We start from the raw sequence: 144,179 nt of genomic DNA, 5'->3' as shown, positions 1-144,179 counted from the left end.
GCACGCAGTCCACAGCAGTCGTTATAAAGGTGATCAAGTGAATACAAAAAATCAACACGCAGAAACAATCAATGAGTCACAAATAGTCTCCTAGGACACCAGTCCAAATTATTTGATATAAACATGAGGAAAATATTCCTCAGTTATATCTTCCCCTATAAAATACTCATATTCTGCTCTTCCAAAATTTTGTAACAAATTTCAAAAGTCCATCATTCTTGGCCCCAGTATCGTGGATACGTTTCGGTCGCCTCAGGACTTGGGCTGGTGTAACTTTGCCACTTAATCCGTAAAAGTGCATAGTTTTTGTTTTACTAAATATAACCAAAAGAGAAAGGTGGGAATGGCAATTATTATGTGTAGAAAGTCAGAGTGTTTTTAACTATCTTTATAATTCTTATATAAACATACCTCCATCTTAGCCAGCAGAGTATCTGCTAAGAAATATATGGGGCAAAATTTAATGTAACAATATAGTGGCAATACATGCCAGTGTGCATAGGCAGATCCTAAAGCTTGCTCACCTTTCAGAATATATTGGCAGGTGGATACTTGGAGGAAAAAATAACGAAACAACTCAATTATTGGCCAGATTGGAAAATAATACAGACGTTCAAAAAATATACCAAGTGGTCCTGCTTACCTCCAAAATGGTGCGCGTTATACTGAGCATCTGAACCTCTGATAGATGTGAGGAATTTGACGAACACCATCAGAAACAATGCATGGGCCCTTGACTGGGACAATTAAGCAGCAATATAGCAGTGTGAGTGCCCAGGTCACATACATGTGTATCTGGGTCTGAAACTCTAACAGCTGTTAGAAGTGCTGCTGTTGATGTCTCCATCCAGATATAATTGGTGTTTGGGGCCAGAGACAATGCTAGATGAGTAATGCTAGCATGCTTGCCTCATGAAGACTGCGAGCTAGATTTGAAAGGCCCTAGCGCCACCGGAGCGCCACGTTCAATGACGCTCCAGTGGCGCTTTTCACTGCACCATATTTACAAGGAGGCTTTAAGCCACAATGCCTCCTTGTAAATATGGGCCCCTCCGAAGCAGTTGTCTGTGGCAGAGGGGCGCGCAATAGATGTTGCTGAGGGCGTTCCACTGCGACACCCATTGCTTTTGACGCTGCCCCAGATTTACGAGAAGGCGTAAATCTGAGGCAGCGCTAAAAACTAACGCCACCCCAGGGGTGGCATTAGCATGGCACAACGGGGAGGAATACTTTTACTCCACCTCATTTTTTGCTCTTTCTATGTGTGCTGCACTCCAGAATCATCACAGTGGCCTCCCACAAATGTTATCCAGTACTATGCACCTGTAAATGACAGCAAAAAAGAGGAAAAAGAACAATTTTACAATAGACTCCAGTCCAAACTAGAGAAATGCCATGAGAGAGACATCACCATATTTACGGAGGACCTCAATGTCAAGATTGGAAGCTCAATGACCTGGGCTTTCCAGGTGACCTGGCCCTACTCTACCATATCTATCTGCAGATGCAAGAGAAGACCAACAAGGTGACAGCCACATCAGCACAACTTGGCCTCAATATTCACCTGGGAAAAACCAAGTTCTGAAGGCGAGCACTGCCAGAAGAAATTCAGTCACTCTTGTTTGCGATGCACTGGAAGAGGTTAAGGACTTCACCTACCTGGGCAGTGCCATAGAAAAGCAAGGCAGCAGAGACACTGACATCAAGACAAGAATTAGCAAAGCAAGGGCTGCCTTATTTCAGATAAAAAGATATAGAGCTCCAAATACCCAACGTCGCAAACCAAGATCAGGATTTTTAACACCAACGTGAAATCTGTCCTTCTGTATGAAGCAGAACCTTGGAGGACAACAGTGACCACCAACAAAAATTCCAGACCATCATCAACACCTGCCTGAGGGAAATTCCTCAAATCCGCTGGCCAAACATCATCAGCAACCACGACCCATGGCAACAGACTATCCATGCTCACGAAGAAATGAAAAGAACCTGCGGCCTGATAGGTCACACCCCCTGCAAGCCTGCATCAGACACCACCAGGCAAGCACTCACCCGGAGCCCTCAGAAGAAAAAGGAAAGGAGGAAGGCAAAGAAACACGGGGTATCAATGCCTCAAGGCTGACTATAAGGAGATAGGTTACACCTGGAGTCAGATTAAAAGAAAAGCCCAAGACAGAGGTGGATGGAGAGTCCTGGTTGATGGCCTATGTGCCAGGAGGGGTAGTTGGCATAAGTAAGTATGTAAAATCTGGCTACTTACATTTCAGCTTGCGATGTTGGCAATGTAAGTACTAATTCATTATTCATACTACTGTTAGGCAAAGAATATGATGCCGGATGTTTGGCTCCTGCCTAATACCAAGTACTTTGAAGAACACCAGCAATGTATAGAAATGACTTGTGGTTAGATACCACTTTCATGCTACACTATTTTAGGTGCTACAGTTACACCATTCAATGAAATCCAGTTGATCAACCTCAGAAGGATGGAAGAATACATGCTGAAGATCTGAGCTCCTAAACAGCAGTCACTCTAGACACCAGCAAGCAGATTCCTCAATGTGAATCTTATCAACCAGAAGTAAGTGGACCTTACGTTTCTAGTACACTGCTGCCAGAAGGAAACTACTGATGTAGCAGAGCTTCATTAGCCTGTATTAATTTGTGATTTCATTTACCTAGCTATGACCAACAGCACTATGGGTCACACCTGACCACCTGCCCACAGCTGAGGCTCCTTAACTTCAGCCAAGCAGGTTGTGGACTCTTTGGAGGTCAGAAAATCCAAAGTTTCTAAGAGCTTCGAAGTGAAATACTCCCAGAAATCACTTCTGTCTCTGTGGACTAAGATGCATTTTTGGACTGACTGCCAGCCATTTTTCCCTTGAACATGCTTTTGAATCCCCCTTGCTTCTTATGATTGGACAGTAAAAACGTAATTTCAATTACCGCAGTAACTTGCATCCAAGTTTAAATTTAGAGCGGATAAGTGCAAATTAAAACTGGGGTTTTTTCACAGAGGAAAGAGAGTGTAGCGCTGCCTGGTTTTAAACAATCCCTAAGCCTGAAACCTCACACATTATTCCCATTTTGATGAAAAAATTGGAAATCAGTGTGTAAAATCACCCATACCACTACTGTGCGGTAACAGTGTTCCACCAAGGCAGTTTTACTAGATTGACAGTATCATTAGAATTAGAACTAGATTAGGGACAGGTTTACTAACAATCAATTTGCAAAAAGCTGTAGCAAATTGTACAACAACTTTTTGTGAGTCAATTCTGATTTTGCGACCCAACTATGTACTAATCATCAACAGATATTACTTGTTGAGAATCAGGAACGAAACCTCAGGAGAAGCTGTAGTGCTGTGTGGTGGTCCAGCAGGGTGCTATTGTAGATGTTGCACTATTCTACTGTACAATGGAGCGCCTGAGTCTGCTCCTTAATGCTATAGGCATATTCAGACAGCCAGGCCAAGTTTGCCGGGTATTTTTTTTTAACTCTGGATTTGTAGAACAGGACTACAAGTCCCAGAATGCAAGGGAAAAAAACCTGGATGGAAGAAGCACATCACGCAAGGACCTGAGAAACTTGGCAACTATGCACATATATGTTAAATACCCCAATTAAATCTAAAAGCAATTGAGGACATCTTCACCCTGTGTACCTCCCAAGTCACACTGCAGAACTGAATGTCAGAAAGCGTCCTTCTGTTAAATCCCAAGAGAACTGAGTTAATCTTAAGTGGACTGCTACGATGGAGCTCTTTCGTTGATGACAGCATCATTTCAGCCTGAGTGCATTTATCTTGATACGAAGCCTTATCATAGGAATTACTTCTGAACAGATTGGTTACCGATCTACTGTGATTGCTAACTAAGAACCTATCCATGAAGGTATCATTTCCTTTCATTTTCCTTGTCCAGTGGAACAACTTCACAACAATTCTCTTGTAGGCATCTCTGCTTAAAACCATTTCCATGATGCTACGTGGGCATTTAAAATGCAAGCTTTCCCCATGAAACACGTGCCCGCTGTGCATCTGTTTTATTTTTGAGAGGATATCAATTTACACATTAAAGGAAGACGAGGTTGGTGTTGAAAATGACACAGAATCTTGTGTGAAGAACGTGTTATTAATTGGATATTGTATCTCCATATGGACTTTGTTTATGAGTTAAACTCTGCACTGGTTTTGAATAAAAAAATGTCATATATTGAAACAATGTACATGGATGTCACACTATATCACTGATGTGGTGATTTCATGTACACTAATGAGATGGGTACTCCTGAAATGTTGTCCTCAGTTTTGTTCTTATCCTCACTGATACTTCACATAAATGGAAGCAGCGAAATAAATATATTTCTATGTTCACAGCCCCCCAAAAATCAGGCATCTAATCCTCCGTGACCAGGTGAAAATTGCAGTACCTGCATTAGTTATTTCTGAACTGGGTTTGGGGAACACCACGCTAACTAGCGCCACTTATTCATCACCACACTCAAGGCACTTCTCCATCAGCTCCCAGTCTTGTCACCACCTCAGGTACATTTGATTATATCACCTAAATACTGTGCAATCATCAATAGCTTCCCATCATAGCTAGGATTAAATGCAAAGCCTGCTGACTGACCTACAAAGCTTTCAACCAGAAAATCCCTTCTCAACTAGGAGGACAGATGCCCATGTCTGGTAGTCTGAGAGGACTCAGAAGCAGCTATACCGTCTAGCTTCAGGGGATGTATGGTGCAAAGTCTTTCTATGTGTGACAGGCGTGTGTGCCTGGTATTTGCACACCTCGGACACTTTGGTATTACAGAAGAGGCCACCAGAGACACTTGTACAGCCCCTTTGTACTATGGATCAGGATGCTGCAATATATGCATCAGTGTTATCACACGGTGGAGGCCCCCGATTTTCATGGACATTTGGTCCCATGCAAGTGAAGGAACTCTTTGCCACTGTTCCCATGTCATGGTATAGAAGTGAGAACAGTGTCAAAGAAGCTTTCAGAAGGATCACTGATTTTCTGCAACAAAGAAGGTGGGACATAGTCCGCCTCCCTCCCCAAAAGGGCATCCTTCTCAGTCCCAGGGGCTCCACTCAGACATCCCCTTCAGGTGGGTGGTCCCTCAAGGCATCCATCTGCAGGGGGATCCCTCCCTCCTTCTAAAGGCAAGACCACATCTTCACCTGCACTGAAAGGGAGCTGGGCAGCTTCCAACAGCTGGTTTGCCTTTCACTAGTGCGCTTTTCAGAGTGCAGGTGCGAGTTGGCACCTGCACTGCGAACAAAGTACTCTTTGTAATATGGTACACAGTCCCCGTCTGTTCCCTGTGCACTCTCTTAAAGCTGTGCTGCAACACAGAGACAGTGCACCCTGTTTGTAATACAGCCACAGGCATCTGCATTCAGGGTTATATCTTCCATAGGGCGATCCTTCATCCGGTGCTTAATTTGTGGTTATGGTTGCTGCCACTATTCTTGGAAGCCACAACTACATTTTCATCAGACTTAAGCCAGAGCAAAGGAAATAGCAAAAGAAAGAGCAAAAGAAGGAGCAAAAGAAAGAAAGAAAGAAAGAACGAGAGAAAGAAAAAAAGAAGGAAAGAAAGAAACAAAGGAAGAAACAATCAAAAGAAATCTGAAAAAGCGAGATAAAGAGGCAGAGAGTGTAGTGTGGAGGGAGAGGTATGAGGCAGAATCAAGACTATGCAGCCTTAGTATTCAGCATTTGGCAACACCAGCATTGGACTTCTAGTTAAAATTTAGGGCATGCGCACCTGGAACAACCCACCTCTCTAAAGAAGAGAGCAACCCCACCTTCTGACCTTCCGAATACATCTTAAAACCCACTGCTTCCCTTTGTTGCTAAAATAGTTTCTTTCTAACCTACATCTAACCCTGATTATATTTTCCTTATATTTAGTACCGATTTATTTCACTGTTATTGATTTTAATTTCTTCATTTTTGCTGCCTATTGTACATTTGAGCTAATTGTTTTTCTCACTATATTCTATTACAGGATGAAATGAGTTCTCTATGAGGTACACTAATGCATTTCAGGGGCCATGTATACAGAGCGCCTCATGAGCACAGCAAGTGCATGCGCCTTCAGGTTGCACCCCGGCGGGTACTTTAGTATTGCAGAAGGGGTCACAAAGTCCTGCAAGTCCCCTCTGTAAAATGTATTGCGTCTGCTCTTATTCTGCCCCGGCATGATCCCAATGGAGCCTTGTCACATGAGGTCATGACTATATGCAAATGAGTGAATCCTTTGCTTTGCACCTATTCTATATTACAGACACGACCATCAGAAGGTGCATTGACCAGCAGTGGCCTGTCCTTATGGGCTCAAAGGTCACCCTGACATACACTGTATTCTCAGGTCAGGCTGCCGGGAGCTAGACAAGTGCTAACTGTGCAGGCTCCTGGCTGCCTGAGCTGAACTTTGCTGGGATGAGGCTGTCACAGCTCCTGTGGGTGTGACCTCCTCAGCTCTGCAAATGTCCTCGAGGATCTGTCTCTCATGATGGGGGAGAGCGTCACTGATAACTTTGTACATGAGCGCTTCAGTTTCAAGCACTGAAGATCCCAGGACCGAGTCTCTATCGCTGACACCTGGTCACAGAGAGGCTGGGGTCAGCAGTCTCTCTGACCCCATCCTACTCAGTGACATGGTAGGGACTGCTGCCGAGTGAGGGGAGGCAGCAGTTGCAACCCTTCTGGAATATCCGAGGCTTCCCTCTCCAAGAGCTGCAGCAGGTAAGTATTGTTTTTATTGACTGTTCGGAGTGTGCATGTAAGTATGAATGAATGTGTATTTGGGATTGAGTGTTGTGAAGGGGCGTGAATGCGCGTCTGCATATGAATGCATAGGTTTAAATGAGCGTGCATGTGTGGGTGGGCCCCCACCTAGGTGGGCCCATGCCCTCCTTTAAGTTGTGCTTACCAGCCACCACTGGCACTGACTGTGTGACACATGGAGGAGGCTCATAGTCTGTGAGTCCCCCAACGCCACTCCTTGTGTGGAGAAAATGGGGGTCCCAGGGACCCTTCAGGGACCCCCCAGTAGGCGGGTGCATCACTTACTGCAGATCCCTTTAAATGTAAAGTTGGGTCTGCTGCCTCAGTGAAAAGCGGACCAGCGGTTTCAAATAGTCTGACTTTCACCGATGCACAGGTCCCAGTGCAGGTGCGTGTTCACATATGTACTGGGAATAGCACACTGACTGTAATGGGGTGCACTGTCATGGTTTGTGGGCATTTAAAGGTGCACTGCAGTGTACAGTGAGACACTGTGCTTTGTTTTAATAAGCCCCCAGGTGTGCCTTATAACAATTGGAAGAAGGAAATAGAGAAAAATAAACAAGGGGATTGGTGGGTAAGAAAGAATTGGAAAGCAAAGAAGTATGAAAATAAAAAAATGGGTCAGAAAAGATACTAAGAAAAACATCTGAAAGATAAAGATTATTAAGCAATGAAAGAATAGGAGTGTATGCAGCAACAAAGAAAAGGAGATAAAACATATGAAAGAAGTAGAGGAAATGAGCAGCGGTGACTCTAAGGAGGCAAATTGATCAAAGTAGAATTAAAGAGAAAGAAATGTAGATGAGTGTGATAGAAACAATATAGGAAACGAGAAAAGGCAGTGGAAAGGAATTGGGACGAAAAGAAAGAGAAAAAGTGACAGAAATGAATGTGGGAGAAATTAGGGCATGGAAAATAGGGGGAACAGAAGGAAACAAGATGATGAAAGAGAAGAAACATAAGTAGAAATACAAAGAAAAATAAAAAGGAAGGTGTTAAGGTAGAAAGAACAGAGAAAAGAAAAACGAAAGAGAAAGGAGCGGAATTAAATACTGAAATGGGAACAGACACTGAAATGGAAGAAAGGGTGAAAAAAGGAAGAAATTACTCAAGAAACAACAAAAAAAAACAAAGAAAAGGTAACCACATAAAATGTAGATTTTAAGTAATAGGGGGTTTGAGTAGAAAGTGAATGAAATCCATTAAAGGAAAAAAAGCAAACAAAAAGAGTTTAATATAGAAAAGGAAGCAAAGGACAAAAACAGAAGGAAAATAAGAGAAAAGGAAATAAATAGAAAGGAAATAAGGAAATGGAAAGAAACGAGAGAGAAGGTGAAGGGAAATTAGCAAACTAACACAAAACAAAATGTGGCAGGAAATCTGATGGAAACAGTGTGAAGTAAAGGGATAGTGGAAGGATAACCTAATCCCGGATCATTGATAATCATGTCACGGGAGAGCCTACTCCTGATAGGCAGGTCCACTGGAATTACGTGATTGTGCGGCCACAGCAATTTTTGCATAATTATAGATTTGCCACACTCCCCATGTAATCCATCATCTGCCACATAATCTGCTGATTTTAACAAAAAAAATTGTTTTCAGCTCAAACGGTCCAAAAGTTATTAAAAATGCAGTGACACTTATTGCTGCACAGTGAAAGGCCCTTTGCAAAGCTGGATTTGTTACCTTTTTTTTTATTATTGCTTTATTTGGGTTCTAAAATGGTACTAATGAGGTACAGCCAATGTCCAGACAGTGTTACCAAGTTTAAAAATGATTAAATAATGAAGTAATTCAATTACAAAATGTGCCACATTTTGCTGTACACATTTTGCTTTTCTTGCCCCATAATTTACTCAGCCCTGATGCATAATTTGGCCCTCTCCTGCTGCATAATTCCAGTTGCCCTACCTCTGAGCAAGGGTTGCGACACGTGCAGTAAATAGATGCATGCTGCCTGGGGCATGTGATCTTTCCAACTTGAGGTGGTCCTGGTCTCAGGGCTGTCACTCATGCGGTGTTTAATTTGTAAATAAAAACATGCAGTGCCCAAAGCTCTCCTCTGAAACATGCAGCTGCTCCAATTAAATGTGCAAGCACAGAATACTGAGGCAGTGCAATCCTGACAGCACCTCGGGCCTCTTTAATCCATTTACAGACACTCCCTGCCCCTTCAGCTCACTCCTGCAGCTTTTTGTTTTCTCCCTTTTTGACGCTTTTTCATTTTTCTCTTCCTCTGTCTTTCCCATATGTGTATTTTGCTCGCAGTAACGGTCCTCAATAAGAAGTGCCGTTCCCCCTACCGGAAACCACCGGCTCAAATTAAGCACTGCTCCAATGCTTCTTCGCCGGAAATATCAACAAAGATGGCTTTGAGTGATGCAAGCTCGCACTGTTTCATGTGGAACCAAAACGGCTACGCCAGCCTCCCGGCAAAAGGCAGACATTTTGAAAAACTATCTAAGTGTGACGGCGTTCTCTTTACAGGTTACTGTGGAAAACATATTAATGAAGCCAGAGGGGTTTAAATGGGGCCTCTTCCCGAGAAGCCCATGTGTTAACGCAGGACACAGCGCAATAAGTACACTGAATCGAGTTTTTCTCACCACAAACAGTCATGTCCCTTCTTCCTTCAGCAGTCGTAGATTAAATGAAAAAAAAACCGTTATCGCTACGTTAAAAAATACATTGTGAATGAAACACCTATCCAAAATGTGGGGATAAAAAAACAGCCCGCTCCCCTCTTAACGCTGCCAGGCCTGTGGAAGAAATCAGTCCTCCGGCACACCGAAGGGGCCAAACGGGCCCGGCGGGTTAATGTGACGGTTCACTTCTGACAGCGTGTCAATACAAAGCAATTTAGGAGCACATGAAAAATCGACCCAAGGTAACAGGCAATTTCTACGCTCTGCTGGCTGGGTGGAAGCAGTCCAGTGAGCTGTAGAGCCCTGCTCGAGGTGCTAGCTGCTAGGCAGACTGTATTCTTGTATGTGTCCTATGATGAAAGGGATGGACGATCAAGATTGCGAGTCATGTCTCCAACCTCAGGATTGGCCCGGAGCAAGAGCATCAGCAAATCCAATTGGCTATTCGCAAGGAAAAGTCTGTGTTGGCCTAGCATTTGGTACACCTATGTCCAATTTACAAAGATTTTGCAGTGAATAGGTCAGACTTGCCCTAGGAGCACTCCAGGTTTGTTCCTGAATTTCACAGCAGTTCTCCTGTGTTACTGCTTAACTTAGCGAGCACCCAAGAGTTTATGAGTAAGTCAGCAAGAAACCTTTGTGAAATGGGCCCAGAATTTCTTAACTTCATTTCGCTCCGGAGGGGGAAGCAGCTGGAAATGAAATGAGGCCTTCAGTTACAATGTTAGTTTCCCAAAATGTTCTAGGACTTGTGTTAGGATAATGAATTAGCCTTCCATCACAATCCCAGCAACTCATACACAAAATTTTTAGATGGATAAAAGTTAATAATGGGAATGATTTTCATTGAGTGACATCAAATAGAGAAAGTGAGCAGCCTAATGATAGCAGAGGGAGCTGGTTTGTGGTTAATGCATTGTGAGGTTGTGTTCTTTAAACAGGTGTTTTCCTAAATTGGAGAAGGGTGGGGAAAGGGTTGTATGGATACTGAGATGTTTTCCAGATCCCGGGTGCATAGATGGAAAAGGCCTGCTGCCCTGATTTTTCTTTTTTACACTTCTTAGTGTGCTGTCTCATGGTGTCATGGCTGTGGGTGTGCCAAGAATCAGCAGAGATGCTGACCTTATCTGCAAGAAAAGTGGAGGTGCTAATTGTCGCAGCTTTGTAGGTTCTGAAGGTAGCACCTGCCGGCAAGGTGAGCCAATGAAATTCCATTAAGATGTGGGTAACGTGATCACATTTCTTCAGGCCGTGGATAAGACGTTCTGCAACATGTAGGATGTGGAGTCTAGGAGTCCATTGAGCAGTACGTTACCGACATCCAGATGCAGGAGCACAAGAGCTGTTTGGAAGAAATTGTTTCACTCTAGAAGAATGAGCTGGTACCAGGACACCTTTGTATTTTTTGGCACTGTGTCACTTTGTGTTGGTGTCCAGGTTGACTTGGCATTCAGCGAAAGTCGGGGTTCAAAGTAGCTAAGGTTCATTGAGCCAGGTTTGTACTATTTCTTGTTTCTAGTTTTTGGCAAATAAGAGGAATTCTGCCTTGGCTGAGTTATTCTTCAGGTAGGCGTTGAACTTCCAGGCCTGGATGATGTCTAGGCGGTGTTTGAGGCACAGGATGTCTGAAGCAGAGACTTTCAGGTAGAGTTCTACATCATCAGCACAGTGGTCAATCCTGAAGCTGCTATCTGAGAGTAGAACACCAAGTAGCTCCATGTAGAGGTTAAAGGCGTGAAAGCCGAATTAATTACTAATAAAGAAATATTTATTAACTGTTAAGAATTTGCATATAATTACGCCAGCATAGAAAATAATGTGCGACTTGGAAAATGTGCCCACATGAGTGGCCTTCATAAAATACGTAATGCTTTAAAAAATGCATATTATTAATTGGTTGATGTGCACGTGTAGGAAAATAATGTACTAGTATGTCATATTAATGGTTTTACATTAATATCTTTGTTTTATCAACATTAGGCTTTAAAATTCTGTAGTTTGGGCCTAATAGAAAAGCTTAAACTGCAAAGCTGAAATAATAAATTAATTGTACATGTTCTGTGAAAGCCGAGAATGAAAATTGTCTTTTGTTCACACAGGGTTGACCAAGCGATTTGTAAAAGTATTAGACTTACTCATGAGAACTGCCTTTTAGAATGTCCTACAACTAGAAAGCGATACTTTGTAGTTATGACACGTGAGAAGATGTTCCCAGGACTGAACAGTGGCTGCACTGACTACAGCTTGGATGGCGATAAAACAGTTACCTGACAAACCTTACGATGGGAACAGAAGAAGACGAGCCAATCATCGACATGTGAAAGACTGTTTAGTTATATTTTAGATTTATAAACCAAAGAACTGTGAACGTACAATTTTCTAACCAATGATGGAGTGAGAATATATTTTATGCGACTTAATTTAGCCCGACTGCACAGAGGGAGGGGAGGCTTATTCTATTCTGTCCAAGGAGCTGAACTGTTCCTGAAGATTTATTTCCTACCTTTGACTTTATTTGCTTATGCTGATCCCTTAGATATTGCTTCTTAAATGGTTCAGATAGTTTAGAGTCCCCGTCTCTGAACCATACCCTTTCACTGTCCCAATCCTGATGCTGACCAGATGGATCTCCACCTGATGAAGAGACCGCATCTTGCTGACTTATTGAGGAGAGGTATAATGAAATGTTATTCTTTCCATATTGTATTTGTGTTTTCCTTTAAGGTACCAACCCCTATTTTGATAGAACCATAGCTAGATGTTTTCCAAATTAACTTCGACTAAAACTGTTTTGCATGACGCCCAAACATGGTATTCTAATTTGAAGGTTAGTTAGTATGGCCCAAATTTTCACAACTATCATTAACCAAGAATTGATTTTGTTCATCTGTTGGGCCTAGATGAATACTATTTCTGTCTTTCAATTATTACTGTTATTGATTTTTTACTGTAGCCCTCAAGGTAGTTATAAATACTTTAGTTAAATTGAGATTCTTCAGACGTTTTGGTCAACCTTTGTTGTTTGTACACGTGTATCATTTGGTTTTGAGACTAAGCTACGTGACATTAGCATTATTAATCTAGGGAAATAAACATTTTAGCTTTACTAAAAGGTGTGGTTATTCATGGCCAAATGGGTCATGGTGTGTAAAGATTATTGACTCCAAAGACATTTTATGTTGTTTATTGATGAGGATGTTGTATTAATGATGAAGTTATGATTTATGGTGGAATCACTATAAGCGTAGTCAAAAGGTCCGTAGAACCTCCAACACGTCCCCTTATCAATTCAATTTTAAAATACCAAATAAGGACAGACGCGCTCACAAAGGTGACAGGGCACAGTATGGACCTCTGGTGAACGCCGCAGGGATCTTTTGGGATCTGGAAGTACCCATGAATAAACACATGCTTTGTGTGGCCACCAAAATAATCTGCCCCTGCTTTAAACTGCTGTGCAGGGGCAGCAGATTAATGGGGGAGCTGAAAATAACATTGCCTCACCACCCTGTACCAAATGTAAAAAACAAAAATACCTTGCCTTCTGCAATCAACCCCCACCACCCTCTGTGATTTCACTCCCTGTCAGAAGCTGTACTCTCTGCTTTCTATCAGAGCGAAGAGGCAGCATTGCATTGATCTGATTGGCAGAGTAGCCTGGAATTCCTTGATGACATAGACTATGAACAACTTTTGTTCCCAATGTTTCAACAACCTTTTAGTGAATAGCCAGATTTAGAATGTAGCATTTACCTTAGTGGCTCTTGGTTAGAGCTACTTATAACATTACATTTAATTAATGTATGCATGACCTCCTAAAGTTTTTACTAATTTTTTTACCTGGCACAGAGAGAGGCAGAAAGACAGAGAGAGAGAGATATGCAGGCTGCATTAAGGCTAATTGTCAGGGCTCCTGCTTGACTACCCGATTCATACATGGAAGTCAGTGCTTAAATTGTGCCAGTGGTTGCAGGTGGTGGCCACTGGCCATATTTTTGGGGGCTAAGGCTCCACTGACTACATAGGAAACAGAGAAAAACTCTCAATAGGCCAAGCACATGGAGGTTGCTTTTCAGGATGGAAAGAATGAAGGATCACCTTTTATCCAACCTGACAATCATTCATGAGAATATATAAACAGTTTTTATGTGGACAACTATATAATTTTCACATTCAGCTCATTCTGGAAACAGTCGAATTCACTTCCACATTCACTCAGCACAATATGGAGCTGGTATGAACCAATCTCCCAGGGCTGCTTTTGTCTCCCTGTTCACCACTGTGAGAGACTTTAAGAAATTGGAGTTTTAACTGAGGGTGTAAGAAACCACACCCTCAGTTGAATAATCACAATCCTTGTCAGAGTGAAACAAAAAACTCACTAAATAAACCTGTGATTAACTCTCTGGTAGGTTGGCACAAAGCAGTCAGACTTAACTTTGAGGTAATAAGTAAAGTATTTATGCTGTGCTCAAACAGCAATAAAGTGAAAACACAAGATAAATCTCAAACCAATTTAGTTATGTATATAATTTTTAAATCTCTTTATTGACATTTGTTACATAACAGTAGTCATATTCATTCGAGCGCAACATCGCTGTTTGTACAATTGTACCAACTTGGGTAACCACAATAATGAAAAAATAACTGTAATGAGAGATCGAGAGGTGTGAAAAGAAAGGTTGAAACATACAGAGGAATAGGTTAGAGACGGCTCGTGGGTGGTCCTGGATGTGAGGGGGGGAGTGGTGTGGTGGGGGGCTGAGGGCCAGGGGGGGCGGTGGGGGCGCGCCCCAAACTGCTGTGTGTTTTTCAGGTACATGAGTCATTCGCGGAATCTAACTGTTGTTTATTGGTTGGAGGCTGATAGTTACATCGGTCTATCATTATGGATATTGCGGGTGATAGGTAACCCAGTTCCTTCGTGTGGATGCAGTGGATCTGGGTAGAGAACGCCAGGACGGGCGTGCTGTGTCCCTCCTTCCGCGCCGTGTATGTGGGTGATAGGGTTGCAGGTAACTATTGCGTTGGGCTCGGGGAGTATCTCTCCAGATGTTTTAATCAGCTGTGTGATACCGCGCCATGTGGAGAGTGAGGTGTTATGTTGGGGCGGCTTCCCATGTGCGTTCTCCAGTGTCCTCGTACCTCAGCAATGTGATGGATATGTGATCTATATGTGTCAAACCAAAGTTGTTGGTATTTTCAAGAGTGGCGTGTGTCATCTTTATTCTCAATTGAGACAATGAAGGAGTCCCATGCATTCAATCCCTTCACCGTCAAGCCCCTATCCCAGAGTAAATGCAGTACCTGTGCCCCGCCTTCGCCCGTTTCAACAGTTCGCCTGTCCAACGGTGTATGTCCGGCACGCTCAGTGCCTTCCACTGCATCGCTAGGAGGCGTTTAAACAGCACGAATGCCAGTTTGGTGCACCTGTGCACCTGTTTTCCTCCCTTGGGCCTCGGGCGGATACCTAGTAAACAGTATTCGGGCGTGGGGGACAATGGGTGACCTAACCATTCAGCAGTTAGTGAGGTTATGGCTTGCCACGACCGCAACACAGGGAGGCAATCCCACGTCATATGGAAGAAGGTAGAATCCGGGTCACGCACCTTGGACATTCCTGACTAGCTTGGGGGAACATTCGCCGTAGCCGATGCGGAGATAGGTAGGTTCGATGTAAATAATTGAATTGTGTGGAACGGAATCTGGGGTTACGTGAAACTTCGTGTGTCAAGTTGAGTGCGGTGTTCCATGCCTGTTGTGTAAGCGGTGTGGGGAGAGACAGATCCCACCTGGCCTTCGCTTTTGCCTGAGCCACATCCGGGCTCCTGAGCAAAGTAATATATATCTGAGATGTGCTGAGCTGAGTACCCAGGCTGGCTAATAATTCATGCAAGATAGGGGCGGTTGGGGGCTCACATTCCCTGCAATGCCATGTGCTGCGTAAATGCTGCTGCAGATCGCAGTGCGTTATGAACCAACCCCGACCCAAGTTATGGGCATTCGCGAGTGCGGTGTAGGTCAAGAATTGACCCTCTTCGGATATGTCCCATATGGTCTGTATGCCCTTTGTAGGCCAGGAGGACAGCCTGTCCAGCCTCCAGGCACTAGGGATGAACAGCAGGGGAATACTGGGTGAGTAGGATGAAGCCTGGTGTCCATCCAGTACGTAGCGGTTCCATCTCTTTTGGGCTACGCCAACAGGATGTTGTGGTGATGCGAGAGGCTGTTGTGGTCTAGCAGCCATTGCAGCACATTGGTGTGACCCAAGGAGGCTTGTACCATCCTTGCCTCTGAGTTTGGGGGTCCTGCATCCAGCGCGAAGTCCAATGTATTTGCGCTGCTGCATAATACAGCTCGTAGTGCGGGGTGCCTAGTCCCCCCTGCATGAGCGGTAAGTGTGTGTCAGCAAGAGCTACTCGTCGTCGTCCGCAGCCCCATATCAGGTTAGTCAACAGACTGTTCAGTGTCTTAAAGAAGACATGTGGGATTACTATCAGTAGCGCAGAGAAGTGACATAGCAGCCGTGGAAGTATGATCATCTTCGCAACCGCCACTCTCCCCATGGGGGACAATGGGAACGAGCACCAAAAAGGCAATGAACCTCTGATGGATCTTACCGTGCGTCCCAGGTTCCCCTCTCTGAGGTCAGTTGCACCGTGAAAAATGTGCATCCCGATGTATTTCAAGGTGGTATAGCACCATGGTAGAGCATGTGTCGAGACAGTGGGACGAAGAGTCTCGGGAACTGGTATCATTGGGAACAGACAGGACTTTGTCCAATTCATGCGCAAGCCTGAGAGGTCTCCAAATAGGTCCAGTAACCGCAATAGGTCCGGGAGGGACTCTGTGCAATTGCATAGATATATCAGTGCGTCATCCGCGTAGAGGGAGACGATTTGGTGTATTTCGCCGTGCGGTATGCCCCACTCTGGGGCCCTGCTTCTGAGCTGTGCCACGAGAGGTTCAATCACCAATGCGAACAATATCGGCGAGAGTGGGCAACCCTGTCTTGTGCCTCTTCCGATGTTGAACCTGTCCAATATGATCCCGCCCGTCTTGACCCAGGCAGTTGGGCCTGAATACAGGATGGTGATCCACCGCATGAATACTTTCCCGCAACCCCTACGCCTTAGTGCCTCCAAGGGCTAGCCCAGTGTATCAAATGCCTTCTCTATATCGAAGGACACCGCAACCCTTTCATACTCTGACTTTGGGGCATCAGACATGAGCCTTAGCAGGCATCTTATATTAATGAAGGTGTTCTTACCAGGGATAAAACCTGACCGGTCCTCGTGAACCAGAGACTGCAGCAGTGGTAGAAGGCGGTTCGCAAGGATCTTTACCAGTAATTTACAGTCTAGGTTTAACAGTGATAGGGGTCGGTACGAGCGAACATCCACTGGGTCGCGACCTGGCTTAGGGAGAACCACTATTACTGCCTCACGCTGCGAATCCGGAAGCCGAACCTTTGTGAAAGCCTCTTGCAGCATTTCCAGATATGGTTTGTGTTGGACTTTTGACCATACGCATGGTCATCCCTAGTCTTTTTGCCTCCTTCCTCCTGGTTTTTCTGACCTCTCGCTGTTGGCTCTAGGACTCTGAGCACTTTATCACTGCTGACCAGTGCTAAAGTGCAGGTGCTCTCCCATCTAAAGTTGGTATGATTGGCTTATACCTAATTGGCATATTTAATTTACCTATAAGTCCCTTGTACAGTGGTATCTCTATACCCAGGGCCTGTAAATAAAATACTACTAGTGGGCCAGCAGCGCTGCTTGCGCCACCCACTGAAGTAGACTTTCAAACCTGTCTCAGGCCTGCTAGCGCAGGGCCTGTGTGCGCAGTTTTCTGCCACAGGGACCTGGCATCTAAATTTACTTGCCAGGCCCAGAACTCCCCTTTTACTACATGTAAGTCACCCCTAAAGTACGCCCTAGCTAGCCCTATGGGCAGGGTGCCATGTATGTAGAAAGGCAGGACATGTGCCATATTGCATGGCCTGTCCTAGTAGTGACAAACAGCCTAACTTGGTGTCTCACTGCTGTGAGTGCTGCCTTCTCATAGGATTGCATTAGAAATGCCCTGCCTTATGTGTAAGGGGTATTGTCTGATTTATGAGGGGTAGCGTAGGCGTGTTTGGTATGGTTGTGATGGTGATAATAAATACTGCTTACTGGTGTGGGTGTATTTTTGATTACTATCACAGAAATGCCACTTCTAGAAAGTGCGCATTTATCTGTGCTTATAATTCTGGTGTTTTGCAGCTTGACTCCAATCCACGTCTGGGCAGAGTGACAGTTGGGGCTTTGTGCATACTTTTCAGACAGCCTGTACACAGGGAGGGTGGAGGTGTCACCAAGGTGCATCTGCATGCTGAATAGTCTTCCTGGGCTGAGAGAAGGGAGAGGCGGGGCACACCTAGACTTGTAAAGGCTGTGCCCTGGCCTCACACAATAGGGTCGTAAACCCCCCACTGATGTTTGGAGCCTGTGCTGAAAGGAGAGAGGTGGCACTCCCAGAACCAGTTGTAACTGGCTGGAACCTCCTCTCCCTACCATTGTAAAACACTGTAAGAACTGACTATAAGTACAGGGGAATTTTCCCCACAATTTGAACATTCTTGGAACTTGAAACTGGACACAGAACGCTGATGAATGGACTCACCAGGAAACCGCCATGGACTGCTGCTGCTGTGCTGACCTGTGACCTGCCTGGTCACTAGGAGGAACTGCCACCATCTGCACCCCTTGTGCTGGCCTGTAGCTGGGCCCACCAGCCCTGTGCTCCTTCTTGTTTAGTTGTTCCCAGGGGCAGGGTGCTGTGGCCCCTGACCCCTGCAACGATCTTTTACATCTTTGCCAGGAGGGGGTGCAAGGCACCCCCCTCCCCCTCTAAAGGTTTCCCAGACCTGGGCCCCCCTCGAGAGGGCCGGTGGAGGCCTAGGGGGGACCCCAGTGTTCACGGACCCCGGAGGGGCCCATTTTCTGTCACAGAGGAGGTGCGTGCCGCCCTCCCCTAACCCCAGGAGACCAGGGAGGCCCCCGTTTTGCGCAGAAGAGCGCAGGGGGCCCCATTATTCTTTTTAGGCACTGGAAGTGCCTCTTCACCAAAACAGGTACTTTCTAAAGGGACCAATATAACGATAATCTAAAGTTCTTTCTACAGACTTTGCTATTATGATATATTGCCTACCTGTTCTATGATGCTTTTACATATGTGTGCACATGTTCCTTTTATGGGCATGACTTGCTAATATGTTTCCCTAACTTGCCATAGGCTTTCTAATGTTCCTACTATGGGCGTTTTATGATATTCTTATGACAAGTGTCCTAATGTGATAACGTGTTTCATGACTACTGCTTATGTTGCAGAATACTGAGTAACCTGTGTGTTATGTGTGACTACTGCTAGTTTGCAGAGTAACTAATGTGTAACGTTCTGACAACTGCTAAGGTAGCAGGATAGTACTGTTATGTGATGTTGGTCTGATAATTACGTTGTGTACGATACAGTATATTTTCATATAATCTGGTGTTGTGTTTCCTTTATGGTGGGGATATTGCGTCACAGGTGTGTGTGTGTTGTGCAAACGCTTTACACATTGCCTCCGGGTTAAGCCTGACTGCTCGTGCCAAGCTACCAAGGGGGTGAGCAGGGGTTATCTTGGACGTGTAACTCCCTTGCCCTGACTAGAGTGGGTAAGTTCTGCCTGGCTGAGGTGCATACCCTAGCCAACCAGAAACCCCATTTCTAACAGTTTGATTATCTTTGCGGAGAATGTATGATAGTATTCTGATGGTAGACCGTCGCTGCCCGGAGCTTTGTTACGGGACAGTTGTCGCAAAGCCAGCTGAATCTCTTCAGGGCAATGGGTTTATCCAATTCCAGCAGTTGGGATGTAGAGAGCCAGGTGCAGCAGACATCCATTGCAAGGAAGATGGAGCTATGGCGGAGGATCGTGGACAGGGTCAACGCCGTGGGACAGCACCCAAGAACAAGGGATGACATCAGGAAGAGGTGGAACGACCTACGAGGGAAGGTGCGTTCCGTGGTTGCAAGACACCAGATAGATGTACAGAGGACTGGTGGTGGACCCCCACCTCCTCCCCCACAACTAACAACATGGGAGGGGCAAGTCTTGGCAATCATGCATCCTGAGGGCCTGGCAGGAGTAGCAGGAGGACTGGACTCCTGTAGGTCAAATCATTACTACATTCACCCCCTACCTGCATGCCATCACATATCCCCACCCCTACCCTCACCCCATCACCCCACCACCTCACATACACCCCACCATCACAACCCAACCATCCCAGTACCCAGCACTGCATGCAATAACAATGCATGGACACCACTCACAGCCCTGCATGCACCCCCATCACCACAGCATGCACACTAGTGACAATCACTTAGCCAACCAAATAACAACTCACACAAGCCAAAGCTGCCTTGGTAATAACAACCATAGAGGGAAACACACCCATGCACAAGATGTCACATGCAGAAACAATAACACTGCATTTACATCCCCACAGGACCCCCACACAACGTCACCAGAGACGAGGTGCCAGAAACATCCAGTCGCCCCACAGAAGAGGCCCACAGTGATGACAGCAGCTCTGCACGCCTAGATCAGAATGACCAACCTGGCCCATCAGGGACCTCTGGACAGTCGGTTACCCAGCCACAGTCCCATACCACCACTGAGCCTCCCCACCACAGCACCCACCCAGCAGGCCCATACCACTGTCCCCAGGACATGTCAATCAGCAGTGTTTCCACCAGTACAGGGACCCCAGGCAACCCCACAAACACAGGACGATCAGGGACCTGGGGTCAGTGGCAGTGGGCACACGGTTCAGGGGACAGAGGCACAGGACGACAGGGAAGCTGGGAGGGCTGCTGTGCGACAGGGGTAGGACAGGCCCAGGGAACTGAGTCTCCACGAGGCACTCACCAACATCCTGGAAGCATACCACCATTCCCAGGGGACCATGGGCCAGATACTGGTCAAGTTGCAGGAGACCCAGCGGCTGCAGGAGGGACAGTACCTGGGGATCAGGGAGGACCTGAGGGACATCCACACATCCCTGGTCACCACTGCAGGGGTGCTGGCAGACATGGCCAACACCATGAGGGAGGCAGTGGCACACCAACGGGCCCCTGACACTAGCCACACCGATGAACAGCCTTCCACCTCCGCTGACGCTAGTGGACAGGAGGCCCCGCCACAGGAACAACAGGCCACCAGTACCCCACCACCTGCAGAAGGAGAACCACCCCGCAAACGGTCCCTGCGATCCAGGCAGAAGCCAAAGAACATTGCCAAGACCCCTGCCAGGAAATAAGACTCTCCTGATTGTCACCCTTGTGTCCTACTCTGTCACCCTGTCCACCTTGAATTGCCATTGCTCCCCTTCCTATGCCCCCTTGGACAATGCACCTGTGATACAAATAGACTGGACTCTATCCTGGACTTTCCTTCACCATCACCCAAGCCCATTGCACATCTCCATTTACTTCTCAGCTCTGAAATAAACACCCTTGGAAAAAACAAGTATGGAATGTGTCAAGTGATTTAAGGATGTAGTTGTGTAAAAATCCGTAGACATTGCAAATAGACTGTACAGTGATGTATACATAGTTATGGCCTGTAATGTGCTGCAGTCACTACACTGGGAGCCACAGGAGGGCACAAATATCTGCAAATAGACATGTTAAAGGGTACAATAAGTGGCCAAAGTAGTGGAAACAGCAGCCAGCCAGAGAAAATTCACTTCACAAAACAGCAATGGAAGGTGAGGTTACAGTGTCTTAAATGTGTGTCACTGGAAGTACTGTTGTATTATAGTTGTTCTGTTATCCACAGCCTCTTCCTCTGCCTCCTCTTCTTCACTGTCCACAGGCTCCACCGCTGCCATATGACCAGCTCCAGCCTCATCCTTCTGCAGAAAAGGCACCAGGCGTCTCAAGGCCAGGCTGGTCAAAATGCAACAATGATCTGGCCCACCTTCTTGGGTGAGTAGTACAGGGATCCACCAGTCATATGGAGGCACCTGAACCTGGCCTTCAGGAGGCCAAAGGTGCGCTCAATGACCCTCCTTATTCGCCCATGTGCCTCATTGTAACGTTCCTCTGCCCTTGTCCTGGAATTCCTCACTGGCATCAGTAGCCATGAGAGGTTGGGGTAACCTGAGTCACATGCAAATATCGAGGGATACCTGTTAGCCAGACACTCACCATTAGGGCCAACCCCACACCCACATACCAACATACACTGGGTGGGGACCATGGGCTCACCTATTAGCCACACCCTGTGCCTCTGGAGTTGAGCAATCACATATGGGAAGCTGCTATTCCTCAGGATATAGGCATCATGCACAGAGCCAGGATATTTTGCATTCACATGGGAGATGTACTGATCCGCCAGGCACACTATCTGCACATTCATAGAGTGAAAGCTCTTTCGATTTCTGTACACCTGTTCATTTCTCCAGAGGGGGACATAGGCAATATGTGTACCATCGATAGCACCAATGATGTTGGGGATATGTCCCATTGCATAAAAGTCAGCCTTCACTGTGGCCAAATCCTCCACCTGGGGGAAAACGATGTAGCTGCACATGTGTTTCATCAGGGCAGATAACACTCTGGTCAGCACGTTGGAGAACATAGGCTGTGACATCCCTGCTGCCATTGCCACTGTCGCTTGGAAGGAGCCACTTGACAAGAAATGGAGCACTGATAGGACTTGCACTAGAGGGGGGATCTCAGTGGGGTGAAGGATAGCTAAGATCAGGTCTGGCTCCAATTGGGCACACAGCTCATGGACTGTGGCCCTATCAAGTCTGTAGGTAAGGATATTGTGCCTGTCCTCCATTGTTGCAAGGTCCACCAGGGGTCTGTACACGGGGGTATGTCTCCATCTCCTATTCATCCTCTAGGGTGAAAAACGGTGAGCAGGTGGTCATAATCAAACATATCCTCTGAGTAAAATGCCTTGCATGTTGTGACAGAAACAGTATGTTATTGTGTAGTCCTGTATATGTGCCTATGTCTGCTGTGACGCAGTTAGGTGCCATGGCCTGTTCCCCCCTGAAATGGCAGCCACCTGACCTGTGTTGAGGGACAAGTGGAAATGAGGTAATTCTGCTGACGTTGTGTGCCGTTGCGGGAGGCGGTCGAGGGCCGCCATGCAACACCTCATTGGCTATCATTGGGCCCCTATTGGTTCCAGTAGCCAAAGGTGATGTACGCCGGTGGTGACGGTATGCACCGCCGCGGACGTGACTGCCATTTTCTATCTGTTCACACTCACTTGCTACCTGACCTTCAACTGACCCTACACTGCAAGTGCTGCTGTGACCCGTGTCTGGAACCAACCATGGCTCGAGTGTCTGGGGAAAGGGCCCTGCCCTCACTTTGGAGGAGTTGGAGAGACTAGTGGATGGGGTTCTACCCCAGTACCGTTTACTTTATGGTCCTCCCGACCAACAGGTGAGTACACTGTGAGCAAGACAACATGGGGCATGAATGCATGGAGTGCCTTGTGTTTAAGCCTTGTGCAAGGGGGTGGTGGCTGAGGGGTCCTGGGCAGAGTGCTGCATGTATGGTGCTCAATGTATGTGCATAAGGGGATGGGAGGGATATGGTGGGCCATGAGTGTAACAGGCCGGACGGTATGGCTGATCCCATTTCTTATGTATCATTGTCTGCAGGTCAGCGCACATCAGAAAAAGGGTATTTGGTGTGCCATCGCCAAGCACGTGCAGACCGTGGGGGTCTTTGATAGGCGGAGCACCCACTGTCGCAAACGGTGGAAGGACCTGCGCCGCTGGGCAAGGAAGACGGCAGAGGCCCAGCTGGGGATGGCCTCCCAACGAGGAAGGGGTGCCCGTCGAACCCTGACCCCCCTGATGTTCCGCATCCTGGCGGTGGCCTATCCAGAGTTGGATGGGCGCTTGAAGGCATCACAGCAGCCACAAACGGGTGAGTACATTTTCAGAATCAGAAAATTGCGCATGCTGAGGTGTTATCTGGGTGGGGGACGTGGGCCTGTGAGTCCCCTAGGCCAGGACGAACACGGCAGGGTCGGATCCATTTTGGGCAGGCTCTGATGCACTCCAGCCCCAAAAATGCTAGTGGACATCTACTACTGGGCACGGTCCTGTGGGTTTCAGGTGTGCTGCTATTGGCGTTAGCCATTGTACTGCATGGCCTGGTGACTAGCATTGTAACTGGGAGTGCATGGCCTAGTGCATAGAACTGTTCCCTGGGTGTTGTGGTATTGTTGCTGGCATTGACCAAGTGTATCCTCTGTCTCTCCCTCCCCCCCCTTTTTGTTTTGTCACCCTGTCCTTATGTGCATTAGCATAATCTGGCGGAGGAGCAGAGGCACTGGCGACGGAGGGAGCTGCATCCCACATGGCCCATGATGCCGAATCCACCGATGGTGAGGGCACCAGTGGGACAGAGGGCGAGGGGAGCACCATGGCAGAGACTGGAGGGGACAGTTCTGACAGCGACACCTCCTCCGATGGAAGCTCCATGGTGGTGGCGGACAGCTCTGTGGCCAGCCCAACTACAGGTACAGCTGCCACCCTCATACCATCACTGCCCTCCCAGCAGCCCCTAAAAGTGTTTCCCGTGCACGCTCATCCAGGAGGGTGGGCATCTCCTTTGCCCCAGGCACATCAAGCCCTGCCCCAGTCAGCTCTGCTGCTCTCAGTGAGGAGTCTGTTGATGACCTCCTGCGATCCATCTCTGTTGGGCAGTCAACCATAGTGAATGCCATCCAGGGTCTGGCAGGGCATTTGAAACAAACAAATGCATTCCTGGAGGGCATTCACTCTGGCGTGGTGGCCCAACAGAGATCATTCCAGGCTCTGGCCAACTCCCTGATGGCAGCCATTGTCCCTGTCTCTAGCCTTCCCCCTCCAACTTCCTCTACCCAGTCCCATTCCCCTCAACCCCATCCTATCCAAGCACACCATCAGACCAGCATGCACCCAAATCAACACACAGAAGTGTCTCAGGCAAACACAAGCTCGACACTTCATCCTACAGTCACTCACACAAGCACCATCCAGATGCAGACATATCAACATCCACTGCCTCCACTGTGTCCCCCTCCTCCTCGTCTTCCACCTCCCTCCCAAGAGCGTCTCCACTCACACCTGCATGCACTACATCCTCATCCACTAACCCCATCACCATCACGCCTATCACTACACGCACCTCACTGGTAGTCACCACCCCCACATCCATGCACATGTCCCCTGTGCCCTCTCCCACTGCGTCTGTGCCCCCTCCTCCCAAGGTACACAAACGCAAGCAGTCAGACACCCAACAGCCATCCACCTCACGGCAGCATCCAGCCCATGCACCTGCACCCAAACACAGCAGACAGACACCTCCTACCACCACTCCCTCTTCCTCCACTCCCAAACCTTCACCCTCTTCCAGCCCCAGTGTCCCTAAAAAGCTTTTTCTCTCCACCCTTGACCTATTCCCTTTCCCTCCACCCCCCGTCCTTCACTTCGGGCCAGGGTGGTCAGGACCTAGGCTAGCACCTCAGCCACCCAGTCCACGGCCACTGTCGTTTCTGCAGCCACTGCAGTTGTGAGAGGCTCAGAGAAGACACCTGTCCACACAACCAGTGTGCCAGCACCAGCTGCCAAGGGCAAAATGGGAGCACCAGGTGCCAAGGGCAAAAAGGGAGCACCGACTGGCAAAGGCGAGGAGGCACCACCAGCTGGCAAAAGCAAGGAGACACCACCAGCTGGCAAAAGCAAGAAGGGACCACTAGCTGCCAAGGGCAATGAGAAAGCCACAGACGGCGCAGGCAGGATGGATCTGGAGCCTGGTGCTGGAGCAGCATCTGTGTAAACCACCATGGCACTTCAGCAGTCCGAGGCTGCAGGGAAAGGGCTGGAGCCTCCCCCCACCATAGGCAGCACCGCCGCCAGCACTGCTGCCAGCACCTCCACTTGCACCACCACCAGCACCGCCACCTGCACTGCCACCAGCACAACTGCCAGCAGCAACAGCCCCAGTGGGCAGCTGTCCGAGGCTGCAGGGGAAGGGCTGGAGCCTCCCCCCATTACAGGCAGCACCAAAGGCAGCACCGCCACCAGCACCGGCATCAGCACCGCCACCTGCACCGCCGCCAGCACTGCCACCTGCACCACCAGCACCACTGCCAGCAGCAGCAGCCCCAGTGGGAAGCCGCCCAAGGCTGCAGGGGAAGGGCTGGAGCCTCCCCCCACCACTGCCTGCACCACCGCCAGCACCGCCACTGCCAACACTGAGCAGCCGTCACCGCCGGCGGGCAGTGTGTAGTCATGCCTCCATGGTCTGCAGTGCATCCTGGACACTGGAAAAACTGTAGGTGTGACACCAAGGTGAGAGACTGTGACCTTGCACTCCTCAAGATCTGCATCACAGGGCACAAAGCTCCCTCCAGAACAAGTGGAAGAAGGCATCCACTCACCCCCTCCTTGGCAGGATGAAGCACACTGGGCACAAAGCCCCCTCCAGAACCAGTGGAAGAAGGCAACCACTCACCCCCTCCTCCTTGCCAGGATGAAGCACACTGGGCACAAAGCCCCCTCCGGAACCAGTGGAGAAGCCATCCACTTGAGAGGCTGTAGCCTTACACTCCCCAGGACCAGGCAGTGGGCGAACAAGCCACTAGAGTGACTGTGGCTTTGCACCACCAGAACAGAGTGATGGGCATGTGCCCCCCCGCCACCTTACCCCCAGGAGCAGTGGCGTTGTACCATCTTCCGGCTGAGGTGCCCCCCCTTCCCCTTCCTCCTGACGTGCCTGTGTATTTTCGACATGATGCTCCAGCAGTGTTCTCTTCGTATTGAGGCAGGAGTCAGGTGGGGCCTTGGCCTATGTGATATGGCCCTGTGGCCCACGGACATTATGGACTGGGCAGTGTCCCTCCATTTGTATATATTGTAGATACTGTTTTGTGCTTTGAGGATGTATTTTTTGAACTTTATATTATTACACTGACTTTACTCACTTCCTTTTGTCCTTGCCTTATTCCTGAGGGGTTCGGGTAGATATGTTATGTTGTTATGTTGTTGCATCTGTTTGAGTGTACGTTGTTGGGGGTGGGGGTGTTGCGTGATGCGTGTGTGTGTCACTCTTTTTTTCCTCCCCCCCTCCCTTGTGTGCTAGGTGCGGTACTCACTGTGGTCGTCTTCGCCGCCGTTGGTATTCCTGGTGTAGGAGGAGGTAAACCAGCATGGGGAACACCTGTAGTTCGGGATCCATGCCGTCGTGGTTCTTCCTTGAGTGTCCAGAGGTGAGTCGTTTCCCTTCTGTGTACTGTTTCCGCTGTGCTTTTGATTGTGTCGGTACCACCCCGGAAAAGCTGGTGGATTGGCTTGTTGTCATAGGGTGGGCGGTACATTGTCTTCTGCTTCGCTGTTGGCAGATACCGCCGCGGTGCTTGTTTCTACCGCCATGGCAGTCGGTGTGTTAAAGTGGCTGTCTGTGTTGGCGGTTTCCGCCGTGGTAATAATTCCATTTTTTTATTGCCGGCCTCTTGGCGGTATTACCGCTGCTTTAGTCCCAACAGCCAGGGTTGTAATGAGGGCCAAAGTCTCCTTTCTAGCATCCAAGTCTGCAGCACCAGAGAAGTTTTCCTGCTAGGTGCGCCGTCAAGTGGGGGGTGGGACCTATCCGTATCTATGTCTGGCACGCAATTTAGATCGCCGCCCCATAAGCTGTGTAGCAACAGTTCCCGAAGGAGTTGGAGGGTGACTGACATTAAGAAGTCCCCCTGTTTAGAGTTTGGGGAGTATGGTCCCACTATGACTAGTGGTCTCCCATCCAGGGATCCCTCTAATTGAGCATATTGACCATCTTCGTCAATCCTGTGGCGCTCTACTGTGTAGGGCACCCCTGGGGCAATCCACACCAGCACCCCCTTCGCGAATGCCTATGTCGTGATACCATAAGCTAACCCAGGCCATTTTCTATTGAGGCTGCATAGGTCTTCTGGAGTAAAGTGCGTTGCTTGGAGTATAGCTATGTGCGTTCTGTGTCTTTTAAGGTATGCATATACCCTACAGCACTTGGAGGCACTATGTGTCCATGTATGTGTGGGTGTGGGAAAGCGCAGCGGGACAGTCACTAGTGAGATTCGTCGTTGGGGTAGGAACATTATGGCAAACATCGACATCCGCAATTCCCCCCCCCCAACCGTACCCTGCCCCAAACCCACACCACCTATCAAACATAAAGAAAGACATAGAAAAGATGTAAGTACTAGAAAAGAGAGAGCTTACAGGGCAACGCCCAACTTGTAACACGTTGGCACAAAAGGTGCCACAGGTAGCAACTGTCCGAACAAGGTCTCTTTGGTGTCCCATATGGGTGTGGGGAGGCGTAGATGTAAAAGGCATAAGGTTCATAGGCCGCTGCCTAATCCGGGCGCCCCATCGCCCAAGTGGGTAATAATACCGAGGCCCGCCCCAGACGGTGCTGCCGGGCAGACCAGCAAATGAGGCCTGTGGTGCAGAAATACCGGGACTGGCATGGTGCACCCCCCATCGCGGGGCCTGGCGTTCAATGGTCTGTGTGCTCCACTGTGGCGTGATTCTGCCCCATAGGTCATCCAGGTGCATTGTTCAATGCCCGAAGCATTAGGCGGGGTTAAATATCATCTGCTGTGCGCGGGGTGAGCTCTGGGCCAAATATCGATGGGGAGGTGGGTGGGCTTTAGTGGCCCTGCGATGAATTTGAGTCCATGGTCTTGTCCTCCCGGCGGGCTGAGTACTGCACTGAGGTGAACAAATTAGCATCTTTTAAGGCCTGTGCCTGTCTCTCCGCTGCTTGCGATCTAGAGAGGCGTGTCCCGGCACCAGATCTCTTCCTCCTATGGGGACATGGGTGAGCCATTCATCCTGTTTGGGGTCATGTTTGGTTGGGTCAACCAGACCCTTGGCATGCAATCAAGTCCAGGCGTCTTCCGGGGATGGGAAGATGTGGGTCTTCTCCCCATCTATCACTCGGAGACATGCTGGGAACAACAAGAGTAAGTAATGTTGCTATTGCGTAGAAGTTGCTTGACTTTCGTGAAAGAGACCAGTTTGCATTGTACCTCCACTGTGTAGTCAGGGTAAGCCGTGATAACATTATTGTCCATCCTTATGGGGCCCTGTGACCTGAAGCACTGCAGGATCAGATCCCTGTCACAGAAGTTGAGGAGACGTGCGATTAGGGGCCGAGGCGGAGCCCCCGGACGTGGTGGTCTACCTGAAATCTGGTGAGCCCGTTCAACTGTGAGCGCTGGTGGCACTTTGTGTAATAGCACCATGTCTTTTAACCACTGTTCTAGGAGCACTTCAGCGTTTGGTATCTCCACCCGCTCCGGGAACCCCATGAATCTGATATTGTTCCTTCGTGAGCGTCCCTCTGCATCTTACGCTCTGCGATGCAGGTGAAGGACCTCCACTTCCATTCGCTGTAGTTGGTCTCGTAGTTCTCTGATATCGGGCTGTACTGTGGTGAGCGCTGTTTCATTGACCGTGACTCTGTCCACCAGTTTATGATGATCGGCTCTGAGTAGATTCACTTCCAGTGCCACTGAATTGATTTTCCCCTTTAGGGATGTTTTGGTGTCTAGCACAGCTTGTAAGAGCTTATCGAATTGCGCAGAGTGAGCGTGCGATGTCTCATTCACCTGGTGTAGGGCAGCAGCTTGGTCTCCGGGCGCCCCCGCGGGGGGCCGCAGCTCCCCGTCCGCAGTTTGATGCACTTTGGGTGGTTTTGGCTTGACCATGATCGTTCGTGGCTCCAATCTTCAGTGAGCCGTCGAGCCGGTCTAACACCTCACAGAGCAACGGCCTCCCATCTCGTCCCACAGCGTGGTGTGTGCTGCCACTAATTCCAAGTCCGCTCCAGAACCTCACTCCTGTGGTTTGTGCCAGGGCACCACCGGAGCCCACCCCACCGACCCCTGGGGCAGGCCGTCACACCAGCCAGTCACCGTGCCAGGCATCTATTAGGGCAGCCTTACCAGGATTTCGGTCCCTCCTGTAGTCGCGGGGGTGCTGGCGGCGGATATATGCCACTTCAGAGTCCTTTCGTTTTCAGGAAAGCGGTCGCATAGAGTCCCTCCTCAAGCCGAAAGGGCTGCACCTACGATGGGGCCTGTGGTGTTGTGTCGCTGTTCCCTGGGCCCAGGTCTGGGTCAGGCACCCGGTCCGTCCGGAGGGCACCCCAACCGCGGACAAAACACCTCAGTGTGACCTTCTGACTACTCCGGCTCCATGTGGTCCCGTTCCAGCACTGCTCGTTGGCCGTCGCGAGTCCAGTGTCCCGCACTGGAAGTAGATACACGGGGTTCCTGGGGGCTCAGCACTTACTGTAATAGGCCTTGCTGTAGCGCCGTCCGTCAGAGCAGCCATCCACGAGGCCGACGTCCCGGCCCTCCTCTCTGGGAAATTCCTCCATCAGTGGTCCATCTTGAGCCAGCTACCATCCGACAACATGCTGGCCTGTCCCTCCGGCATCCCTCTGGCCGCGGGATGATGTGCCCTCCCACTGCAGGGGGTGTGACACGCTCGCCAGGGGAGCCCGACCCCGGAGTCCGCTGGGGGCGCTGGCAACCGGGCCCCCAGGCGACTTGCAATCTGCTGCCAGTGCGCCCGGTCTCAGACCAGCCCGTAGGCGTGCTCCCGCTCCCTCTTTCTTGGACCCGCAGGCACACCGGGACCAAAAGAGTAGGCCCTAAGGCACTGCTGCATCCTTGCGGGAAGCGCCTCTACGGTGCAGCCGCACCTCAGCTCCGCGGTCGAGGCCTTGATCCCTGTAGGCCCGACCGCGAGGTGCGTTCTGTCTCGCGGTCGGGAACTCACCCTCGGCCAGCCGCACGCCCCCACACCTGGGGGGGCAGCCTCGACCAGGGCAGCAGGCACCAGGACGGCACGGGACAGGAGACTGGGCAGATTATTGCCGGGCCGCGAGCGGAGTTCTTCATGAAGCGTCCGCTCCGGACGCCATCTTAGCCACGCCCCCAAACCAATTTAGTTATATAAAATACATTTTAATAAGTGACCCAAAACAACAAAAATCCAATAAGTAGAATTGGAGCTACAGGGTTTTAATGTTTAAATTGATAAAAGCTCCAAAAAGCACAAATTGCTGTTATTTGGTCAGGCTAGATGGGGTCCAATTCAAAAGTTAAAGCCGACTGCAAATGGATCGCCAGGCGGATATAGGCACCAGGTTTGTCCCAGTGGAAAGTTTACCTTTGGACATAGGCATGTTTATGGGAAAAAAAGTGGTTATCAGCGAGTAGTCAATGTGGCAAACTGGATCCGAAGCAGGGCTTGACAAGAGGGGGTTGCTGGAGAGCATGACCCCAGTGAGGTTGTCATTAAATGCAGGAAATATCTGAGCAGGTGAAAGATGAAGTTTGGGACCAGGAAGGCCCTTGACATCAACGGTTTGTTGCTCTGCATCGGACCCGATGAAGCCCTTACCTTTTGACTTTACTGGAAATAAGGTCTCCTTCATCAGGGCAACCCAGCAAGCTGACCCCAACCAGTGATTCTACATCAACAGCGTCTACCATGGTGAACCCAATCTCCGTCTATTCTCCAGGCAGGAATTTGGTGAAAAACTTCTAAGTATCAGCGTTTGCAGTGTGGACAGGAGGATTACACTTCAACACCAGACAAAGGGCCCTAGACCTGGAGGTACTACTTGTAGGTTAGGAATCACTCTAACAGAGCCCAGGAGCAGGATCCAGGTCAGGTCCAGTTGTTATTGGTCAGCTGGGCAGCTGCAAAGTCCTCTGGAAGCTTGTTGTGCCCCTGTTGCTCAAACAGGAAGTTAGCCAACTGACCCTGGGAATTACTTCTGGGGTCCTGGGTTCAAGGCAAGCAGGTCCAGTCCTCCTTCAGGTTCTCCAGACAACAAGGCAGTCCTTCTTCTGATTCTTCACAGATCTAGGAGTGTTCTGAGGAGAGGTCTGTGGGCTCCATTTTTATGCCCACTGCCAGCTTGTTAGTGGAGGGCAAGTCTTTGTCTACCACTGAAACAAGTTCTAGGCATTTTCTCTACTCTTACTGGGTTTGGTCCCAGCCTGACTAGAGAAAGAAATGGGAGGCAGAACTAAGTGTGAGCTTCATCTGCCAGTGATAAGGTAGGCATCCTTTGAACTCAGCAACGGCCAGGTCACAGTCCCCAGGCCTCCCTCTCCACACGCAGGGCCCTTTGTCCACTGTCTGGGAGCAATGCATGGCTCACCACAGGAGAGCCAATAGGGGTCAGGTGACAGCTGGACACTGACATGAAAACCTTTTGGGTGTAGGCAGGAAAATGACAACTATGTAAAAGTGTCATACATAGCAATAGAAAATCCGATGACCATTAATTTGGATTTTAAATTACTATTAAAATGAGTTCTTGATCCATTTTTCTAGCTATTCCCAAACTGATTTTGCAACTATTAAATGTAATAGTGTAAACCAGCGTAAACCTATGGGGAAGCCCGACTTGCCACAGTGAAAATGTACTTTGGGGATATTTCACTGGCAGGACATGTAAAACATTAAGGGCCTGATTTATACTTTTTGCTGCAAAAATGCGCAAACGTAGTTTAGCGGCAAAAAGTACAGCTCTGGATTGCGTCATTGCAAAGTGCCAGTCAGGCGCTAAATTTATGGAATGCCACAAGCCGGCGCTCAGGTTGGGCTAGCATCAGAAAAAATGACGTTAGCCGGGTTGGAGTGGCGGTAGGGGTAGGCTGGTTAGAGGCAAAAAAAATGCTGTTAACCTGCCTTGCATCATTTCCTGACGCACAACCATCCTAACACAAAACTCCTGTCTTAGAAAAGACAGAAGTCATGCCCACCCCCCCAATGGCCAGCATAGGGGACTAGGGTCTCCTGGGCATGGCCACTGTACCCAGTGCCATGCAGGGGGACGCAAGTTAGGGCTCCCATGGCACTTAAAAAAAAAAAATAATACTTACCAATACTTACCCTGCTTACCTGGGATGGGGTCCCCCATCCTCTGGTGTCCCTCTGGTGCAGGTGGGGCTGTTCCTGTGGGTTGGGGAGGGCACCCGTGGGCCCATTCCATGGTGTTTAACAATGGAAATGGGTCCACTGGTCCCCTAACGCCTGGTCTGAGCCATGTGTTAAATAATGGTGCAAAGCAAGCTTTGCGACATTATTTAGCCCCTCCTCCAATCCTTGCGTCATTTTAGCACAGGGGGATAAACATGGGGCTATGCGGATAGCACCATTTTTTAGATGGGAATGCCTACCTTGCCTCTCATTGACGCAAGGTAGGTGCACACATCCAAAAAATGATGCAAACTCCAATATTTTGACGCTAGACGTGTCTAACGTCAAAATATAAATATAGAGTTAAGTTTGCGCCAAATTTGCATTAAAAAATGACCCAAATTCGGCACAAACATAGTATAAATATGCCCCTTTATATTCATGTTTTAACTTTTAAATTCATGCACCTTGCAATATGGGCTTTTAAGTCCTATCTTTGAGGTGAATTATAAGCATTTAAAAGGAAGGCTGGGGTCTGCCAAAAGGTGCATTTATACAGATTGAGATGGCAGTTTAAATCTGTATAACCAGATTGCAGGGGCGGGCCCAAACCATGTTTTTATAGTGTTTTCTTAGTGGATGCCTAAATGAGTCCTGCAGTCCACTACTAACATTTTATTTACAGGCCCTTGGTTTGGGTTGTACAATATATTAGGGACTTATAAGAAAATTAAATATGTCAATTAGGTGTATGACAAGTTTATCATGTTTGGAATGGAGAGTGTTGGATCTGGCTCTCTCTGCAGGGTTGACCCCCAAACTTTTTGCCTGGACGCTCTACTTTTTTGCCTGAATTTGTTGTGCTAGCCTTAGAAATCTGTGCACTTTACTGCTGCTGACCAGTGCTAAAGTGCTTGTGCTCTCTCTCCCTCAAACATGGTATAATTGGCACATGTAATTTACTTATTAGTCCCTAGTAAAGAGGTACTACATGTGCAGAGGGCCTATAAATTAAATACTAGTGGGACTGCAGCACTAATTGTGCCACCCACGTAAGTAGACCCTTTAAACATGTTTCAGGTTTGCCATTGTAGCTTATAGTGCAGTTTTAAAATTGCTCTTGTGATCTGGCAAAATAAACCTTTTGCCATGCCAAAACCCTCCTTTTTATACATATCAGCCACCCTTAGGGTAGGCCCTGGACAGCCCGGTGGGCAAAGTGCAATATATTTAAAAGGAAGGACAGTAATTTTACATTATACATGTCCTGGTAGTAAAAAAACTCTTGTTTTTCACTATTGCAGGGCCTCCCTCTCCCATAGGATAACATTGGAGCTACCTTATTACATCTAATAAGCTATAATTTCTAAATGGGAGCTGGTAAAAAGGCCATGTTTGGTGTCTTTGGAATTGTCATGAAAAATCCTTTTTCCTGGTAAAGTCAGATTTTAAATTGCAATTTTGAAAATGCCACTTTTAGAAAATAGTAATTTTCCTGTCTTACCATTTTGTGCTTGCAGCCAGGCTTTTGGTCTCATGACTAGGTGTAGTTGACAGTTAGGCTTTGTGTATTCCCCCTATACAGCCACATGCAATATAGAGCTTAAGTTTGCCTGCATGGGCCATCACACACAGGATGGGAGGGAGGAGCTAGGCACAGCCTTACTTACACTTGAATAGGCTGTGTTCTGCCTCCACACAAAGGGCTGCAAATACATTGTAGTAAGTCTAAAGCCAGACCAAGGCAGGCAGGATGCCTAGGGACTTCAAAGGGACATCCCTAGAAGATTTCACCACATTCCAGATAAATATTTGAACTCATACAGCACCTCTTCAGTACACAACTGGACCTGTGGATACTCTGCCAGGAAGAAGGACTGTTGTGCTACTGAAAGGACTGTCACTCTGCTGGACTGCTGCTCTGAAATAACTGCTAACCTGCTGTGCTGACCTGCTGCCCTTTTGCCTGGGTGAGAAGGACTGGACCTGCGTCTGCTGAACCCAGGCCCCCAAAGTGACTCCAAGGGCTAGTTGGCTTGACTCCTCACTTGAGCCTCTGGGACAGGAGGCTCCAACAGCCTCCAACCCAGCACCTGCCCTCTACCATCTGTGAGTTTACCCTGCAAAGTGGTGCTACCCCAGTCCTGGACCCATTAGAACTGGGTCTAAGGTGCTTTGCCAGCCTCTGTGCATCCAGCAGAACCGACTCATCTTGTCTGCTGCGCAATCCCAAGCAGAACTGACATATCACCTCTGCTATGTCGATCAGTTCTGTCACAAAGACCTACCTTGCATCTCAGCCCATCATTTTATCAGAACCCCACTACACAACGCATCTTTGGCGTAGGCCCTCACATCACTCATTGCCTCATCGACAACGACAAACTTCATATCGCAGCCTTGCAGCTCCTCGGAACTGAAGCTTCGCCTCAACTGTATGATGCATCGTTGAAGCTGGACTTTGCATCTCAAGCCCTTGTCGAAAGGAACCTCGACAACAATGCAGGACCACGCACTGCAGCCTCACCACATCTTGCAATCTTATTCTCGACGGTTGCAGACAAAAACTTACCCACTGAGAAACATTTGATGAAGCTTTTAACATGTATAAGAAGGTGGTTGCAAATTCTAAAATAATATAGGCTTCAAGATAAACTTAACACATATTTTCACAATTTCAGCATGAATCACACATATAAAGTACATTCCTGTTTGTTTGACAGTACATCCCAAGAACAAGGCATTATTTCACGCAGAGGTGTCCATCTTTGATTTCAGGATATTTTAAAAGGCTCAGGGCCCTGCCCAGCTGGGAACTGTCAGCAAGTTCCTCTCATGCCGCCTTCTTAATGCACACTTGAGTGAAATATATAATCTTTTAGAAGACATTATACCCTTGACCAGCCAAGCTCAGGCTCCAAACGCTCTAAAAAGAGTCACACATCCAGGTATTCTCTTTCAAAGTAAATATTTGTGACGAAGTGCAAAGCCCCCTTTGGACCATCTCTTGAAGAGCATTCTTGATTTACTAAATGCATTTATCATAGTATAATGAGAAGGCATCAGCTAAAGTTTCCTATGTTAAACCATCCCAGGAATTAAGCAAGCAACAACCCATGGAGACAGGGACCTTCAGCAAAACTTTCTGAAGAATGGTACAACCAGCGCCTGAGGGTGGTTGTACGTTTTTCTTATTATTCTGTTGTCCCAAACCTGAAGAGTGGCAGAATTTCCATATCCCCAAATAATGGCACCAAATTTCTTCAGGACAATGCTTCTGGAATTGTGGGTCCTCAAAATGGTGCCCACAATTCTGCCATGTTGCTCCTCTGCTGAGTACCGAAATGAAGCAATGATCCATTTCTAGGCTTTTTCTCTGGTGAGCCACTGAGTGATTAAGATTGCACCCTTAAGAAGGAAAAGGGATGAGAGGATCCTGAGATTGCACAGGTCCCTGTGTTTCTATGAAGAGTGGTAAGTACTACCCAATCACTCCCACCCCAAATATACTGTCCTGCATTTTCTGCTTCTATGATACAGCCATGGAATGATGCTTATTTATGTATGTATGTATGTATGTATGTATGTATGTATGTATTTGTTTATTTATTCTATAGTATTTATAAAGTGCACCATCATTCCCCCAGGTGATTTTCCGGTCCCTGCACCAACTATGCCAGCTTTTTTACCTTACTTACTTACTCAATAGAGTACTCAAGTATTGTTTAATGTATTTATTTTATTAAGCCACTTGAGTGATACGTTGACTGATATGTGGGTGGCAAAGAGAACACAATCAAACTAAAGCCCCATCCGTAGGAGGATACAGACAGTTCCAAGGCTTCAGAGGTAAACCTAGTATTTCATATAGGATCTGAAGAGGCAGGTCTTCAATTTCTGCTGAATGACTGCACGCTGTGATGGAGCTTGAGATACTCAAGCCTTGGCTAGAGAATCTTTCCATCTTATGCCTGGCTTCATAGCCTCGGAGCCAGGCATGAGAATGAAAGATTCAGGGATATATTTAAGAGCCCCTCCATAGCGTCATGCGTCACGTGGCATTTTCCCTGCACCATATTTACAAAGTGGGGAAATGCATGCATTGCACCACTTTATAACTCCTTGTGCCACATTATGCCTGCGTCAGGCATAATGTATGCAAAGGGGGCGTTCCCCCATTGGGGGGGGGGACGAAAGAATGGCACAAGAAAATCTAAGAGATTTACTTGCACTATTTTTTCTGGTACTTTTAACACCTGCTCAGACCTTGCAAAAGGTACCCATGGTGCCAAGGATCCTGTGGCCAGGGAAGGTCCCCAAGGGATGCAGCATGTATTATGCCACCCTAGGGGACCCCTCACCAAGCCCATGCACAATGGCATTGTGGCTTTTGTGTGCTGGTGGGGAGAAAAGGGCAAAGTTGACATGGCACCCCTCTCAGGGTGCCATGCCTACAAACCACTGCCTGTGGCATATTTAAGTCACCCCTATAGCAGGACTTACAGCCATAAAACAAGGTGCACTATACCACAGATGAGCAATATGTCCCTACAGTGTCTAAGTCCATTCTTAGACATTGTAAGTGCAGTGTGGCCATATAAAGTGCATGTGCTGGGAGTTTGTCATTACGAACTCCACAGATACCCGATCGCTCCACAGAAGTCTGAGAAGTTTGGTACCAAACTTCTCAGCACAATAAACCCACACTGATGCTAGTGTTGGATTTATTGAAAAATGCACCCAGATTACATCTTAAAGATGCCACCTGTATTTTAGCCAAACTTCTAGTGTAGGACTGATCGGTCTATGCCAGCCTGCCACTTCCAGCCAAGTTTCTGACCACATGGGGTGAGAGCTTTTGTGCTCTCTGTGGCCAGACACAAAGCCTGCACTGGATGGAGGTGCTTCACACCTCCTCCCGCAGGAACCATAACACCTGGCAATAAGTCTCAAAGGCCCAGGCCTCTTGTTACAGTGCCCCAGGGCACTCCAGCTAGTGGAGGTGCCCACCCCCGGACAAAGCCCGGCTTTTGGCAGCATGTCCGGCGGGAAAATTAGGGAAAACAAGGAGGAGTAACCGCTTCAGCTGAGACCACCCCTAAGGTGTCCAGAGCGGAAGTGACCCCCTCCTTGCAGAATCTTCCATCTTGGTTTGGTGGACAGGGACCAATGGGGTTAAGTTTGTCTACCCCCTCCCCAAATGAATTGGACACCGGAAGAATGTAGTCACCCAGGGACAGTAGCCATTGGCTACTGCCCCCTGGCCCTTGTACCACCCCTAAATCCAGGATTTAGGGGCCTCCCTAAACCCAGCTCACCAGATTCCTTGTGACCTCAAGAAGACAAGAAGAAGAAAGAAGGAGGAATGGTAGGCTGACCCCAAGCAGAGAAGACTGAAGACACCAACTGCTTTTGCCCCAGCCCTACCTGCCTGTCTCCAGGTTCTGAAGCCCCTGCTACAAAAAGGCGATGCATCCTGCAGATCCAGCAACCTCTTAAAAGCCTCAAGAGGACTGCCTGCACACTAGAGGTCCAAGATCTCCCATGGACAGTGGCCCTGCCCCGACGAAACTCCAACAAAGGACTCCAGAGCCGCCCTAGATCTGCGAGTCCTGCCCACTCTGCAACCGACACCCCGGCCCGTGTCCCAGTGGCCCAACGGACTAGAGCTGGTCCCCAGGTGATTCTGACCTAGTATCCACCCTGGGTTGTCCCCTGCTGTCCCACACAATGACACCTGCAGATTAAATCCAGAGGACCCCCCCTGCCTGTGAAGGATCTGGACAAAGATACCTGAGCCAAAAGGTACCCTGCACCTGAAGCTTCCTGGCCTTGGGAAACCCGACTTCCGGTTCCGCAATGTGCAGTAGGCAGCCCTCCTCACTGTCCAGCCTGGGGCTTATCTGAACTGACCCCCTGGACCAAGCCTGCAGCCTACTTGTGACCCCTGGTGTCCCACTTTTGAAAAGCACTAGGAGCCCGACGCTAAGATTGCACCCTGCACTGGGCTGCCCCTGTGCCACTGAGGGTGTGGGTTTGGTGTTGATCTGTGGGCCCCACTGTGCTCTCCTAAAACCCCTAGGTCTGCCCACCAAAGACGTGGGTACGTAGCTCCAAGCAGGCCTGTTTCCGAATGCCCCCCCAGTCTCCATAGGAGCACATTTTAAATCTTGCAGCTACTTTGAACTCTGCACCCGGCTGGCCCCGTGTTGCTGGCAGTAGGTGTTTGGGATTAACTTGAACCTCAACCTGTGGACATCCTAACCCCCAAAGACTGAAACTGTAAGTCTTGCACTTAACTTGAAACTGTACTTTTCTTCCCCCAGAATTGTGTTTGAAAATTGTACTGTCAACTTTTAAAACTGATTATAGCTATTTGTTTGAAAATGTACTTACCTACGAACTGAATCTTGTGGTTCTAGTAATAAAGTAACAAAACGTATTTTTGCTATATAGAAATAATTGGCCTGGAGTTAGTCATTGAGTGTGTGCTTCATTTATTGCCTGTGCATGTACAACGAATGCTTTGCACTACCCTCTGATAAGCATAATTGCTCGACCACACTACCACAAAAGAGAGCATTAGTATTATATACTTTATCCTGTGTTAAGCTTTTAGGGAACACCTGGACTCTGTACACACCATTTCTCATTTTGATATAGTATATACAAAGCTAGCTTCCTACAATTGTTATTTATGGAGTAGATTGCTTGTACACAAATTTCTGTGGCGACAGTTCCACCACATCACACATGCATTGGCACGCAGCTTTAAACCCAAGTCCCCCTTCATGTGGCAGATACAGCCACATTGCAGGACCACATCCAGTTGCCATGGTGGCCATATTGAAATTATGTGGACAACTTCCAAGAATGGTATAAATCGGAAACTGAACAAAAAATTATGTGACTGTGAAAATCAATTAATCTCCTTCTGTTTGAATATAAACATATTTAGCATAAAATCCAACAGCACAGTCAGCCGTATATATTTCCATCATTCCTGCCGGTACCACCCAAAACAGTATCAGCACACCTCAGCTTGGGAAGAGTAGGGTTACCCTAGGAGTTATAAACCCTAGGCGCTGTCACATGGAAGAACCGCCATGTCTGTATAAGGATATGCCTAGACTGCTGCCTCCCCTGAGGGCACCCACCTCAAATTAAGATAGGTTGCGAGGAGGGTGGTGGGGTTAGATGTGCCGGCAGTTTCCATGCCACCCTTTGCTGACGCTTCATGGGTGGGATCAGTTGACAGCCAGTCCCGAGGCTTTCCGTACAGTGAGAGACAAGATGTGAGGAGGGTGAGGAGGTTACAAAGATGAAGGAACTAAGGAGGCAGTGCTCACCCACCAGATCGATCCAGCATCTGAATTTATAAATGGGGGAAGCACATGGCCATTGCCTACATTTCTCATTTTAGAAAAAAAACTGACCATTGCCAAACTGATCCAACCCCTCCCCAGAAAGAAGAAGGCTGGTCAGGACACACTACTTTATACGGTTACAAGCAACACACACAACAAAGCCATTTTTTATGCACCAAGGGCCTCATTTACAAGAATCTGATGCATCGGCTCCGATGCTTCAGATTTCTTGCACTGCCTTATGACCCCCTTATGACACCATGAATGTGCTCTACTTACAATACAGAGCTCCATGGCGCACGCTTTCATAGATACATCAGAAATTCTGACGCATCTGTGGTGCTAAGCTCACGCTTTGCTGGACTAGCGTCAAAAAAGCATTGCTACTCCAGCAATGCAGGAGGCCCCCATTAAGCAACGCCAGGGGGCCCCCATCGAGAAACACCCTGCATCAGTTTTATGCCTGCTCTGAGCAGGCAATAAAATTCTGATGCAGTGAAGTCACAGAATAACAGAGTGAAATGTTGTAAATTTCACTACGTCAGTTCTGCGTGGCTTTCCCCGTGGGAACACCTACCTGGAGTAGGTACAATTGACGCTAGGCTTTACAAACTGATGCACTGTGCCAAATGCGTCAGTTTGTAAATGTGGAGCAGTGTAGAGCACTGTTTGCACCACCGTTGCGTCAAAAAAAGTGATACAAATGTGGCACAATGGCCTTGTAAATGAGGCCCTAAATTGTGTCATAGAAACGTAGCTTGAAAAATTAAGTACAGCCTATTAATGTTCAATTTCTAATATATATCTTGCTCAACATACAGAACATAAATACGTATTACTACATTGCAATGCATGAACTTGAGTCACTGCTTATGTACTGCTTCTATGACGTTCATTCCATGGGGCATAATTCCATAATTTTGGAGTTTCCTTCAATATGCATAAGAAGCAATCATAGGCAAATCAGGTCTACCCTGCTATAAAAAGGAGTGGTTTAGTTCCAAATTGCCTAGCTACATCCCATCTACATGGACAATAAGCAGATCCACTGGGATTGTGCGCTTTTGTGGCTGCTACATTTTCTGCATAATTATGAATTTGCCACATAATTTATCATGGGCTGCAAAACCTGCAGATTTTAAAAAGAAATCTAGCTCAAACAAATCAGATGTTATTAAAATGCAGCAACTTGTTTCTATGCAGTAAAAGGCCCTTTGCAAAGGCCGGAGGGTTCCCTTTTTGTTGCTTAATGCTGCATTTGGGTGTTAGACTGGTGTTAATGAGGTCAAACCTTTGCTCATAAACCGGTGTAAAAAATGACAAAATAACGAAATAATATTACCACAAACTGTGCCACAGTGCGCTGCTACATTTTCCTCTTTCTTGCCACATAATTTAATCAACCCTACCAAATAATTTGTTACTCCACTGCCGCATAATTCCAGTGGCCCTAGCAATAACCAATCCCACACACAGAGAGTACGTACGACAGATACAGAACAGGAGAGCTCCTTGAGAGTTCTAAAGGAATTGCCAGCCTTCAGTTTTGTTTTATTTTGTATCGGCCTTCACATCGGATGCAAGACAGGATGGAATTGGAATGAACCCCGGACTGTACGACACACTGTACCCTCGTCAGAGAGAGGGTCCGTCGCCGTGAAGAAACTACAAAATACGTGCTGGCAAAGCCACTTAAAGCCAGTGCCCCGCAGCAAGATATCTCCGCGCTGCGGCGCTGCGTGTTCGCTGCTTTCGCGGGGGACTTTTCGACAGCGAATAACCGCGAGGCTGCAGAGCTCTCTTGCAATCCGCGGGCCTCTCCTGGGAGTATACAAGTTTAAATGAGATTGAACTGCGGCGGAATTGTTCCGTGATCCTCAAGAAAAGAGAACGAGAATACGTATATATAAATCGTGTTCTTCCGCTCAAACCAAAATAGTCCATTTGGCGAAGCATTTCGCGTAAGTGCTCCATTCTGCATAAACCTAGCTCTCAAGGAGGGACAATGTCTAATGAATGTTCCTCTTGAGAGACGTCTGTTCCGCTGCTTTCCGGAGCCACCATGGAGGGAACGTGGGCACGCGAGGGGCAGAATTGGATGGAAAGCGAAGCAACATCGGACCGAGGGATGATCCGAGCTCACGAGCTTCCCTTTAAATGAAAACAGAGAATCACTGGCTGAATGTCGAAAACACAAACATCCTGTGGACAGAATACTATGTCAAAAATATCTGAGGACCAACCTATCGATAAGGCACGTGCAAATAGGTACAGGAAAGATTTACTCTTCTTAATTCCACATCTATATACCTTGAAGCTATGTATATCACCAACGTACTTAAATGTGGAGTTATATATACACGATATATTTATATATCGTCAAACTTCGATACAGGCATGAAAATCAATGGAAATCCTTTCTTTGCTTGCCTCTTTGACTGGAATTTAGGGAGGCCTTTGATTGCATAGACAGAAGCCTTGTATTTGGAAAACTGGTGAAATCGGGAATACCACCAATTGCATCAAAGGCCATCATTTCTTTATTCACAAACAACTGGATCTGGGTAAAATTGGGAGACAATGCCATTTTAGCTCCTACAATCTATATCAACAAGGGCCTAAAACAATTATTGTTTATATGTAGCAGACATCGATACATCCCTAAGCAATCGGTGAGCTTGGCCACTCATGCTAAACAATGAATCTCTACTCATTATGCAACATGTGGTAGACAGAGCTGTGATAGATCAAACCAGGTTTGGTCTCCAACAAAAAATTGAACACCTTGGGGTAACAGTGCAGCACTGACAAGTTAGAGTTCAACTATGACTAGGTGAAGAAAGTGGTCACACTTGCAAGCGCAACAAATTTCTCCTGTTCGTAGAAACTTCACAGCACGTAAATACATTGGGGACCAATTTCAACACAAGGTTTTATCAATCCACATCTTGCTTCTCTGGAAAATAAAACAGCACCATTAAGGTTAGTATTCCAGAAACCACCAAAGAACGTAGCCAGCACCACTATGAAACCGTTGTTAGATATCAAACGAGAAAAGTTCCTGCCAACACTAATTAAGGACTGGAAGCTTATACTAGCCACTTTAGTACCCGGCTGAATAAAATACAATGCGATTTCTGCAGATCACTGTTTCCGTTGCATTGGCCACGTTGCATCGGCCATCAAGCCAAGCGCAAATCTGTTGAGAATTCCAGCTACAAGACCAATCCTTAGTAAAGAAAGCAGCAAACCTGGCTCAAATTGAGGCAAGTTGCACATGGGACCTCTAAAGATGTCCTAATGTTAGAATTTGGATCGCTCTACTAAGAAAAGGCAGCACCGTGGCAACAGGCTATAAATTCATTGTTGCATCAGCTAAAAATGCACATTCAGTGTGATCACGGCTTATCGTACATGTACTTCAAGAGAACCTGAAAAAACATGTAATCTCCACGTCAGCGGGTAATGATCTCTTTGCAAAAAAGTCCAATAGCGTTTTATATGCTGTAGCATTGAGATTAACCAACCTCAGGCCTAGGCACATCAAAACACAGCATCTTTTACTCTGTGATGGTCTGTTCAACTTAGGAGAAATCTTGCAATCATGCAAAGACACAAGAAGAGAACGAAGAGCCTCAAAAGTGCAGCCTAGGCAATCTGTTGTCCACCCTCCACAAGTGAGCGCAAAAACCACCTGGTTCCATCTTTACATCAGCTAGTGCTCCAATCATGCAGAAACACAATTTCCATATGCTTCAGCTATCCCAATGGATGCTTACTAAGTGGATTTGTGAAGCTAATGGGGGTAAAAATCAGAAAACTGGAAAATTTGCAAGGTACATTTATGGCGTACATAAATGAACAAGTTTAGCAGTGAGAAGAAGATATGAACTTGTAATGTGATTATTATTCATCTATTAGTTTTAACTATTTACTTTGGATTTTTATTGAATTTCACTTTAGTGATTGAGGGCCTCATTGCCAGTCTGATGGTCAGAAAAGCCAACCTCCAGACTCGCGGTGAGGAGACCACCACGGAGCTGGCGGTCTCCCCACCAGACCCATTACAAGGTTTAGACTGGGCTGACGAGAGGAAACCTTGGTTTCCACTGGTCAACCCAGTGGAAACTGTGTGGTGGCATTGGTCTTGTCTCTACATGGAGCGTTCCAGCACCATAAGAATGCGCACTGTCGGCAACGCACACAGTGCGTATTCCGATGGTGCTGGGCAGGGCCCCCCCAGCACTAGCTTTCCACCAGCTTTTCATGGAAGGGGCCCTGCATGAAAAGGCTCGCATAAAGTGGGGTTGTAATCAGCCAGCTGGCGCTGAGTTCACCCCATCAGGAACAATGTTCCTGGCAGGAACAGCAGTTTTCTGGCGGGTCTGCCCACCAGGGTTGTAATGTGGCAGTCGGACTTCCACAGTTGCGTCGGGCTGACCGCCACCGTGAGGCCCTTAGTTGAGTACTTTACACTTTAACTAGCCCTTACTAGCCCTTAGTGCTAGGATGGGTTGTTTTATTTAACTGTAAATCTGTTGTTTTGATTGTCAAGTTTTTGATTGTTATTTTATATCTCATCATCACCTTCATGGTATTTTACCAAATGAAATTTTGATGATGATGATCACGGCAATAGTTAAAGTCTTCTTAACAATGATTTGTTTACCTGTTTTTAATTACTCTTCACCATTGCTCTCCTTTTTATACTTTATTGGAACGGTTTCAATTAACTATCAGTAAAAATGGTCCATTGATTCATGTATTCATCAATCCATCCATTCATTCATGTCCACATTCCCCATTTGGAGACACAGCACAACATCTCTAATGGTAAAGCTAGCCTCATGGCAGTTTTACAATCCCCCCTCCAGGGCGGTCAGTCCTGCCACCCACCAAGTGGGCTCACTGATTATCTTGCCAGAGATACTCTGTTGAAGGCGCGGTGTGGTGCGTCCTGGTGCACTTGTCACAGTGATAACCACGTGTGCCCGGCTCATCTACTGCGGCCGAGCTCCCTCTGTGTCACCATCTTGATTCGCTGTCCCCACACTTAAGCCTGATTTAGAGTTTGGTGGATGGGTTACTTCATTACAAACATGACAGATATCCTGTCCACCATATTACAATTCCATTTTATCCTATGGACATCATAACACGGTGGACAGGATATCCGTCACATTTGTGTTCCCAGCTGTAATCTGCAGCCTGTGGGCTGGTATCACTTATAATTGTGAACATACCTGTTGATGGGCGTGTCAAGCGCAGATAGTGTGCTGTAATTAATATTTTAATTGAGGCAATATGATGTGGACATCTGGCAATTAGACTATTTCACAGCTGTTTATAAGGAGGAGTTTAGCGTGCAATTAAATAAAGGTTATCATTCGGCGACGCGTGTCACAAATGCTGTGAATTATCCGCAGCAGAGACATCATCTTTTCTTGTCATTTTTAATGAGCATGGGGAGGGACGGATTCGCTGAGGTCGCAGGTTTTACAAGGGATGCTGGGAGGAGGGTGGAGTGAGAGGCCTGCGGTCCCCGACTCCCCTACGGTTTGGAGACATGGTGGAAGAGCTGGCTCAGAGATTCATGGGGCTTCCAGGCGAACACTGTGCTGTGTGTGCTGCAGAAAGCAGCGGGGACAAGTTGATTCGCTGTTTAGAAGTCTGATCTGCAATAAATACATAGAGATCACTACCTACTTGGTTTCCTCTTATTTACCACTTCATCTACCCAAACACTATCCACCTATTCATCTATTCACCGATCTATTCAACAATTCATACATCACTCCCTTCCTTCCTCTCCCTCTCTGTCCTCTGTCAGAGCATATCTGGACACCAAGGCCCATATTTATACTTTTTGACGCACAACTGCACCAACGCAGTTGTGCGTCAAAAATGTTACCGCCGGCTAACGCCATTCCAACGCGCCATGCAGGCGCCTTATTTATGGAATGACGTTAGCCGGCGCTGCGGACTGGTGTGCGTAAAAACAAATGACTCACACCAGGCAGCGCCGGCGTATGGGAAAATGGGGGTTGTGCGTCAAAAAATGGTGCAAGTCAGGTGTGAGGCAAAATTCAGGCCTCAAACCGGATTTGCGCCATTTTTTTTGACGCCCAACCTCCATTGACATGACTCCTGTCTTAGCAAAGACAGGAGTCATGCCCCCTTGCCCAATGTCCATGCCCAGGGGACTTATGTCCCCTGGGCATGGCCATTGGGCATAGTGGCATGTAGGGGGGCCCAAATCAGGCCCCCCTATGCCACTAAAAAAATCGGGAAAAAATACTTACCCGAACTTACCTTTCCTTCCCTGGGATGGGTCCCTCCATCCTTGGGTGTCCTCCAGGGGTGGGCAAGGGTGGCAGGGGGTGTCCCTGGGGGCAGGGGAGGGCACCTCTTGGCTCCTTCCGAGCCCACAGGTCCCTTAATGCCTGCCCTGACCCAGGCGTTAAAAAACGGCACCCATCAGGCTGTGCGCTGTTTTTTAAGGCCCACCCCCTCCTGTGCGTCAAAATGACGCCAGAGTATAAATAAGGGGCACAGACCTTAAGGTCATTTTTTGGAAGGGAACGCCTACCTTGCATATAATAAATGCAAGGCAGGTTCCCCCTTCCAAAAAATGACGCACATGGTGGGATTTTGACGTCCGAGGGGTCGGGCGTCAAAGTATAAATATGGGGCAGGGTTTGCGCCGAATGTGCGTCGACATTTTTGACGCACATTCGGCGCAAACAGAGTATAACTATGCCCCCAAGAGTCCTGATAAACCTATGTTTGTAACCCCTTCATTAGCACCCGAGCAGCTTTTTATACTAGGCTTGCGCAAAATTTAAATGATGCTGTCGTAATTTCTGGAATTTCATGTTATGCATGTTACACGAAATTCTGGAAATTGCACCACTTTGTGTATTTACCCTTTAGTCTTGGTAAATATTTACTATAGATATGCAATCTGCAGTAGAAATTTAAGGAATACACAAAGGGACACTGAGTGCGCGCAGATTTTGTTTGCTTTGGTTTTGTTTAAATGCTTCCTCACAGCACACATTGTGAAAGGACACTTTTAAAGCTGAAATATAGTGCAAAATGATGAATTTACATTTCACATAATCATGCATCATTTCGTGTAATTTTGCCTTCATTTTGCATAACTATGCAACAGCAATTTACTCAAATTATGCGCTTCCCTAATTTTAATATAAAGTTTTCAAAACAGTTGAGCACATTTACACTAAATTACAAAGGGCACACTGTCTGAAGAAACTTTAACTTTTTTCCCAAATTTGGTGTAATTCCATTCATCCTTTTATGCAGCTCTGACACACGTTTGTTATGGAAATTAACATGAAAAAAATCAGTGTTTAGGGACCCCCCCTTTATTTGGCCCCCGTTTGACCGATCACCCTGAACCTTTAGTGGAAGTAGCTGAGGTGGATGAACGTTTGATTTGAATAGCTTTGTGAGGATTTGTCTAACACCATGAAAGATATTAGTGAAACAAAAACTCCTCCTATGGAACAGTGGTGACTATATATATATATGTATATATATATATGTATATATATATATATAATAAAAAAACAAAGGTTAAAGCTTATTTATAGTGAGGAAAACATTATTTATTACTTGTATTCAAAACCAAATGAAACTACAGAAAGCTTAGGAATTCTAAAGTCATAGTTATAACTTACAGTTATAAGAAAGCTTTAAAGTCAGTTTATTCCATTGAATTTGAAAGGTGTTTTTAATTTCTATAAAAATGTATTTCAAATCATAGAGTGGACTGTTGTCCAGTGGAGTGTTGTTGAATGGAATGTCATTGCATGAAGCATCCTTGAGTGGAGTTTTGTCGAGTAGCGTGTCGTAGGGTGGCATAGAGTGGAGTATAATGTTGTAGAGATGAGTGGCAAAGAGAGGAGTGGAGCCATCCTCTACATGGCTTCTATTTCTTAGAATAGCCTCCTCTCACTCCTGTCGATCTTAACTCTCTTATTGCAGCTCTGCAATTGGCTGATACCTCATTTCATAGATTACAACCTCTCCTTCTTTGAAATCCTACCCCTGAAAGTTAACATTACCTCATCTCCCCCAGCCTACCTATCTCACCAACCATTCACCTGAAACCACATAGTCCCCAATAATGATCACACATACCTTGTATTAATATAATCTATCACAGAGAAACTGCATAATTTTTTTTTCTTACGAGCAGATGACTAATCACAATAAACAACATTTAACGACGGGATTAACCACTAACCTTGGGTTCCCTAGTAGCGTGCTACTCACCCTAAAGTCCTTCAACACCTAGCAAGGAGTAGTAGCTGAATATAAATAAAATTACAATTACAGTAATTGATGATATCACTGATGTCCTGCAGCCACCTACCCACAGGCAGCCACCCGGAGGCTGCCAAACCCATGGCGCTCACAGACTTTGCTCGTGCGTGGAACTGGGTTAGCTGCAGGGCCTGTGTTGCAGCCGGGCCCTGCTTCAAACTCCCGGCAGGCAGCCAAACCCATGCTACACACAGCCTTTGGCTGTACACCGCCGGGTGTTGATCACAGGGTTTGGCTTGCCACCAGATCCTGTGTCCAAACCCCCAGCAGGCTACCAACCCCACAAAGTGCACAGCCTTTGCCGCATGCAGTGTAGGGTTAGCCTTCGGACCACGGGGACCCAATCCCCTAGGTTTAAAACATATATATCAAGGGGGGCACGGAGACCCTATTTTCAAGCTTTAATAGGTCCAGGGGACCGCATCCCTGGAACCAAATGCAATAAGAAATTGAGATGGAGTGCTCAGGCTCTGTCCCCAAACGTTCTTGGGCACCTGGGGCCCCATTTCCTGGGGCCAAAATCTAAGAGGAGGGAGGCATGCAGCACCCCTCCATTAGCATTATTAGGCCCCAGGACCACATCCCCTAGAGCCAGATACAATTAAAAAATGGATCCTCCTCTGGGGCCCAAAGTATATGTTAAGGGGAGGCGATCCCCAGGGCATTTTAAAAGCTTGGGGAGGTGGATGCATGCCCCCCCTTAAAATATACTTTAGGGCCATGTGGGTTGGGGTCCCTGGGGCCGAATATGGCTAGGGGAAGGGGGCTCTATTGAAAAAAGATTTTCAGTACCACCAATGTCATCTATTGCATAGAATGCCAATGTGGCCTCCCCTACATAGGTAAAAGGATACAACCAATGAGAAAACACATTGTCCAGCATCAGGCCAGAATATAAAGCAAAGTAGAACACTCTCCCCCATGGTTGAAGTCTGTACCACTGATATAAGTTGTTTCTGTTCACGTTTTACATCTTGGGCACACTGGTCCTGAGAGTTTAGTCTTCTGCATGAGACTTTTTATTCTACACTATGATACCTGCTTTCTTTCACTTTTGAGCACTAAGGAAGAACTCTCTCCTCTCCTTGGAATCTCTCCTAAGTGGTATGCTGATTTTATTGGTTTCTCAGCTTAGGTGGTGGTTTATATCTGCACGTAAATCATAATCAACGCAGCACTCCCCCTCTTGCTGCTTTTATCACTGCAGGTATATGCAATTATATACAAACCAACTTGTTTCTGGTTGAATTGTGAACGTGGGCATTGAGTACATTGTCATATGTTAGAAGACTTCAAGTCTCTATCTGTATTGCAATGTACATTGTCAATATACCATAAGCTACCATTCTTTCTGAACCCCTTTTAACTCCTATTTGTTTTTATTTCAATACTATTTTGAACAACCATACACACCTGCCTATATCTTTCATTCAATTTCTCTTTAATATTCTGTTTTTTGTATTAAGTAAAACTAATTTATTTCAGGTGCCACTCTTGGACATCACAAAGTGATCAACATATTGCCAGTATTTCTGATTCCAAATGTATCCCTTGTTGGCCCTTTTACCTACCTTTCCATATCATGATGACATTTTAAATGCAAAACATTTTGAAGGTAAATAGAGAACAAAACACAAAACTTTCCTATTGATAACTTCAATGTCAAACATTCAAAGCAGATGAAGAACAGACACATTTTTTCCATAAAAGAAGGTATACAGTACTTTATTTTTCCAAAAGGGTTTTAGTGAGTTTGTTGATGATAGAGGTGAGAAATGTCTCAAAACAAAAGTTCTTTTGGTGGATTTATGCTACCACTCAGCTACTTGATACTGGTGGTGAGACTGAGAGTGTGTCTGTCTTGTGCGTGGTTAAATTGGCGGTGGTTGAGTTAAAGATGGTGGAAGATGGGGTGGTTCAGGTGGAGGTGGTGTAAAAGGAGGTGGTGCAGGTGGATGTGGCAGAGGTGTGAGGTGGCAAATGGTATGTCCCTTCTAACTTGAGGTGTCTCTGTAGTATCTTGTGCAAACCAAGGTATGTTGCCTTGAATTCTCTTTCTTCAACCTTCACTGATGTTCTTGGTGCATTGATGCCATGTCTTTGTAACATTTTGTAACATTACCCAAGGAATTTATCTGTCTGTCAATCATCTGAGGGGGTCTTTTAAGGTAAACAGATATCTTATGGAGAGTATCCCCACTGCATTAAAATCGTTCCACACATTAGAGTCTGTTGTTAGAAATAAAGTATCCTCCCAGAGAACAATATTAAACAATAGCAACTACCACCACAGCAGGTTGATCATTGCAGACAGTGGTGGCACCTTGCAGTTGTGGAAAAAGAATGTCGAATGGGGCATATGTGTGACTCACCAAGAATGTTTGCTTTATCCGTTGAATGAGAGAAGCCCAGAGATGCATCCTCATGAGAGGTGTGTGAATGATATTGTAAAGAGGTACCTGTTACTTAAGGGCTGTTTCATTCTCAGTCTTGAGTATGCCAAATAAGCATCCATGACAGCTTAGTCATAGGCTGAGAACTAGCAATCCTTCTAAATGATTTTGGAGGAAGAATGCGCATCAGCCGTAAAGTGGCCATATTGGTGATGTTCTGTTTGGAAAGAGCAATGTCCTTTTCCAGGTCATGCTCCTACTCAACCACTTCCTGCTCTTTCTCTCTTCTTCTAGTTCAGTGTTGCATGCTGAAGTAGTTGTTTGGAGTATGATTGGATTCTCTCCTTGATTTTCCCACCACCCTCCACTGGTAGATGACTCAGCAACATCATCCCACAAAATATCTCAGTGCCTGCAAGTGGAAGACATAAACAACAGACGTACATCAAATGGAGTTTTGTGCCTAATTCTACACAGTACTTTAATTTTAATTGACTATGTTCTGAAAAACTTCTAGACGGTAATTTAATTGACAGTGTTCTGGAAACATGTTATAAAGTTAGTACTGTGTGACCATAATTAAACTTATGATGGTAATTGTTATTATATCTCAACAAAGTCAACTTACCAGGTCGAGCCTCAGATGTTTCACTTCTGGAGTACACTGTGATGTCAGCTCGCGAAACTGTGTCCTTCTAGTTGTTGTGGCCAGGATACCTCCTTCTGCACCAATCATAGAAAGAAGAATATGCTAAATGATCATTGACAAACTATTAAAGTGACCTTCACATGCTGGCACATTAGAGATAAATACATGAAAGGAAAACAATCAACACCAATAAACACTTTAAACATTTTCTATAAAATAAACAATATAAAAATGGTGAAAGGACTAGTGATTAGAGGAGGAAGTAAAGATGTGAAGTTCCCTGCCCTACATGACCGATGGATGGTTTGGGGCCTCATTGCTGCTGCCAGGCTATCCCTTGATGTTATCAATGTTGTGTATTTCCAAAGGACATGGAGCTGTTTTATGACAGAAGAGCCACGTAGTAGTAAACCATCCCAAATCATTCATAAAGACATCATTTTAATGGTTGAAATACAAAGCTTGAAAGCACAAAGACTCCTTTTTTGCAAGCTAAGATAAGGTCTAACAGATATAGTATTATGCTTCCCTTACAATGACAAGTCTAAGTGCATTTCTATCAGATAAAATATAATGTATTCAAAAATTACATTACATATTGCCCAGGGTGCAAATAGGGATATGTGACAAAGAGATACAGCTAACCTGTCAGTAACAAATATGGTTAGACACAAACCTAAAAGAGCAGATATTAAACTTACATGTCAATGTCACCTATGAGCTCTGTGGTACCAGTATGGCTTTCCACGCAGCTCTAGGAACAGAAGAATACTGTGGCAGGAAGTGTACACAAGACCTTAAAAGTGAATAAAGAAGGGCTATGAGTGTATAGTTGTTTAACAATATAAAAGGCAAGGTTATACTTGACTACACTTAAAAGTCAGGAATAAACACACTGTGAAATACAGTGTTATGGTTTAACAAGCCGAGTGATGGAAAGCCCCTATGATGTGATAGTGACATTGTTAGCATAAGTACACACCGGTGATTGTACCTGGGTTTCATTGAGAGAACGGCCTGGTGTCCTCCCCTAATGTACTTGCAATGACTCCTGCTCCAAAATCTACTTGAAAGAATAGCTATAAGTATAAATAAAAGAAATGTAATCAAAACATTGAGGAATTTATAGAGTTTGAAGTGGTCTTGAGGTAGACATGTGATAAGTTTGTAGATTAAGAGGCATATTTAAGAGGCCCTAGCGCCATTCCAACAACACATTAGTGTCATTTTTTTACGCTAATGTGGGGTTAGAAGGCGAAAAACTCATTGCCATATTTCATTGTGCCAGTTTGTAACCCTTTGCACTATATTATGCCCGCGCCAGGCATAATGTATGCAAAGGGGGCGTTCCCCCATTAGGGGAGGCAAAAAAAATGGCGCAAGGAAATCTAAGAGATTTCCTTGCGCCATTTTTTCAGTACTTTTAACGCCTGCTCAGAGAAGGCTTTGAAAGGAGGCTTCCATTGGTTACAGCGGGCTTCTGGGTGCTTTGCAGGACTGGCGTCAGAATTTATTACACTAATCCTGCAAACCGCCAGACTAGCATCAAAAATTCTGACGCTAGTCCCCTAACTATCGCCATGATCCGCCGTATTTTAAATACAACGTACACATGGTGGCGTTAGGGAGCCCAAAGGGCGCAAGAAAAAAGGCGCTGCACCGTGTTCACCACCACTTTTCTTAAGCATGACCCTAAGTTTATGCACATTCCACCCACTGAACCGAAGAGATGTGGACATGTAAGTCTTCACTTTGGAGTAACTTACACCCGAAAGTGTTGAATAGTTGCAAGTAGTAAATTAACACCAAAGTGGAAGAGTACATTTATATGTGTAAATTTAATTATGTGAATACGTTTCGGGTTTCTTTGTGTCTTCAGCATGAGCTGTTTACCCGTTCACTCTTCTTTCACAGTCTACTTTATGAGCCGAATAAACTTCTGGTAATTTCCACTAAGTTCATGGATTTTTATGGGCGAGCACAAAGTGCTCCGTCCATTCTGTAATCTCTCTTCGGGCTCGAAACCACGCCCATGCCACGTCAGTCACTTACATTGGTTTGTGGGCTTGCTTTTTAAAATCCGCTTGCTTTCATTTGTGAAAGGCATGCATACGTCATGCATTTTCCTGTGTTTAGCCCACCTACACAGCACCGGTAAAGTACCAAAAACATACGAGGCTCGATGTTTTCAGCCTGGAGTTCGGACTACTTTATCTGTTTATTTTCCGCGCGGTCGCGCTGCATTTTTCATAGTGCAATTGCGCTGCGTTTTTTTTTTTTGCTTTACAAAGCTAATAGCTGTAACTCAATGCTTGTCCAGTTGTGTGGTGGCCTCTGGGTGCTCCTACCTGCAAGTAATGACAACGGGGCCTGCCCTTCAGCTCGACAGAGTGATTCCCCCCTGAGGCTTCCAGCCTGGCTACTCTCTGCCGAGCCCTACGGCTCCTTGACAACAATATATTTTATACCGGTCTTTACTTATGTGAAACCTTCCCTGGTATCTGACCTAGAATGCATCTCTGTGAAGTTATGGGCACAGTCAGATTAATGAGCATGCCCTGCATGATGGAGCGCAGGCCCTGTTCTTGCCCCTCCCCCTCACCACTGCCCCAGTTAGAACAGCAGTGCAGAGACACATGCGCCTTGCCCTTCTACTTTCAATTTTATTGAGCAAGCAAGAAAGGAGCTAGAGGAAACACGGTTTATCACTGCAGTGAATCCTTAATGCCTGAAAACTGCACATGTTGTCCTATACTTTCAGGCATGCTGTAACCAACATGAGGGCAGTTTTCAGAGTTTGGAACCACTAATTAGCATCCTGAAAGCATCACTGAACATGACATCACATGACCTTTGGCCCAGCAATGAACTCATAGAAAATCACATGTTATTATTGGGTGGCTTTTTACCTAGATGACATCAAGAGGTACAAATGACATGAGATGGTGAACTCTGACCACTCTGGCTTACCTTGACCGCATTTCCAGTGTCAAATATTATTTCCAGCTGCAGCTGAGAGGCATGTAGATTTTAAACCACTGCACAGTCTTTTGGGGTTTGTTGGTAATTTTCGTCCTGTTTAGGAAGCTGGAACAGGCAAAATCCACTGTTTGCCTGAATGTAGTAGAATTAGTGACTTGAAATTGTAGGCTGTGAAGCTGCCAAAACAGTAGCCCAGTGCCTAGGTCAGTAGGGTTGGCCAGGTTGCAGTCCAATGGGCACTCACAGTCAGTGACTTAAAGAAGAGTCCTTCCCAATAGCAGTTGCTGTGTCTGCGGCACAAGTCACAGCGGAGAGACTGATGGATACACTTGTGATTCAATGGCTGACTCCACCATGACCGGCAAAGTGACTGCAGTCTCAGTCTCCCGCTTCCACACACTCAAGATGCTCAAGAATATCTTCTGATGGCTCACCATCAACTCTTCCAGAACCATCACCCAAGCACTCATCACCAGAATACTGCCCACGGCAATGCACTTTATGCGGGAATCGATGCTCAACTGACCAGAAGACTGCAGGACATGCAAAACTCAGTGGCCAGGCTCACCCTCAACCTCCACACTGCACTCACATCACCCCGCACTTCAAAGCGCTCCACTGGCTCCGAAACCACAAACCAGCATTCTTCAAACTCCCCATGCACAAATACCAAGGGGCATATTTACAATCCCCTACCGCCACTGGAGCGTCACTTTTGTGACGCTCCGGTGACGCTGTGCACTGCGCCATATATTTACAAGGCAGCGCTAAGCCACTTTTTGTGGCTTAACGCCGCCTTGTTAATATGGGTAATTCCGGCGCAGTTTTCTGTGGCAGAGGTGCGTGCAATGTGTGTTGTTGCAGGCGTTCCATTGCAACACCCATCGCTTTTGACACTGCCCAGATTTACAAGAATTCATAAATCTGTAGCAGTGGTAAAAACTAACGCTACCCCAGGGGCATTCTGCAGCACACATAAAAAGAGCAAAACACCATGAATAATTGTTCATGTGCAGGAAGGGGCCCCTTCCTGCACATAAACAATCATTCAATAATGGCGATTTGCTACTTCTATGTGTACTGCATTCTGCAGCGCACATAGAAGTGCTAAATCCACCATTGTAGATTGTTTATGTGCAGGAAGAGACACCTTCCTGCCCATAAAAAAGCATTCCCTTCAACGCAGACACCCTTGCACTTTGGTGCAAGGATGCCTGCATTGGCGCTGGCAGCTAAATTTAGTGCCAGCATTAGAGGAAACACGGGGTGCACTGTATTTTTGTAAAGATGGTGCATCCCTGCGGTTCAGAACTGATGCAGCGTGGTACTGCCAATTTTAGTGCTGCATAAATTTGGCCCCTAGTCTTACACAATACTGACCCCACATACCTCAACAACTACATAAACTTCCATAAACCCACCAGGCCCCCTGCTCAGCCGAACTCCTGCACTCACCCCCTCCCCATCCCACTGCATACACACAGAACCATAACCGGCGGTCGTGCCTTCTCCTGCCTCACTTCTAGCGCCTGGAACGACCTGCCCCTGCACAGTAAAACCTTCTCCTCAGTTCTTGATTTTCAGAAGAAACAAAAAAAAAACTGGCTATTCACTTGGCCGGACCCTGGCTCAGCCCATACAGCTCCTGCTTCAGCACATGGATACCCCTCCAACCCCCCAGTGAGTTGTGCGCCATACAAATACACATAACATAACAATTGTGGGTTATTAAACATATGGAACTGAATTCCAAACCTCATTGTCCCACTTTGCTATATTGTGGGGATTTTGCCAAATCACTTCAAGTCCTGGAGCTTCACATTTGTTCTATATATTGTTAAAATTTCAAAGTTTATTGACAGATAGAAATACATTATTCCATTGCCATATAACAATGAAAACAAAGCCCCTTCACTACAACATTTAGATACATCATTAAAAGCTTTACAAAAGAACACATAAATAATAAATTAAAAGCTCTAGTTTAGCAACATTTATAAAACTAGATACCTTGATAAAGCTAAAAGATAAGCATTTTGCAGTACTGCTCAGGACCTCTTGGCCTAGTTCATTGTAGTTTCAGTAGTTGTTTTTGTCTGATGGCCCAAGCTGTGAAAAGGAATGTAGAAACTGAAAACACTACCACTGAGGTGGATTCGCTCTTACGGATACTTAGGGCGTTAATTTGATCTGTGGTTGTCAACGTTCTGCATTGGGGAGCAATCCACCTCTGTCTGGTCATAACCTATTTAGGGCGAAAGAAAAATAGGTGTCCATCTGTTTCGTCATCAGTGGTACAAAGTTTACAGCCATTGGTGCCATCTACACAGGAAGCCAAAAGTGTAGTTTTAGGCATCAATAGGGAGAGTACCATATCAAAACTGCAGAAACAGAGTCCAAGCAAGCATTGGTCTAATGTAGCCAAAAACCCCAAACTCCTCTGTTTAGTTGCAGATTTATGCATTAAAAAATCCTCTAATCAGTGTTCCTCTACAGCTACTCAGTTCACTCCGGGATCATGCCTTTTCCCAGTATATCTGTTTGATCAATGGAGCAGCATTTGCTGGAATGGAAACTGGATTGTCCCACAGTTCTGCTAATCATAGCTCAGACCGTGAACTTCTCAGTTGCCTTAGCCCCTCAGTCTTGTGCATTCCTAGCTTGCGCCACATAACATCATTAAGGCCAGAACTATAACTTTGCAATTCACAAGTGTACCATATATGAACCCAATATAGCAGCGGTCTTAAAGGTGCAAGCTCAGCAATAGGATGGATTCCAAGGTCTAATGTAAGGGGCAACAAGGGGGCCCACTTCCTCACCCCTGTGGTGGCTCTCAGGAAATCATTCTCCTTTGCATCCAGAGGGTTCAAATTGCATTGTCCCCAGGGTTCTGTCCCTTGCAGGGCTGCACCCCTTACCTACATTTTATAGATGTCAACCGCAGGGTTGACTGGGAACCACTGAGTTCTCTTTGCCAATCTAATAATGGCCCCTGCTCTACGGCTTATAGCATGTTAATTTAGGTAATCGGAGGGAGCCATGATCCAGAGTCAGCCAACCTAGCACCTATGTAATTGATCCCAGGAACCCTCTCTAATATCTTGTTCAATGTGAGCACGCCATTCAACCTCCTCTTTGTAGTGTATTCCATCAGCTTGGGTTTTGGCAACATTAACTTCCAAGCCTAAGTCTTTTCAAACAAGCACAAAAGCTATTCACTCAGGGCCAGATGAAGGAAGCCTTTTGCGCCTCGCAAACTGCGAAAAACGCAGTTTGCGAGGCACAAAAGGCTAAACGCGATGCACAACCTCAAATTGCGAGTTGGTACCGACTCGCAATTTGAGGCTGCGACTCGCAAATAGGAAGGGGTGTTCCCTTCCTATTTGCGACTGCATCGCCATGCTGAGTTGGTTTGTGACCGCGAATGCGGTCGCAAACCAACTCGCAGTTACCATCCACTAGAAGTGGATGGTAACACATTCGCAAAAGGGAAGGGGTCCCCATGGGACCCCTTCCCCTTTGTGAATGCCTAAAAAAAATTTTTTTCAGAGCAGGCAGTGGTCCTATGGACCACTGCCTACTCTGAAAAAACCGAAACTAAATGGCTTCGGAAGTTTTTCGTTTTGCAGCTCGTTTTCCTTTAAGGCAAACGGGCTGCGAAAAGAAAAAACAAAAACTACTTTATTTAAAAGCAGTCACAGACATGGTGGTCTCCTGTCTCCAGCAGGCCACCATCCCTGTGAGTGCTTTGACTCGCTATGGGGTCGCAAACATATTCATGAGGTGGGTCTTTGCGACCCCATAGCGAGTCGCAGAAGGTGTCTGAGACACCTTTCTGCATAATATTTTGTGAGTTGCAAATTGCGAGTCGCTGTGACTCACAATTTGCAACTCGCAAAATATTTTTTTGCTACATCTGGCCCTCAGTTCTAGTTTTAGCTAGTAAGAGTGTATCATCAGCACAGAACAGGCCAGGATTTTTTTGCCCATCTTGTGAAGGGTAATACGCCTCTAAGGTCCACAGTCTTCCAGTTATTCTGCATGAATCTGAATACTCGGTCGATGGAGCTAGTAAGGGTCTGAAATCCTGCTTGAAGGTTTGAGATTGTGCTAGTCTCATCAATCTACTCCACTATCCGATCCAAAATGTGCTTGTCAAACACCTTCTAGAGATTATCCAGAAGTCTAATTGGGCAGAAGTTGGATGGGTGACTGTTGCTTTCCTTTTTAAATATGGGCACAATCCCTTCCCCTTTTCACGTTGGGGTATTGGTGCTCCAGCAACAATTGCATTAGAAATGGTGTTAATATATGACGCCCAGATACTGGTGTTAGATTTACAGGGCCAGAGCAGGCATCGGGCATTTCCCCAGGACAATGAAAGGGTGAGGGCCAGTTTTGCAGTGTTGGGGACAGGTTTTGTTACTGGGGGCTGGTTTTACAGCAGTGCTACAATATCGACCCCCAGTAACAAAAGCAGTAGTGCTTCACACTTGCACTCCACCCCGGAGGCTGGCACGACAAAATCACCAGAGTCGCTTTGGGTTTCCAATCCGACTCTCTAGAGTTATATAAATCACCTGGGATTTTGTCCAGGCCAGGGGCCTTCCCTTGTTTAAGTGAATTGACTGCTGAGAGTTTGAGTAAGTGAAAACTCTAGAGAAATGCAGACCACGTCCTCAGGGCTATCAAAGTGGGGCCTCTCTAGGATGTGATCGGGGGCAGGAGTAGAGATTACTCAAAGTGGCAACCCATTTACACGGGTGTATTAAGGACCCACGAGGAGATTGTGGGTTTGTGGGATGGAAGGATGGAAATATGGCTTCAGAGGCTTGGTTACTTTTCAAATTTTTATTATTTATTGAACTTCATTGCGGGACATGGTGGATGGAAGATGGAAGCCATCGTCAAGCCAACCAGGTAAGGAGACGGTACGGAGGAGAATCCCTACACATACCTCCAACCCTATTTCCTTCATTGGAAGAAATAGATTCACTGGATATTGGGACATAAAGGGGGTGATTCTGACCGCGGCGGTCATTCTGGCTTTCCCACTGGGCTGGCGGGCGACCGCCGAAAGTCCGCCCGCCAGCCCAGTGGGAAACACCCTTCCCACGAGGACGCCGGCTCAGAATTGAGCCGGCGGTGTGGGAAGGTGCGACGGGTGCAGTTGCACCCGTCGCGAATTTCAGTGTCTGCTAGGCAGACACTGAAATTCTTTTTGGGGCCCTCTAACGGGGGCCCCTGCAGTGCCCATGCCATTGGCATGGGCACTGCAGGGGCCCCCAGGGGCCCCGCGGCACCCCCTACCGCCATCCTGTTCCCGGCAGGAGAACCGCCAGGAACTGGATGGCGGTAGGGGGTGTCAGAATCCCCATGGCGGCGGAGCACCGACCTCCGCCATGGCGGTAATTACCGCCAGGGTCAGAATGACCCCCAAAGTCCTTCCCCTTACAAGGTTTTTTTTTTTTTTTTTAAACAGAAGGGTTGTAGTGCCAAAAACAAGCGTAAAATATGTGGATTATTGCTTTATTGCTATTACAAGACATCCACTCCAAAGGAATTTGATCAGTATACAGGGTGAATTTTCATCCTTCAATATAATAGTGAAGGGCTTCTATAGCCCAATTAATAGCTAAGGCTTCTTTTTCCACTGTTGCATAATTCTTTTGTCAGGGAAATAGTTTTCGGCTGATAAACTAAATGGGTTTCTCAATACCCTCCTCATCGTCTAGGGAAAGGACTTCACCCAATCCTTCTCTAGAGGCATTCATTTGTAGGATGAATGGTTTTGAAAAGTTACGACTACGGCGGATAGGTTCAGAGGTGAGGGCATCATTTAAACCCTCGAAGGCATCTAAGTTAGTTTGTGAGGGGTGGCATAACCCTAATTCTGCTTTTTTATCTCTCTTTAGGAGATCTGTCACAAGGCCGCTATTTGAGAAAAATTAGGTACAAATTGTATGCAATAACCTACCTGCCCTAGGAAGGCCCTAAGATCTTTTTTTGTCCTTGGAAAGGGTAGGTAGTGGATAGTTGTGAATGAGTGAATTAGTCATTCCCCTAGCAAATAGCCTAAGTATTTGACCTATATGGATACTAAATGGCTTTTTTTCGGGTTTACCTTGAGGCCTACGGAACCCAGTGTTTGTAGAACATTCCTCAACTGCTGTAGGTGGGGTTCCCATGTAGGACTATAGTCAACAATATCATCAATATAGGCTGCAGCAGAAGCCTGGTGTGGTACCAGTAGGGTATGCATCACTCTCTGAAAGGAGTCTGAGAGGGATAACAGTGAACCTTTACAACTCTCCTGGGGTAGAGAAAGCAATTTTTTCTTTAACTCTAGGATTAGGAGGGTTGGTATTAATCAAGTGATAAATGGGTTCTTCCTGGGGTGGTGGAAAATACCCCCTGATGAGGCCTTAACTGTGTATGCAAGTCCCATTGTTGTTTTTATTCTAGATCAGGATCGATACAGGTCCTAAGTAGATCGGGTTCTACAGGAATAGAGCCACATAGGACAGGACATGTTCCTTCCCATTTCTTTAATATATATACATGATAAATCTTTTTTCTCCCTATTTATCTCTATTTTGTATGTGACTAGGGTTACCCGCTCCAGAGCCCTATAGGGTCCTTGCCATTTGCACAGCATTTTGTTGTAGAGTAGGGTAACATCAGTAATACCAAATCTCCTGCCACAAATTCCCTTAATTTAGCCCACTTATCATACTGATCTTTTTGAACCTGCTGAGCATGCTAAAACTTCTTTCTAGTTATTTCTCAGATCTGGTTTAAATGTGCTTTAGATCCTGTTACATACTCTAGCAAAGTCATCTTTCTCCTGTTCCCTGGACTCTTTAGCCATATCTAATAAAGTGTTCGGTTTACAGCCAAATACTAACTTAAAGATTGAGAACCCTGTACTGCTCTGTTCTTGACATTCAATAGCAAATAAGCTAAAGGCAGCATTTGTGCCTCTAAATCCAAAAAAGTATTTAATGTGGGTTTTAATGTAGCATTATTTCGCTCCACTAAACCATTCATTTGGGGATGGTAGGCAGCTATGCGAATCTGTTTAATCCCTAGCTGCTCATATATTTGTTTCATTAATTTGAAAGTAAAGGGAGTCCCCTCGTCTGTTAATATTTCTCATGGAAAGCCAACCCATGAAAATATCTCAGTCATTGCTTTTGCAATATGGGTAGTGATAGGGTGACATAGCGGAATGGCCTCAGGATAACACGTGGCGTTATCCACTAATACCAATATATATCGACCCACCACTCTGAGAACGAATCAAAGAGCCAATTATATCCATCCCAACCCGAGAAAAGAGTTCATCCATATTGGCAGGGGAAGTAAGGGAGCCTTCCTAGGTGTGGTCCAACTGAGCTTCTGACATACAGGACGTTCCCTATAATATGGCTGTATATATGCTGAACCAATAAAAGTGTTCTAGAACTGCTTTCTCTGTCTTCTCTAGACCAAAGTGACCACCTAATAGATGACTACGAGCCAGAAATAAAACTTTATCTCTGAGGGGGTTGAGAATGTGTAACTGCTTAGGCTAAGTAACCACCCCTTTCTGATACAGTAACGCTTGTTGTTTGAAAAATTGGGGCCCTACCCCATGAGGGTCCTCTTCATCCTTAGCCATACTCCATGCCTCTTGAAATTGTGGCTCCTCCCTCTGGGCTGTTTGAAAGCTCCTATCGAATTCCCAGACATATTCTTCCCAATAGATTGGCATTACCCTTCTTATTGTATGTTTTCCTGCTTTCCTTTGTTTCCTGCTTTTCTGTACCTTTGGAATGAGCCATTCTTCATCTCCCATTTGAGCAAACGGGGCAATCTCCCACAGAGAATCTCCCTCCTTCCAGGATTCCAGCACCAGATTTTCCAGATTTAAGTAATCAGTACCCACAATAAGTGATTGAGGGACCTGGGGTATCATTCCTACTTGTAGGGGTACAATCAAGTAATTTCCATGTTGTAAAGTAATCTCAGCAACAGGGTACTTCTTTGTCTCCCCGTGGACACGGTGTATATTCATTTCCCCAGCTGGTTTTGGTTCCCACCGGGATAATCTTTGGTCAAATTACACAATGGTGACAGCCAGTGTACAGAAGTACTGGGACCCCGTTGACCTTCATGAGGCAATGGTAGGAGGGCATGGTCCCTGTGTGGTGTAATAGCAAGACTTGGTTATTCCAATATCCATTGGCTCTTCCTTTTGGAGACACAGCTGGGCGATATGTCCCATGTTCCCACAGTTATAGCATTGGGGCCCGGGTTGCAGGGGTTTAGGGTGTCTGATATTATGGGAACAACCTCCAACTTCCTTGGGCCACTTGGTCTCATCTGCCTCATGGTGCCAAAACTCCTACCCTTCCACCCACTGCCCTCTAGTCCTTTGGAGGGTTCTTGAGCACAGCTGTAGGAGCTCGCAACCGCAACTGCTGTCTCTAATGTTACATTACAATGCTGCCTTACCCATTTCTGTATGGGGGAGGTGTAGGGAGGCGAGGAATTGTTCTAAGTAAATCTTTTCCATTATCTCCTCCTTGGTTGCAGTATCAGGATTGAGCTATCTATCCGTCATATCCCTTACACGATAATGTAAAGCTCTGGGGGTTTCTTGGATGCCTTCCTTAATAAGCCTAATCCAATATTTTTCGCTATCTACCCTAGCCTCTCCAGGATACTCTTCTTAATGTCAGCATAGGGGTAGTCCCTTGAGGACTGGTGGTCTGTCAGGCTGTTTGCAGATCTCCCGTGAGTACGGGCCCCAAATACTGGCCGCCTCGGTCAACAGGCCATGTAGCTGCGTGGGCTAAACGTTTTAAATCGTTGAAAAGGAAATCAGGGCCTTCACCCTCTACATACTTTTATAACACCACCAAAGGCAGGGCAGTGCGAACTCATTGTTGTCCCAACACGCCCGCCACACTCCCGATAGCTGCGTCCTGTGACTGTGCCACCTTATCAGGTTTCACCGTATGACTTGTGATAGCTTTTGGGAAATCTCCCTATCCTCTGTGGCTGCTGTAAGGAAACGTTCCATGACTTTTTCCAGCGTTGGTGTCCTTCCGCCATTTGGTCATCGTAGCCTCCTTTTCCTTCAATCTCACTTCCGACACCACTTGTGGGAGGAAAGGGCAGAAATATGGCTTTTAAATTTTTTATTATTTATTGGCCAAGAGAAAAGGAGAAAACAAATATGTACAGGTCAAAGTCTGGTTCATATAGAAGGGTCCTGGGTTCTGTGGTGTGGTCCCTGTGAACACTTGACAGGCGTATAGGTTTTTCACTTCTCTTCTCTTACAGGATCCTGAGGTGATTGCCGCCACCAGCACTCTCAAACAAAGGAATATGCAAAAAGCAGTAAGTAGGACGGTTCTAGATTTAATCTTACGGTCACCACAACCTGTGTCTCCGTGTGAGTGTCTCTCTCTCTCTCTACCTCTTTGGTAGTGAGATGTACTAAATGTTGTGACCCTGGAAAGGAGAATGCCAGGAGAAAGGAAATCCCCTTTCTCAGTTACCCTCACCAAATTAATCACCAGTGATTAATAAGTGTGGTGTTTGCACAAAAAAAAACAACAGACACATCTCCTTCTTTGAGCTACTGGGCTTCCCTTTGTTCCAAGCTAGCTATAGCCCTATTCCTATTCATCATCACTGTCTGCGGCATCATTCTTGCCTTCCTCCTTTTCTCTAATACTTTATCCTTCTTCCCTTTCAGGTGCCCTTGATCGTGGGATGCGGTGGTTGGAAGATGGGAGCCATCTTCAAGCCTACCAGGTAAGGAGAGGGTAAGAGAGAGGGTCCCTTCACAGGGTTCCCACTTTCAGTGCTAACAAGCCGCCAGAAATTTCTTTGATCATTGTTCTGGACAGCTTCAAGTAAAACTGACCACAGTTTACCGTCCCAATCCCTTTTTGTCTGTTTTAGTTCCAGCCTATAAGTGACTCTAGTGGCCTTAGCCTCTGTACCATTAACTGTTTTAATAGTTTTTAATACATTGAACTTAGCCTTCCTGTAGCTTTTAATAATTCCCCCACTGTTACAAATCTGCCTGCCTGAGCTGAAGGGCCCAGTCACAAAAAGATCCTTCAAGGTGTTATAAAGTTTCATATGATCTTTAATGATACTCCCACAATCACTCCAATGTATAAGGACTGATATAGTGCAGTTGTTTCAGTAGGGGAACCGTTTACGGCCTCTAATTTAACATTCCTGCCATTGTTGGTCAGTTTAAGTTGCTGATCAAAATTCCCTGGATACGGTGGTGTGGCTAGTGTTAGTTGCTTGCCACTAGAAAGTACTAAGGGGTCGTGATCGCTTTCATCATGCTCTGTTACCTCCATGTCAGCCATATGTTTCCAGACTCTAACATCTAACAGGATGCATTCAATATAGCTTTTGTAGGACCTACGCCTAAATGTTGGAGCACGGTAGGCATCTGAGTCTGAGCGGCCATTACACACGCGAAGCCCATATGCCAAGGTGACATCCACTACCTGTAAAGCTGCTCTGGATAAGCGTCACCTAGGTGCAGGCTTCAGCTCCTGTATACCCAAAATTTGATCTTCTTCATCGGATATATCCTGAGCAATGAGATTTGGCTCAAAGGTAACATTAATGTCTCTCATGATGATAGTTTAATGGGGTCCTTTGCAACCTGTGAGGAAGTTATCCAGTCTGTCTAATGTGGCCGAATCACAGCTTTTCCCCACGCCTCTATTATACAAATTTATAATCAACATGGAAACCTTGTTTAAAGAAAGAACTAGCCCTTGGATGTCACTGGATCCGAAGCTTAGTTCAGTTACAGTGCAAAGAAGTGTCACATTTATCCATACAAGTAAGCCTCACGAAGGCCACCCTGCTGTCAGCCCACTAACTGGGATCCAAAATATCTTGAAGCCGTTCCTATATATTGGATCTGTTGCCCAAGTTTCCTGAAACAAGCATACTTGATGCTTATCTATAAAGTGCCCTCATGATGGATTTTTCAATTTAGGCCCATTCCCCAGGATGTTCCAGCTCAAAATGCCTACCACGTGTTTCAAGAGCTCAAAAGAGCGGTAGTTGATAATTCCTTAAAGCACTGGTGTGTTCCTCTCAGCGGTACCAGTGAAGAAGTCTCGCCTATCACAGGGGGGATAGTTTGTGTATCCCTAGAAGGAAAATGATTCCTTGTCATTGCTAATACCAGAGCTTGTTCCTCCATCCTACCTAGATCGCATACCTCCAACAAGTCCTGACGTGCCAATGCGGGTTCATAATTAAATTTGGCTGGTGCTTGTGAGACGGACAATACCACACCTATCGATTCACTAGCTGGATCGTGTCCAACATATGCTAAGAGTAGCGAACACTGCTGCTTGAAAGGCTAGCTGTGGTGCAGATAGGGTATGGGGGGACAGCCCCATGAAGTCAATCAATCTCAGACAGGGGTGAACGCCTTTCCTTCTGCGCAGATAAACACCTTGCTAATGGCATTCCAGACCGGTTCTGGGAAAAAAAGTCTAGTTCCTTGAACTGATGTAGAGATCAGTTCAATACGTGTGGGAGGGTAAAATGAGCTCAGTGGGTATAGAACCGGACCAGAGAGCATGTTGCCCCAGCTTCGCAAATCAAAAACAATTGATGGACAACAAAAACAGTGCTACAGTTAATGGTTACACAATCACCCAGGAGTTGCTTTGGCACCCTGCCTACCTGCCCCATCCTCCTCACCATGAGGATGGTAGAAGCTATTTCATAGGGAAAATTTGCATGCAAGTGCAACCAATGAAGAACCTTATTTTTCAGCTATACAACTTTAATTATAGGGTCTAAAGAAACATTAGGCCCCGAATCATGGTGATTTACTGACATGGGTATGCGTAGTTGGTTTGATGCTTTACCACATGGTTCAGCGCTTGGGGAATTAATAGGGCACACATGGGAGAGGAAGAGTGACAATAGTCGTCTCTCAGCGGTTTCAATTTCTTTATCTAATTCACCCACTGCCCGCTGCAAAAAGCTGTCAAGTGTACTGTTGGAAATGATCTTATCTGTGCCAATTGGAGCTTTACGCTTCCTCATTCTAAATCTGTTGGCGCACTGGCAGTTGTTGGAAGGGCAAAGATCTATATAAAGATTTAAGCTCCTTCCCAGGCCCCCAACCAAGTCTCCAGCAAAACACTCTCCGCTCCCTGCTAATCCCACGCAGGATGCAGGCAGGTCACTACCATACAATCACAGAAGAAGAGTGGGAGAAAAGATGAGTTCTCACTGGAAATGTTTACCTTTTGGGACGTAGATGTTAGAGGGTGGCCCAGCCCACCTCCTCCGGGTGATGACGGGCACAAGATAGGCCCGCTCATGGCCCGGGCTTCGCCCTACACACATCCCACGTTGCAGGAACACAAAATGCGCTTTAGAGAGCTGGCAAAATGCCACAGGTGCACTAGCGGCCATCTCCAGGAGCCAAGAAGGATTTTGAGACACTGAGGCCCTCATTTGGATTTTGGCGGTCAATTTCCCTGACCGCCAAAGCCCAACCCAGCAGACGACTGCCAGTGCTGGCGGTCAGCAGACCACCATATTACGAGTGCTGGCTGCTTTCCGCCATCATTGAGGCAGTTATGCTGGCGATCGGTGCTGCAGAGGCGGGTCCCTCACCGGCACCGCCACACCACCAGGACTCTGCCCGCCATATTACAAGCCGTAATACGGCTTGGTGGAGTCCTGCTGGCGTGGTGGTGGCAGCGAGGGAAGACCGCCAGGACCCATTCCCTCCCAGACGTGCCCCTCGACTGAGGAGGTAAATGGGCATCCGGAGGGAGAGGGGGTTGGGGTCGGTGTGTGTGTGTATGTTTGCGGACGAGGGAGCGGGGAGCTGAATGCGTGCATGTATGTGCATGTGAATGGGGTGTCTGTGTTGATGAATGTGAGTGAGTGGGTGTGTCTGAGTGCATGAATGCGTATGCTGAATGGGTGTGTATGTGTATGCATGCATGCTTGAAGGGTTGTGGGGGGGGTGTGTGGATGGGTGGGGGGGATGTGTGCATGTGTGCAGACATGTGTGTATGTGTGTGCCAGCGACAGGAATGAAGATTCCTGTCGCCAGGTGCGTGACTGCCAGGGTTTCCGGGGTGGGGTAACAACCACGGAAAGCCTGGCGGTTTGCAGCAAATGCCAGCTGCGGCAGTGCGACCACACCGGCGGGTCAGGCGGAGTTGTGGAGGCTTGCCATCTGCCAAGCTTCACAACTTGTAATGTGGCGTAATGAGGGCCTAAGTCCCTTGCAGAGTTCACTCGCACCGCAGGAACACAAAATGCGCTTTATAGCACTAGCAGAGTTTCAGGATTGTCACAGGCATGCTAGGGGCTGCCTCCAGTAGACCAGCAGGATGTTGGGACATGGAGTCCCTAGCAGAGGATAGATAGATAGATAGATAGATAGATAGATAGATAGATAGATAGATAGATAGATAGATAGACAGACAGACAGACAGACAGACAGACAGACAGACAGACAGATAGATAGATAGATAGATAGATAGATAGATAGATAGATAGATAGATAGATAGATAGATAGATAGATAGATAGATAGATAGATAGATAGATAGATAGATAGATAGATAGATAGATAGATAGATAGATTAACCAAAGGTTAAAGTAACATTATAGTGAGGTGTGATAAAAGGATCCGGTTTTGTTTAAAAAAAAACTTGGAAATTCATTGAAAAAAACAAAGGTTAAAGTAACGTTATAATTAGGTAAATTTGTCAGTAACAACATTAACGTTTTGATCTATAAAAAAAACACAGAAATTCACCAGTTATAGTTAGCGTGGGCGTAGAAGGTTGACTCCAACTATTCAATGGTTGTGACCTGCTTTTACTTTAGAAACACGAAACAGACTAGCGGAAAAAAGTTAAAATATTGAACAATACACATGCACTCACACTGGTTCCTATACTTAAAATATCTACCTCAAACTATGTCACTACAGACTATTTTCTATCTAATCTGTCCTGATCCTTCAAAGAACTTTTACCGGAACATACACCCCAAGTCTTAAGTGTACAGGGAAATGTTACCTAGTCTTTCAAATAAACGTGCAAAGATTAGTTCAACATTTGTTTTCAATTACACAGATATTCAGGATACCGCTCTATAATCCACACTGTCTGTAGTTCAATATTTTAGGAAGCAACAGATGCTGACTTTTGAAATCTATCGTCCACGTAGTGAGGTCTTTGAAACATTGTAGCCTGAATGCCAAGCTACGATGCTGTGCACCTTGAGTCAAGTTATACCTGAAGATCCAAGATGGCTGTTGTCTCTTTAACATCAGAAAGTGGCCTACTGGGAAATGTAGTTCACTGCTGGTGCTCTAGCACACAGAGGGGAATATTTACCAGCCCCTTGTGCCTTCTTAGCGCCACCATAGCTTCATTTTGTTTACGATAAGGCGGTGCTAAAGTGGTTTTTCTGCTGCACCATATTTACAGAGTGGTGCAATGCATGCATTGTGCCACTTTGTTACCCTTTGTGCCACAATATGCCTGCATCAGGCATAATGTATGCAAGGGGGGAGTTCCGTCGCAGGGAGGCCTGGAAAAATGGCACAGTGAAATTTACAACATTTGACTGTGCCATTTTTTTCTGTCATTTTCAACACCTGCTCAGAGCAGGTGTTAAAATGACGCACCCATTGTAATCAATGGGCCACCCTGTGCTTTGCTGCACTAGGGTCAACATTTGTGACGCTAGTGTAGCAAAGCGCCACAATAGCGCCAAAATGTTGATGCTATTGTGCTAGTGATGCCTGTGGTGTGCCATATTTACAATATGGCGCAACCATGGTGCTGGTAGGTGCCGGTAGGGGGGGAGCAGGAGAAATGGCGCACATATATGATGCACCACTTTCTTGTAAATATGCCCCAGAATGTTCTTCCCACATTCAGCCTGAATCCAGTCAGGGCCAGCACTCTGTAATGACTGCTAGCATTTCCTTTCCTGAAAGGCACTGTGCACTAGGTACAAGTGCAAAAGGTGTTTATTTTTCAAGCAAGTGCAGGGAAGGCATTAACACAAATGTACAGGTTTGGAATGGGTCGGTGCATATTTCCTTGCATTGTGTGTGCGGTGAGTACCAGTTCTCAGAATTGTCAAGGGGAGCAATTCATCATCCCCATCGTCCCCAGCGGATGGCTAGAAACACAGGGGGGAATACAGGTGCAATAGCACCACGCATGAGAGAGAAAGCGACCTGAAAAAAAGAAAACTCCAAACTGATGTAAAGGAAATGAGAGTGCAGCTGCAGGAGAGAGGGACTGGGTCCACAGACTGATGATGAACTGTGTGGAAAAGGAAAAAACGATATGTATTACACAATAGGAAATATCAAGCGACCCTGGTACAATATACATAAATATTAATTACATTAAATGAAACTAAATTACAACTAAAATATGTATGATAAGAACTGTCCATTCAATTTGTAAGTTATTCACAAAGTTATAATGTTGCTCTTTTCTTCCATTTTATTCGTTCCAACATTGATAGAGTCCACTTGGGACTCCACCAACATTGTTTTCGTTTAAGGATTAGTGTCAAGTGACCTCCCTTCTCAGGTTTTGTCGTCACATCAATGATCTGTCAAGGAAACTCATTTTCATCCTACTTATTTTTCAGAAAATGTTTTAGTAAAAGTGAATTCACATTTTTTGCATTTGATCTTGTTGGGAAAAGCTTAGTCGACCTTCTGTGGTGTTTGTCCAACACAGATCAAGCCACACGGGCACTACATGAAATAAATTAGATTAGTGGTATTGCAAATTGTAGCGAAAACCAAGCTGAAGCACCATATTCTGGTGTGACAGTGCCCTTGTGTCCTGATACTCTTCCAAGCTAAAAAAATCCCACATTTATGATGTGCCTTCATTACCAGAAGGCCCCACAAAGTGGTGATGGTGGTACTGGGTGTTTTTGGTCTATGGGTAACTACTAGATTGTCCCTAAGATTCCAGTTCCTCTTGAAAGTAAGCATGGACAGAGGGACATCATTGTTACCTGCAGAGAAGACTGGTAAGAATTTATTGTGCATTTGTTCAGTTTTGTTTCTGAAACAAGGTTTAAAGAGGAAACGTGTGTTAATCAAACATTAAGGGGAGTAAGGACCTTTGGTTCAAAGAGTGTGTCCATAGGGAAACACAGAGCTATCTCTTAAACTTCCCCGGTTAAGCGACAGAGATACCCCAAAAGGAGTTCCCTATCCAATGTAGCCCAATAAGTAATCCTACCATAAGGTACCATTGCTTTGGATCTTTAGGAACTGGCCAGATGGAGATTATCCCTAAAGGCAAGTGGGTGCTGACTTTGATATAACAAGAGGGATAAATGCAGAAGTAAAAGAAACCATATTACGACTCATGCTACTTATTCTCACTTAGCCTTGTTCAAGCCTTTCATTGAAGACCTTCAAATACCTCTTCTCCCTAAGCCTCGGGTCCTCCAAACACCAGTGGTTCTTGACCAATTTTCAGAGTGGGCGTGCTGGGATCAGTGTTACATCATTGACGTCATAAGGATTGTGAAAAATCCAAGAGTTTCACAAAGAATTAGTGCAGCCAATGAGCTATGAGCATTCCGCAGGAGAGTGGTCAGGGAGTGGTAAGTAGCCGGTGGTGCATTTTGGAGCACATTGTCGCATATATATTAGTGAAGCATGAGGTGGTGTTGCACCATTATTAATAGGCAGCACGTTTTCCATTGAAATGGGGACTCAATTTTGAGAGACATGTAGTTTTTCTGATAAACCTATATAGCACACAAACAACAATGTGTGGAAGTCAGGGTTCAGCGAATATCATTCATTTACACTTCACTAAGGGGGTTATTACAACTTTGGAGGAGGTGTTAATCCGTCCCAAAAGTGACGGTAAAGTGACGGATATACCAGCAGCCGTATTACGAGTTCCATAGGATATAATGGACTCGTAATACGGCTGGTGGTATATCCGTCACTTTACCAGCACTTTTGGGACGGATTAACACCTCCTCCAAAGTTGTAATAACCCCCTAAGTGCCTTGATTTGTTTTCATCACATGTCAGAATTACAAAAAATTGCCTCATGTGTGCTTTCTCAACTGCTGATGTTTTCTGAATTAATTGTATGTGTACACGTATTTCAATGGTGGTGTGTTAAAAAATGACATCTTACAGCCTTTCATTTCATAGTCTCTGTACCCCAATACGATTACCACATAGCTCACCTTACAAAATCCTCACACTTTGAAGTCAGAGAATGAAAAGCAAACATCAGTCTCCATGTTAAAGACTTCAGCACCAATTTGTCAGAAGACATAGCCAGACATTTGGTCTGTGACAGTGCTTAATTTGTAAATAAAAACGTGCCGGTGCTCAAAGTCTTCCTCTTAAACCCGGGGCTGCTGCAATTAAATGTGGGAACACGGAATACTGAGGCAGCGTAATCCTAAAGCCATCTTGGGCCTCTTCAATCCATTTAAAGCCATTCCCTGCCCCTTCAGCTAACTTAGCAGCGTTCTGCTTTCTCCTATTGTGACGCTTTTTCGTTTTTCTTTAACTCCGTCTTTCCCATATGTGTCTTTTTCTCGCAACAAATGCTTGGCGCAGAAGACTAAACGCCGGCCCTCAAAAATAAGTGCCGGTGCTCAGCACCGGAAACAACAAGCACAAATTAAGCACTGGTCTGTGGCCTTGAACGCACAGCAAATGTAAGAAAATACAGACAACATTTCAAGGCCTCTTCATTGCTCATTCACATTCTGACCTCCAGCATGGTTATTTCTGTGGGTGCTGCGGCACCTCCTCACCTCCCCAACCCGCAGAGCCTTTAGCTTTAGCGCCTATGTGCAGTAGAGCATGTTTGCCTCTTTTCAGGCAACCTTGTGGCTTTCAAACTAAGGGCCTCATTTACTACAAACTGGTGCATCGTCCACGATGCACCAGTTTGCCCCCGCAACCCTGCACCCGTTTAACGACACCATGGTAGCGCTGTATTTACAATACAGTGCACCGGGGAACGGCCATTACAACACAGCTGTTTCCTCGACTAGCCTTTACCAACCACATGTTACAACGCATGCGTCATTACCACGAATAGCCTTTACCACGCATACCATTACAACTACTTATCTTGTAATGGTGTGCATGGTATGGGCTACATGTGGTAATGACGGTAAAGACTATTGGCGTCATTAGAGGAAACAGGGGATCCTTCTGTTTTCTCAAAATGACCTGCGCTGCACCTCAGAGGTGCTGACTCTTCGTTTCATGAGTGAGGTAAGGGGGATTGGGCCTGGGATTGGGGGGGAGACCTGTTTTAGGGCTTGGGCGGCGGGGAAAACTGTTTTGTGGCGGGACGATTTTAGGGCTCATGGTGGGGAGTAGGGAGGTACTGGTTTATGGTTCAGGGTGGGGGGCAGGGTAAGGGCTTGGAGAGGGGAGAATACTGTTTTGGGGTGAGGAGATTGTTTTCGGGCTTGGTGTGGGGGGGCAGGGGCATGATTTTAGGGCTCAGGGCAGGGGGTAAGATGGAACTGGTTTAGGGTAGGGGTGGTGGGTAGGTTTAGGGCTTGGAGCGGAAGAATACTGTTTTGGGGCGGGGGACGGTTTTCAGTATTGCTGCAAGGAGGTGGGGGGACGATTTTAGGGCCCTGGGTGGTGGTATGGGGGTAGTGTTTTAGGGTTCAGGGTGTGGGCAGGGGCAGGTTTAGGGCTTGGAGCAGTGGGAATACTGTTTTGGAGCAGAGGGACGATTTTAGGGCTCAGGGTGGTGGGTGGGGGTGCTGGTTTAGGGGTCAGGGCAGGGGACGGGTATTTTTTAGAACGGCGGAGGCCATGGGGGGGTCATGCTGGGGTCCGTTTTTAGGGCTTAGGCAGGGGTTGGGTATTTTTTAGAAGGGTGGAGGCTGGGGGGGTCACACTGGGGTCCGGTTTTAGGGCTTAGGATAGGGGAAGGGTAGTTTCTAGAAGGGTGGGGGCCGGGGGGAGTCACGATATGGGCCGGTTTTAAGACAGGGGTTGGGTAGTTTTTAGAAGGGTGGGGGCTGGGGGGTGTTGGTCGCACTGGGATCCGGTTTTAGGGCTTAGGGCAGGGTAGAAGCGTGAAGGGTTTACATTGTTCGATTTCAGCCTAATTTGACTTCCTCGCTCCACTTCATACTGAATCGAGGGGTGACGCTCTTCGAGTACATTCTACCCCACCTATTTCTTTAAGGTCTACAAACATCAACAGACCCAGCAGAGCTTGAGAGACTTGTCTGTTGGAAATGATTGTTTCCAAAGTCCTCTAAATTCTGGACAAAAAACAGACACCTCCTGATTGATTAAGTATTTTGAGATGAAGCTGGGCACATTGGTTGAAATGGAAGCATTAAATTGCAGGTACTTACTGCCCCATAGTACCTATTTGGTATTGAGAAGTTCTGGTACTGCCCTTTTAAAAGTATTGCACCCCTGCTGGGGAGGGCTGGTACTTTCCCTTCAGAATTAAAGCAGTAGCGGTGCTCCTTATCTGTCAGTACACTCCCATTTACAGTACTAGGAAGGTATACACAGAGGAAGAATTCTTAAGATGGAGTTGGCAAAACTTTTGAGTAGGTGGAACTGGTCCAGTGATTCTGCCTATCAAACTGGTCGAAACAGAGAATTGTGAACTTTTCTCAAACGCTTTTGGCCACTCAGAACAGCTAACACATGGCATACATGGAATATTTCAAGCATGTTTTGTGCTTCGGGAAGAGTATTTCACCCTGTGAGAGTTGAGGTCGCTGTGGAGGGGTTTGCAAGCTCGGTCTATTGAATGTGGGCGTCTTTCCCCTAAACTGGACGGAAATATTTAATAATATGTAATCAACTAATTACGTTTGAAAGCCATGATTTGCATAAATCTGGGTCAGTGTGCCATGCTCATCTCACAGCACAACAATATGCTGGCAAGCCAAGGCTGGCATTTTGTTGCTGTCTGGCATCAGTCGATGGGCTGTCGGTGATCCTGTACAAATGGACAGATGGGGGAGTGGGTGGAGAGAATGTTATGCCATCCGCTGTGCCGGTGGGTGGGGATACTCTCAAACCAGCAGTGCCCATCGAAGGGGCGAGTTCTGATGCCTCTGGACACACTCTGGCCCAGATTTAAGAAGGCTTAGTGCCTCCTTGTGCCACATTAGCGCCATTTAAAAAAATATTCTAATGTGGCCCCACGAGGCAGAAATCGCCGCACCAGATTTACAAAGTGGCTCAATGCATGCATTGCGACACTTCGTAACCCCTTGCACCATATTATGCCTGCGCCAGGCATATTGTATTCAAGGGGGGAGGTCCAATGTTATGGGAGCCACAAAAATGGCGCAAAGAAATCGAATGAATTTCTATGTGCCATTTTTGGACGCTAATCCTGAACAGTAGATCAATAGCATCAAAAATATTGACGCTATTGCCCCCAACCCTGCGCCATGGTGCGCCATATTTTAAATAAAGTGCACACATGGTGGCTTTGGGGGGGCATTAAGGGGCGCAAGAAAAGTGGTGGTGCACTGGGTGCGGTGACACTTTTCTTAAACCTGCCCCTCTGATTCAAGCATCAGCCGTTTGATGTTAGAGAAGGCTTTGTGTTCATGGCGAGCCGGTGATCTCATTATGCAAATTCGGTTGTAGGACTTTGAGTTTATCTGCATATTTTGCTCATATTTCTGAAAGAAAAGAATTCTGAGCTACGTGTGAACTAGCGTAAAATGTATTTCATGCAAAAAGCCTGGTGTGGCCCATTAACGACATTTATATTCCCTCCTGCACCTTTAATCACTATTATCCCTGTCTCGAACTCTAGCTCTTTGCTGTGCTGCATCTAATTGCCCCCACTCTCCCTCCTGACATGCTTAAGGGTCTCCTGCTTGTCACGCCTCTCCATCCTTCTCTGTTAACACGTTACATTTATTCTAATGTCACATTGCTTTTAGGCATGCATGCTCTCAATCCCTCCCCCCACCAACCAGTCCCTTCCAGTACTTAATTTTAAAAGAATAAGGCCCAGAGTTATGAAAAAGTGGCGCATCAGCTCTGATGCGCCACTTTTCCTTGCGCCCCTCTAACAGCACCTAACGACACCATGGTTGCACCGTATTTAGCATACGGCGCGCCATGTCAGTAGTTAGATCAAATGCGTCAACATTTTTTACACTATTGTGGCACTTTGCTAAACTAGCAAAGTGCAAGGAGGCCCATTGATTTAAATGGGTGTGTCATTTTAACTCCTACTTTGAGCAGGCATTAAAAATGACAGAAAATATAATGCAGTGAAAACTTTGAAATTTCACCACACCATTTTTTCAGGCCTCCTAGTGCCGGAACGCCCCCTTGCAAACTTTATGCCTGATGCAAGCACAATGTGGCACAAGGGTTTACAAAGTGGAGCAAAGTGTGCATTGCGCCATTTTGTAAGTATGGTGGGGCTTTTTTGCCACCCTAACTCCACATTAGCGCCAAATAATGACACTAATATGGCGCAAGGTGGCACTAGGGCCTCCTTAATTCTGGCCCTAAGTGCTGCGCCCCAAGGATCTGCTGAGCGTCCACGGCCTGTTTCATCGCTCGTTGGGGGGGATGTTGAATCCCAAGGCTGCCTAGTCTTGACTCCACATCATGCCTCTATCACCCATCACCAGACACTCCGTGCTCTTTATTTCACTCTGTCAGGTCCCTTTTCACCCCTTTTTTCTTTCTTTTCCACAGTCCCTTTTCTGTTTTTTTCTCTCTTGTTCCTGGTCAAAGTTTGACGAGGAAAAAAACAGCACAGTCTCCAAAAATGAGTGCTGTGACCTCCATCCTCGGCCACCGGCACAATTTAAGCACCTGTCCTTCTCTCTCTCTATATGTATGCCATATTACCATTTTTGCATAAGGATACTAATAATAAATATACAAATGAATGTCCTGTAGGTACTGGTAAAATAACAATCTATTCCTCCACAGACAGGTTTACAAGCCCAATTTCCCCTAAAAATAACTTTAAACACACTCCACCCTCCTATAGAAGCACATATGCTCACTACTTGCCTGACTAACACCGACGTCTCACACCAACTCCTCAACCTCTGCTCCCATATAATCACTTGACATTATTAAAGAGACGGAGGTAATGACTGAAACAAGGAAGTTTGGACTCAGAGTAATGGAATTTCTGGTAAGTAATTTAAGCAATACTCCCATCTACCACTGAAGGAAAAGAGGTGAAGGCGCCTGCTGGGATTTGAACCCTTGGCCCGGGTGCGCCGCACAGCTTCATTTTGCTGCTAGTTCATTTACCCAACATGTTATTCTATCATGTTCACCCACCCTTAAGGGCTCCGCTTCCATCCGCCCAGGTGGAACCTCTTCCAGTCCTCACTGTCCTTTGTTCTTCCCCGGTCACGTGCCAGGCTAGAAATGAAAAACAGCTACTCCATAATCTCGTGAAGCTTATTAAAAAAGAATTAGATAACCTCCCGTAGCAGGCTGATGGCTTGGAAAATGGCAAAATGGTCTCCCGATGAAATCATCTCCATTTATTTCTAGAGTCCCAGGGGGTCCAGCGAGCACAGATACAGACAAAAGGTAATTACAGAAGATCTGGAGAAGACAGCTTCCCATATTCCTCCGCCGCTGATAGAGAGCGCCCGCCGCCTGTCGCTGGAGTAAACTTCAACTCAAGTGGTGAATCTAATACTCTGTCTGTGACCGTTTTATCACACACCGTGACATCAACAGAGTCATCCTCAAAACCAGCATCTAGTGAATTACTGCAAAAAGATGCGCCCGATAATTTTGAGTATTGCGCAATTTCTTTCGCCGGTGAAATATGCTGCGTGCTCCAACGCTTGCAAATCTCAAGGAATGAAATTAAACTGTTTTTACACAATGAATCTCTTCTATTCGGGTGGTCTCTGTCGAAGGGAGTTCAGTGTCTCTCTTGGTTGTCCTTTCTCCTCTCTCGACTTCTTTCCATTTTGGAGATCCTGGTAGATCCTAGCAGTTAATGCTAATCATGGTAACTCCTTGTTGTGCATGAATTTTATGATCAAGGTTCAGGACAAGACTTAGTATTGGGGTCTTGGGAACTTTCCTAACTCTGGGGCAATCCAGAGGATTGATGTGGGCTCAAGCATCGCAGATCCCATTAGCATTGTTGGTCGTATTTGTAGAGCCCAAAGCACCAGGACTCTTCTCATCCATCACAACAAAGGCTGATGCTTATCAGGACCACAAGTGATCCATGCCCGCTCACATTTTAAGGGATATACTCGTCAAAAACTCTGGAGCAGTTGTGGACACAGCCATAATCAATCTAAACTTAGTGATCGGACCCTTCCTTAAAAACTCATAATGACTCATATCAAATCAATTTTTAAAATTAGCTTTCATCCAGAACTTGAATAACTATAGACTGATATCGAATGTTCCCTTTTTTTAACACACTGATTTAAAGATCTATATTCACACGAAAATTGCCAAGCATTGATGAAAACAACCTGCTGTCAAATTTAAAAAATGGATTATGTCCTGGTACAGTGGCACCCTGGATTACAACATGGAGTTACATCAAAACGGCCATTCACTGTAACGGAGTGGCTTTGCACTTCTGCACTGGTCACCACCTCAACACTCTTCAAAGACCTATACTGACTGTGGGACAGATAACTCCAATTCTATAAAAAACACAATGGTGGCCAAGAAATCCTGGCCAACTACACACCGGTGACCAATCTACCTTGGTTACAGAAAACATTTGAGACATGTGGGGAAACCCAGCTCAATAACTACCTAGACATGAACTCGTTGCTAGCAACATCTGAATTCGGTCTTAGAACTGGTCACGACACAATAATGGCGAACCTAAAAATCCTCAATGAAAGTGAGACACGTCTGTTAGTATTCTGGACTTATCAGTGGCACTGACACAATCAACTATGTCAAACGGCTCAATATTCTATACACTGAATGAGTCTCAAGAAGCCATTGGTCAATGGTAAAATACTTCCTGTATGATTGCACTCAATTGCTGAAACTAGGCTGTAAAGTATCTTCAGCAGAACTGGTCATGTGCAGAGTACCACAAGGCTCTCATGTTATCTCAATATGTTCTAAGAGCCCGCTTTTTCTGCTACTGAAAATCTGCTGTATTGAGTCACACTCATATTCTGATGACACACAATTTTATCTAAAACTATCATTGACAATAGACATCATAATCTTAAAACGTGGATTGGTGGAACTTCAAAACTGGGTGATGACAAATTGCGTGGAAATAAGTATAATATAGATGCATATCTCATATTATAACGGAAAGTGAAAGGTTTAATTCCTTTACTTTCCAAAATAGTTTGATTGGTGAGGAGGGGTCTTTATTGACCCTTTCCTATCTATGATCAACACATTAACAAGGTGGCAAACTTTCATCTTCATCAACTAAAAAGAATAAAGCACTACTTTTTTAGGAACAATTAAGTACAGCTGCACATATGCTATCTCCAATATTGATTTTGGAAATGCCTTATGTTGGTTCTGTCGGCAAGAGTAATATTGCCATTCTAAGTATGTTTCCATTCGACGACCCAACTGAAGTTTCCGAATGGAATCCAATCGTATCTTCCTGATCTTGAGGAATTCACACTAGCTTCTATTAGAAGTTTCGATAACATTCAAAATCACTGTCTCCCATTCAAAGCAATCTATTTAGGAAGCCTGAGCTACCTAGCAAATTTACTGATGATTGCAGGAGGAATAAGAATATTGAGGAGCAAAAACACTGTAAATGTAAACATCAATATTACGAACAAGGCAAATTCTAAGGCAATCATTATCCGGATCTTCAGCAAATATAAGGAAAGATCTGTGTGCATAACTGAGAAAATCACCAGATATCATGACTTGCTGGAGAGTTCCGAAGACCTTCCACTTCAAGTTAGATTGGGATGAGGCCATCCTGTCCAGGTGGGATGAGGAAAGAACAAGTACTATACAAACACTCTTTCTCTAGACCTCCTTTGAAGGGAAGTTACTGTCCCATTTGCTTTACCATATTCATCTTGGATCTTGCTTTTATCCTTATCAGAAAGTTTGTTTTTACAGTGACTGGTTATAGCACTCAATGATCGATTCTTCTTAGTTTTTAGGAGGACACTACTAATTCTTACATTTTGTCAACAAGATCGATTTTTTTAATCTTCTGCATGAGTTTGTAGGTCTAGAGCTTCATTTAGGGTAATTCTTTCTGTTGCAGCATTTTGACTTCCTGGTCTCGAGCCATTACGCTGTCTTCCAGCATTGATACTCTATTGCCTATGTCGTTCATGTCTTGTTTTGCATCTCAAGGTTCTTTGGATAGGTCCTGTTTTATCATGAGCAGATCCGTCCTTAGGGATTCAAAGAGGAACTCCAGGAACACCCTTGTGAGGGGTGCTTTCTCATCTGATGGCAGGTCTGGGTGCATGCTTGAGGAGGAATGAGGCCCGGGTCATTTTTGTTGGTATATTCTGCAATAGGCACAGTTGATCTGGTTAACATGTCTCTTAGGTTGAGGCCCTTTTTCTCTTTCCCTGAGGTCATGTTCATAGTAGGGGCACCATCTAGTAACTGTATCGTAGACTTGTTGGGTTCCGGATCTTCTTCAGCTTCTTTTCGAGTGAAGTCCTATGGCCAGGTGGATCTTGCCCGTGTCCGCTTTCCCCGATAAGACAATCAGGCAATCCTCCCCCTCCTATCCTCCCCTCAGGAGCACATCCATGTATAATTGTAGGAGGACACGTCAGGGGTTACTGTTATTAGTTACTGCCTTTGGTCTTTCGGCTGTGAGTGGTGCATTGTCCCTATTGTGTCTTGACTCTTGTGCCCCTTCTTTTAGAGGCAGGTTGTTCTATAGTTTGTCCCTTCTGTAGATCCTGTTCACAGCCCAGGTCATCTCTGTCACTGCGTTTAGTTTCATGGTGCACCCCTGCAGCATTGGTGTCCTGGGTGTTCCGGGCCCCCAGAGTCCAGTTTCAGCAATCTATTGCCCAAGCCAACTAGGGAGCCACCAGTAACATCCTAACCCATTGCCATCTTGTCCACGCCCCACTTCCCTTCACTTTAAACACAAGTCACTGACTATGATCTATACACATTTTTAAGTGGATATGCATGGCTGATAGTTTTCTCACTCTCTCCTCTACACTTCACATGTGTGCACTTTTACATAGGTTGCACCATGTTTGAACCTCATGGACCTCAAACAACATCACCCAAATAGGTCTGTGTGTGTTGATGAACATAAGAGGCATTGGGGGTCATTCCGACCTCGGCGGTCTTTTCAATAGACCGCCGAGGGACCGCCGTACGGAAGACCGCCAGTGCTGGCGGTCTTCCGCATGGGCCATTCTGACTGGTGGCAGCGCTCCGCCCGTTTCCGGACGAAGAGCCGCCAACAGCCATACTGGCGGCAGGCGGGGAAGTGGAGGTAGCTCCACCTCCACCGCCACGCCAACAGAACACCGCCCAGCGAATCACGACGTGTGATTCGCTGTGGCGGTGTTCTGTTGGCGTCGCGGTGTCGGCGGAGCTGCCCGTTCCCTCCCGGAGGATCACCAGGAACAGGTAAGGTGATCGTCCGCTAGGGAAGGGGTGTGGGGGGGTGTTGTGAGTTGTGTGCGTGCATGGGGGTGTGCGTGTGTGTATATTGAGGGGGCGTGTGAATGCGTGCATGAATGCGGGGGTGTGTGTATGTGCATGAATGCGGGGGGGTGTGTGTATGTGCATGAATGCGTGCATGAATGCGGGGGGGGTGTGTGTATGTGCATGAATGCGTGCATGAATGCGGGGGTGTGTGTATTTGCATGAATGCGTGCATGAATGCGGGGGGTGTGTGTATGTGCATGAATGCGTGCCTGTATGTGTGTATGTGTGTGTATATGTTGGGGATCGGGGTGGGGGATGTGGGTCCTGCAACCTTTTGGGGGTGGCAGGGGTGGTGGGGGGGTAGGGGAGGGAGTCGGGTGGGGGTTGGGGGTGGGAGAGAACCCTATCAATGCCAGGGAAGGGATTCCCAACCGCATGAAATCCATGGCGGTAAGCCGGGGTCAGGCGGGTTGGAATACCCCCGGCGGTCGTTACCGCCGTGGCGGTCGGAACGGTGAAGCGGCGGCTGACCATGGCGGTAACCGCCATGGTCAGAATACATGAAAAAAGACCGCCAGCCTGTTGGCGGTCTTACCGCCGCTTCACCGCCGACGGCCAGGGTCAGAATGACCCCCATAGTTTGTAATACGAGCCATGTATTTGTTAATGAGAGATGTATGAATAAGATGTTTGGAGATTCAGGTGCGGCAGCAACATGCATCTGTAGAGGGTCTGTGTGTGATTGTGTGTGAGAGGTGTGTTAAAGTGTATGTGAGACACATGACATGGATGGTTTCCCTGAATGAGCAGTGTTCTGTCCCCAACCCTCCTGACCCAAACAGGCCCAATCACGTAACAACCTCTGTCTTAGTCCATCTCAGCCGTGCACTGTAAGAACCAAACACGAAGGACAAACTGTGGCCACCGGCTCTCCCAAATAAATTGTTGGAACATTCAAAAGATGTGCTATTTTAGAATCAAAGTGCAGGATGGAACATGGCAATGAAACTGTGTCTGTAAAAATACCAATCCATGTAGCAACATTGCTCAGTGGTAAAGGTAGAAGCACTTTAAAAGTATTCATTTAGAAACAGAGAGACTTCGAGCTTGACTAAAAAAAGGGATGACAGATTGTGGCATTTCACAATTAGTCTCACTGTTGCATTCTGCATATTTGTGGTCGACTTGGAATATATTTAGAGAGAGAAAAATAGAGGAGATAGCGTAGGTTGTCAGAAGCATTGGAAGTCCGGGCTGTGGTTTTGTCGAAAACCCACTAATACAAGAGGTGCAGTTTAGTCACAAGGTACCATCACATAAGAAATCTAAGTTCTTCATAGATGTTGCAGAATTGGTGCTCCACCCATGTGAGGGAACCAGGAAGAGTCTGACTGTAGAATGGATGGACCCCCCACAAGCAAATCATCAGCCTTACCCGTATCAGTGGCAGAACTCTCGCACACAGCTACTCACTTCTCTGGTCTTAGAGGTTTGGAAGCTCTGTCAGACAATATTAACTTCATCACTCAACCCAATAATCAATTGGGTGTGTCAGCAGATCCAAAATCTAAATTCCACATCCTTGAAGCCAGAGGTCTAACATACCTATGTATGTACATGATACTGGTATAATGTGAACGTAACCAAAAATCAACTGAGCGCTTCACGAGGTCAAAGACAAGCTTAAAGTCAACGAGTAATAGAAGAGTGAGCGGAGTTGTGGGCAGTTAACGCATTGTGATGTAATGTTCTTTAAAGAGATGAGTCTTCAACTTTATCCTAAATTGGAGTAGCGTTGGGGTAGACATAGCATAAAATATCTTCACATAGCATACCTTCGTAAAGGATAACATCATAACATCACATAAATATTAAACCACATCCTTATGTGCTGCTTTCTAGCAACCCTAATATATGAAAAATAGACATGTTCATGAAGTCCTGCACTCCTGGATTGACTTACGGAATCATCAGAAGACATTACAAAAGGTTATATTAATTATTTCCAGGCAGGGGGAGATTAAGTGATTTGCCCAGAATCACAGGATGTTGAGCTGAGACCGACACTTGCCCCTGATTCTCCAGTTCCAAAGTCGGCAGCTCTGGCTGTAACACCACATCCTGAGTAGCGGGACGGTGGCAGGCAGAAGTGACATGACCGCTTTGCTTCTTATGGACTCAAATTTCCAACAGGACTTCGAGATAGCCAGAGTCAGGCCTGGCTCAGGCTTTCAGTGGTTGTCCACCTCTAATACTATAGAATAACAGGCCATGACAAACATACCATATCATACCATACCAAAACAGGCCATACCATATCAAACATACTATACCATACTATACCATGACCAGTGTTTAATTTGTAAATAAAAATGTGCCGGTGCCCAAAGCCCTCCTCTTAAACATGCGGCAGCTGCAATTAAGGGGGTCATTCCGACCCTGGCGGTATGGGTCGGCGGTAGCACCGCCAACAGGCTGCCTGTGCTCCACCGGGCATTCTGACCGCGGCGGTACAGCCGCGGCCAGAATCGGAAAGCCGGCGGTGTACCACCGACTTTCCGCTGCCCATGGGAATCCGCCATGGCGGCGCAGCTTGCTGCGCCGCCATGGGGATTCTGACACCCCATACCGCCATCCTGTTCCTGGCGGGCGAGGATGGCGGTATGGGGTGTCGTGGGGCCCCTGGGGGCCCCTGCAGTGCCCATGCCAATGGCATGGGCACTGCAGGGGCCCCCATAAGAGGGCCCCACAAAGAATGTCAGTGTCTGCTTTGCAGACACTGAAATTCGCAACGGGTGCAACTGCACCCGTCGCACCTTCCCACTCCGCCGGCTCCATTCGGAGCCGACTTCCTCGTGGGAAGGGTGTTTCCCACTGGGCTGGCGGGCGGACTTTTGGCGGTTGCCCGCCAGCCCAGTGGGAAACCCAGAATGACCGCTGCGGTCTTTTGACCGCGGTACGGTCTTCTGGTGGTTCCCGCTTGGCGGGCGGCTCCCGCCGCCCGCCAAGCTTAGAATCAGGCCCAAAATGTGCAAGCACAGAATACTGAGGCAGTGCAATCCTGAAGCCATCTCGGGCCTCTTTAATCCATTTACAGCCACTCCCTGCCCCTTCAGTTCACTTTTTAAGCTTCCTGCTTTCTCCCATTGTGACACTTTTTCAGTTTTCTCTTCCTCCTTCTTTTCCATATGTGTCTTTTGCTCGCAGCAAATGCTTGAGGCAGAAGAATAAGCGCCGGCCCTCAAAAATAAGTGTTGGTGCTCCGCACCGGAAACAACAAGCACAAATTAAGCACTGACCATGTCAGGTCGTACCATAACATGCCATGCTATAGAATGGCAGGACATACCATACCATATATTGGCAGGCCATAACATACCATATTATGCAATGACAGGCTTTACCACACCACACAATGGCAGGTTATACCATACCATGCCATATCCAAAGTTCCTGCCAAGCACTTATGACTCCTTGGCACGGGATTTTGGTGACTGCACTTACAGAAACATTGGGGCACCCACCATCAACTCACTGTTAAGCTGTTCCCAGTCCCACCAAAAAACTATCAAACATGGATGATGGTACTGGTCGAAGGTGCTCAATGGTTAACAGGACTGGGCCTCCATATAATGATTTTCTCCTCAGCCTTTTCCTGTAGATGATGCTGTCTCAGCTTTGTAGAGGTTTTTGCATTTGTACCAGGTGCCTAGCTGTGGCAATAGCACTCCAGGTCCCTTCTCCTTCTTTTTTAGGTTGAGCATAGCAGCGCGCAAGTGCTGCTTTTCTGAAGTGTTGGTATGTATCTGGCTTTTAACCACGCCCAACGCACGCCCATCACTATCACTCATTCATGGGCTTGCCTGTCAAAAATCTTTTGTTTTTGTTGATAAATGCTTTACGTTTGTCGCTCAATGGGGCGGTTTTGTTACCGCCGTGGCCATCAATGCTGTTACATGGATCATTGCACTTTTGCCGATAACTTTGACTGCAAACAAACTTCTTTTTCGTTTTGTGTCTCTCCTTTGCGCTCATGGCGGCCATGGCGCTTTGAATCGGCTCACTTACTTCAACTGTTTTACTTTTTATTTTCAGTTTGTGTGGCAAGAAAGGTCCAGTTAGGAATTTACAACGCTAATAGCTCTAACTCGAGCAAACGCAAGACCCATTGCATTGCAAATGCTTGTTTAGATTTAGTTAAGTCACTGGCACACTCTTTTGCTTCGGCATTTCAACACCTTGGGCAGAAAAAGATACATAAACCTTCACATTTTCTGCCCATGCAAAAAAGTGTATTCATTGATGTGCTGCGTTCTACTGTGCATCTTAGTGTGAACATGGTGCACTGCGGCCATTTTATGCGAATCTGTGAGGTAGAGTTGCACCATCATTATTGTGGCACGATTATTTCTAAGGCAAGGTTTGAGTTCTTACAATCATTATTCTCCACACATATCTAAAAGTGTACCAGCAAAACGCATTTGCAAATATAAAATTGATGAAGTGAAGTATGTCACAGAAATAATTAAAATATTTAAGGTCCTATTCACAAAGTTTTATACGGCAGTATGTCTACTTCTACGAACAGTTCTCCTTTTCAGGAGTATAAAACTATTGGAATCTCGAAAGTTGAGTTTATACTTCTAAAATTATCAACTCACGTTGAAATGGTTGTGTGAGTAAATCTACTCCCAAGGTTCTTGAAAAGATCGGTGTAAAAATTATGAGTTTGCTGGGAACGACCTTTCATGACCGGGAAAATTAATTTTGCCCAAGTCAGAAAAAAGGAAATGTAACTTCTCTATGCGCTGTTGTGCCCCATGTGCAATTGCACCTCCGGAAATGCCTCCTCAATACCTGCTCTGAGTGTGAGGGAGGCTTACAGGCCGGTTTTTGCATACTAAACGTGCTCTAGGAGAGAGAAGCTTGCATGTTAGCTTTTGCATACTAAACCTGCTCTGCGTGAAAGACGATTACAGGGCAACATTTCCATACTAAACCTGTTCTGTGTGAGAGAAGCCTACAGGGCAGCTTTTGTATACTAAACCTGTTCTATGTGAGAGAAGCCTACAGGGCAGCTTTTGTATACTAAACCTGTTCTGTGAGAGAGAAGCTTGCATGCTGGAATTTGTAGACTAAACCTGTTCTATGTGAGAGAAGCTTGCAAGATGGCTTTTGCATACTAAACCTGTTCTGTGAGAGAAGCTCGCATGATGGATTTCGTAGACTAAACCTGTTCTATGTGAGAGAAGCTTGCAAGATTGCTTTTGCATACTACACCTGTTCTGTGAGAGAAGCTTGCGTGATGGCTCTTGCATACTATACCTGCTCTGGGAGAGAGAAACTTGCATGTTGGCTTTTGCATACGAAACCTGCTCTGCGTGAAAGACTATAACAGGGCAGCATTTCCATACTAAACCTGTGCTGTGAGAGAGAAGCCTACAGGGCAGCTTTTGTATACTAAACCTGTTCTGTGAGAGAGAAGCGTGCATGATGGATTTTGTAGACTAAACCTGTTCTATGTGAGAGAAGCTTGCAAGATTGCTTTTGCATACTAAACCTGTTCTGTGAGAGAAGCTTGCATGATGGCTCTTGCGTACTATACCTGCTCTGGGAGAGAGAAACTTGCATGTTGGCTTTTGCATACTATACCTGTTCTGTGTGAGAGAAGGTTGCATGATGGCTTTGGCACACTAAACCTGCTTTTTTTAAGAGAAGTTTGCACAGCGGCTTTTGCATACTAAACCCGTTCTGTGTGAGAAAAGCTTTCTTGATGGCTTTTGTATACTAAGCCTGTTCTGTGTGAGAAAAGCTTTCATGATGGTTTTTGCATACTAAGCCTGTTCTGTGAGAGAGAAGCTTGCATGATGTCTTTTGTATACTAAACCTGCTCTGTGTGAGAAAAGATTTCATGATGGCTTTTGTATACTAAACCTGTTCTGTGAGAGAGAAGCTTGCATGATGCCTTTTGTAGATTAAACCTGTTCTGTGAGAGAGAAGCTTGCATGATGTCTTTTGTAGACTAAACCTGTTCTGTGAGAGAGAAGCTTGCATGATGTATTTTGTATACTAAACCTGTTCTGTGAGAGAGAAGCTTGCATTATGTATTTTGTAGAATAAACCTGTTCTGTGAGAGAGAAGCTTGCAAGATGGATTTTATAGACTAAACCTGTTCTGTGAGAGAGAAGCTGGCATGATGGATTTTGCATAGTAAACCTGTTCTGGGAGAAAGAAGTTTATATAATGTCTTTCCCTTGCTAAACCTGTTCTGGGAGAAAGAAGCTTGCATAATGGCGGCAATTCCATACTAAACCTGTTCTGTGAGACAGAAGCTCGCAGAGCGGTTTACTAAACCTCTTCTATGCGAGAGTCACTTGCATGATGGCTTTTGCATACTAAACCAGTTCATATGAGAGAAGCTTGCATGATGGTATTTGCATTCTAAACCTTCTCTGTGTGAGAGAAGCTTGCATGATGTCTACTTGCATGATGCCTTTTGTAGACTAAACCTGCTCTGTGAGAGAGAAGCTTGCATGATGCCTTTTGTAGATTAAACCTGTTCTGTGAGAGAGACGATTGCATGATGTCTTTTGTAGACTAAACCCGTTCTGTGTGAGAAAAGCTATCATGATGGCTTTTGTATACTAAACCTGTTCTGTGAGAGAGAAGCTTGCATGATGCCTTTTGTAGACTAAACCTGTTCTGTGAGAGAGAAGCTTGCATGATGGATTTTGTAGACTAAACCTGTTCTGTGAGAGAGACGCTTGCATGATGTCTTTTGTACACTAAACCTGTTCTGTGAGAGAGAAGCTTGCATGATGAATTTTGTAGACTAAACCTGTTCTGTGAGAGAGAAGCTTGCATGATGGATTTTGCATAGTAAACCTGTTCTGGGAGAAAGAAGTTTACATAATGTCTTTCCCTTGCTAAACCTGTTCTGGGAGAAAGAAGCTTGTATAATGGCGGCTTTTCCATACTAAACCTGTTCTGTGAGACAGAAGCTTGCAGAGCGGCTTTTGTTTACTAAACCTCTTTTATGCGAGAGTCACTTGCATGATGGCTTTTGCATACTAAACCTGTTCATATGAGAGAAGCTTGCATGATGGTATTTGCATTCTAAACCTGCTCTGTGTGAGAGAAGCTTGCAGGGTGGCTTTTGCATACTAAACCCATTCTGTGACAGAGAACCTTGCATGATGGATGTTGCTCTCAACTTGTTCTGGGAGAAAGAAGGTTGCATCATGGCTTTTGCATACTAAACCTGTGAGGGAGAAGCTTGCAGAGCGGCTTTTGTTTACTAAACCTGTTCTATGTGGGAGATGTTTACATGATGGCTTTTGCATACTAAACCTGTTCTGTATGAGAGAAGCTTGCATGAAGGCTTTTGCATACTAAAGCTGTTCTGTGTGAGAGAAGCTTGCATGCAGCTTTTGAATAGTAAACCTGTTCTGTGTGAGAGAAGCTTGCATGCAGCTTTTGAATAGTAAACCTGTTCTGTGAGAGAGAAGGTTGCATGATGGCTTTTGCGTACTAAACCTTATCTTTGTGAGAGGAATTTGCATGATGACATTGGCAAACCAAACCTGTTCTTGGTGAAGGAAGCTTCCTTATTTGCAGTCGGCCTTGTACTCTGCTTGCCGCTTGTGGGTGATAACTCTTTTATTGCTGCTGCCCATACAGCACCTGTTTCCTGTGTGAAAGTGAAGCTTACACAGACATTGCTACATTGCATGCATGCTACTTCTCCAGTCCATGTAAAGAAGCGTGTACTGCTGCAGAGAAGATTGTACCTGTTTTGTGCGAGAGGAATGCTGTGCTTCTACTGCCATGCTGTACCTGTTCTGTATGTGATGGGTGCTGGCATGGGTGCTGTCCATACAACATCTGTTCTATGTATGTAAGGAAAGCATGTGCTGCTGCTGCCTTTACTGTGCCTGTCGTGTGTGCGTTGGTGTGTATGTCCTCCATTGCCACATCTGTCTGTACTTTAACAGTTGCACTACTACTGCCTTTATGTTCCTGTTCTATGTGTGCGCGAAACTTGCAAAGATGGCGTTTGTACATGCGTGCACACCATTGCATAGGCATGAGTACATATGAGGGAGTCTGTAAAGTTGCAGCCCTTGCTGTACCTGTGTTTGAGGGTTGTTTAAAAAAATATTTGCACTGTACCACAGTCCAGCCTAGTTACTCTGTCAATACTTATTATAAATGGGTCTTATATCTGCCTTCCATCACTACTAAGGACAGCAGCATTGACATTCTCTTTTCTGGGCCTAGGGCTTTTAATCCAGTTGAGACTTCAATGTGGCATCAAGCTCCTGCATGGGAAGTTAATTTCAGGCCAGGTGCTTCACTTTCATATTGTGGTTTTAGTGAACTGGAACCTGTGTTCACACTACTACGCTACAAGGTGGCCAAAAGGCTGGTACGATTAATTCTTTCTGCACCTTCCGAGGTGAACACCTTTCCATCAGGGGACCATGCGCCTGATTTAGAGTTTGGCAGATGGGTTACTCCGTCACAAACGTGAGGGATATCCCGTCTGCTATATTACGATTCCCATAGGATATAATGGGATCATAATAGGGCGGACGGGATAGCCATCATGCTTGTGATGGAGTAACCCAATCTAGCAAACCCTAAATCAGGTCCCATGTCGGAGGGAGATGTGTCATGAGTTCCTTATTCAGTTTTTTCAGTGGACAGTGGACAGTTTTTTCGGTCACCCACGGGGATCCAAGTAGACTGTGAACGATGAATTTAAAGACAGCGGAGGAAGAAGTGGTGCATACTACTGGACTGCAACCATAGATGTCAGGTAGAAACACAGATGTCGAGAGGTATACAACAGCAGCAGATTTTTAAAGGACAAGGGTGGGAGTTCGTCATCGAATAAGATCAGCAGTGGTGGTGCCTCACAATCAAGAAAAAGAAGGTGACAGCTAGGATACAATGAAGAGAAGAAGTGAGCGAGTGCAGGGAGAGCTCAAAGTGCTGAAGGGCAGGTTTGAGGGACATTGCAGAAACGGAAGGGGAAGCAGATGAGAGTTTGTCTGTTAGTGAGAGGGAGGGAAGAAGTGAAAGGGAAATCACATCCCTATTAGGGGTGGGTGGTGAACTCTACTCGCTCGCGGAGTTTGCAGAGTTTTGCCCACTCCATGCTTCGCTTATAGCGTGGAGTGCAGAAAAAATCAGCGTAGTGGAGTTTTTTTCCTAATTCGTGCTTGCCAACGTTAAGTTGGCAAGTGCGAGCGAGGAAAACCTTACTCCAGATCACCTCCCAGTGAGATTTCTCAACGCAGGTGGTCGCGGGTGGTCGCTACTGCTCCCGTTGAGAAACCTTCAGTTCGCTGCTGCTCGAGTAGAAAATCTACACGAGGGCAGAAAAGAAGCAGCTCCATCTTACGCTGGGCGTTGTGCCATTTGCACTGATTTTTCAGCAGGGGACAAACACCCGCCGCTAAAAATCAGCGTGAACGGCTCAACCTAATACACTTCTCTGCTTGCGGAACTCCACGTAGTGCGGCAGAGTTTTTTGGTCACTTCGTGGAGTTCCACATAGCAGAACTCTGCGAACTTCGCCCAGGCCCAATCCCCATCAGATCAGGAGGAAGATAAGAGGAGAGAACAGGCAGAGGATCGAAGAGAAAGGAATGCAGGAGAACAAGAAGGGTAGGCCCAACTGTAAGATGGGCAACGACTGGATATACAATAAAGACAGACTAGAACAGAAGACAAGGATAAGAGACAGGCGACATGGGTCAGTGAAGGAAGGCAGTAAATATGTGGGCAGAAACAGCCCACAAAAACAGTAGCAGACAGAGGATGTGCCCTGCAGTCTGAGAGAGATTATCAAGTTGATTGGTGGAATGGGATGTACTGTGACTGAGACAACGAAGAAGTGCAGAGTTAGGAAAAAGAATGAGTTTGGCCGGAGGGAAAGAGGTTTGTCAGAGTTTCAGAAAACATTTTCTGAGTCATGGAACAAAATGTATAACAGATAAAATTAGAGGGGGTAAAACAGTTGAGTTGGCAGCTAGTGGTGGTCAGGTAGAGGGAAAAGATCAGGAGAGACTAAGGGGCATATTTACAAGCTACTTGGGCCTCCTGCACCGCCCTGGCATCATTTCTTTATTCTAAGGAGGTGTTTAGGAGGCCCCCACTGTGCACCATATTTACAAAGTGGCGCAGTGCATGCATTGAGCCACTTTGTAACCCCTTGCACCACATTATACCTCCACCAGGTATAATGTATGCAAGGGGGGCATTCCCATGCTGGGAGGCCCAAAATAATGGCACAGTGAAATTTACAAGATTTCACTGTTGCAGTTTTTCCATAATTTTTAACGCCTGCTCAGGGCAGGCTTTAAAGTGACGCTCCCATAATAGCCTATGGCCCCCCCTGGTGCTTTGCTTGACTAGCGCCATAATTGATGGCGCTAATCCAGCAAAGCGCCACAATAGCATCATAAATGATGACGCTGTTGTGCCAACGTGCGCCTTGGCATGCTGTATAGTAAATACAGAGCTACCATGGTGTTGTTAGGTGGCGCAGGGGTAATGCAAGAAAAGTGGCACATCAGAGATGATGCTCCACTTTCTTGTAGAAATGCCCCATAGAATGGAGACTGCAAATGATAAAAGAAGAGACTCCTAGGATGTAAGTGAGGAAAAGGGTAAGGCAGGGGCTTCTGGGATGCTAACAGTGTAGGCAGAAGAGGACAAAGAAAAATATAACAAACACAAGTATGATGTAGGGAAGGGTGCCAAGAACTGTCAGGATTACAGGATTCTTTGGGTACTCATGTGTTGTTAAGTACTAAGAGAAGATGTGTTTCAACAAGTACAATGAGATATTAAGGACCAGATTTAAGAGGGCCTAGCGCCATTCCAACACCACATTAGCGTCATTTGTTTTGCACTAATGTGGCGTTAGAAGGCCAAAAATGCTGCGCCATATTTACAAAGATGTTCAATGCTTGCATTGCGCCACTTTGTAACCCCATGCGCCACACTATGCATGCGCCAGGCATAATGTATGCAAAGGGGGTGTTCCGGCACTAGGGGGGGGCAAGAAAATGGAACAAAGAAATCTAAGAGGTTTCTGTGTGTCATTTTTATTGGCATTTTTAACGCCTGCTAAGAGCAGGCATTAAAGAGAGGCTCCAATTGTTTTCAGTGGGCGTCTGGGTGCTTTGCAGGATTAGCATCAACATTTTGGGCGCTAAACCTGCAAAGCGCTGGACTAGCATAAAAAATAACGATGCTAGTACCCCTGAATACCGCCATGGCGCGCCATATTTTAAATACGCTGCACACATGGAGGCGTAAGGGGGGCGCTAAGGGGTGCAAGAAAAGTGGCACTGCACTAGGTGCAGCGCAACTTTTCATAAATCTGCTGCTTAATCTTTTACATAGAGAAACAAGATATAAGGAAGGGTGAAAGGTGGAGGAGAGGGAAATAGCAAAAAGACTGAGGGTTCTTATAAATATATCTACATGGACAGTGGATTTCACTCTCTGTGAGCATTATGGGGGTTATTACAACTTTGGAGGAGGTGTTAATCCGTCCCAAATGTGACGGATATACCACCAGCCGTATTACGAGTTCCATAGGATATAATGGACTCGTAATATGGCTGGTGGTATATCCGTCACTTTACCGTCACTTTTGGGACGAATTAACACCTCCTCCAAAGTTGTAATAACCCCCTATGTGTGAAGAACAACCAGAAGAAAGTGTTGGGTTGTGGAACTGTTCAGGTGTGATGAGTATAGCCAGTGTGAGCTTTGGCTCCCTCGCATGGCTTTGCTATGACAAACCATTTTATTACAGAAAAAAGTTTGAGCCAGGCAAAAGCATGGGGGTAGTTTGACAATGAACTATAGCTAAAACAGGTGGCACCTACTAGGCCGTTACCTATATAGCACAGAACAAGCAGCCTTCCGCTTTCCATGCAAGTTTCGAGGGCATCTACTTTGGGTAGGGGGACCTAGCAGGGAAAGCGGGATCAGCCGGCCATGTTACACCTACAACTAAGGGACATGGTATTGATACCTCTGCAAGTTCAGGCTCTGATGCCAGAAATGCACCCTCTTTGTGCAATGTGGAACAAAAAGCATAGCAAGGTTTACCTGGAAAAGGAAGCTACACCTGGTAAAAGTGAGATATTGAAAAGGTGGTTGTAATTATACCCGGACCACAGAGATGCAAGGCATTTAGGCCCACATTTATACTTTTTTAGCGCCGCATTTGCGCCGTTTTTAGACGCAAAACCGGCGCAAACGTAAAAAATACAGGGGCATATTTATACTCCGTTTGCGCCGAAATTGCGTCGTTTTTTTCGACGCAATTTCGACGCAAAACTAACTCCATATTTATACTTTGGCGTTAGACGCGTCTAGCGCCAAAGTTCATGGAGTTAGCGTCATTTTTTGGCGTGAACACCTTCCTTGCGTTAATGATATGCAAGGGAGGCGTTCCCGTCTAAAAAAATGACTCCCAGGCATGTGCGTCGTATTTATACTCCCGGGCAAAAATCACGCCCGGGAGTGGGCGGGGCAAAAAACCCCGCATTTGCGCCTGAATTTAACGCCTGGGTCAGGGCAGGCGTTAAGGGACCTGTGGGCTCAGAATGAGCCCAGAGGTGCCCTCCCCTGCCCCCAGGGACACCCCCTGCCACCCTTGCCCACCCCAGGAGGACACCCAAGGATGGAGGGACCCACCCCAGGGACATTAAGGTAAGTCCAGGTAAGTTTTTTTTTTTTTTTTTGTGGCATAGGGGGGCCTGATTTGTGCCCCCCTACATGCCACTATGCCCAATGACCATGCCCAGGGGACAGAAGTCCCCTGGGCATGGCCATTGGGCAAGGGGGCATGACTCCTGTCTTTGCTAAGACAGGAGTCATGTTAATGGGGGATGGGCGTCGTAAAAAAATGGCGCAAATCAGGTTAAGTCGATTTTTTTGACTCAACCTGACTTGCCCCATTTTGAGACGCCCATACGCCATTTTCCCCTACGCCGGCGCTGCCTGGTGTATGTGTTTTTTTTCCACGCACACCAGGCAGCGCCGGTCGGCTAACGCCGGCTAACGTCATTCTATAAATACGGCGCCCGCATGGCGCTTCAGAATGGCGTAGGCCGGCGCTAATTTTTTTGACGCAAAACTGCGTTGGCGCAGTTTTGCGTCAAAAAGTATAAATATGGGCCACAATTGTATTTTGTAAGTTTGCGCTGCTTTTGCGTCAAAAAACGACGCAAATGCGGCGCTAAAAAAAGTATAAATATGGGCCTTGGAGTGGTGTTTCACTGAAGGTTTCAGGATGTCATAAAAAGGGCCAAGAAGCAAATGGTGAGTGGACAATTTAAAATCTTGCAAGGGGAATAAGAAGCTAGTACAATAGATACTTGCTAGATAGGTAGCAGGTGGCAGGATGGACTAATTGAGTCACTCCCAACTGATAACTTGATTGAATTACCAATCGGTTTGGTTCACAAAAGGACATTTCTGGAATGGACAGTGAAGAAGATAGCAGGGTCAGAGCACGTGCTGCATGACCTTGAGGATTTCCTCCTGATAAGGAAGGGGGACCACAAATATGATTGTTTACTTCTGTTAACAACATTTAAGGAGATGACTATTTACTTAGAAATACCATTAGTTGAGGGCAACACAGAGAGCCGCACTTGTTCTTTGACATTCTTAGACCTAGAACTGCATTGAGTAGCTATGGAGTTGTATCTACCCTCTGACAAGATACAATTGCTAAACTGTGCGTTAACTAAGAGCAAATGTGAGCTGAATCTAATTCAACAGATATTAGGATTAGGATACCTCAATTTTGCAAGTAGATTAGCAGCTCCAGGCAAAGCATTCAACAGGACCTTGGCTTTTGCAATGAGAGAGGCATCCAGACCTCATTATAGGGTATGATTGGCAGAGAGAGTGAGGGAGAATTTAGGGATGTGGCAATGCTTTTTGACAAAATATATTGGGGTGACTCCATGGCAACTTGTTAACAGGCTTCACTGGACACCTGAGATATTTTCTGATGCGTCTGGAAAAGGGGGTGTGGGCTGTATTGGAAAGGAAAATGGGGTGTTGAAAAGTAGCCGGAAAATTGGAGGAAAGAGAGTTGTAGCACTGCTTTTCTGGAATTCTTTCTAGTATTGGTGGTGGTTAAATAAAGGGGCAAAGATTTGTCAAGTAAAAAAGTTCTATTTTACATAGACAATGAATAAATGGTAGATCATCGTAAATTGACAATCTACGAAAGATAGTCGTGTCTTTCATCTGGTAAGAGAGTTTGTCCTACTGTGTTTGCAATGGAGCATTTGGTTCAGAGCCAAACATATTCCGGGGCTGTAAAATCCGATAGCTGATGCTCGTCTCACTCAAAGTGAGAGGGGTCCCATTTATTGGCTGTGCCCTTTTCCATATTTACAAGACGGCCTTAAGCCACTTTGTGTGGCTTAACGCCATCTTGTATATATGGGCCCCCCAGATGCAGTTTTCTGCAGCAGAGGGGCGTGCAGTGGGTGCTGCTGTGGGCATACCCACGCAACACACATTGCTTTTTGACATTGCCCCAGATTTACAAGGAAACTTAAATCTGAGGCAGCACCAAAAACTAACACCATCCCAGGGGTGGCATTAGCAGGGTGCAACGAGAAGAAATACTTTTATTTCTCTTTGTTTTTGCTTTTTGCTATGTGTGCTGCATTCTGCAGCATTCTGCAGCACACATAGAAAGAGTACAACGTCATGAATGATTGCTTATGTGCAGGAAGGCATCATTAAATAATAACGATTTGCTTCTTCTACGTGTGCTGCATCCTGCAGCACACATAGAAGTAAGAAATTGCCATTATTGATTGTTTAGGCAGGTAATTTTAGCATCAGCACAGGGGGAGATACAGGGGTGCGCCATATCTTGTAGATATTGTGCTTTTCTGCCCTTTCCCGGTGGTGCAGTGCAGCGCAGGAAGGCACGCCCTGCGCCACGGGGGCTTGTAAATAATCCCCAAAGTGTGTGTTGCTTACACCTAAAGAGCGCTTGTGATTGCTTTCTCCTCCAAGACAATGTTGTAGCAGAGTGTCTTTGTGTTGCCACTGGAATTTATGGGGTACGTCACACTCAGACCCAACGCATGCGATGAGCGACGCCGAGCACGCGAGGCATCTTTTAAAATGGAGTCCTTCAGTGTTTAACTCAGTTGGGAGCAGCTCTTTGTCTCCCTTGCATAGATGAAAGGAATAAAAAATATAACCAGCACCAAGCTAAAAATCAAATACAGTCAGATACTCGCCACAGCAGGGGGCTTTTATCTTGGCAGGACAGATTATTTTTTCCTCTCCGATGAAGTCTTATTTTGACAATGTAATTGTAGTCTTTTGACATATCCAGACTACAATTATAACTCAGGCGCAGGACTACAACACTCTGTGAAAATATGTCCTGTTGGATTCCTTTGTTATGGATTAACACATTTCCCATGTGCGCCATCCATGTAACACTATATAGACATCTATTACCCAGCCAGGAGAAACATTCGCAGGGCCTTGCCTTGCAGTCATTAAGCGAACTGTCTGTTGTGTGGGGTAAATCACGAGTCTAAAAATATGTTTTTGCGCAGCAGCTTTCACAAAACGACATAACTCGGCGGCAAACAGAGGCTTCCGCTTAGGTAGATTCATTAAAATCCCTGTGTGTTGTGGGAGCCAGAAAATGGCGCACAACTGCAACAAAGGAATGCGCCCTCTGGTGGCGACAGTGGACAGAGATGGGAGCAGGTCTCTGGTGGAACCAATCAGTGAGAACCAGAGATTTGTTTTGCATCTTACGTGAATGCCACGTTTACAGCTCAGGGCGAGACTGGCAGCTGCCAGCTGGGAGTGGGGGTGGGGACTGGCGCAGCTGTGTTTTGAGTTCTAGTCAGAATCAGGGGGGCGATAAAGTGACTCTGGTATCAATGGAAAACGAGATGCCATGTTGTAAATATGCCTACTGGATAAATCACTGTGGTATATCATGGGTTCCAAGCCAACAGGGATGTGAGACAGAGGCGGCTCCTCCGCTATGGTGGAGGAGCGTCACCCACCCGCAGCAGTAGAAGCTGCAAACCTTTCACAACAAAAGGTTAATAAACTATGTTTATTAACCTTTTGTTGTGAAAGGGCGGGCCATGTGGGATGACAGGGATGGGAGGAGTGCACTGTGCACTCCCTCAGTACACATGTGTGTTTGGCCGGCTGTCTCGAGCCGGCCAAACGCACATGCGCACTGTGCTTTCTCCAGCCAAGCACTGTGTTGCCGGGCTGGAGAGAGCATACACAGGCTTCTAGTCTGCCTGGGAGCACCCTGGCTGGGTGCTCCCAGCCAATCCTAATGCTGCTCTGAGCAGCTTCAGGATTGGCCGCAGGGCAGGCTGCAAGTGTGTGCATGCCTGCAGTGATGAGGTAAAGAGGAGCGGCACAGTGGAGGAGCAGGTAATTTATTATTATTTTTTTTCCCTGCACTGCACCTGGCCATTCAGAGCGCAGCAAGCTGTGACTGATGTAAGAATGTTGAGAGCAGGGAACATATATTATATCTAGTGACATATAGGTTCACTTAGGCCTTCATTATGAGTTGCCTGGAGTGGTGTCCCAAGATGTGGGGGTAGTACCTGTGCGGGGAATGACAAGTTTTATGGTGTTTCCGGGTCTGGAATTATCAGGTCCTCAAACTTCAAATTTGAGCATTCTAGGCTGGTAAACACCAGACCCAGGCACTTCAGAGGAACTGCGTGGCTATGAGCAACTGGCCCCGCCTGACCTCATGCTTCAGCTTGGGGGAGCAGGAAAAGCTCCCTCCCACCAGCTGCAAGAAAAGCATAGATGTCCTCCCTCTGTCCCTCACCTCCGACACTTCCTCCCTCTCCCACAGCAGAGAAAATAAAGCACCTGCACCATTTACCACTTGCTCCAATCGGGTTGTAAATTTTTGCAAATTTTGGCCCGGGCCAGACTGGCCTACCCAGCACAAAGGGCCACATGTAGAAAGCATTTTTCTAGTCACAGTCGCCCCTGCGACTAGAAAAACGCTTTTCGTGATGTTCAAAGCCAAAATTGCGATTCTGTAACTTGTTACCGAATCGCAATTTGGGTTTTGCCATTCGAGATTAAGAAGGGGTGTGTTGAGGGCATCCCGTCCTAATACCGAATGGAAAAGGTATGTGCAAATGTTTTGTGGAATGCGGTCGAAAAACATTTGCAGTTTACTGCCACTAAAAAGTTGATGGTAACCCATTCGCAAATGGGAAGTGGGCCCTAATAGACCCCTTCCTCTTTGAGAATAGTAGGGAAAATATTTTCCTAGGGACCACTGCCTGCTCTTAAAAAATGAAACTTAAATGGTTAATTTTTTTCTTTTTTTAAATGCTGCCCATTTTCCTCTAAGGAAAACAGGCTGCGTTTAAAAAAAAGATCACTTTATTTAAAACCAGTCACAGACAAGGTGGTCTGCTGAGCCCAACAGGCCACCATCCTTGTGATGGCTGCAGTTCCTATTGGGTCGCGAATTGCTACCTACCTATTAATATTCATGAGATAGGTCCTTTTGCGACCCACTGGGAATGGCAAAAAAAAACTCAAACGAGTTTCATACATTTGAAATTGTGATTTCCTAATTGCAATTCTTATGGAATTGCAATTAGGAACTCGTAATTTCAAACTAGTACATGTGGCCCCAAGTGTTTCAGTGGGCTGGTAGGTTGGTTCTAAAAAAACAATGCCCCAAAAATGTTTTTAAAGCATGCTTAAACGTACTTTAAAACCATTTGTTCTTGCATTGTTTATTTAGAGGCACAGCAGGTCCCTAGCAACAAAAGTGGCCCATATCAACACTGAAACCGGCCCCCACCATGGCAGCCCACCAAAATGCCCTGTAGACAGTCCCGCTCTAGTTATTACAACCGGAAGAGGGCGAAAAGAAGCATAAAAAGAGTCAGTATTACTGGAGCCACATGTTATTCCCAGTTGAGGGGGGGTGCGCCCCATTATTACACAGGGGGATAGCATCAGTATTGTTAAATTCAGCCCCCGCATCTCACCTCAGAGATAACTGGGAAATCCGAATGAGGAATTTTGTGCTGAGTCCTCTGCCCCGACTGCGGAGTCTCCGCATTTGTAAACTTACTATTAAATGGCAGTTTTGTGAATATTGAAAAAGCGTAAACTTAAGAAATTGTGTAAGTTTACCGTTGTGAACCAGGCCTTGAGTATCCTTCTCATAATTAAGTTGCCATATTTTAATAACGTGACAGCATGTAAAGGGTGTCTTCGTGTGCTGTGTATCACGTACAACACAGGCACCTTTGGTTGTCATGCATGAAGAACCGAGCACACTGCTTTGATATCTTTTAGAAGTAGCCCAACAAACAGTATTTTGTGGTAAATATTATTCATGATATATGTCAAAATTGCCTGTTGTGTGATGCACCTGGTATCCATGATGTGTTCAATATGTGGTGCAAAGTATGGTGTCTTTTGTGTACTTTACATGATGTGCAGAACACATGTTGCAGTTGGTGTCATATCTAATGCACATTATACAACAATTTTGCAAAGGGTGCACAGTATAGAGTGTGTTTTGTGCGTTTCATACAATGTACACTATGCAGTGATTTGGTGTGTGATAAGTGATGCACATGACACAGTATCCTTGGTGTGTTGTACCTGGTGCACAATACACAGTGTTAGGTGTGCTGTGTACAATGCACCACAATGGGCGACTTTGAGGTTTTCTACTTGATGGTTGGGTGTGTTGTATATGGTGCACAGGTTGTATTGGCTATGCTGAATATGATATACAGTATTCAGTGGTGATGTCCACAGGGTGCCTTTGGTGTGTTGTCTTTGTTAACCAATGGGCAGTGGTCAGGTGTGTTGTATATGACGCAGAGCACAGAGTGTTTTTCATGTGTTGCACAATATGCAGTTGTTTGGTGTGTGATATATGATGCACAGCTCAGATGTCTTTGATGTGTTGCACCTGATACACAATATGCAGTGGTTTGGAGTGTTGTATATGAGGCACAGCACTAAGGGGGTGATTCTAACTTTGGCGGGCGGCCTCCGCCGCCCGCCAAAGTTCCGCCGGCAGAATACCGCTACGCGGTCAGAAGACCGCCGCGGTAATTCTGAGTTTCCCGCTGGGCTGGCGGGCGAGGGGGTCGGAATCCCCATGGCGGCGCTGCCTGCAGCGCCGCCATGGAGGATTCCTCAGGGCAGCGGAAAACCGGCGGGACACTGCCGGTTTTCTGTTTCTGACCGCGGCTGTACCGCCGCAGTCAGAATGCCCTGGGATGCACCGCCAGCCTGTTGGCGGTGCATCCGCGGTCCCCGGCCCTGGCGGTCCATGACCGCCAGGGTTGGAATGACCGCCTAAGTGTCTTTGGTGTGTTGCACAAGATGCACAATATGCATTTGTTTGGTGTGTTGTATATGACACCTAGCACAGCGGTCTTTGGTGTGCCTAACATGGTGCACAATATGTAGTGGTTTGTTGTGTGTTGCATGTTCACAGAATAAAGGTATTGTGTGATGTGTTGTAGATAGTGTATGCCATGCAATGGTTTGCTGTGTTGTATGATGCACAACACAGTATCTTTCATATGTTGCACGCGATGCACAATTTGGATTGATTTGGTATGTTGCATATGATGCACAGCTGCCTTTGGTGTATTTAAAATGATGCACAATATGTAGTACTGTGTGTGTGGTATATGATGCACAGAACAGGATGTTTACAGTGTGTTGCTTATGATGCACAAAATGCAGTGGCATCGTGTGTTTATGATGCATGGCGCTCAGAGTCTTTGGTGTGCTGCCTATGATGCACCATATGCAGTGTTGTGGTGTGTGGTATATGATGAACTGGCAAGGCTGTCCAAGACGTAATGGGGCTGTTACATGTGATGTACAGTACAAGATCCTTTTCGTGTGATCCACACAAAGGTCAGTGTAGGGTATCTTCAGAGTGTAGTATGTGACATACAGTAGAAATATCGGGTGGATTGTATACGATGCACAGTATAAGTGGTATTTTGTGTTTTGTGCATATTTCAACTGCTCTTTGTGTTTTTTCACATTGGTGGTGGTTCACTTACAGTTGTCCATCTCATCCTGAGTGATGTTTGCATGGAGGTGGCAGGAGCATTGGTGGTGGTTCACTTACAGTTGTCCATCTCATCCAGAGTGATGTTTGCATGGAGGTGGTAGGAGCATTGGTGGCGGTTCACTTACAGTTGTCCATCTCATCCAGAGTGATGTTTGCATGGAGGTGGCAGGAGCATTGGTACTGGTTCACTTACAGTTGTCCATCTCATCCAGAGTGATGTTTGCATGGAGGTGGCAGGAGCATTGGTGGTGGTTCACTTACACTTGTCCATCTCATCCAGAGTGATGTTTGCATGGAGGTGGTAGGAGCATTGGTGGCGGTTCACTTACACTTGTCCATCTCATCCTGAGTGATGTTTGCATGGAGGTGGCAGGAGCAATGGTACTGGTTCACTTACAGTTGTCCATCTCATCCAGAGTGATGTTTGCATGGAGGTGGTAGGAGCATTGGTGGTGGTTCACTTACACTTGTCCATCTCATCCAGAGTGATGTTTGCATGGAGCTGATGGGTGCACTGGTGGTGGTTCACTTGCAGTTGTCCTTCTCACCTAGAGTGATGTTTGCATGGAGGTGGCAGGAGCATTGGTGGTGGTTCACTTACACTTGTCCATCTCATCCAGAGTGATGTTTGCATGGAGGTGGTAGGAGCATTGGTGGTGGTTCACTTACACTTGTCCATCTCATCCAGAGTGATGTTTGCATGGAGGTGGCAGGAGCATTGGTACTGGTTCACTTACAGTTGTCCATCTCATCCAGAGTGATGTTTGCATGGAGGTGGCAGGAGCATTGGTGGTGGTTCACTTACGCTTGTCCATCTCATCCTGAGTGATGTTTGCATGGAGGTGGCAGGAGCATTGGTGGTGGTTCACTTGCAGTTGCCCATTTCATCCAGAGTGATGTTTGCATGGAGCTGATGGATGCATGGGCGGTGGTTCACTTACAGTTGTCCATCTCATTCAGAACGATATTTGCATGGCCTTGACGGGACCATTGGCAGTGGTTCACTTACAGTTGCCCATCTCACCCAGAGTGATGTTTGAATTGGGTTGACAGCAGCATTGGCGGTGGTTCACGTACAGCTGTCCTTCTCACCCAGAGTGATATATTCATGGAGCTGATGGGTGCATTGGCAAAGGCTCACTTAGAGTTGTCCTTCTCATCCAGAGTGATGTTTGCATGGAGCTGATGGGTGCACTGGTGGTGGTTCACTTGCAGTTGTCCATCTCATCCAGAGTGATGTTTGCATGGAGCTGATGGGTGCACTGGTAGTGGTTCACTTGCAGTTGTCCATCTCATCTAGAGTGATGTTTGCATGGAGCTGATGGGTGCATGGGCGGTGGTTCACTTACAGTTGTCCATCTCATTCAGAACGATATTTGCATGGCCTTGACGGGACCATTGGCAGTGGTTCACTTACAGTTGCCCATCTCACCCAGAGTGATGTTTGCATTGGGTTGACAGCAGCATTGGCGGTGGTTCATGTACAGCTGTCCTTCTCACCCAGAGTGATATATTCATGGAGCTGATGGGTGCATTGGCAAAGGCTCACTTAGAGTTGTCCTTCTCATCCAGAGTGATGTTTGCATGGAGCTGATGGGTGCACTGGTAGTGGTTCACTTGCAGTTGTCCATCTCATCTAGAGTGATGTTTGCATGGAGCTGATGGGTGCACTGGTGGTGGTTCACTTGCAGTTGTCCTTCTCACCCAGAGTGATGTTTGCATGGAGCCGATGGGTGCACTGGTGGTGGTTCACTTGCAGTTGTCCATCTCATCTAGAGTGATGTTTGCATGGAGCTGATGGGTGCACTGGTGGTGGTTCACTTGCAGTTGTCCATCTCATCCAGCGTGATGTTTGCATTGAGCCGATGGAGGCATTGATGGTGGTTCACTTACACTTGTCCATCTCATCCTGAGTGATGTTTGCATGGAGGTGGTAGGAGCATTGGTGGTGGTTCACTTACAGTTGTCCATCTCATCCAGCGTGATGTTTGCATGGAGGTGGCAGGAGCATTGGTGGTGGTTCACTTACACTTGTCCATCTCATCCAGAGTGATGTTTGCATGGAGGTGACAGAAGAATTGGCGGTGGTTCACTTACAGTTGTCCATCTCATCCTGAGTGATGTTTGCATGGAGCTGATGGGTGCACTGGTAGTGGTTCACTTGCAGTTGTCCATCTCACCTAGAGTGATGTTTGCATGGAGCTGATGGGTGCACTGGTGGTGGTTCACTTGCAGTTGTCCTTCTCACCCAGAGTGATGTTTGCATGGAGCCGATGGGTGCACTGGTGGTGGTTCACTTGCAGTTGTCCATCTCATCTAGAGTGATGTTTGCATGGAGCTGATGGGTGCACTGGTGGTGGTTCACTTGCAGTTGTCCATCTCATCCAGCGTGATGTTTGCATTGAGCCGATGGAGGCATTGATGGTGGTTCACTTACACTTGTCCATCTCATCCTGAGTGATGTTTGCATGGAGGTGGTAGGAGCATTGGTGGTGGTTCACTTACAGTTGTCCATCTCATCCAGCGTGATGTTTGCATGGAGGTGGCAGGAGCATTGGTGGTGGTTCACTTACACTTGTCCATCTCATCCAGAGTGATGTTTGCATGGAGGTGACAGAAGAATTGGCGGTGGTTCACTTACAGTTGTCCATCTCATCCTGAGTGATGTTTGCATGGAGCTGATGGGTGCACTGGTAGTGGTTCACTTGCAGTTGTCCATCTCACCTAGAGTGATGTTTGCATGGAGGTGACAGAAGAATTGGCGGTGGTACACTTGTCGTTGACCATCTCATCCAGCGTGATATTTGCATTGAGCCGATGGAGGCATTGATGGTGGTTCACTTTCACTATAGTGAAGTAACCTACAACAGTCTTGCGTGAAGGATGATTATTGACTACTAAAACCACACATGCAGACTGACAGAATGTGCTTGCGTCTATGGCAACACAATAGTATAAATTAAAACTGGGAGCTGTCCATTGGCTCAATAAATCTCAGGGCAGACAAGGGATACCCCACTAGATGCCACATTCACCGAAATCACATTTCACCCATCACCAAGTTTCAAAGGAACAAAAATAAGGAGGCATGTCTTTGGGTGTTCAGGATCCAAACTCTGGAACACAAGGAACCCACGCCAAATGGCAGAATCAAGACATCATCATTCCAGGAAACTTCAAGAGGTTGAGCTGTTCATCTGCCTTTGGGTTAAGACCTGCAGTGCTAAAGGAACCCAAAGATGAATGTTGGATGACGCATCAGACTGCGCAATCAGCTGGATTGCACCTGTCACAAATTCTACTCTTTCTGCTGCTTAATAGAGCTTTGCAATGTCTGGAAGAAGAGGTAGTGCTTTACAAAACCACTAAATTAATACATTTGTCCATATTCTCAAAACAGAGGTTAGTGGCTTGTTTAATTTGGGACGACACCAGTGAAAGACATTATGAGATTATGGTGTTTTCTCATCGATTCTACAGTTTCATGCTTATGTTCTCTTTTTAGGAAAATTCTGAACCTTAGGATTAGAAGCAATATATTAGTTTTGTGCATGTGAAATACCAATATATTATGCACAGCTTTCTGTACCTATAAATGGATCGTTCTGTAACATAGTTTGCATTTTATGGTTTCTCAAATGCCTTAAATAATTGGCTTGATACAATATGTCCATGCCGGTTGTTTATTTACAACTGTATTGTGTTTCACATCTATTAGGCAAATCACTTTTCAATTATTGCTTTATCACTGCTTTCCGACATGATCACTAGTTTGCCCATAGTCTTTGTTTACTGTACATGAACTAAAAAGTATTTTTGTAATGGGTCTCGAATGACGCCATAATTGCGTAAAAAAACTCACCTAAGAACTTTAAAAAAACTGCATTAGTTTTCAAGTGGTCTATGTCTTCAATTACCTCCTTTAACTGTGAAACTCTTGGACCTCGCAGCAGCCATTGATACCATAAACTATTCTATCTTTCTCGCCAGGCTGCCCCCCTACACCTATGTAACCGGCAGAACACTGTCCTAGTTTGACCCTTTTCAGCTAAATTGTTCCCACCAAGAGAACATGAGACCATTCCTCTCCAAGGCCACAAATATCCACTGTGGGGTCCCCCAAGGCTCTGCTCTATCACCATCACTCTTGAACAGTTGCATGGCCCCCTTCACTGCCATCTTAATCTACTTTCATATAGGCACCCACATCAATATGGATGGCACACAGCAGGGACATCTTAAGGATTTTGGGGGCCCTGGGCCAAGTGAATTGTGGGGTGCCCTGTTCAGAAATGTTTTGAAATTATGATCCAATTTCAGCTCTTTCATGCACTCTTTGCCCAGGTGACTGAGTGCACAGGTCACTCGTCCAAATTCTATATGTGTTTACATCTATTATTCAGTGATAGTGATGTGTTTTCAATATTATAACAGAGGCAACAGCTCACCAGTAATACTGCAAATAATATCCGTGACACCCACCCATTTCCCATATGTGAGCTACTATTTTGATCTAAAAGAAGCTTTTTTTAATAGATAGTGCTTGCAACATAAACACAGCATTTCTCTGCAAAATGTCTGTAAAAGATTCTCACCCATCGCCCACAATAAAAAAAATTAAAGGAAAACCGTATTTATAACAATCTGTTTAAGAATTATTCAAGGTCGTCAGGGCAGGACTCTCAGCAGAACAGAGCTGGATGTGTTGTGGGGGGGGGGGACTGAAAGGCCGGGTCTCTGGGCTAGAGCTCACTTTGCCCATGCCCTAATACGTCTCTGGCACACAAATCTGCCTCAGGCTGACAAATCCTGGTAAACTTTTCAGGTTGTTTCAAAGCCTCTCCCGTGTCCACATGTGCACGGCAAAAAACTGGCTGTGCTCCAGTGGCGAACAAAACAGGAGTCTTACTGATGTGAGAAGTTAAACCTCCCCTTAACCGCTTCCCTTACCTACTGAACTGAGTCCCTGTCAATGAACTTTGTAACTTAGGTGTGCTCTTTGACAGTCCCTTTTTATTCATCTCCAGGGGCGGCCCCTCCACGTGGGCAGATTAGCGTCACCGCGCCAAAAAAATCCCCCCCAGAACTGAAAAATAAAATGGTAATAAACCTTATTTATTACCACTTTATTTTTCAGCCCCCCATCCTGAACTAAGTGTCAGGACGGTGGGGTTCAATTGCTGTCGAGTGGCATGTCCCCCCTTTGGCCAGCTGTTTTGCGATGGTCAGCCTGACATGCGCACTTTAAACATCTCCAACCCAGCTGTCTTAAGACAGCTGCGTTAAAGAAAGCACAGGCCTCCAGCGCTTTTGTGAGCGCTGTGAGAGGCCGCTCCCACAAATCCTGACACTGCTTTCATACTGGTTGCATCATGAAACCAGCGTCAGCATTGGCTTGTGCAGTTTCCTTGGTACCGTGACCATCGTGTGTCGAAGCTGGGAGAGACAGCAAGAGGAGGGAAGATCGTCATCAGGTAAGTGCCTTTTTAAAATGTTTTATTCTTATTGAATCCTCCCTCCTGCCCCCATCCCCCATTGTAAATACGAGCCCGCCGCCACTGTTCATCTCTGAAATAAATGACGTCTCCAAACCCTGATCGTAACAGTGGTGCAGTCTCGTTTGAGATATTGCAAAAACCTGTTCACTAGTCTCCCTAAATCTATCAGTTGTAATCTTCAATTGTACAGCATTACACTAGCTGCCTGTTATTGGGCCTAAATAGACAAGTACACATTCCACCTTCCATAAAAAGTCATCAACATGCTTCCAGTAAAAGAGAGAACATCCTTCAAGACCCCAGGCAAAGTGCAAAAGGCACTTCATAGCTGTGCACCCAACTACCCCACTAAACTACCCACCCCATACCTTCCAACTAGGAATCTAATATTTTCTAAGAAAGGCTTATTTCAAGAAACAGGACCAGATACAAGAAATCTTTGGTAATCGTAGACCATGTGCAACTTCCCACCATCAGATCTGGCTGGAGATTGACAGCATCAAGTTCTGGAAAGTCTTAAAGAATCTCTTTTCACCAGAACATTTAATTACTGGCCTCTCCTTCTAGAGCTCATAGTTATGCTGGTCAGTTACCTAAGACTGACATACTGTCCATCAGTCCTGTACTGCAACCTTAAAGGCTTTACCACCTTCAGACTCCTCCCTTTACATTTAGGGTTTATTCCCATATTGTTACGTTACATGAATGTGCATGGCACAAGTTGCAATGCAAATGCATGTATATTTGTGTAGCATATTTTGGTACTGCCTTATTGAATGCCACTAGCACATTCTCCACCTAGGCCAGAGTCAGTGTTTCAATAAATCAATAAAATGAGTGACATAGTGGTGGTTTCAAAGTACTGCAAAAGAGACAATAAATGCCCATTTTCAGTGGTGGGGAGTATACTCCAGGGAACAAATTTCTGCTTTGCCTCAGCACTGAAAGTCCTGTTCTTCACCTGCCTCTTGTCACCAAGTAGAGCCTCGTAGTAAGTGCCCGTGAAACCACAGGAGTGAGTGCTGTTTTTGTTCCTCCCCTAATGAACTCAAGCGCTAAAACAGGTGTAGCCCCTATCCCACAGAAGCAGAACAAAGGAGAGTGCAGCCTATACATCGGACAAGGGAGAATGCACAACTACACTTAAGGGCCTATTCACAAATGGCACTTTGTAGTACTTTATAAGTACTATGGAAGCATTACTACTAAAGTACTACAAAATGCTCTTCGCAAAGGTACAAATGTAAATCTCCTCCCCTCCACCTCTCCTCTCTTTTCAATGGAGAGATCCTCATACATGTAAGTTTACTACTGAGTGGTAAATGTGTGAGGGTCCAGGGGTGGTGACTTGAAAAAGGAGGTCTACCTACAGCTAAATGGGAAGGGGTTAGAGAGGACTAAGAAGGGGTGTAGGGAAGCAGGGAGGAGTTTAGGGAGGCACATGCTCCCACCTACAAAGGAGTAAGCCCATTACTGTCCACAAACTGCACTTCTAAAGTTACCTGAAAAAGGGTTAAAGTTAGTGAAAAAGGGACCCAAAACAGTAGTAAATTACTACAACTCAGAGCTGGGGGAAGCCCCGAACCACTTATGGCAAACCACTATGATTGCAACCAACACCTGTAGAAAATAATGGAGTTAGGGACTTACATTTAAACTTTTCAGTAAATTATATTAAAAAACAAAAATTCTAAATAGTTAACCATATGACTACTTAAATTTTTAGAAATATAAGAATAGCACCTATTTATTATTTAATTATAAAATATTCTAAAAACATTTTCTGAATTTAGAAATTAATGTAACATATATTTAATTAAAATATAAATACATTACTTTGAATTAATTCTACATATCACTCCTGATAATTATTAGTGCACAATATATTTGTACTTTAGGCAGAAATCTATTTTTAATATAAACTTCAGAAAAATAAATATAATTTAAGTTAATGTATCTACATTAGCAATTTATTTCAAAATTAAGTTACTAGTGACATTTTCTTTAGTTCTACATATAAAATAAATATGTAAATTTAGATTACATTAATATTTACCATAAAATTATGTATGCTCACTTTTGTCAAATTTAATAAACGTTTTAAAAGTTTGACTATGCTTTATAATCGAGAGACTCTGTAGTCATGGTGGAGATCTCTGCATGGCACATTAATAATTATTTAAAGTGATACATACAACTAATTAGAAGTAATGTACTTACTTCAAAAAAGCTATTCAATGTTTTGAAATTAAGTAATAATTACACACTATTTTTATGGGGTTTTTACTTTAAATTATAAATAATTATATTTCTAACTATTTTAAATAGCTTAATTTCATTTAAAATTACTTCCTTGTATTTAAATGTAGGTCTCTGCCTCCATTATTTTTCTATTAGATGGTAATGCAGCACCAGTGGTTGGAAATGTAGGCGGCCCCACTTACTACTGTTTATTTAAGTAGTACCTTGCATTTGTAGGTTTGGCTCCATTCCTTGTTTTAGGGGGTGGAGACGTGTAAGTCTACACTTTTGAGTGACTTTGCACTCAGATTTTGTGAATTGCTAAAAATAGTAAAGTTACTCAAAAGTGTAAGAGTACACATATGCGCAGATAACCTAGGAGGGTATGGAATGGGAGTCTATGTAGAGGAATTGGGGCCATATGTACGAACACATTTTCCCATAGACACAAAATGGGTAAAACCCTTTGCTACATCTGGCCCTTGGTATGGTATAAAAGTATAGTCTCCTTGGCGCCACCTTTTCTGTTTTTACATGTGTCTTATAGCTGGGTCTGGTGGCTTAGTGGACTAAGGCGTCCACTTTAGAAAGCTGGGTTTGACCTCATGGTCACAGGTTCAAATCCCGGTGGGTCCACTCAGCCTTTCATCCAAAATTCTGAGGTCGATAAAATGAGTACCATTGATTTGGGTAACAATAAACATCTGTTATTTAGTGCCTGGATACCTATGGGTTATGTGCACTTTACAAATACACATGTTATGTTACATTGTACCCTTTGGGAGGTGAATCCATCAATCAGTATTTGTAGGGTGCAACACTGTCACCCCTGGGGGTATCTGGGCGCCGTGAGGTCTCCATGGAAGAGCCAGGTATTGAACTTCTTTCTGAAGTCTGTAAAGGGGGATGCTGTTTGCAGGTGGAGTGGTAGGTCGTTCCAAGGCTGGGCAGCGATGTGTGAGAAGGAATGGCCACCGCTTCGACTGTGGCAGATTTTGGGGGCGGAGCCTCCTACAGGGCTCTTGCTTCCATGCATCTCTCATGGCCACATCCCTTCCATCAAGGTTGGAAATGCCCATGAATATTAGCAATGACTGATAAGCGATGATTTGGAGATGGATAAATGCCATAGCCAATAAATGTTCAGCTTTCATTTTTGGACCACAATTGACCAAGGAAGCACTGAGGTTTCTTTAAACCATAAATGTCACTGTTACTAGGGTGCCCACCTCACTCTAGCTCATTACAGACATTCGCTGTGATCCTAAAGGTGTGACCTACAAATTATGGTTTTCAGGTGTGTCTATAGATCAGTGGAAGCAAAACAAGACAAGACCCAAAATGCATAAGGCTATTTCATAAAAGTCCAGCACTGGAAAAAGTGCCTGTAATGACATTGAGGGAAATGGTCACCTTGACTATGATGCAATAACACAGATCTAACATTCAGAATAAATCGGAACTGAATTAAACTTATTTCCAAAACACCTATTATGTCCATCCCTGCCAAGTTTCCCAGGTGAATGCGTGATGTGCTGCCCCAGTCCAGGTTTTTTTCTTTGAATTCTGGGTCTTGTAGTGTTTTTTTTCCTTTATACAACAGGACTACAACTCCCAGAATGCAAAGAAAAAAAAAGTGGAGTGCCGCAGCACATCAGGCATGGATTCTGGGAAACCTGGTAGCTATGTAGTTACCCATCTGACTTGTAGGCGAGGCAGTGCACACCGGGCGAGGAAGCAGCCATTGGCTAATGGACCACAGCTGGCAATCCACCTGTCCTGCCTGTAGCCACTCCACCCTCCCTCTGGACTCCACCCATCTCCCAGTACCTCTTTAAAGCCCGGTTTTGTAGCTCAGTTACAAGCTTCCATCGAATACTTACAGACAGCGGGATTTACAAATCGGAGACGCACTTGGGCAGATGCGCGACAGAAAGATTGCAGTTAAATTACACAACAGCCTCCGTTGAGTGGTACAATGCAAGGACGCCTGGATCTGCTCTAGACAGACGAAAGCAATGAACTGCTCAAGGCCCAGCTGAGCATGAAATGGCTTAATCTACAGGAATGTATGAGAAAAGCAATTTAATTATTACGCAGAAAGAAATGCGCTGTGTTTAATGTAGCAACAAAAATGTATTTGTGCTTAGCAACCGGTGTGATCAAGTTATTTAAAGGAAGGACCAGAGTTCATGAAATGTAGTGTTTCATCCTTTTCTTGTGTCCTCAGTGAGGCAGGCCGCGCTCCCAATGCACCGTGAACACTGACAATGTCAATCAGTTGTATTTATGTGTAGCAAACTTGAAAACACTTTACAAAGCTTCCAAAAGACACAGAGAACATGTGCCAGCAGTGCAAGTTTCCCTTCAACACACAAAACATGTATACCAGTGGAAATCAGATCGTGTTGGTGCATTATGGGACTTGTAGTCTTAATTGGGTGCTTTTGACCCATTCAGGCTGAAAAACCGGATAACATGTATTTATCCCAAGAAAGTCTAGGGCTGGAATAATGATGTCGGAGTGCCAAGGAGATGGCTAGACATCCTATTATTAGCAATGTAAGTTTATATCACAGACAGAACTGGCAAAAAGGGGGCAGCAACAGTGCCAGCTTCCCTCACGTGCCCTCCACAAAAACACATAGCACAAGGAGCATCAGTGCAAAAGCCTTTCTTCCACTCCAAACACACAAAGAACAATTGTATCTCAGGCAGCAGCGGAGCAGGGCTTTAAGGGCCTGATTTAAACCTTGGCAGATGGACTACTCCCTGACAAAAGTGATGAATATCCGGTCCGCCGTATTACGATCTCCATAGGTTTGTGACGGAGTATTCCCCTCTGCCAAGATCTAAATCGGGCCCTAAGTTAGGTCAGCAGTGTGATCCACTCCTGGGAAATTTATGAAATGCATCTTCAGATTAAAAAGCTAACTCCTCACAGCCTGTAAATATGTGCATAGTAAATGCTTGGCAGCAGATGTGCCTTCACCGGGCCTAAATATGTTTGGGAGGCCTGCTTGGACAGCCTAGCTCTTATGGGTCAAGATCAGACAACAGTGCCCCACATATTGTATACATGTATGTTGCACAGCACAAACCAAGCTAGATAGCATTGGGTGTTTGAACATAGATGGCATAGAGTGTGCTTGCCGAAACCTATACCTTCCTACGTTTTCCCTCCACACCACATAGTTCATGAAATAAAGACCCAAACATCATAATGTCCCCAAAACAGCACCTTATGTTTGAGAAGCTGCTGTTACTAAAATACAAATGCTTTACAAAGAACCACATGATTCTTCCATTCTAAATAGGATGGTTTGAGTTGGGTTCCCATCCACAAACATCAAATACCAAGCACATTGTGAGGGTAACCGTCTCCAATTCTGGTGGAATACGGTGGGAGAATCCTGTAGGCATTAGCAAACCAGAGAAAAACAGAACAACCTCAAAGACTTCACAACTATTCAAAGCTGCCCGCCCACTCCAGGTAGTGCTACATATAGTACAGTGTTCCAGATACTCGAACAGCGGTGCATTTCACCGAAAGATAGCATTGAATCAACCACGGCCCTGGCTGACATGAAAAGAGTGGGTACACATTGGCCACAAACTGGACACCATTGCGGTGATGTTGTACCAGATGTAGACCTGCATTGATTTGTTGTCAAGGAGAAGGATTGGCACCAATGGAGATGTCAATATGACCCTGGTAGGCAAACTTTCAGAAGTATTTGTGGCTCTTAGGACCAGAAGGTGAGGACACAACACATTTCAGAAGATTATTGTAAACATAGTTATTTCCAAGACAACTTCTTCATCTCACAATGCTGGAATTAATCCCAGAAAGATAATCACACCTTCAAGTTGAATCTGCAGTTTACAACCCACCGGTAAGAATCCAACCAGCAAACTCCTGTCTATATCCATGTAATCTAAGAATGGCTGACCTGTGGTCAACTGGGTATTACATTGTAATGTCAGTTCATATATAACCCTGATGGGCCATACTAGTACTAATACCATAGCAGTCAGCAGCCAACTATAACTTAATCCTCTGACACTCAGATAAGGCATATATGCTACAGGACTTGTCCACCAACCAGGTACTATCCCAGCAAATAAATCAGCAATCGCCACTGAACAGACATGGAATAATTGAAGAGATCAGTTGTATACTACAGGCCAAGCGGAGGACTCTAGTCCACCTCTGCAGGTCCCAACTAGCTACAGACTATGGCCGCTTCTTTACATCTCACAATGACATTCAGACATGGGATGATAGTAACAAAGCCCATCCCAGCCGATCGCATCCTCAGTTCTCTCGCCTACCACTCCTGCTGAAGAACAAAACCTTTGAGCGAAATATCAGGTTGGACAACCGAGTGCAGTAACCAGCTAAGTAGAGTATAATCATAAGAAAATGCCATAAATGAACCTGCAAAGCTGCTCAAAGCTGCCAGCTTGCTAAAAACCAAAAACTGAGTGTCCCTCTCTCACACACACCCCTCTTTATCTTCCACAGTGTTAAGTCTTGCACCCCATAATACAAGTACTACACCTTGGTGGTCACCCTGCACAACATAAAAACACTTCCCCTATATGATCAAAAAACAATGCCAACCACACAACCTACAAGGTGTAGCTTGTTCCCCATGTAGGGTAGTACACGCTATATAAATGCTGCAATTCAGTACAATAAAATAGCTGAATATATGCATGCTGAGGTTCCCAGTGGATTCGGAATGTGAATCAGAATTCCCACAGTGATGATTGGTACTTGATGAAGCCTTGTTAGATGTGTTCACTTTGGAGTAGCCAAGCCAGTTCTTGGATCCAAAACTACCCTTTGGAGAAAATCCTAAACCAATCACTGCCATTTTTTTTTATTATAGTGATGGAATCCTATGTATTACAAGGACCACATCTGAAACCCTACTTTTTACCAACGACATGAGCATTTAACTGGACCACCCAGTGGTAGTACAAAGGGCATGAAGGCCCTCCATTGCTCCACAAGAGGGATGTGAAATATGCAATCCTCTACTTGGCAAAATTGAAACATTTGTGGAAAGATAAGGCCCTACTAGTGTCCTGGAATTTGTAAAGTCATCATTGTGGTTAACTGGTGCTTCTCCTATGCAGCTTCCTACTACAAGAAGCAGCCCATCACCAAAGCAGGACACTGCTTGTGTGTAGTGAATCCTAGTTTGTTTTATGGAATACAGGAGTTAGCCTAGCCTTTGGCTTGCAGACTCGTGCCCCCGTCACCTACTGACTTTTACACTACTTTGCTAGCTCTGTTTTAGCACATTTATTTAATTAAATATTTTAAGATGGCTGCCTTGTTTTTAGTTAGGCCCATGTTTTAGTTTGCATTATCAGTGCCTCCGCGCTAAGGTGCCAATATGAAGCGACAAAGATAAACAAACTATAAGTGTTCACATTAGGTACTTTCCCTCTTCACGCTTTTGAGGGAATTGTTTATATAAATTACCGTCCCAAGCATGTCTTGTTATCTATTGTTTGGGAACAGCCCTACGCCAGGGGTCCAAGCAGATCTGTATAAATGCTTCTCACTTAAACAGAGGGATTCTGACCAGATGCCATAGATGCTGCACATTGCCTTGACACTGACCCAGTCTTCGTGTCCCTACGGAGTCTGAGCTAGAGACCTCATTCCAAGGTAACAAGGATTGGGGGCTCTTCTCATGGACATGGTATTGGCAGATTAGGTTTAACATACCTAACTCTCTTTTAGGTTAGAGGTTAGGCTCACTATGCTAGGGTATTAGGACATACCTCATACTTCAGGTCATTACATATTATTGCAAGATTGTGGGGGTCTTTGTATTAATAACTCTTGTCTTTACCATTCTGTTGCTTGCACTGTTCATTATCCTAAACATTGCAGCCCATGCAACTTATCTCAGATTGCAGTTTTGCTAAATAAAACCTATTGAAACGTTACTGCATCTTTTTCATTGCCTGTGTTTGATTGAGACATGTTGTTCATGTGAGAAAGGGGTAATCTCCGTTTAACCACGACACTCCCTGAGATATCACACTCTTGAGGCCATGCGTAAAGGCTGCCACAAATCACATTTTACTGTTTGGGTTTCTGTTGAGGTGCTGCTTGTGAGCCGGGAGGGTTGGGACGACAGTTGCGACTTGTTGTAGGACTGCATAGTTGCCTACAAACATAAGTACTGTCATCCTTAAACCAGCTGTCTTGCCTAGAGCAAGAGTCCAACTACTACATGTGAAGCAGACTGAGAACTTTTTTGAGGCATTTGGCAGGTATTAAATGGAGGAAGACTTCTCTGCATGACTCTGCCTGCAGCATTTGGCGGCACTTTGGAGGACTCCCTCTCTGGGAGGGCTCTCTGCTAAGAATGTTTAACATTGTGGTTGCAGAGGGGGCACAAGGGCAACTTCTTGGGTTTGGTCTGTTCCTTCCTTCATCTGCCTTTGTGATGTGGTAAATCTATGAACATCTCTGATGGTAAGATGAAGATGCAGGACCTAAGGCATTTCTCTTGTGAGAACACCTTCCTAGCGAAATGGTTGTGATTCTTCAACAGAGAATTCAGTGATTAAACAAGCTTGTCTGTCTTATTTCCATCCCATGCAGCAGTGAGAAGACGCCATCTCACTACGATGACTTGACAAAGAGTGTCATGAGAGACAGCTTTGTGAGATTTGTAGTTTGCATAAGCCTTATGTAGGAAATTCACGGAACTGTGTTTTAGTGCTGACTTCACAGCTTCAGTCAACTATAGCAAGTGCTTAATTTGAGCCAGTGGTTTCAGGTGCTCAGCGCCAGCGCTTAACTGTCAACACCGGCACTTAAGACAGTCTGCCACATAGTGGAGCTGTCTGCCTAATTTAGAGATTTTATTTAAAGCACAATAACAGTTGTTTATTCATTTCAATACCTGGTGCTCAGGCCATTCTGATAACATTTGGGGGAAAGGAATAGTCTGAATTATCACAGTTGTAGGAGTCTGATAGTCAGTAGTTGTGCTGGTATGACATTGGCAGCGCTGGTAGGGGTATTGTGTGGTGCTTTCTGCAGTGGCCTCCAGTCGAGAGTACTTATTTTTTTACAAATGAAGCACTGACTATATTTCTGCAATTAGTGATGGTTTCAGTAATAAGATTTGCCTTTTTGAGTAACCTGAAGGCCGCATAATAACTATCATAGAATAAAATTGACATAATTTCTTTAATTGGAGTTTTGATGGTCAGATAATTATTCTGAATGTGCCATTTGTCTTTAATGATAAACAGATTAATAAAAAAGAATCCTTTCAGGCAATTCTTGGCCCATTACAGTGCTGCTCGATGTTTCCTTCAGATCCTAAATTGAGAGAATTTTGAGGAGCTCCCCTCAGTCATAACAATATCTGATGACTAATGAGTCCTGAGTTAGTTTGGGTGTCTCAAGGCCGAGCTCCAGGCTCAACTGGCTTGAGCAACATGCCCTGGGCAACCCTAAAATGCATTTTATTCAGTTTCTAAATTTACTGTATGTAACTGTAAGGACACTGTCCCCGGATATGACAGTATGACAATGAGGGAGTAAGTTTGTAAGTAAAAAAATCTCTGGGTGCTGGGGTGTCAGCTGCCTGCCAGCAGGATGCTAACTCAAAGAGTATTGCTGTATTGCTAAGAAAGAAAGCAGATTGGCTGTGAATCATGAGAAGGGAAGTCTGAAGGGGGTCAGAAAGGTTTCTGAACTTCAGAATATGAGGATAAATAAAACATTTGAGTCTATGAAGAGCAGCTTTTGTCTGTAGTTCCGTTGTCCAACCAGAAAGACTGCCACAAGTATGTAGAATAAACCATACAAAATGTATAGTCTGCCCTAGCTTTGGTCATGCAACTTCTCATGTTTGCTTGTTCTGAAGCCTACAATCCCTGTCCAAGACCAGCCACATCATAGAATCAAAAGGACACACATGGGAGGGTGGCCCTTCGCATACCAGTGCCCTAAGCTGGCCACATTTTAAAACAAGCATTGGCAAAGCCATTAAGTCTTGCTTATACAAGAGCTATTGGCTAAGGCAATTTGTTTTGCCATGTTGTACACCAGTTTGGCTGCTGTCCAGAATGGCTAAAAATTAGTGGCGTGGAGTGTCAGACTGGAGAGGGGAAGCAGAGTGTTTCAGAGTGGATTTGTTGGAGTGGACTCATTGAATGGAGTAGAGGGAGTAGAGTGTTGTAGAGTTGAGTAGAGGGCAGTAAAGTTCAGTGGTTTAGTGGCAGAGAGTGTCGTGGAGTGGGGTGGAAGAGGGTGGCGTGAGTTGGATTGGGGTGGAACAGGGTGGAGTGGGTTGGAACAGATTTGGGTGGACTGGGGTAGAATGGGGTGAATTGGATGGAGTGGGTGGATTGATGTGGGTGGATTGGATTGGTCGGATTAAAATGAGGTGGATTGGATTGGGGTGAGTGGAGTGGATTGGATTGGAGGTGGTGGGGTTGGATTGGAGAGGAGTGGATTGGAGTGAGGTGGATTGGAGTGGGGTGGGCTGGGTGGATTGGATTGGAGTAGGGTGGATTGGTGTGGGGTGTGGTGGATTGTGTTAGGATAGAGCAGTGTGGATTGGAGCGAGTCAAGTGGATTGGTGTGGGTGGAGTGGTGTTGATTAGATTGGAGCGAGGTGGACTGAACTGGGATGGGGTGGGGTGGACTGGTTTAGCGAGGTGGACTGGAGAAGAAGGTGGTGGATTGGAGTGACTGGGATGGACTGGAATTGTGTGGAGTGGAGTGGGGTTGATTGGACTGGAGTTGGGTGGACTGAACTGGGATGGGGAGGGTGGACTAGATAGGGATGGAATAGGGTGGTTTAGAGTAGAGTATGGTGGATTGAAGTGGATGGGGTGGATTGAAGTTGGGTGGAGTGGAGTGTCGGTTGGGGTGGGTGGAGTGGGGTGGATTGGAGTGGGAATTGAAATGGAGGTGGGATGGATTGGATTGGGGTGGGGTGGGGTGGGCTGCAATGGGAAGGATTGGACTGCAGTGGGGTGGATTGGATTGAAGTGGGGTGTGTTGGATTGGAGTGGGATGGATTACATTGATATGGGTGGATTTCAGTGCCGTGGGGTGGCTCAACAGGATTGAAGTGAGGTAGACGGAACTGGGGTGGATTTGATTGGGGTGGATAAGGGTGGAGTGGGTTGCATTGGACTGCAATAGGGTGGAGTGTGTTGGAGTGGATTGAGGTAGTTGTGTGGATTGGATTGGAGTAGAGGGGCTAGATTGGATTGTGGTACCTTGGTCTGATTGAGAAGAGTGGGGTGGATTGGTATGGGTGGATTGGATTGGGGTGGTTTGAAATGCGTTGAGGTGGATTTGAGTGTGGTGCATTAGAATGGGTTAGGTGGGTGGTTTGGATTGAAATGATAGGGCTGGGGTGGGGTGGATTGGAGTGGGGTGGAGTAGGGTGAATTGGATTTGAGTGGGGGAGTGGAGTCGGGTGGACTATGGAATTGAGTGGGTGGACTGGAGTGGGGTGGTGTGGTCTGAATTGGGTGGATCGGATTTGGGTGGGGTGGATTAATGTGGACTGGAGTGGGGTGGATTAAAGTGGATTGTATTGGAATGGGATTGTTTGTGGTGGTGTGGGTGGATTGGATTGAAGTGAAATAGATTGGGTAGCAGTGGACTTGATTTTAGTGGGGTGGATTGGAGTGGTTGGATTGGATTGGAGTGTTGTGGGTTGTACTAGAATAGAGTGGGTTGGATTTGAGTGGGGTGAGATGGATTGAGTGGGATGGGTTGGATTGGAGAGGGTCGGATTGGAGTGAGGTGGAGCAGACTGGAGTGGGGTGTATTGAACTGGAATGGAGTGGATTGGGGTGGGGGATTGGATTGGGGTGAGGTGAGGTGTACTGGATTGGAGTGGGGTAGACTGGACTGGGCTGGATTGGGGTGGATTGGTGTGGGGTACACTGGATTGTAGCGGGTGGATTGTGGTGTATTGGAGTGGAGTCAATTGGGATGGAGTGAGGTGTATTGGATTGGAGTGAGGAGAATTGGAGTGGAGTCACTTGAAATGGGACAGATTGTTTTGGATTGGAGGCAGGCAGACTAGAGTGAGGCAGATTGTTTTGGAATGGAGTGGGGCAGACTGGCGTGGGACAGATAGTATTAGGGTGGATTGGAGTGGGGTAGATTGGCGTGGAGTGTGGTGGATTGGAATACATTGTTGTGGGAGGGCTGGATGGGGTGGTGGATTGATAGGTGTGTGGTGGAATAGAGTTTTGTGAACTGGGTTGGAGTGTGATGGATTGGATTGGGGTCAGATGGATTGGATTGGAGTGGGCATATTGCTTTGGATTGGAAGGAGGCAGATTGGAGGGGCACAGATTTTTTGGATTGGAGTGGGGCAGACTGGAGTGGGGTAGAGTGGAGTGGGCAGATTGTTTTTGGATTGGAGTGGGGTAGATTGGAGTGAGGCAGATTCAAGTGAGACAGATTGTTTTGGATCAGAGTGGGGGCAGATTGGAGTGGGTTGGATTGGATTAGTGCAGATTGTTTTGGATTATAGTGGGGCAGGTTGGAGTGAGTCAGATTGGAGTGTGGTGTGTTGTTTTGAATTGGAGTGGGGCACATTGTTTTGGATTGCAGTGGGACGGATTGGAATGTGGTAGGTGGGAGTGGGGCATATTGTTTTGGATTGGAGTAGTGTAGATTGTTTTTGATTGGAGTAGGGCAAACTGGAGTGGGGCAGATTAGATTGGGGTCGGTTTGGAGGATTGTACTGGGGTGGGTTGGAGTGGGGTGGATTGTAGCAGGGAGGATAGAAGTGGGGTGGATTGGGGTGTACTGCACAGTTATATATTAAAGCATCATTTCAGAAATTACACATAATAAAGAAACAATGTTGCTTTGCAGTATTTAGAACAAGGTAATCGTCACATTTTTAAAACAGTGCCCACGAGCAAAAACGAAAGAAACATGAGTGCAAAGTGAGCTATAAAAAATAAAACTTTGCAATTTTGTTTGTCCTGGTGGGCGCGTTTCAGACAGTCACACACCGTCTGTTTGAAGGGCACTAAAAGTTAAAAAGGACAAAATACTACCTCAGTCACGTAAGTGGCAGCGGACGGGCAGTGATTAAGTTGAATCAATCAGTGCTTGGTCCCTGCTCCACAAAGAGGAACAGAAATGATGCAGGCCTGCAGTGACAAATTATGAAGCTGTAAAGAAGAGACCCACACAAGCCAACAAATGGTAAGCGACAGATGGGCTCCAAGCCCTTTACTGTACGCAACAGAGTCTTGCAACCGAGACACATTTACTAGTGCATGCACTTGCAGGCTCGACCCTAAACATCTAAAGACCTGGATGTCTTGAGTCAGCATGGTCTGGTTAGACCCTACCTGTCTGTAAAGCACCAGGAATCCCCATGTGGATAGCTGAGCACTATATAAGATTTTATAATAATAATAATAATAATAATAATAACATTAATAATAAAGCAAGGCAGCTACCAATGGAAGTGAGTGGGAGAGAAAGGATGGAAACAAAAGTTATACCCTGCTTACTGCATTATCAGTGTCCTTTTAATTCTGATATGGCCACGGACTGGAATTATAAGCCAAAAATGAAATACAAGTTCAGCAGTAACTCCACGGTCTCAGGTACTTCACCCAGACACTTGCTGGGTTAAAATTCAGAGCAACATACCATGTCTGGAGATGAATTGAAAAGTAGCTTGAGAAAAAAAAAAAAAAAAAACTCATGCATGCCACTCTCATGTGGTGGTTTCTAGTAATAGGTAGCACTTGGAAGCATGGCCACATTGGTAGAAGACCTGCAGGAAAAACACTGGTGGTGGAGGGGACAGACAGTCTCAGACAGGTTGCCTCCTGAGTCAGGTGAGCTTTGCCCCCCATTCCATACCCTTCTTTAATGGAGTGGTCAGATATCCTAGACTGCCAGGGAAAGCCTCAGTTTTTCAAAGTCTACCCTGGCATTTTTTTCCAATACCATCATATGTTCTTGAGTTTTTTAGGGAGCAACAACAATTGAGTTATTCTGTGGCCTATGGTTGTTTTCTAAAAGATAGTCCTATTTCTGCATTAGTGGTAGGTCCAGGTTTTTGGTGTTCATAATATGGTCTCCTGATATTATATCCAGTTTTTTGATGATTCCACTTTCCAGGAGCTGGCATCCATTCTATTAGAGTGGGTAGCGGGCGAGGGCTGTACCTCCACGTGCAGCTCAAAGGCAAGCGCAGAACAAAAGCCTCAGCAACAGCTTCAGAAGTCCTTAGCAGCAGAGGGCGGAATCTGGAGAGAGGGGGTGGGGGAGCGTTGTAGCTGATGGGAAGGGCCCCGCCTATGGGAGCGTCCCACCCTCTCCGCCCAGAGACATAGGAAGAGGTGACGCATCGCATTGATTACATCATCATGTATATAACATGGCAGGCTCCATTCCATCACCAGACGTGCAGCAACCATTGGGCTAAAAGGGCTTTAGCCCTCCCCCCACCGTGTGTCCTACCTGGTCTGCTGCTGCTTCATGGACACACAGGCCCGTATTTATACTCCATTTGCGCCGAATTAGCGTCGTTTTTTTCGCCGCAAATTCGGCGCAAAACTAACGCCATATTTATACTTTGGCGTTAGACGCGTCTAGCGCCAAAGTATGAAGAAAGAGCGTCATTTTTTAGCGTGAACGCCTTCCTTGCGTTAATGAGATGCAAGGAAGGCGTTCCCGTCTAAAAAAATGACGGCGACGCAAATGCGTCGTATTTATACTCCCGGGCAAAAATCACGCCCGGGAGGTGGCGGGTCAAAAAAACCCGCATTTGCGCCTGAATTTAACGCCTGGGTCAGGGTAGGCGTTAAGGGACCTGTGGGCTCAGAATGAGCCCACAGGTGCCCTCCCCTGCCCCCAGGGACCCCCCCTGCCACCCCTGCCCACCCCAGGAGGACACCCAAGGATGGAGGGACCCACCCCAGGGACATTCAGGTAAGTTCACGTAAGTATAATTTTTTATATTTTTCAATTTTTTTGGGGTGGCATAGGGGGGCCTTATTTGTGCCCCCCTACATGCCACTATGCCCAATGACATAAGTCCCCTGGGCATGGCCATTGGGCAAGGGGGCATGACTCCTGTCTTTACTAAGACAGGAGTCATTTAAATGGCGTCTGGGCGTCGAAAAAATGGCGCAAATCGGGTTAAGACGATTTTTTAGCGTCAACCCGACTTGCGCCATTTTAAGACGCCCTAGCGCCATTTTCCCCCTACACCGGCGCTGCCTGGTCTACGTGGTTTTTATCCACGCACACCAGGCAGCGCCGGTCTGCTTGCGCCGGCTAACGCCATTCCATAAATACGGCACCCGCATGGCACTTCGGAATGGCGTTAGACGGCGCTAAATTTTTTGACGCTAAACTGCGTTAGCGCAGTTTAGCGTCAAAAAGTATAAATATGGGCCACAATTCTTCAGCTGGTGTGTCCTGAGCTACACTGGAGATGGGACTCAATCACAGCATTCAGGGGCTGATGTGCAGAAAACAAGTCCCTGTGATCCCTGTGATCCTGAGTGCAAGGGGCCCCCAGAGATGTGGTTAAAATATATATATATTCTGCATCTATTTTGTTGGTCTTTCACCTTGATGTAAAACAATGTAACACACACACCTTAGGTGAAAAGTAAATGCAATCTAAAGTAACCTGTACAAACAGCATTCTTTTATGTTATGAAAGCTGAGTGTGGTAATGTCATTATTTTAGATTTCTGAGTGTGACCCGTCACCAACGCATTGCTAGAGGGTGCACCAGGGACCGGTGGCATGTATTTCTAGTGCTTGAAGGTTCCATCCTGCACCTGAAAGCACTGTAAACATGCAGACCGTCATTTTAAAATTGCATTACACACAGTATAAGATAGGCTGCAGTTGAATATGCAAAGAGATTTTGGGCCTGATATAGACAAAGATATTTTGTGGCCATAAAGCCTTTCATTTGCAAAATAACAGGTTTTGAGAGAACTAAATGGCTTTTTTAATGTACTAAACCCATTTTGCAATCAGTAACAGTTTGCCAAATTGCAAAATGGGTTTAGAAAGACATTATAAAAGACTTTTCAGAAGAGATGTGATTAGGGCTTCCCTTCTAAACAATGATTTGTTGTGGTATGTAGCAATGTTTTGCAACTGAAATCCCGTCACAAAACATTGAAAAATGATCACCTCCTGAGTTGAGATGGAAATACGTTAGCAAATATGAATGTAAAAAAGCAAAGATTGTTGGGGAGTAGGAAGAGGCTGAAGGGACAATGCCAACACTCAAACAAACCAAAACAAAAAAAAATGTTCTTTTTTTTTGTGCCACTAAGGGCCTCATTTACGTTTTGACTCGGGGAAGTGCTACAAGCCTTCTTGCTGCGCTGCCGTGCGTCAAAACATAAGGGCAGGAATGTGCCATCTGTTCAAGATATGGTGCATTCCTGTCATTTTCCCCTGCCCTGCCGCACAAATTGCTGCCAGACGCCAATGCAGGAACCCTTGCACCGTGGTACAAGGGCGTCTGCGTTGAGGGATGATTGTTTTTGTGCGGAAAGGGAAACCTTCCTGCACAAAAACAATCACAAGAAGAGTTTCCTCTTTCTATGTGTGCTGCAAAATGCAGCACACATAGAAAGAGGAAAAAACAGGGAAAAATAAAGATATTTCACCCCATTGCATCATTCTTACGCCACCCCGGAAGTGACCTAGGAATCTGATGCATTTCCAGACTTGTAAATCTGGGAATGAGTCAAATTTCTTTGGGTTCGATGGGTGTTGCGTGGTAACACCCGAAGCAACACCCATAGAATGCCCTTTTCACACAGTGTTATGCATGAAAGGGGTCCATACTTACAAGGTCATAAAACGCCATACAAGGTGACTTTGTGTGGCCTTGTAAATATGGACTGCCACACTGCCAGTCGTGGCTCGCGGCAATCAGAAGGGGCGGCATGCGGGGGGGAGGATAAACAACAATTAAGTTAAAAAACATTTACCTCCTCCGCCGCGCCGCTCCTCTGTCCCTTGTAGCTCCAGGCACAGGCTCCAGCCTGCCCTGCGGCCAATCCTGATGCTGCTCAAAGCAGCGTCAGGATTGGCTGGGAATGCCCAGCCAGGGTACTCCGAGGCAGACTGGGAGCCTGTGCAGGCTCTCTCCAGCCTGATAACTGGTTTGCTGGGCTGGAGAGAGCCTAATGTGCTTGTGTGTTTGGCCGGCCCAAGACAGCCGGCCAGACAAACATGCAATCTGAGGGGAGTGCTCTGTGCACAGTTTATTATTGTTTTCTTGAAAAGGTTTTGCAGCTGCCGCGGCTGGCGGGAGAGCACCACTCCTCCACCCTAATGGAGGAGCCGCCCCTGCACACTACGCCACTGGAGTGTAAAAAAAAATGACGCTCCAGTAGCAAAGTGTGCCACTAGGGCCTCGTAAATAAGGCCGTGAGTGCTTCGTGCCACTTGTGTTGTAAATTTTCTGTAAGTCAAATGGCGATGCTGCTGTCATTCTGACTTGTGTAACTGACCTAATACGCAGAAGCTTTGTTTCTCACAGCACCAAAATATGGTATGTGCCTAGAGGAAGGAGTGTGCTGATACGTCCATGCCCTCCAGCCTACCGGGAGTTGCCCGGCTTTCCTATGGCCAGTCCAGCCCTATACTTGCAATTCGGGGGTGTCACTAACTTTAGCGGCTTGGTGGCGTTACTGGTCCATTCTAACATTAAACATTTAGGTTGTTGTTTATGGCTCCTTTAACTTAGAAAGAAGACTCTGATCTCCAAGAAGCTCACACAACGTCCTCCTGGAGTCTAAGGAAGGAGGGAGTTTTAAAGATAGGAAGAGAGATCAAGTGAAAGTTGGAAAGTGGGTTGATGGCTAAATTGATGCAGAGATGAGTGGATGGAGAGGAGGATGGAGTGGTGAATGAAGAGAACGATAGAGAGAGGATGAAGAGATGGATGGACAGATGTACAAATGGATGGAAAGAATAAATGAGAAATATGAAAAGAGGGAGTGAGGAACGGCAAGAAGGAAGTTAAGATGGATGGATGGAGGGAGGTAGCAGTGCTTAATTTGCGCTTCTTGTTTCTGGTGCTAAGCACCAGCGATTATTTTCGAGGGCCGGCGCTTAGGCTTCTGCCTCAAGCAATTGCGGCGAGCAAAAGACACATATGGGAAAGACGGAGGAAGGGAAAAACGAAACAGCGTCACAAAGGGAGAAAGTAGAAAGCTGCAAGAGTGAGCTGAATGGGCAGGGAGTGGCCGTAAAAGGATTGACGAGGCCGAGATGGCTGCAGGATTACCCTGCCTCAATATTCTGTATTCCCACATTGAATTGCAGCAACCACGTGTTTAAGAGGCGGGCTTTGGGCACCGGCACGTTTTTATTTACAAATTAATCACAGGAGGTAAGGAGGGATGGAGATTGGAGAGAAGAAGGGATGGAGAAAAATAAAGATGGCTGGAAGGAATGGCAGACGGATGGCTGGAAAAAAATACAGAAATGATGGGGAAAAAGGAAGGAAAGGCAGATGTAAAACGACAAAAAGAAGATGTAACGAAGGAAGGACAAGAGACTGCCAGAAGAATTGGGAGAAAGAAGCAAAGAATTGTAACAATTTCAGAATTCCATCAGGACGAGCAATCTGCTGAATGACTGCCGGATTTATTTGTCTCGCCCCTTCGCTCAGAACTGTTTGGGACATGGTTAAAAGTGGAAGACATTTTATTTTCCTGGGCACTTCCTTTTTGCAACTTATCGCGCTCAATGGTTGTCCAGTGGAGCCCTTCAATGTAACACCCCCTATGGTTCTTCACACCACCATGCTCCAGCTTGCACTGCAATTAGAGACTCTCAGATACACAATGTGATGATTCATTATTGTCTTTTCACTTGACCTTTGACTGTTCAAGTACCTGGGTAAACATCAACTCGCTTGAACACAACGCTGCCTTCGCATTTTGCTATTTAAATTGATGTAATCAAGATCAGTGTGCTCGTCTGCAGTGTTAATGCCCCGGCTGGACCCGTTTCACAGCCCCAGGCCATGTCTGCAATCCTCTCATCCTCCTCTGAATAGCATCACAATTACTGGTTGCTTTCTTTGTCGCTGGGGCCAAAGTTAAGTATCGCACTTTTTATCAATTAAACCTCTGAAACCAGGGGACGGGCAGCTGTTGCCTTCTCTGGCGCGCGCGGAAACTCAGAAATTACAGATGGGATTTTGATTTATTTGTGGAAACATCAAGGATTGGAAAATATTGCTGCAGGACATTGTCAGCCACCAAGGCATCAATATGTGACCACGAAATTAGATGATGTGAGCTGGTTTCGAAGCAAAGCACTAGGATCACAATTTGCAAGACAGTGACAAAGTCAAAAGTTTGAACTCTTGAATGGTGTAGGATGGAGAATGCATGTACGCAATGGAGTCTTTAAGAGTAGAAATGCTATGTTACATTATGATCTTTTCATTAATGTACTGTACATTTTTCACTTTCTGTGGCTTCCTATTGTTTCGGTGTCTTGCCCCATGATTCCAGATTTACCATTACTGATCAGAGAACCGTTTGATTTGTGATCACATGTCAAAGATAGTTTTGGATACCGCTCTAGTCAACTAAGGCCTCATTGCTACTGGCACCTCACTGGCAGCACTGTAAAACTCTACACAAATTTACCATTACCGCGCAGTAAATTTCCCCCAGTACCGCTCACTTACAAGATAAACCCCATGCAATGGGGATTATGCGTGGGACCAATTTTTCTGATAATAAGACCATATGAGATCCCCAATTCAGTGGGTACTTAACGCATACATTTGCCGCTTGCTCAGGTAAATGTATGCAAGAGCCTCTGGGGGGGGCAGGGAAGGGAGCATGGGAGCAGGAGGGGAGGGAAGAGAAACTCATTTTCTGGCATAGCATTGCATGCTCCCCTGACGCCCGTCCCATCAGAAAAAATACAGGAAATTAGACCAGGCTGCTGCGTGCAAATAGCCTAATGTGATTTTACCGTGTGGAATTATCACTCAGTAAGATCGGCTTTGGTTCTCTCACATCCAGAAAACTCTGGTGTGGAAAATTGGCCCACTTGGAATCAGGTGGAGGCGAATTCCGGAAGGGCCTACATGGCTTATTTTGCCTGTGCTGGATGTATGTTCAGGGTTGCACTGTCCTATACGGTAATCAGGCAGTGCCCGTTGGGTTGGTATGACAGGTCAGTGTGTGGACCGTTTTGGGCTGGTTGTGGGCCTGTTTTATGGTCTGCTGGGCCGGGTTTCACTGTTGATTTCCCTGATATTGAAGCAAACATTCCCTGCAGCAAGCACAAATCCACCCAGTCTACGTTACCTTGCAAAGCACTTTTAAAGTGTGTCTTTACAGGTTCAAAACTGCCCCAATTTACAAACATGGACCACTTTTTTTAAACTATTTGATTAACTGATGGAGTCACTTTTTTTTGGGTGACCGGGCCTATTTACCCAAGACAATTTTTGTCTGTACCATCATTTTTAGAAGCCTCCAGTACTGGCTTGGTTTTGTCCTTTTCAGGATTACCTTTAAGCTGTGGCATGCTTGGTCTGGCACCCAAGTTATCCCGACCTATACATGTATAAGTCTCAGCTATTGTTTTTGGTAGCTCGGGTTCCTGATCTGTGAAAGGAACCTCTGCGAGACATTGGTCACTGCCAAAGCTGCTACTTCCCATTTTACACCACCTAAAATTATTAAGGAGAAGGTGGTAAAATTGTCAATTAATTTCATCCCCATGTCCAGGGCAGGAACAGCCTCATATTTGTTTTGAATTTGTTTTCACACCTCCGGTAATACCGCAACAGATGGTGCACCATGAGTTATGGTACATATTGCAGCAAAAACTGTGCCCAAGTAGCTAAATCATCAATTGAACTTACCACCCCAAGTGGCAAGCACATTGGGAGAATTCTATGTTCTTGTTGGGGTCCCATATGGGGAAACACTGCTTCCAGCTGATTTGTTTTTTGAGCAATCCAAAACTGAATTTCCTCCTGTTTGCAGGGTAATTTACCCATAATCACATTAATAGTCACTGGGTAATCCCCGGTGTAGTCAATTGTTGTTGGACATCTGGAGCAGCCCTTGCTGGGGCAGTATTCAATGTTCACATTGCGAACTGCGTAAACGTCTATATAGTCTTACACAATTATTATATAATGGGCGCAGATCTGCTGCAGGTATATTTTGTATATTTACATATGGGGTATAGACAGCTAGAATTGGCCATATGGGCCAGTCATTAGAGAGGGGACCCAATATAACGTTTTCAACAACACGCCTTGGAACCCTTTTTGATGTTCCTGATATGTTAAAGATATTTCTAAATAGATGTAGGCTCCATATTGTACTTGTGCGTTAGCCACTCTGTTTGTGTGAAATATATTTGAGTTGACATCTACTGCAGGAATATTAACTCATGAATACAATTCTTCAGTTTTGTACGCATTGTGTGCCTCAACCAGAATATAACTTCTCCACTCTCATTACATAGCCCATTAAGACGAAAATGTTGTGCCACAGCATGTCTACAATTTACTGGAATAACTTCTGGATTCACCATTTAAAAAAAACTGAATTCAGGGATGGAAACGCCAAGTGGGGTACCCTTTTAAATATTCAAGCTTCAACAACCTGCAGACAAACATAGGTGCTATCTATATTCCTGAGGAGGATGTTTACCTAGCACCACAGATGTCTCCGTATAAAGGTGAATAAGGCACCTTAGGCATACAAGAGAAAACTACTTAGGAAATCCATTAAATAAGTACCTGACCTTGAACCGTTGGTGGCGTCATGTGATGCGGTTCGTACTTTGGTAATAGGACTGCGTGCTTTAAGATAGCAGAACAACAAATTGTGGGAGACTGAGTCTATCCACGCAGTTAATAACTGCCGGCGTAACTCCTGGCTAGCTTACAGTGCCTCACACAAACCTCCATCTCTGAACATGACACTCCGACTCCCCAGGGAAGCTGTGGAAACAGATGTTACCCCTTTCGTACTGCTACTCATGTATGCCAAGGCACACAAAAAGATGAAAAAGATAAGTTTTCAAAGCATTTATTGAAACAATTAAGCAGATACAAACAAAGCAAAGTAATCAGCATTACAAACATTGTAAAGAATATAAACAATCCAACCTCCTAGAATTTCCTAGCAGACATTTTCTGTTTCATGTTCAGTGAGAAATTATATTTCAGTGAGAGAAAGCACAAGAATTTTAAAAAAGATGAATAATTTTGCCTTTTTCACACAGTATTTCATTCCTCAAATTCACACATTCAAATCAAATCATAAACATTTATAAAGCGCGCTACTCACCCATGCGGGTCTCAAGGCGCATTTTAAGCACTGTATTAAAAGGGTCCTTGAATAGACATTTTAAGGTGAAAGGCTGAGTCAGCTTTAACCATGTTTCAAACTGCTGACTTGCAGTCCATTACATTACTCATCAAAAACATTCAACCCACTGAGTCATCCTAGTCAGCAGATTTACCCTTCTCTATTGGTGTGGCTCTGACATCAGCATGACACAGATGGAGTAGACTTTCAATTTATTTCTCTGATCTTATCCCTTTTAATATCTGAGAGATTTAAACTGTGAGCTTTGAAAGAAACAGATTCCTATTTTCAAGGGACAGTACAGCTGATATCAGGCACTTATTTTATTTATTTTGTATTTGAAGTGCTGTGGAGTGTTGGACATAGTAACAAGACACATATTCAAAAACTACCTCTTTTTCTCCTTCGTATTTATTGCCTTTGCGGACAAAGCCCTAAATCCCTATTAGCAGAGGTGGCTGCTATTGGGAAGGTTTGATGGGGCAGCGTGTAAGAGGAGGGGGTGGGGGGAAGGGGGAGAGCGGGTGAATGGGGTTGAGGGGCATGCGGGGTGAATAATAATTAAAAAAAATAGTTATCTGCTGCTGCCGGCCCTCTGTGTCCCTCTGCTCCCACCGCCTTGGTCCCTTTTCATCTTATTCCACTACCCACCCAATCAAGATGGTTCTCTCATGCTGTTACCCAGAATGAAAGAAGTGCTGGGATTTGCCCGAGTGGATTGAAATGCTGCTCATTTAGGGAGTGGAAACCTGCACTTGGTCTCCACCCAGCTGTGCAACACAGCTCGGGTGGGCAGTTCTAATTCTGCATGCAGGTTTGGCCAACCTCAGACGGTCGGCCAAACCAAAATGCGCACTTAGAGTGCACCTACCACTCCTCCTCCCCCTGCTGATGCGGTGGATGCTGGCCACGTCCCACCCTAGACTGGCAGACTTCCAGTGGCTGGCTGAGCAGAAAAATAAAATGATAATAAAATACTTTTATTATCATTTTATTTTTCTGCCTTTTACTGCCTTTCAGCAGGGGGGGCGACACTCCTCCGCCATAGCGGAGGGGCTCTCAGCTGCCTTTTTTCACAATAAATGTTTGTGCAGGCGCATATGTTTCTGTTAGTTATTCTTAGCACCAGAATGCCTTTTAGGTAACAGACACGCTCTAGAAATAGCTTAAAAACACAAATACATTTCAAAAGCAGTCATTTGGTGAGCAAGAGAGCAGGAGAGTATGATCAGAGGAATTCAAGTGGCTGAACTGTGCAGCAAGGTGATACCGGTAGGGTCATCTTAAGTTGTACTAAAGCTTGCAGGTGGACTGCACCAGCAATATTTTGGGGACAGGAGTTTATATTTTCTATCATCAGACTTTGACCTAGAGCAAGAGAAAAAACAAAGGAGAAAGAAGACAAAAATTGGAAAACAGTTAAAAGAGAGAAAATGGAAGAACAATATTAAGATGTAAGAAATGTAAGGAGGAGGAAGAAATTAGGCATGAGGTGGACTAAAGACTGGACCCCTTAGGAGTCGGCAATGCTGTCATTCGGCGACCACAAGAAACAACAGTGCTGACATCTGGTGCTGAAGACAATATTGGGCCCCTACACTTATTTATTTATTGTTACAAATTAACCACTGGCTGGGGGTCCCCGGACATACATTGGGCGAGGTGATGGGTGGAAGGGCAGAGGATTTTGTGCATGCGCACTCCCTGGGATCCACTGTCATGCACTATCGCCTTCACCATTTTACAAAGACGTCTAAACATGGGTTGTTCCTGATAGTGTCAACTTCATTTTAGGGATGTGTAAAGTTGCAAAGGTTTTTATCATTGCAATCTTTTGACTATTATAAATACAGTTTTTGTCAGGGTGGATGGAACTCGCGGAGTTTCGCTCCACGGAATTCGGTGAAGTTACATAAAAACTCTGCAAAATTCCACCGAGTTCTGCGAGCGGGCGGAATTCAGCACGTCGTGTGCTCAAGCTGATTTTTAGCACTGAGCGCTTGTTCCCCGCTGTAAAAACAGTAGGAACAGCACCACTCAGTGCCAGAGGGCGCTGTTTCTTTCTGACACTTGAGGAGATTTTCTACTCAAGCGCCTGCTTTTTCAATGCGAATGGTCACGACCTGCTGTCACTGCCGGTGTTGAGAAATCTTGCCGGGAGGCATCCTAACGCCCAAATATCATGCTAGGGGATCCGAATTCTTGCTTGCGCTCAACAATTTATCAATGGAGAGCCGCTTGTAAGAAAAAAGTCCATCATCCGGAGGTTGGCAGAGTTTCACCAGAACTGCACTCTCCAAGCAGAACGGGGAGTAGGCAAAATTTCGCCGGCTTCACAAGGGGGGGGCGGAATTTTTCACCCAACCCTAGTTTTAATATCCTTTGTGACAACTGCTGAGTTGTAAAAAAGTTAGAAACTGGAGTAATCCTGCACAAAACTGTTTGCTTAACAAAATCTATGATAATCTCAAATTTTTATGCTATGCAAGAATTAGCTTGCAAAAAAGTGGAAGAAGTAGGAGACTCAGCAAAGTACACAAAGTGTACAGTTTGTCACCTTAACTCAATTTCACAATTAAAGTTTAATCCAAACCTACTTCATTCATGAGCAGTGCTTACTTTGTGCCAGTTGCTGCAGATGGAGGGCGCTGGCATTTACTTCTGGGGACGGGACTTTTTTATTCACCAGAATTTGACCTAGAGCAAGAGAGAGGAAGGTAGAAAACAGAGGAAATAGTGACAATGAAAGTATGCAGGGATGAAAAAGAACCAACGAGAGGGGGCAGACTCAGAGGGCCAAGCCCATCACAGTCAAGTTCATCCATGTTTCCATTTTTGTTTAAGTTTCTGTCCAGTGGGTTTGAACATCAGAAGACCCAGTGACCCCTGAGACCCCCAATGAGCCGGTGTTGTAGCATGACAAGCATTTAGCACCTGTCTGCTATGAAACACTTGGGTTATATCTCATCCCAGAAGGAGCTAGCACATTTTATTTTTCTGATCTTCTGTGCCTATGGTATTTTTAACTGTTTTTTTTAATTTTCCTATTAATAAAAGTCGTCTTCTGCTTTGGCGATATAGCACTGGCTAAATGATCAGATTTTATCATCTTATTTGCTGTGTCAGTCTGTATGTGAGTTTCTAGTCCATATCACCATGTAAAGCAAGCTTCAAGTGCTCAGCATCGCTACCACAGATGGAACAAATGGCTCATTGGAGGAACTTGCTTATCCAAATATAGTGAAACAGTTTTGGGGGCATATTTATGGAAAGGTGGTGCATCATTCATAATGCGCCACTTTTCTAGCGCCCCATTGCGTCCTCCTAACAACACCATGTGTGCGCCGTAGTTACAAGATGGCGCACCGTGGCGGTCGTGTCCACATTTGCTCCATAATTTATGGCGCTTTGCTGGATTACCGCCATAAATTAAGGCGCTAATGCAGCAAAGCACAGGGAGGCCCATTGTTTTCAATGGGAGCATCATCTTAACGTCTGCCTTAGGCAGGGATAATAATGACGCTAAAAATGAAACAGTGAAATCTAATAAATTTCACTGCACAATTCTTCTGGGCCTCCCAACATGGGAACACTCCCCCTTGCAAACATTATGCCTGCCGCAGGCATAATGTGATGCAAGGGTTTACAAAGTGGCGCAGTGCTTGAATTACGCCACTTTGTAAGTATGGTGTGGGGAAAAATGCCACCTTAATGCCACATTTGAATTTTAAAAAAATATGCAAATGAGGCACTAGAGGCATCATAAATATGCCCCTCGGTTTGGGCGAACCTGTAAACAACGTTACCTACATAGGATGTTGTCTAGTAGTCATTGGCAGCTCCAGTGTCCCAAAAAATAGCCTCAAGGAAAAATGTACAAAGTGTTTTGACCTGTCTTTAATAGCTCTCAAGGCTGTCTTTTTGACATAAGGGGTAAGGCAGAAAAAAATTTGCAAACGAGACCCAAGTTTCCTTGTTTCTAAGGTTTAACCCTGTTCTTTGAGGATGTCTGCTCGTAGATAACTAAAACAGACGTCTTTCAGCCACCTACCAAATCAAAGCGAGACTTTTTCTAATCTGAGGTGCAAATGGAATATTTCGAGACTTAAAAAAGGGCAAAGTCGAGGTGTTATTTGGAAGCAAAACAGAAGGAAACTTCAGTGCTTAATTTGTAAATAAAAACAAAAGCCCAAAGCTCTCCTGTTAAACACGCAGCTGCTGCAATTAAATGTGCGAGCACGGAATACTGAGGCGGCGCAATCCTGAAACCATCTCGGGCCTCTTTAATCCATGTACAGCCACTCCCTGCCCCTTCAGTTCACTCTTGCAGCTTTCTTTTCTCTCTCTTTGTGACCCTTTTGCGTTTTTTTCTTCCTCCGTCTTTCCCGTCTGTGTCTTTTGCTCGCAGTAAATGTCTGAGGCAGAAAAATAAGAGCCGCCCCTCAAAAATAAGTGCCAGTGCTCCACACCGGAAACAACAAGCACAAATAAAGCGCTGGGAAGCATATATGTTATTGCCACATTTACTTGAGTTATACGTAGATCAAATTCTAACTTATTCCCCTGATTTAACGAGCTATAGAAATGAGTGAAACTTGTATTCCATGACCACACATTTCTAGCATCCAATGAGTTATGAAACATGTAATACTGCACTAGAAATGCAGTAATGCAGCATGGAAAAACTCTGTCAAATTACCACAAGTAAAAAAGTGGCAATTATTCCACGCACAAAAATGTGCACAATTCTGGCTATTACTAGTTGGACTGGATAGTCGCCCGCATGGGCCCGCAACCTTGCTATTTCAGCACTCCTCAGACTTATACATCTCAACTATTTTCATGGTACCTACCTCGTGCCCAAGAGACTGTGGAGAACGGAGAAGCGAGACACCCTGATTGCCCCCGGTGCTCATCCCGCGAGGCAGACTTCTTCCATGTCACATGGTCATGCCCAATGATACCTGAAATACTGGAAACCCATAGAAATGACTTTAACAGAAGTTGTGGGGAGACAGGTGGAGCTCTCCCGCAGGATGCAATGCGGGGCATCTTGGAGGATCTGAGAGGAGCCCGGAGCAGGGGCACACTGGTGGGTATGGCCATACTTCTGGCCAAAAGAGACAAAGCAAGCCACTGGAAGACCAATGAGGCCGAAATATCTCAAAGTGGACAGCAGAGATGGACTGGTTGCTCAAACTCAAAGAACCTGTCTACAGAGCAAGGAGATACCCCGGAAAGAAGACAAGATATGGGGGACGATGGTGGGCCTATTTGGGGATACTGAACAGCAGTTGAGAGGGAAGAGGGGCCTGGACTGCCTAGAAAACCAATATTGCTTGGACTGGTGAATCTGATTAAAAGTATTTGTAGTGATGCGGTGATAAAACGTGTCTTTCAGAAAACAATAAAATTTGGTTATTAAAAAGGATGTTACTGCATGTTGTTCCACATTTGAAAACCTACATCCAGGGGTAAGCTCCCCGCCCCCTCCCTGCTGCCAATATTATTGCATATGGGGTTTGTCCCTTCATTTCCTGCTCTCGCCAAAGGCAGGCTCAGGGGGTTGCCAACAGACTGTCTTACTGCTAACATGAGAGCAGGAAAACCAACAGGTAGTGAGTGACAAAGCCAACAAGTCTGGCCTAGACAAGCTGGCGTGACGTTTTTAATTTTTTTTTTAATGCAAGCGTGTGCCACAAACAAAAGAAAATATAAAACGTTACCACCTAAACGTTACTGCCCTATGCTTGCAATAAAGCCGGTTAAGGTTAAACAATTGGCCATCACACATATTGTTACTAGAACAACACGAGTCCTGGCAAACAGGTATAACTGGAATGGGTATGGAAACAATTTTAGATTAAATGCACAAAACAGGAGATATTATTCTTGTTGGAGCAAAGAAAAGTTATCCTTGGGTTAATGTAACCTGATGACATGGCTTAAATAACCAAGGATGACAAAAAAAATAGTGAATGGAAAGCTATATTATCCCCAAAGTAATGTACTGGCTCCACAGCCCATACACTTAAGTGGAACTTAAGTGCAAAGATTTTTAGGCAAATGAGCTTGTGTGTTCAGGCATCCTGCTCTCAATCACAGTCCAAAAGAGCCAATGGTTGAAGTGGGCTTACCCATTGCTCCTGGCTGCACGAGTGGAAACAAACGTTGTACCAGTCTGATGCAATTCTTAACACACGTAGGGGCATATTTAAGAGCCCCTATCGCCACTTTTTGTGGCGTTACGCCTCCTTGTAAATATGGGCCCCTATGATGCAGTTTTCTGCGTAAGAGGGGCGTGCAATGGATGTTGCAGTGGGCATTCCACCACAACACCCATTGCATTTGGCGTTGCCCCAGATTTACAAGAACTCGTAAATCTGTGGCAGCACCAAAAAGTAATGCCACCCCAGGGGTGGCGTTAGCTTGGCAAAATTAGGAGAAATGCAGCACACATAGAAGAAGCAAAATGCCATGGATGATTGTTTATGTGCAGGAAAGTGTCCCTTCCTACACACAAACAATCATTCCGAAATGACGCTTTGGTACTTTTATGTGTGCTGCATTTCGCAGCACACATAGAAGTGCCAAATCGTCATTATAGATTGTTTATGTGCAGGAAGGGATACCTTACTGCACATAAACAATCTATCGCCTCAATGCAGACACCCTTGCACTATGGTGCAAGGATACCTGCGTTGGTGCAGGCAGTTGAATTCAGCGCCGGCACAGGGGGAAACTCAGGGGTGCACTGTATTCCTGTAAATACAATGCATTCCTGCAGTTCAAAAGTGGCGTAGCGCTGCTATTTGTGTCAGAGCACTGCGCTGCGCCGCTTTGGCAAAAATCTGTACTTTACTATGTGAAGACCTTTGGAGATAAATTATTTGAAGCTGATCTTTTTTTTGTAATCAATTTAATATACTATTAGGAATTTGTTTAGAAAAATATATTGCGTTGTATTTGACACTCCGCAGATTACGAAGAGCGGTCCCGTGGCTTGCATATCACACAGATATTCATTGGCCTTGGGCTGAATGTGGGCCCTTTGAAGGGTTTAGGGGGATGTTGGAGGCCTCCCTGTAATGCCCACGTTATGCCCACGAGTCAAGTCTGGTCAGCACCAAAGCCCTGGTCACTTCAATGTGATGTGGCAGCCAGAAAAAGGGTCAGTCTCTTCTCCACAGCCTCGAGCAGAAGCTAGTATTTTTAGCCACTCTGGTGACCAGCAATATTTATTCATCAACCCACACGCCTACATTCTGGGGCTGGAGTGCTTCCTACTTTCTTGAGCTAAATGAATAGGAAACTGTGCTCTGCAGAACCTCCCACTCTAAGGATATTAGTGTTGGTGCCTTTCAGATAGGTAATCCAGTAATCCATCATCCAGAGCTGCCATGGCTTCAGACCAAGGTATGTTTTCTACCTACCCTGATCAGATTTTTGGTTGAAGCCTCTATGTACGACCTATGTTCTGATTAGGTCACTTCGTGCTAGTTTCTCAAAGTAAAGTTTTTAACAGAGATTGTTTACAATATGAACAATGGCCTAGGAATATGGTCAAAGGAAGGGTGGGATGAAGTCCTCTATGTCGATAACTTTGGTGTATTGGAGTGGAAGTGCCAAGCCGCAGAAGATCTGGTTTTAGGGGGGAAACTCCTAGAAGACGGGTATCTTGCAGCCTGCTTTCAGGATGGAAAGGGTGAGAGATTTTCCATCCCATGTAAGTAGCTCAGGGGAAGAGATACACCTTACTTAGAAGCACTAACATGATCAGTGAATTCTGAAAGGTTCTTGGTCAGGTCCAAATTATTGAAGTATCTCATGCGTTCTTCACTGGAGCAACCTGTAAACAAACGCAGGGTCAGACTGGGACAGAAAGGCTCCAAAATAAATGTGACCCGCATTAGTGAATTGGAAAGCTAACAAAGTGGCCCATATATGCAACTGTTTATTATCGTTTCGTTTGTTAAAGGGACGGAGCATTGGGGATGACGATGAGGAGAGTGCACTGTGCACTCCCCTCACTGCGCATGTATGTGTGGCCGGCCGTCTCGGGCCGGCCAAACATACATGTGCAGTAGGCTCTCTCCAGCCAGCAACACAGTTGCCGGGCTGGAGAGAGCAGGCACAGGCTCCCAGTCTGCCTGGGAGCACCCTGGCTGGGTGCTCCCAGCCAATCCTGAGACTGCTCTGAGCAGCGTCAGGATTGGCCGCAGGGTAGGCTGGGAGCCTGTGCCTGCCTGGAGCGATGAGGGAAAGAGGAGCGGCATGGTGCGACCGAGGAGGTGGGTTTTAATTTTTTTATTTAATTGTTTATTAAATGTTAATCCTCCGCCACCTCCACCCCCACCTCCGCGCACCGCACCTGACCCTTCAGAGGGAAGCGAGCCACGACTGCCTTCAGGCACTGGTAGTTTGCCTTATAGGCCGGTCCAACCCCGAACACATGATCTTTTTAGCATGAAAGGCATGGTGGGTGTGACTAGAAGATAGGAGGAGCGATTTGACGGTTTCGATGTTAGAGGAGTAAAAGTTTGCAAAGGCATTGGCCTTCAGTGAAAACTGACAGGTTGATGCTCTGATGAGGACAAAAAAAAGATTGAAGTTCAAGGACAGTTGGCTTGGGAAGAATGGAAGGGAAGCTCTCAGTGTGAAGAACTGGGTGGGATGAGCTGTGTTGAAGTATTAGGAGAGGGTGTGTGGGAATAGGCTGCCTGCAGTGAGTATCAAAGTTCCCTCCATTTACACAGATTAGCTCACACACAGCTCCCAAATAGCAGGGGTGACCCAGGAAAGATTGTGGTTCGGAGAAGAACCTAATGTGCAGGATGAGTAACAGAAATTCAAGGTAGACATGTGCTGGTAATTATGTTGAAGGAATAGGTGAGTGGTAAATAATTTAGGTTTATAGTTCAAAGAAGACCTGCTGCACTCAAGCTAACTTTGGATGGATCGAGTGTGACATGCACATGGCTCTTGAGACTAAACTAAGAGATTGGTGGTACCAGAAGATGAAAGTAAAGGTCATGTAAACAAAGGAATGGTGGGAAGGAGAGAGGTGGATATTGGGTGGGGACAGTGTAAGGGGCTGTGGAAAAGGATGAGGTAAGGTGAGATCGGTGCGTATAACCAAGAGTTCAGGTTCACTGGTACTGAGGTCTTAGTTATCGAGGAGTGGAGGGTGGTGAAGGAGGGGTGTCCATGACATGGCTCCATTTTCCAAGATGAAGATGGTGAGGGAACTAGGAGGCCGAGAAGGATTGGTTCAACACAGGTGGAAGTAGAGTGAGGAACAGGACGAGTACTTGAGAGTGTGTTCTTTCAGATGAGAGCAACCCCGTCACCTTTGAGGGGAGACCATGGGGAGGGTAACTCACAGATGCACTGTGGTGAGGAGTATGGCAGGTCTGGAGGTGAAATTCCAAATTCTGCAAACCCATGGGAAATTGCAAATCCATCTAAACACCTCAATGCCCCCACCCCGTGAAATCTAGATGTAGACGTTACGCTCTTCTGTGCTGTGGCTCTCCTCAATGCCCCCACCCTGTGAAGTCTAGACACGCATAAGTTACACTTTTGTCTGCTGTGGTTCTCCTCAATGCTCCCCACTCGGTGAAGCCTAGACATAGAAGTTATGTTCTTCTGTGCTGTGGCTCTTCTCAATGCCCCCACCTGGGAAGTCTGGATGTAGAAAATACACTCTTCTGTGCTGTGTCTCTCCTCAATGCTCCCACCACATGAAGTCTAGACATAGAAGTTACGCTCCTCTGTGCTGTGGCTCTCCTCAATGCCCCCCACCCTGTGATGTCTAGACACACAGAAGTTACACTCTTCTCTGCTGTGGTTCTCCTCAATGCCCTCCACCCCATGAAGTCTAGACATAGAAGTTACACTGCTCTGTGCTGTGGCTCTCCCCAATGCCCCCCCCCCTGTAAAGTGTAGACACACGGAAGTTACACTCTTCTCTGCTGTGGCTCTCCTCAATGCCCCCACCCCATGAAGTCTAGACATAGAAGTTACGCTCCTCTGTGCTGTGGCTCTCCTCAATGCCCCCCACCCAGTGAAGTCTAGACATAGAAGTTACTCTCCTCTGTGCTGTGGCTCTCCTCAATCCCCCCACCCAGTGAAGTCTAGACACGCCGAAGTTACGCTCTTCTGTGATGTGGCTCTCCTCAATGCCCTCTACCCCATGAAGCCTAGACATAGAAGTTACGCTCATCTGTGGTGCGGCTCTCCTCAATACCCCACCATGTGAAGTCTATAGAAGTTACGCTTGTTTGTGATGTGGCTCTCCTCAATGCCCCACCTCGTGAAGTCTAGACGTAGAAGTTACGCTCTTCTGTGAAGCGGCTCTCCTCAGTGCCCCACCCCGTGAAGTCTAGACGTAGAAGTTACTGTTGTCTGTGATGCGGCTCTCCTCAATGCTCTCAACCCTGTGAAGTCTAGACATAGAAGTTAATGCTTTTCTGTTCTTCAGTTGATAATCCTAACAGGAGAAGTTGGTCTCCCCTCCACATGACCAGCATTTTGACTTCTGGGAAGGAAGAGGAACCAGTGTCAGGTCAGCAGGGGTGGAAGGTATCAGTGAGCAGGGTTTTGGTTTGTCGGTTTCCCTTCAGTTGCCCTTATCCCTTTTGTGCGAGTGACATCCATTGGCTGAGCTGTGCAGAACCTTAAAAAAATATCAATCGGCGACCGAGAGCCATTTGTAACCACCAAATGCAATCTATTTGATGAAATGATAACCTGTCACCTTCCAGTGGCAGCATTCATTATTATAGATCATGGGACATAAATAATACAGTAAGTAAAACCAAGACAACAGCGGGAAAATTAATAGCCGGATCAAAAATCCTGCATATTTTTCAATAAATAGATTCTGCAGTCTTGGGCGCCTGAAGCTGTTAGAGAAAGCTTAGTGGCAATCGCTTGGCTTTTCGCAGCAGAGGTCAGGTTGTGTTCCATATATTAATTTCTGTAAATAATATAACACGCTCAAAACCTTATATAGCTCGATGGAGAGCGTCATGTGGTGAAACAGAAGAACACGTGTGAAAAAATACCCATAAGATGCCATGAGGACTGTGCCTGTGAACCTTTGTTAACTGGGGAGAACTTCTACCTGGACATTTAGGGCCTGATTCACATAAGTAAACTTGGGGGCATATTTATGAGCCCCATGCGTCACTCTGGCACCACATATGTTTATGAAGCCACGCAAGGCCCTCTTGTGTGGCTCTATGTGACTTCAAAAATCTCGAGTAATTTAAGGAAGTGCAAATCACTGATTTCCATTACCCTGCGCCAGGGAGGCGTTTCTATGGGCATTGTGGTGGGTGTTCCCAGGCAACATCCATGGATTTTGATGCATTCCCAGATTTACAAGAAGAGGTAAACCTGGGAATGCACCAGGGTTCAACTGTGCCTTTGTTGGCACTAGGCAGCCCATAGTGCATCAGCGTAGGAGAAAGGACAGGAATTCACTGTATTGCCTTAAATATGGGGTATTTCTGCCCTTTCCCCGTGACGCAGCGCAACGCAGCAAGGTGACGCCGTGCTGCACCACTTTTTCATAAATATGGCCTTAAGACTTTTGAGTAAATTCACACTTTATGTAGTAACTTTACTACTGTTTGGTATTCACAAACAATGGGCCTTATTGACAAAGATAAACTTACACTTGTGGTGTAGGTTTAAAAAATTTTTTTCCATTCAACTACAAGATAGTTTTATCTGTAGTACCTTTACAACTGCAGAGAACTCCTCACATAAAAAGACAGGACATTGGTTAATTAGGCCCCTGAACTCCATTCACGTTATTCAGTACAAGGGAACTTCATTTAAGCATTAGAGTAGCCAGTTGACACCATTGATACTGTTGTGTCCACACTTGCAGGACCTACCATTCTGTGATGACTCAGTCTTTCGAAGATGGGCACCTGAGCTGACTTTGTGCCTGCTGTGCTTTGCGACTGTCCTAGGTGGCATCCCTTGTGGTCTAGTACTACATCCCATGTTATTCAAAGAATATGGTAAACTGCCAGGCAATATCATCAGATACCTAGGCCAGTGGTTCCGAGGCAACCAAGAGACATCTTAAAGTTCTAGGAAATGAACTGGCCAAAGTGGCTAGAGGGATGGAAAAAGTTGACACACAAAAGAACTGTATTTTTGAGGCTTTCTTTCAGTTTTTTCAAAATACAATACACAAACTCCATCCTAGAAGAGGAGTATCAAAATCGCACGAGATAAAGAAAACAGACACATTAGACAGAAATTAGTTGATTTTTATTTTTTATTTATTATTTAAATATAGATCAACATATTCCACCTTAGAAATGTACTATCAATATGCCACTGCCTTTAATACTTATAGAAAGGGAAAAAAATGAAAAAATACTTTCCACTGGGAAGAGCTCTAGATACGTGGCTTTCAGATATGATCGTCCATATATTTACAAGCAATATCACTTATGCTCACATTTTAAATTTAGGGCCCGACCTAGAACTCGGCAGAGGGGTTACTACGTCACAATGATGATGGATATCCCGTCCACTGAAATCTAAATCCCATAGAATATAATGGGATTTACATTTCGGGAGATGGCATATTCATCACCATTGTAACAAAGTAACCTGTCCACTGAGTTCTAAATCAAGCCCTTAATATGCACCAAAGAATATGGGGCATATTTACATGGAACTGGTGCAGCTCTGCGCCAAAATTGGCAGTGTCGCTCTGCGCCAGTCCTGAAACACAGGGATGCGCCATATTTACAAAAATACAGTGCACCCCTGTGTTTCCCTTAGCGCTGGTGCTAAATTTAGTTGCGTACGCAGCCATCCTTGCGCCATAGTGCAAGGGTGTCTGCGTTGAAGGGAATGATTGTTTATGTTCGAGAAGGTGTCCCTCCCTGCACATAAACAATCTACAATGGCGATTTGACACTTCTATGTGTGCTGCAGATTTAGGCACACATAGAAGTAGCAAATCGTCATTATTGAATGATTGTTTATGTGCAGGAAGGGGCACCTTCCTGCACATAAACAGTCATTAATGGCTGTTTGTTTTTTCTATGTGTGCTGCAGAATGCAGTACACATAGAAAAAGCAAAAACGAGGAAAATAAAAGTATTTTTCCTCGTTCGCCATGCTAATGCCACTGCTAGGGTAGCGTTAGTTTTTGGCTTTGCCTCAGAGTTACGATTCCTTGTAAATCTGGGACAGCATCAAAAGCAATGGGTGTTGTGGTGGAACACTCACAGCAACATCCATTGCACTCCCCTCTGCCACAGAAAACTATGTCAGAGGGGCCCATATTTACAAGACAGTGTTAAGCCACAGAAAGAGTCCTAGAGTCGCCTTGTAAATATGGTGCGGTGCACAGCACCACTGGAGCGTCGCTAAAAGTGACACCCTGGTGGTGCTAGGGGCTTGTAAATATGCCCCTAAGTATCTTTCTGCACTGAAATAAATACATAGGCCCTCATTATAACAATGGCGGTAAAAACTGCCTACCGCCGCGGTGACAGCCGCCAACATACCATCACCGCGGCTACCATCCATCCACCAAATTATGATCACTGCCGGACTTCCGCCACAAGAAGGGCGGAAATCCGGCAGTGATCATACTGGCGGACGGTGGTAAGCTGGCGCTACTACCACCAGCACCGCCACGCCAGTTGAACGCCGGCAGCTGTATCATGACCTGTGATACGGCCTGGCGGTGTTCTGCTGGCTGGGCACTGCAGGCAGTTGCAGCGCCCTTTCCCGTTCCCTGCCAGAAGACCTCCTCAACAAAGGTAAGTCGGGCTTCCAACAGGGGAGAGGGGTGTTGTATGTGTGTGCATCTGGTTGTGTGCATGAATGTGTGTGTGTGTGTGTGTGTGTGAATGCATGTGTGTGTGTTGTGTTGTCTTCGTGGTTGTATACGTGTGAGTGAATGCGTGTCTGCATGTCAGTGTGATTGTGTGTAAGAATGTGTGCAAGCATGTCTGGAAGTATGCGTGTATGAATGCGTGTATGCCAGTGTGAGTGATTGGGGGTATGTGTGGTGCGTGTCTGTGGGTGTGTGCGTGTATGGGGGGTGGGGTGGTGAGTGTGAGGATTGGGGGTGGAGGGAGTGTGAGGTTCAGAGGGGGTGGGGAGGAGTTTACAGCCAACCCGCCATTCTCATAATGTGGCGGTATGTACCTCCAGCCTGTTAGCGGTACTACCGCCACATTTCCAGTCACCGCTGGGGTCACAATGACCCCCATAATCTGTAATTTCCTTCATAAACATGATGATGGTAGGTACCCAGGATGGCCTGATGTTGGACTAGGAGGAAAGTGAAGGACTGTTTAAACATGCATGCAAACATGATCATAGGTTCTCACACGACAGCGATCTGAGAGTATGCTACAACAGACCCAGCGGTCACAGTTCTATTTTTGTATCTGGTGATGATCGCAGATTTATGTCTGGTAACAGAATTTGTCAAAGTCTTTGTAGCAACATCTCCTAACTATGAGAATCTCCTACATACAAAGGTTTGCTTATGTCTGTTCCGAAAGCTCCAGTCAGTGTAGAACGCTGCTGCTGAGTCACATCTAACCTCCTCCCATTCCTGCATTATCTGCCCTGAAGACCTCTGGCAACCTACACCAGATAAGAGTTGGGCAGAATGACCTTCAAAATGTCAGCGAGTTTTAGACCTCTGTGTCTTCTGCCTTGATTGGTGTGGCGGAAGCCCAGTGCCTACAACCATAGATCCCTTAAAGGTGAGTACCTGGTCTGACCAAGAGTGTAGCACATGACCTTGGAAGGCTGCATGTTCTTTAGGGAGATCACTTTGGCTAAAACCTATCTCAGTCCCAGTATTATCTTGTAGAAGTTTGATTCTGTTGGCAAAGAATTGAACATTGTTGTCAC

The 144,179-nt window shown here is 45.8% G+C and overlaps 1 long non-coding RNA gene across 1 annotated transcript; it reads right to left on the bottom strand.

The window, feature by feature from the left end:
- Positions 1 to 50,697: 50,697 nt before the first annotated feature.
- Positions 50,698 to 110,803, bottom strand: LOC138258573 (uncharacterized). Its single transcript, XR_011198425.1, has 3 exons — positions 110,732 to 110,803; positions 51,252 to 51,346; positions 50,698 to 51,035 (listed from the first exon to the last, which is right to left on the bottom strand). It is a non-coding gene; the product is annotated as an uncharacterized lncRNA (long non-coding RNA).
- Between the last annotated feature and the right edge of the window lie 33,376 nt (positions 110,804 to 144,179).

Source organism: Pleurodeles waltl, chromosome 9 (genome assembly GCF_031143425.1).
Source record: "Pleurodeles waltl isolate 20211129_DDA chromosome 9, aPleWal1.hap1.20221129, whole genome shotgun sequence".
Lineage (NCBI taxonomy): Eukaryota > Metazoa > Chordata > Amphibia > Caudata > Salamandridae > Pleurodeles > Pleurodeles waltl.
This window is presented reverse-complemented; position numbering and strand designations above follow the sequence as displayed.